Genomic DNA, 121,896 nt, shown 5'->3' on the forward strand with positions numbered 1-121,896 from the left:
CTCCTCCTCCGAACGGCTCCTGAAATTAGGCCCGAAGAAAGAGAGAGAACAAATCAGTAGGGAAAAAGCACCTTCTCCTACTCTTCACCAAATTACCTCACTGCACCAAATTACCAAATTCTCACTCGGCCTGTATCTCTCTCACTCAGGCTGTGTCTCCTTGACCTGCGCAATGCTTCTTTTGTTCTCCCTTCCAAAATGAACAACTTCACATTTTCCGACATTATACTCCATTTTTGTCCACTTAACCTATCAATACCTCTTTGCAAACTGTTTGTCTACCTCTCGCAACTTGCCTTTCCACCTATTGGGCAAGGTGAAGGATGGGCTGTGGTAGGGATTCACTCTTCCCCCAAAACCTGTTTGACCGGTCTAATACATGTTTTCCTTGGCAGATTTACAAAGGATCAACCATATCCATCAACAGCTGGTTCAGTACAATGTCAATTGCACAAAGATGTAACCCATATACCACTAACTATAATTGATTAAACCTTGAGCGAAATGTATTTCTTCTGATTGATGGAGTTGAATGATGAGATTCTTTCAAATTTACATTGCTCTGTTAGTCATCCAGTTGGCACACTGGAAACAAAGTAACCTTAGCTCCCATAAGTAAACACAATGGAAACAAACATAAGTAAAAACAGAAAGTGCTGGATAATCTCAGAAGATTATGAGACTATGGTAGCATTTGTGGAGTGAGAAACAGATTTAACGGGTAGAATTTTCCAGTCCCAAGAGTGGTGGGTTTAATGGCAAGCAGGGGGTGGGGTAGATGGGGGGTTGCGGGGATCAATGCGATGGGAGCTGAAAAATTGGTTTCCTTCCAGTGTCAAATAATGGCGAGATCTTATGCTCCCACCCAACATTTTAAGTCCAATATGGCTCTCCTGCGGAAATTCCAAAGAAGGTGATGGATTCTCCCATTGCTTCGACAGATGGGTTTTCAGCAAGTAAAAAAGCAAGTGGCAGTCTAGGTTGGTGCGACTGATGTGCACCATTGGGCCAAGTGTCAATTTACATAATCAATTTCAAATACTGAATATGAAGACAGCGTGGAGACGTGTATGGTGGGTGGCATTGGCTTTGTGCCGCGCTTGTTTATCCTGAAGGCACCTGACTCTGTTCTTCTCAAATGTCAAAATCGCTTGCTGTCAGAGATCTCCCCATTTGGGCCTGTCCAAGGTTGTTTTTCCCATGTACTGGAATCTGGCCTGCAAGCTCCGAGATTGGCTTCCAGATTGTCTTTATATCGGAGTTTGGGACGTCCTGTCATGTGGGTTCCCATGTTCAGCTGCCTGCAGAATACTGCCCTTGGTATGTGGGGATCCTCCAAGGAACGAAATGACCGGCCCAGCAAAACTGAGCTCTGATGAGACTGCTCTCAGTGCCAGGTATGCAGTGCTTGGCAAGAGCCTCCGTGTTGAGGATTTTGTCCTGCTACATTATGTTGACATACAGAAAAAAGCAATATAATCCATGTAATCCATCCGTGGAAAGTAATACTTCCTAAAATTGCCCTTCGTGTCCAAAATTGCTCTTAGTGTTGGGTGGGGTTGCTGGGTTGTGGGGATGGGGTGGAGGTGTTGACCTTGGGTAGGGTGCTCTTTCCAAGAGCCGGTGCAGACTCGATGGGCCGAATGGCCTCCTTCTGCACTGTAAATTCTATGATATTGTACTATGAAAATACTTCTGAAATCTAGCCTATCTCTTTGCCAATACTTTTTCTAAGAACATAGAAGCATAAGAAATTGGGACAAGATAGGCCATTGGCCCCCTCGAGCCTAAGGCCATGACTAATCAGATTGTGGTCTCAACTCCTGTAGCGCATGGGTCCTGCGCTACCCCCGCCTCCATTGCTTTCTGGGGGTCCAGAATTCCAACTCTCTGAGAGTAAAATAATCCCTGTCAGCTCAGTCTTAAATGAGAGAACCCTTAATCTGAAATTGTGCCCCTTTTTACCCTGAATCCCCCATTAGGGGAAACATCCTCTCGGCATCTAACCTGCCAAGCACCACCCCCCCCCCCCCCCCCACCCCACCCCCTGTCCCGCCCCCCCGTTCCCCGTCCACCTTCTTAATCTTTGCATGTTTCATGAAAATCAGCTCTCATTCTTCTAAACTCCAATGAGTACAGTAAGTGCCCATCTCAAGTTGCCCAAATTTCAGTTGATCATTGTTAATAGCAAGGTTAAAATGGTGTGTTCAGGGTGGATATAAAGCATCTTTTCCTCTCACATTAGAATTTTAACTTTAGTGTCACTTCCCACCAGACTGACACAGCAGCATTTTCCCAATGAGAGATATTAGATTAACTTGCCTATAGTTTCTGCTTTCTCTCTCCATCATTTCTTGAACAGAAGTGTTACCATTGCAGTTTTCCAATCCAGTAGGGTCTTTCTAGAATGTAGGCCAGGATCCCGCACAGTGGGATATTATGGTCCCGCCTAAGTAAACAATAATTTAAATGGTCCACCGCACCCACTGTTGAAAGACACACTGTGGAGGGGCCAACCCTGGCCTGAGGGAATTTTAAAAGATTAAAGGTAAGGTAAAGTCACCACAATCCAGATGAACAAAGGGTTTTCCCCTTTAGAGGGGGGAGAGCTGACTGGTGGTGATTTAACCTGAGGATCACCACATCTCAGGCGAGGGGCAAGTTTGAGAAGGCGGGGCCTTCATGAATAACTTCAGCCTGTACATTGACCTGTCCTGCCGCCTTCAGGGATCTGTGGATCAGCCTCCAAGATCCCTCTATACCTCTGAGCTCCCTAGTCTCCTGCCATTCATTGAGTAATTCCTTGTCTTGTTACTCATTCCAAAGTGCATCAACTTGCACTTTTTAGGGTTGAATTCCATCTGCCACTGATCTGTCCACCTGACCAACTCATCTACATCTTCCTGCAACCTAGGATCTTCTTCCTCACTATTAACCACTCTGCCAATTTTGTGTCATCCGTAAACTTATTTATCATCTCCACCACATTCTCATCTATATCATTTATATATATCATGAACAGTAAGAGAACTAGCACTGATCTCGATGGTACACCGCTGGACACCAGCCTCCAGTCACATAAACAGCCTTCTACCATCACCCTCTGTCTCTTACCACTAGGCCAGTTTTAAATCCAACTTGCCACGTTACCCTGGATCCCACGCTTTTACCTTCTTTATCAACCTCACATGTGGGATCTTGCTGAAATCCATAAACTACATTAACAACACTACTCTCATCTACACACCTGGTCACCTCCTCAAAAAGTTCAATCAAATTTGTTAAGCCTGACCTCCCTCTGATAAAGCCATGCTGACTATCTCCGATCAAATTTTCTCTCTCCAAGTGGAGATTAATTGAGACGGTTCTCCAAGTTTCCCTACCATTGATGTAACACTCACTGATCTGTAATTCCCGGGTTTAACTCTACCACCCTGATTGAAAAGTGGAACCACATTAGCTGTCCTCCAATCCTCTGACACCTCCCATAACACCAAAGAGGGATTAAAAATTTGGGTCAGAGCCCCTGTAATTTCCTCCCTCGCTTCCCACAGCAGCTTGGGATACAACTCATCCAAACCTGGGGGGTTTTCCACTTTTAAGCCCGCCAAAACCTCCAGTACCTCACTCCCTCAGTCAAACTGTTCAAGAACCTCACAGTTCCTCTCCCCGAATTTTGTATCTATATCCTCCTTGTCCCGAGTGAAGACAGATGTGAAGTATTCATTTAACACCCTACCAATGTCATCCTGTGTCATGCACAGGTTGCCCCCTTGATCCCCAATGGGCCCTACTCTTTCACTGGTTATCCTCTTCCCCTTAAAGTACTTATAGAATATCTTGGATTGCTCCCTAATCCTACCCGCCAGTGCTTTTTCATGCCCCCTCTTTGCTCTCCTAATTGCTTTCTTACGCTCCCCCTGCACTTTCTATACTCCACTAAGGCCGCCGCTGATTTAATAATAATAATCGCTCATTGTCACAAGTAGGCTTCAATGAAGTTACTGTGAAAAGCCCCTAGTCGCCACATTCCGGCGCCTGTTCGGGAGGCTGGTGCGGGATTGAACCCGCGCTGCTGCCTTGTTCTGCATTACAGTGTGCTAAACCAGCCCCTAGGATTTGCTCCCTTTGTCCCAGCTGAAAGCCTCTCTTTTCTTTCTTATCCAGTTCTGAACATTCCTAGACATCCAGGATTGTCTGTGCTTGTTGCTCCAATATTTCACCCGAAATGGAACACGTTGGGCCTGTACTCTCCCCATTTATTTTTTGAATGCCCCGCCACTGGGGCAGCACGGTAGCACAGTGGTTAGCACTGCTGCCTCACAGCTCCAGGGTCCCGGCTTCAATTCCGGCCTCGGGTGGCACTCTGTGTGGAGTTTGCACGTTCTCCCCGTGTCTGTGTGGGTTTCATCCGGGTGCTCCGGTTTCCTCCCACTGTACAAAGATATACAGGTTAAGTGGATTGGTCATGCTAAATTGCCCCAAGTATCCAAAAGGGTAGGTGCACTTACTGGGTAATGGAGATAGGGTGGAGCATGGGCTTAAGTGGAGTGATCTTTCTAAGGGCAGGTGCAGACTCGATGGGCCAAATGGCCTCCTTCTGTACTGTAAATTCTATGATATACTATGATGAAGAAGCTGTTCTCAGTCAACTTTGACCAGATTTTGCCTCCATTCCATCTTTGTAGACCATTGTTTTCCTTTCCAGCAACAAACTTAAATCGCACTGTGTTGCAGTCGCTAGCACTGCCACGAACACCAGAATTAGATCCAGCATGGCGGCATTCCTTGTTGGACCTTCTACGTATTGACATTAAAAAGCTCCTCAATACGTTCCAGGAAATCCGCTCCCTCTAAACCCTTTGCACGATGACTATCCCAATTAATGTTGGGGAAGTTGAAATCCCCTAATATAATTACCCTTTAATTATTTTTACACATCTCAGTAAATGGTCTACATATCTGCTCCTCGATTGCCTGCCGACTCTTTGGGGGTCTATAATACACTCCCAGCCTGTGACTGACCCCTTTTTATTCCTAAACTCTACCCACAAAGCCTCATTTGAAGACCCATCCAAGATATCCTCCCTCCTTACTGCAGTAACTGACTCCTTAATTAATAATGCATTACCGCCTCCTCTTTTACACCTTCTCCTGTCCTGCCTGAAGATCCTATACCCCGATATGGTCTGGAGAATTGCCGGGTCCATGGCCGCGCATGCGCTCGGCGGCAGCCTGCAGGGGCCGCGCCGTGCTTCATGGAGGATGCCGCTCCTGGACCCGGCCCGCGAAATAGTCCTCCACTTCAGCCAGCTCACACGCCCTGGGCCGCCTGGATCTTCCCGCGGATCGCCCTCCCACGACTGTGGTGCCGCTGGACTGAGTCCGCAGCCGCCATACTGAGTTCCCGACGGGTGAGACCACACTCAGGAACTCAGTCGGTCGGGGATGGAGCATCGCGGGGGGGCGCCACAGCCAACATATGGATGCCATGGACACGACGTTTTCAGGGGGCGGAGCATCGCGAAAGCAGCGCCGCCCCAGATTTCGGCGCCATCGGGGATTCTCCGCCCCGTCGCCGAAAGTGATTTCATCGTCGGGGATCGGAGAATCCAGCCCTGTATTTTTGAGATACTAACAGACTGCTTAAACGGTTGAAAGGCTGCAGATGGAAAGGGAAGCCAAACGACCCCCATACCAGGAAAGACCCCCTATCGGAGCCCCTCCAGCCCAGCACATGCCGTCCCCCCCGACCCCCACCACCCATGAAGGACCCCTCTCACCACCCTGGAAGCATTTTTACTTCCTTGATGCCCCTTGGACTACAAACCCGCCAGGTTCCCGTTTCTCAGGATTTGCACCAATTCACGCCAGCGGGGCTTTCGGCTGGGGGGGGCTGGAGCAACTCAGGAGGCCGATGAATCAGGCCTTCTGCCCGTCAGTTACATTCAAAACAGCTCTAATGAGTTATTTGCATATTCCCGCCAGGTCTGGGCGGGAACCTCATCGGGGACGTCGGGAAGTTCCTCGGGGCCAGCGAGGCAGGATTAACAACTGGCAACAGATTTAACAACTGCCGTGAAATCCATTTTTGCCCCGATGTCTGATTGACTGGACAATTGGGACTCCCTCTACTGGTGGGCAGTCCTGGACAATCCTGGCCAAACGAATTATCACGTTACTGCAACATGTATTTACTTTGCTTTGTAAATGTTTTGAAATTCTCTTATTGCTTAATCTCTCTTAATCTCAATCTGTACTTTTAGAGTCTTAATTTTAGCGATTGCATTATAAAGTTCAGCTTGCTTCTAATCTATTTATCTGAAATGTTAGTTTACATATATTTTGACTTCCTTTTTATCAATGTTATGTTAGTGATCTACATTCTTGTGTGAGAGGATCACTTTCCATCTCACACACACCTTTCTAAAATCTGCCCCATTCCAATCTGATGCTCTTGTTTTGCTCCTTTACTCTTTCATGGGCTGTGAGCGACACTGGCGAGCCCTTCATTCATTGCCTATCCCTAATTACTGAGCGACTATTTGAACGGTTGGGCTATTTCAGGGGGCAGCTAAGAGTCAACCACATTGTTGTGGGTCTGGAATCATGGGCGAAATTCTCCGGTATTGGCGTGATGTCCGCCGACTGGCGCCCAAAATGGCGCAAATCAGTCGGGCATCGCGCCGCCCCAAAGGTGCGGAATGCTCCGCATCTTTGGGGGCCGAACCCCAACCTTAAGGGGCTAGGCCCGCGCCGGATGAATATCCGCCCGCGCCGCCTTGTCCCGCCGGTAAGGTTTAATCTACGCCGGCGGGACAGGCATTTTAGCTGCGGGACTTCGGCCCATCCGGGCCGGAGAATCGCGGGGGGGGGGGCCCGCCAACCGGCGCGGCGCGATTCCCACCCCCGCCGAATCTCCGGTGCCGAAGAATTCGGCCACCGGCGGGGGCGGAATTCACGCCAGCCCCCGGCGATTCTCCGACCCGGCGGAGAATCGCCCCAGATGTCGGTCTTATATTATTCTCTAAGTCTGAATAAAGATTGTAGACGTCCAGTTAACACAAATACTTTATTCAGTGGGTTTGTTCTGTTTCCAGAGCTTGAGTAGATATAATACAGTCAAGAGGTATGACCAGTGAAGCTAAGGTAAACTGCCTACGCTGAGCTGTCTCTGTGTGCTGCTGCTCACTAGCCCTGTGCTTCTGAAAGAGGCGGATCCTCCCTTGGGCTGGACCCTTTATACCCGTCTCTGATGCTGCCCTCTAGTGATGCTGTGGCTGTTACATCTGTACTGTCGTGCCTGGTGTATGTGCAGATGTATGTACAGATGTACAGATCACTACCCCCCCCCCCCCCCGTTTTATTGGGCATGTTTTCTAGACTGGCCTCAAGAAAACTGTACGTAACAAGTGGTGAGAATATGCAAATCTGCACACTGTGAAAATGATAAAAGTAATACAGAAACAATTAACTGTGTTGTGAGTCCATCGTGAGAAATGTCCATATTCGTCCTGTGCGTGTGTTGAAGTGTCGTTACAAATCTAGCCGGTCGGGTGCCTTACGGCTTCTGTTGGAGCGTCTTTAACGGTGGTAGTACGGATGATGGTTTGATGTCATCAACAGTACTGTCTGGCGACTTCCGGTGACGGCGGGCGGGAGGCAGCCGCGCGTTGGAGGGCTCCCGTTCGGGAACGGCATTGACGGGGAGTAACGCCCGGTCCTAGGGCTAGCAACGGCGGTAAAAGTCGGGAGACAGCGCACAGAGAAGAAGGATGTCAAAAAACACCAAAAAAACGGCCGGGAAAAAAGCAGCTGAAAGTCCGCTGGGGAGTGGAAAGGTCATCGCGAGGTCAACAAAGAAAATGGAGGCTGAAGCGCCAGGGGAGGCCGCAGTGCTTACGGCTGAAGAAATAACTAAGGTGATGGCTGCGGAATTCGAAAAGCAGTTGGCGCAGATTGCGAAATGCATGGAGACGGTGAGGAAGGAGATGAGGGAGGTTTTGAGTGTGCTGGTGGAGGAGGCGGTTTCCCCGGTGAGGACGGAGGTGGCGAGCGCAGTGGCGGAGGTGCGAGAGCAAGGGGAAGCGCTGAAGGAAGTGGAGGAGACGTTATTGCAGCACGGTGATCAACTTGCCTCGATGGGGAAGGAGATGCGGAAGGTGATGGATACTAACAAGGGTCTGCGAGGAAAAATGGAAGACCTGGAAAACAGATCCAGGCGACAGAATTTGAGGATTGTGGGGCTGCCCGAAGGAGTTGAAGGACCGAAGCCGACTGAGTATTTTGCCGCGATGCTGGCAAAACTATTGGGGGAGGGGGAGGATCCCTCCTGATATGAACTGGATCGGGCTCATCGGACGTTGAGGCCTGTACCAAAGGCGAGTGAGCCGCCAAGGGCAGTGACTCTGTGCTTCCGTAGGTACAGGGTGAAGGAGAAGGTCCTGAGCTGGGCCAAGCAGAAGCGGGTGGTGCAGTGGATTGGAGCTGGTATACGTGTATACCAGGACTTTACGGTGGAGCTGGCGAGGAGGCGGGCTGCCTTCAACCGGGTGAAGAGGGCACTGTACATTAGCAAGGTGCAGTGCGGCATTGTATATCCAGCGAAGCTGAGGATGATTTATAAGCTCAGGGACTTTTATTTTGGAAGGCGGAAGCAGCGGAGGAGTTTGCGAAGGCAGAAGGACTGTGGCAGAACTAACAAATTGAGGAACGGCCATGTGCCGATGTAACCTCATGACTGTATTTTCTTTTTTGTATCACTGCGCGCGGGGGTAGAGGCTAAAGGAGCCAATGTTGTATATATTTGGACAAGGGAAGGGACGGGACTTTCACTCGAAATGAGGGCTCTTTGGGGTGTAGGTGGATATGCGGGGTTTGTGTGCTAAAAGGGGATCTTTGGGCTTTCCTAGGGCCGGGCAAAGGGGAAAGGGACCCGGGCGGGGGCCTCCACGCTGGCCGGTTTAAGCCGGCCAGTGAACGGGAGTGAGGTGGGGGAGGGGCTGCGGCCATCGGAGCCTGGCACAACAGGGTCCGAGTGGTCTAGCCGGGGTGGAAAGTTGGGGGGAGGAAACTGAGGTTGGGAGGAGGAGTTTTACAAGAGGCAGTGGACGGGAGGAGCTGGAGACTTTGGGGGGGGGGTGGGGTACAACTCTGGGATATCATGTACGGTACTCTCTCAGAGGCTGGATGGTGTTGGTTGGGGAGGTGGGTGGGGGGAGTGGGGGGGGGCTGTGTAGATTAAGGGTGACTACGGGTAATCCCTGATTCCTTTTTGTCATTTGTTTATGTAAACATGCGGGTTGAGGTTGGGGGGTTGGTGGGCGGATGGGATCGTTATTATTATGGGGATTGACATATCTTGCTGATTATTGTTTATTGTTGATGGGTGTAAATGTGAAAAAGGAGAATTTTTTAAAAAAAAATTTTTTAAAGAGTACTGTCTGGCGTTGTGTGGCGAGTCAAGTCCAGTGTGGGAAATACTGGCGTTGTAGGTCGAATCTCTAATAGATCCCGGTGGTTACGGCGAAAAAGTACTCCCGCAGACGATTTGACAATGTAGGACCGCAGTGCCTCCTGCCTGATCACCGTGGCTGACTCAGACCATCCGCCTTCTGGGTCCCTGATTCTGATGGTGTCACCTATTGTCAGTGATTTGAGTGGGATCACATGTTGATCATAGTATAGTTTTTGTTTGGAGCGGAGTGTCCGCATGTCGTCGAGAACCGTTGCCGGGGTCTCGGAATTGCTTTGCCGGTAGGGTGTCCGGATGTCTCTGCCGAAGAGCATTTGCGCTGGCGACAGTCCTGAGCTCAATGGGGTTGCTCGGTACGATAACAGAGCTAGGTTGATGTCAGAACGTGACTCGGCTGCTTTGCTGATGAGTCGTTTAATGATGTGGACACCTTTTTCCCCTGTTCCATTTGATTGCGGGTAGCGATTCTGTGTCGCACCGTTGTCTTGACCTCGACTTTTTCCTGTGTTTGTGGTATTGACTCTGTATGTCATCGTTCGTGAAAGCTGTTTTGCTTGTTTGTTCTGGAGTAGATGTGAATTTGTGAGATTCTTTATCATGCCATGGCATGTTTGTAGTCTTGTCATTGTTTCGCAGTGTGCTGTGGCTTTGTCCTTCATGTGCAGAGTTGTACCATGTTGTACAGGTCGTCGTTTTTGTTGTTTTTGTCTTGATTGTTTTCGTTGGCGTTCTTGTTGTTGTCGTTCGTGTTGTTCTTTTTGTCGCGCTTTTTGATTCTGTTTTCGTTGTTTTCGATTTTCTTGTTCTTTTTCTTGTCGTGCTTGTTGTTTCTGGGATGCTTCTTGTGGTTTTTGTTGTTCTTGTTGCACTCAATGAGTGTGCCATGTGGGTTATTTGAGTCATTGTCACAGTTATTGGTGTCAGTGTCCTTTGTGGTATCTGCTACATTGAGTGTTTCTTCTTGAGAATTGTGAGAATGATCTGATGTTGCATTGATGTTGGTGACATCAGTCATTTGTGGTGGATTCGATTCCTCTTCTTTGCTTACTTGATACTCCTCTTCTAGAGTCATTTCTGGTTCACTTGAATCATCATTGATTTCTTGGTGCTCCTCTTTTGGAGTCATTTCTGGTTCACTTGAATCATCACTGATTTCTTGGTGCTCCTCTTTTGGAGTAATTTCAGGTTCATTTGAATCATCTGTGATCGCTTTGTGCTCCTTTTCTGGAGTCAAAATCTTCAAGATTTCAATTGACATGGTCTCTCTGGACTCATGGGTGGCCGTCCTCTGATTATTGAGTGCTTCTGTGCAGACAAGCTGAGATATGTCAGTCTCGCTGTGATCCTGCACATCCTGTATGGGAATTGTGATTTCTTCGTCACTTGTCTCACATACAGTGGGTAGACATTCAGTGTCTTCTTCTGGTAGCTCAAATAATCTTGATAGATCTTCATGGTCTTGTACATGCATGGCGTTCGCTGAGGAGTATTTGCTTGCTTCCATTTTTGAGACTGTCACCGAGCTGTCTGTGGAGGCTTGTGTCACTCTCTTTGTGGAGGCTTGCGTCGCTCTCTTTGTGGAGTCCTTCATCGCTCTCTCTGTGGAGTCCTTCATCGCTCTCTATGTGGAATTTGTCATCGCTCTCTCTGTGGAGTCTGCCATCGCTCTCTCTGTGGAGTCTGTCATCACTCTCTCTGTGGAGTCCTTCATCGCTCTCTGTGTGGAGTCCTTCATCGCTCTCTCTGTGGAGTTTGTCATCGCTCGCTCTGTGGAGTCTGTCATCGCTCTCTCTGTGGAGTCTGTCATCGCTCTCTCTGTGGAGTTGTGCAGTGTTCTCACTGTAAAGTTGATCTGTTCTCTCTCAACTGAGTCATTCTGTGCTCTCTGTGTGGCGTCATCTTCGTCTTGGGTATTGCTGTCATCCAATGTACCGACGATCTGCCATGGCACCATGGTATTGGATTCATCTACCATGAGAAGAGTCGTATTGAGCTTTTCAACCGTGTTGCTGATGCTGTGATCGGAATCTCCGAATAACTCATCCATGTCTGAGCAGTATTGTGTGTATTGTTCATTCGACAAATCATCGCATTTTGTTTCGGAGTTGTGATCGTTCTCTTCATGTTCAATGAACAAATCATCTTCTTGTGTGGAGGCTGGGGCCCTTCGTGGTGCGTGGACCACTCTCTGTTTCTTGGTGTCAGGCCGCAGCATAATCCTGCACTCACGAGCCGGGATGTCATATATGCTGGGCTGAAGATTCCCCATTCCGAAGAACTCATCGTCGGGGTCTTCACGGTACAACACCTCTAGTTGCGGTTCGGATTTGGTACTGGGGTAGCCATCTCCCAAGATGAAATCTTCATCTGAGTCATAGTCTACAAGGACCATATCATCTTCCAGGGCGGTGCTAACTGCTTGTTCCAGGGTGTTGTGAAAGTTATTTTCAACTGCTGGTGTAAGTTAGGGCATTGTTCTGTCTTTTGAGGCTAGAAAATTGGGTTTTGCAGCTTTAAATTTCTTTTTGTTCATTTTCGTGCATTTCCCTTTTAAGTGGGCGTGGTCCTGGTCCTCTGATGTCATGACGCGCGTGATGTCATGCGTAGGACTCGATTGCCCATGCACACTCCGAGTTTCCTGTACTGTGCCCTATTTTCGCAACTGAGCATGTGCGGCTCCTTTCTCAAGATGACCTCCGTCTTTCTCCGATTCAACCCTGCCTCCGCCTCGTGGTAAGTGTTCATGCCATTTTTACCGATTTTGTTTTCTAAATGATGATTCGGTGTTTGTAGAGACTCAAAGTATTGATTTTGTTTTTGTTCATAAGCAAGGCATTTTTGTATAGCGATTTCTAGAGTTAGATACTTATTTCGTGAAAGTTCGTCCCTCAAATTTTTATCAGATCGTCCAGAAATTAATTGATGCATTATCACAGTGTCTCTGAAATCAGCATAATCACAGCCTTGTGGTATTAACTTGAGATTTGTAATAAAATCAGTGATTGGCCCTCCGTTGCTCTGACAAGAGTTAAATCTTTCCAGCATTTCACCGGACTGACTGTTACAGCATTCAGCAAATTTTTTGAGTATAACGTCTACTTTGGTGTTGTCCTCACCTTCTAAGTAATTAAAGCAATTATAGATTTCTCTAGCTTCATGCCCTCCTGATGAGAGTAGTAGGGATATTTTTGTTGCGTCAGAGGCAGTGCTTAAATCATTAGCTGTGATAAATATTTGGAACAGCTGTTCAAACATTTTCCAATTATAACTTAAATTACCGGTTGTTTCCAGCTGCCATGGAGTTCCAACAAGTTCCATCGAATCAGTTAGTTGTCGAGGATCCATTTGCTACAAATTCTTCCACAGTCGAATATCCGGTTTATGTTTTTCTTCTCTTGCTGGTGTCTAGCTAGCTTTCTGAAATCACTCCTGGTATCATATGTTATTTTCTAAGTCTGAATAAAGATTGTAGACTTCCAGTTAGCACAAATACTTCATTCAATGGGCTTGTTCTGTTTCCATTGCTTAACTAGATATAATACAGCCAAGAGGTATGACCAGTGAAGCTAAGGTAAACTACCTATGTTGAGCTGTCTCTGCCTGCTGCTGCTCACTAACTCTGTGCTTCTGAAAGAGGCGGATCTTCCCTTGGGCTGGACCCTTTATACCCGTCTATGATGCTGCCCTCTAGTGATGCTGTGGCTGTTACATCTGTCTGTAGTCCCTGGTGTATGTGCAGATGTATGTACAGATGTACAGATCACTACAGGTTTGACCGGGTAAGGACAGCAGATTTCCTTCTCTGTGACATTAGTGAACCAGATGGGTTTTTACAATAAACTTTGATAGTTTGTTCACCATTACTGTGACCAGTTTTCAATTCAAGATTTATTAATTAAATTTAAATTCCACAGTTACTGATGTGTTGGGTGCTCTGGATCCGTGGAACACATACAGGCCACCAACACTTAAAATAGTACAACACTATTTTATTAAGCTAGAAACTGTTGAACATACTTTCACTGTGGGTGAACACGATGTTAGATTAAACTAAAGACCTATGCCTGTCCTAACCAGTCTATGCACTCAGCACATGGTGACGATCTGTGCTGTAAGCTGTAAGCTCTGTCCTTCTGAGAGGCTGCATCCCGAATGAGCGGGAAAAGTGATGCCCTCTGTCTTGAGAGTGAGTGTGCTCTAACTGTTGATTGGCTGCGGTGTTGTGTGTGTTGATTGGTCCCGCTGTGTGTCCATCAATGTGTGTGTCTGCACCATGATATACTGGTGTATATTATGACTCCCGCCTTTTATAAAGAAATGTATGTGTGTGGTAATAAATAATGTATGGTGAGAATGTTCCTAACTACGTGTGGGATGCGAAGACATATTTACAGGACTACGTACATGAGAACTAAGCTATTTACATGGGAAGGTGCCTGGTGCAGAGAAGCAGTATGCAACAAGAGTAACGAGACCCACACTATATACAAACCAGGGAAACGATCAAACAAAGCAACAAAACAATTCAGAGAGTCCATAAGTTCGAAAAGTTCATAAATTTAGTCTCTGAGGTGGGCAACAAATTCTTTTTGACCGCCTCAATGGTGAGCCACCGGTTCAGGAGCGGGCTGGATTGCATCAAAGTCAGGGGGAGGCAGAGTGACAGGGAGCTCTGCATAGTCCATGGCAGGGTCAGCAGGAGGGCGAGGCGACACTGGAGGATCACGTGGCGAGCGTGGAACGAGACGAAGGGCGCGGCAATTGCAGCGCAGAAGAGAGCCATCCGGTAGACGAACCAGGAACGAGCAGGGGGCCAGGTGCCGAAGGACAACAGCGGTTGCAGACCAGCCACCATCCGGAAGATGGACGCGGACGTTGTTATCTGGAGCCAGAGCAGGGAGATCAGCTGCACGGGAGTCATGAGCCGCCTTGTGCTGTGCACGAGACAGCTGCATCCGGCGAAGGACCGGAACGTGGTCGAGGTCTGGGACATGGATGGACGGTACTGTCTTCCTCAGGGTGCGACTCATGAGTAACTGGGCTGGCGACAGGCCAGTGGACAGCGGGGCGGAGCGATAGGCCAGCAAGGCAAGGTAGAAATCAGACCCAGCATCGGCAGCCTTGCAGAGGAGCCGTTTGACGAAATGTACTCCCTTCTCTGCTTTGCTGTTGGATTGGGGGTACAGGGGACTGGATGTCACATGGGCAAAATTGTACCGCCTGGCAAAGTTGGACCATTCTTGGCTGGCGAAGCTGGGGCCATTGTCCGACATAACCGTGAGCGGGATGCCTTGTCGAGCAAACGTTTCTTTACATGCACGGATGACTGCAGACAAGGTGAGGTCGTGCAACCGTATTACCTCCGGGTAATTCGAAAAGTAGTCCACGATCAGGACATAGTCTCTACCCAGCGCGTGGAACAGATCGATGCCCACCTTGGTCCATGGTGACGTGACCAACTCATGGGGCTGCAGGGTCTCACGTGGTTGGGCCGGCTGGAAGCGCTGACAAGTGGGGCAGTTGAGCACTGTGTTGGCTGTGTCCTCATTAATGCCGGGCCAGTACACTGCCTCTCGGGCCCGTCGGCGGCACTTTTCCACGCCAAGGTGGCCCTCGTGTAATTGTTCCAGGACAAGTTGGCGCATGCTATGCGGGATGACAATGCGGTCCAGTTTTAGAAGAACCCCGTCTACTACCGCCAGATCATCTCTGACATTAGAGAATTGAGGGCATTGACCCTTGAGCCACCTGTCCATTAGCTGGCGCATGACACGCTGTAGCAAGGGGTCAGCCGCCGTCTCGCGGCGAATTTGGACGAGGCGTTCATCCGAGGCAGGTAGATTGGAGGCCGCGAATGCCACATGGGCGTCAATCTGGCAGACAAATCCCGCTGGGTCACATGGAGTGTTGACTGCCCTGGAGAGAGCGTCAGCAATGATGAGGACCTTGCCTGGGGTGCATACCAGCTGGAAGTCGTTTCGCCGGACCTTGAGAAGAATACGCTGGAGGCGAGGCGTCATGTCGTTCAAGTCTTTCTGTATTATATTGACCAGCGGGCGATGGTCGGTCTCGACGGTGAATTGAGGAAGTCCGTAGACATAATCGTGAAACTTAACCACACCGGTCAGAAGGCCCAGGTACTCCTTTTCTATCTTGAGTAGCGCTGCTCCGTGGGAGTCAACGTACGTGACGCATACTGGTGTATATTATGACAGTTACCAGGGGGAGATTTGAACATGCGTCCCCAGAGCATTGGCCTAAACCTTTAGATTATTAGTCGAGTGACTGTGTCACCGCTCCCCTAACTTATTCGGTTTCTATTTGAACCTTGCAGTTCTTCATATCATGGCCACTATTCCTGAGCTGCTCACCTATTTAACACACCTTCCTGAAAGATATTTGGCAGGATTTCTGCTTCATGATGGCGGAAGCGTGAATCGCGATTGGGCGGAGAATCACAGGTCATTGTCACGAAATTGAAGTTTGCACCCTCCACCAGCGGGCCCATGCGAAAGAATCATTTGCATGCACTTAAATCTCATTAGCAGGTTGGCACAGTATGCTCCGCCCTTCCGCGATCCTCCAGCCCTCTCAAGCAGAGGTCACGTGGGCGCGAGTTGGTGAAAATATTTACAAACGGGGCCTGGACGCCATGGCTGCTGAGGGGGGAGCGAGAAGGTAAAGAAACTTTTAAAAACTCACCAAAATAAGGGCGGCACGGTGGCACAGTGGTTAGCACTGCTGCCTCACACCGCCGAGGACTCGGGTTCAATCCCAGCCTGGGTCACTGTCCGTGTGGAGTTTGCACATTCTCCCCGTGTCTGCGTGGGTCTCACCCCCACAACCCAAAGATGTGCAAGGTAGGTGAATTGGCCACGCTAAATTGCCCCTTAATTGGGAAAAATATAATTGGGTACTCTAAATTCTTTTTTAAAAACGCTCCAAAATTGACAGGTTTGGTGGGGTGTGGCTGCGTGGGTGGGGAGTAGTAGCGGGAAGCAACTTGTTGACAGGTCCATGGACTCAGGGTGCCCCCCTTGGGATCGGACTGGCCTTGCTCAGGCCCCCAATGCTACAGTATGTGTTTTAAATGCACCTCTTTCGTGCTATTTACAGGCCCCTGGCTGTTCATACTGCTGACTGCTCACTGAGTCCCTGAATGTTCAGGGAGCCACTGGTCATCTGGTAGTCCATCCAAGTAACCCCTCTGGAAACCCTCACACCCCAACTGTATCATCAACAGGATGGGCTGGCCAAGCTCAATTAGTGATCCACCAGGTGCTGCCAGTCCTCAGTGCACTCATCAGAAGCACGGCTCCACTGCAGGAGAAGCAGGGGATTAGCAGAGATCACCCCAAACTAAGGACACATGCACTGCGGCATTTGGCACCCTCCCTGGCACACAACCCCTCTCAGGGCAGAGGCCTCATCAGTGACACTATCAGATAGCCCACTGCGTAGGATCACCAGGTGTCTCCAAGCCTGCCTGCCCACCACACCCCTGCTCCCGTCCATCCTGCCCCCAGACAGGTTGTCACAGCTTTGTGCATCACACCCAGGACCCATATCACACTGCAGCTAAGCTCCCATCAGACGCACACTTCCTTGCTCACTCCCATCTGAAGGGCCTGCCCACGCACAAGCCTCTAAGCATGGAGGCAATTGGTGGCACACAGTGACCCTCTCCACCATACAACCAGGTGCCACTCTGCTGGCAGGATAACACATGACTTACCCCTCAGGGCACCCACAGTAGACCCCACTGGAGAAGCAGGACAGGGGCTGCAGAGCCTATCGCTGACACGGATTGCAGCAGCCACCGTGTGGTGAGGAAGGAGGTTTCCCTCATCACAGGCCCAGTGCCACTCTCTGATGGGGGCAGGGGTGCAGTGCATACGGCATCACATCGAGGGGACCGGCTGAGGGGTGGAGGTGGATTGTGGGGGACGTGTTGCGGGTGGAGCTGAAGTGCAACTCAAGGTCACCATGTAACCTTGGTGGTGTTAGATGGGTAAGGGAATACTCTTCTAGCTAACATGTCTTCACTTTTACCCCGTGCAGAGAGTGAATTTCGGAGTACAGCCAGGAATGCTCGCTACCTATGTGGCCGCAGCTGATGTTGCAGATGCACGGAGGCTGAAGACACAGGGCTTACTCAGGGGGTCAGGGGGATCCTGCACAAGAGAAGCCTGCCCCACTCCAAAAGAGCAGGGGCCAGTGGAGAGGTTCAAGTGCCGGCCGTTCAACAGGCCGAGGAGATGTAAAGGAGGTGCTGCATCAGGGCACACATATACCGTCGGTGCTGTTCTTCAAGAAGTTGCCGGACCGTCTGTGCCACCAAAGACTTCAGCCAACCAGTGAGACCATGTGGCTCCTGTGCCAGATGGTGGCGCATCTGGTGGTTTCGAGGAGAATATCTGCTCTCGGTGGTCGCCAAGGTGACGGTCGCCCTGAACATTTATGCCTCTGGGCCTTTCCAGGACTCATGCAGGGACCTGTGTGGGAGCGAGCAAAAGTCCGTGCACAGGTGCAACCGCGCTGTGATGGATATCCCGGGCTGCGGACTATATAACCTTCAGTCTGGGCTAGGCACATCAGGATGCCCGGGCAGCAGGATTTGCCGCCATCGCTGATATGCCCCAGGTCCTGGGGGTGATGGATAGCTCACAGGTTCCCCAAGAGCACGGCTCATCGAGGGGTGCCCTTCAAAAATAGGAAGCGTTTCCTGAATGTGTAGTTAGTGTGTGACCACAAGCTGCACATCATGCACGTCTGTACCTTGTATCCTGGCAGCGTGCTCAACGCATACATCCAGGCGCACTTCGAGGTTCCCAGCATCTTCGAGGCTCTCCCTCGGGTGAGGGGTTGGATTTTGGGTGACAAAGGTTACCCGCTCAGGTCATGGCTAATGAGCACTGTCTGGAGGCCCCAGACCGATGCCGAGACCCGTTATCATGACGCCCATGCAGCAACCAGAAGTGTCATTGAGCGGTGCATCGGCTTACTGAAGATGCGCTTCTGAAGCCTGTGCTTCCGGTGAGGTGCTCCAATACAGCCCAGGAAGGTCTCAAGCATCGTGTTGGCCTGCTGTCTGCTGCACAAGATTGCGCAGGAGGAGAATATCAAGTTCGCCCTGAGAGGGTCAATGTTCGGGTTCGTCCGGAGGTGGCAGCCATTTATGGCTTCTTCGGGGAAAACTGTTAGCAGATACAATTGGGGGGGGGGGAGGTGGTAGGGAATGTGGGGGGGATAGTTTAGTTTAGTTTAGGCGAGATGAGCGAGAGGAGGAGGAGGTACTGGGGAATTGTGTGTATAAGCCATGTTGGCTGGGTATGGTTGTTGATTGGGGGGGGGGGGGGGGGGTTAGTTACTGAGTTATGTTTACATTTGTATGTGTTGTTATAAAATCATAAATGCCTTAATAAAATTTTTTTTTAAAAATAACATTGCACAGAAAGGGGGGGGGGGGGGGGTGGCGGGACATGCTGGAGGTGGCGGAAACATGTCAGGCCTCATTCAATGAGGAGAATGAGGAGGATGTCCAGGAAGAAGCGGGCATAGATCCCGGGCTAGCAGGGCAGTCCGCCCAACATGTGCTGCAGGGCCGCCCCACATCGAGCAACCTCATCACCTCCCGATATGTCAATTAGAAGGCCTGGCTACCGGCAGTTCCACCGCCCTGTCCCTCCTCCCTTCACTTCACCTTCCCTGTCCCACAGCCCTTCACTTGTTCCCACTACCTCAGCTCCCCCTTCCCCCTCCGAGCGTCCTTCCAGCAGCACCACAGGGTGCTGGCCCTAGGTTGGCAGTATCAACTGGTCTTGTCTACGGGACGATGACGGCTCACTGTGAGATGAGTTCCAGTGTTCCTCATCGTTTGACAAAGTCTGACTTCTGCCTTTGAGATCACCTTCCACAGTCCACATGGGTGATCCCTGAATGAGTGCTGACCAATCCATCTCACAGGCCCATATATCCTTTGGGGGGGTTGGGGGTGGTTCTGGAGATGGTGAGTAGTTATGGCTCACTCACTGGGTAAGCTGTCACACAAGGTGCCCTCGTACTTCTGGCTACGTACTCTGCCACCTCTCGCTAAGGGTGACCCCAGGTGAGACGTTCAAGTTTTATGGGAGGGCCTTGCTCTGCCCCATCCTCAGCGCCCACACACCCCCACCCACAAACCAAGCCCCCCATCCCTCCAACACTTACCCCCCCCAACCTCCCACACGGCCCCCCACCTGGCACACCCTCTACACCCAGCCTCAGCCCATCCCTAACACCCATCAGACAGAGAATAGAGGCAAGTTGGAATATTGGTACAACAGTGTTTACGGGTGACTATATACATTGTTCTGCACTGACCCCCCTAACTCACACATATGTGCTACACCTGTGCCAACTTAGCTAATGTCTAAGTTTCTAGTTTTACATGCCCTACCGCTCCTTCTAGGTGTGACCCCTTAAAGTACATTGGACAGGGAGGGGGCCTGCTGCATGTGTCACCCTCTGACTTGAGATGTCTTTGGTGACTGTCCTCTGGAGGGCCTGGACCTGGATGGGCCTGATGGACTTTCAGGTGTCACAGGCGACAACTTGCCACCCTGTTCTGCTGCTGCCCATCAGGTATGCCAGTGTCAGGTTGGGGGGGGGGGGGATTCGGAAGTGCCAAGGTGTTCAAGCACAGTTGCGTCCTGACTTGCTTCCCGAAAAGCGGGCCCCAAAGGGAATGTGAACCGAATGCAATTAAATCCCGGCAGCAACACTTGGCACTGGATTCTCCGATTCTGAGGCTATGTCCAGAGCATGTGTCTAGTATTATGACCAAAAGGTCGGCGCCCCCCCCCTGCACCGATGCTCCTCCCGATGGGGGTCTCGCAGCCGCGCCACGTGAAACCCCCGGCTTTTCCTGCAGATACGGCCGGAGAATGCCGGGACTGTGGCTGCGCATGCGCATGGCGGCGACTTGCAGCGGTCGCGCCGTACAACGTGGCACGGCCCGCACGCGGACCCAGCCTGCCAGATAGTGCCCCCCTGGACAACCCCTCGCCACTTCCAGACCACCCCCCACCAGTCCCCCCAGCATCCGCCAAATCCCCCCCGGCCAGCGGTATGGCACCCCCCCCCCCCCCCCCCCCCCCCCCCCGACTGTGGCGGCGCTGGACACAGTCCGCAGCCACCACGTGAGGTTGACGAAAACCCAGAGCACCAGTGATCCGCAGCGTCTGGAAGTCAGCCCGTCGGCGGAGGGCCTTCAGGTGTCGTCCTGAGGCCATCCCAACGCCATGCGGTGTACTCACTGATGATGCCGTTTTGGAGGGGGCGGAACATCCGAAAAACAGTGCTGCCTCCGATTTCAGAGACAAGAGGGACTCTACGGCCAATCGTAGAATGCGATTTCGCCGTCGGCAATCGGAGAATCCAGCCCTTAATCTCCCAAACGGAGAATCCTGCCTATTGTTTCTTGTAACTGGTTGAGGCAACACCTCTTCCCTTGTGGGTATACTACTCAAGGGTCCTGCACACCATTTGGGAATTTTACTGCCCTTATTCCATTGAGCAGGCAGTGAAAATCCAATAGAATAATGATCTTGTTCCCCTCGCTCCTCTCCCTGATCCGATTAAATGTTATTTTCTTCTATTTCTCTCTGTTTCCGATTAAGGATCCTGTCATGAATCCCATTAACGTAATAACCCCTGTTATCTTTGCTCTTTAATCATTTGGACTGTCGGAGACTCTTTGCGTACATCAGTCCTCTGCAGTACATACTCCCTCCTTCACTAATAATGCTACTCCTCCTCCTCTCTTATCTAACCCTGAAACTATTATAATCCTGATACTAATTTTCCATTCCTGCCTAGTTGCAGCCAAGTTTCTTAAAGAGCTATTAAATCTATATCTTCCTGTGATGTAACTGCTTCCAATTCCCCAGTACATTTCCCACACTGATGCAGTCCATCCACTTTTTAATAATAGATATATAAAGCTTCACTTTTATAATTGATTTTTTTCAAATTCCTGCTAATGTTTCATTCCATTATTCAGCCTTCTTCTTCATTATAACTCATCAATGTGATTGTCCTCCTGATTCATTCTGCTTACAGTTTAAATTTGTATTTTAATCTACCGCTAGCTAATTTACCTGCACTTTCTATTTGATCTGATTTTCTGTGCTACTTTCCATTCATTTAAATGGCTCTTCAATGACCTGGTCATTATTTTGCAGTTTCATTGGGCGGGATTCTCCATTGCCTAATGCCAAAATCATGTTCGGCGATCGGGCGGAGAATGGGCTCCGACATCGAAATCAGGACCGGCGCCAATTTGACGCCAGTCAGCCATGCTCTGCCCGCTCCGAAATGGCGTCATTGTTATGCGCGCCACGTGCAATCGCAATGCCGTTGGCGCCTCGTCAGCCGGCCCACCCACGATGCTCCGCCACCGATGGTCTGAGTTCCCGTCGGCGCGGACCACATGTGGTCACACAAATGGTGAGCCCAGCGTGGCAGCTGCGGACTGTGTCCAGCGCCGCCACACTCGGCCGGGATCCGTGCCGCTGGCCGGGGGGCTTCTGTGAGTGCTGCGGAGAATGGTGGTGGGTGGTCAGGGGGTGGCCAGGGGGCGGGCTGTGGGGTCACAGATGGTGGGTTGGGTCCGCGCATGGCCGGCGCCATGTTTCACAGCGCGACCGCTACACGATCCAGGACCGTTTCCCAGGACGATACTTGATATCGTAATTGTAGGTGGAGAGTTCGATCCTCCACCTCAGGATTTTGTCATTTTAAATTTTGCCCCATTGTGCGTTGTCAAACCTGAAGGCGACCGACCGCTGGTCGGTGACGAGGGTGAACCTCCTATCGGCTAGGTAGTGCCTCCAGTGCCGCACAGCTTCCACTATGGCTTGTGCTTCCTTCTCAACCGAGGAGTGTCGGATTTCGGAAGCGAGGAGGGTTCTAGAGAAGAATGCTACTGGCCTGCCCGCCTGGTTGAGTGTGGCGGCCAGTGCGACGTCTGACGCATCGCTCTCTACCTGAAAGGAAACGGACTCGACCACCGCGTGCATAGCGGCCTTGGTGATGTCAGCCTTGATGCGGCTGAAGGCCGAGCGGGCCTCAACCGTCAGGGGAAAAGTGGTGGTTTGAATAAGTGGGCGGGCTTTGTCCGCATAGTTGGGGACCCACTGGGCGTAGTAGGAGAACAGCCCCAGGCATCGCTTGAGGGCCTTGAGGCTGTGGGGAGGGGGAGTTCCGTGAGGGGGCACATACGGTCGGGGTCAGGCCCTAGGACTCCGTTCTCCACGACGTCACCGAGGATGGTCAGTCGGGTAGTGCGGAAAACGCACTTCTCTTTGTTGTATGTAAGATTGAGGGATTGGGCGGCCTGGAGGAACCTCTGAAGGTTGGCGTCGTGGTCCAGCTGATCACGACCGCAGATGGTGACATTGTCCAAGTACGGGTATGTGGCCCGCAAACCGTACTAGTCCACCATTTGGTCCATCATTCTCTGAAAGACCGAGACTCCGTTAATGACACCGAAAGGGATCGTGAGGAAGTGGAAGAGTCGGCCGGCTGCTTCAAAAGCAGTGTAGTGGCGTTCTTCCGGGCGGATTGGGAGCTGGTGGTAGGCCGACTTCAGATCGACCATTGAGAACAAACGGTACTGCGCGATTTGATTGACCATCTCCGCTATGCGGGGGAGGGGGTACGCATCCAGTTGCTTGAACCGGTTAATAGTCTGGCTGTAGTCTACAACCATCCGGTTCTTTTCCCCGGTCCGGGCGACCACCACTTGCGCTCTCCAGGAACTGTTTCTGGCCTCGATGATCCCTTCACTCAACAGTCGCTGGACCACCGACTTGATAAAAGCCATATCTTGGGAACTGTACCGCCTGCTCCTGGTGGCGATGGGCTTACAGTCGGGAGTGAGGTTCGCAAAGAGCGAAGGGGGGGAGACCTTGATGGGTGGCGAGGCTGCACACCGTGAGGCGGGGTAAGGGTCCGTCAAACTGTAGGGTCAGGCTTCGGTGACTGCATTGGAAGTCTAATCCAAGCAGTAGGGGGGCGCAGAGGTGAGGGAGGACGTACAACTCAAAACGGGCGTACTCGGTGCCCTGCATCGCGAGGTTAGCGATACAGTACCCCCGGATCTGGACCGAATGGGATCCGGAAGCAAGGGAGATGGTTTGGGAGGCGGGGTATATGGGAAGGGAGCAGCACCTTACCGTGTCAGGGTGAACAAAGCTCTCCGTGCTCCCGGAGTCGAAAAGGCAGGGGGTCTCGTGCCTGTTGACCCGGATGACAATCATTGAGTTTTTCAAGTGCTTCGGCTGCGACTGGTCGAGGGTGACTGCGCCCCGCTGCGGGTAGCCAGCGTGGTCGGCGGTGTCGTGGTCACAAAATGGCAGCCCCCATGAGTCGCACGTGTCGGGCTGGGTCGAAGATGGCGACCAAGATGGCAGCCCCCAGCGGTCGCACGTGTCGGTCGGTGTTGGAGCCGGCGGGCAAGATGGCGGCCCCCACGAGTCATACGAGGTGTTCCGGGCAGGCAGCCACGTTGCGGGGTCTGCGGGCCTGCGAGTCCACGGGTCGGGCCTGGTGAGTGTTCGATTTCTGGGCTTTAGGTCGTCCCAGGTAGACTCTGGCGAAGTATCCCTTTTTCCCACACTCGCTACATGTCGCTGTGCAGGCTGAGCAACGCTGCCGGGGGTGTTGACCCTGACCGCAGAAGTAGTACTGCGGTTCCCCAGGCTGGACTGGTAGCTGCTCGGCACAGGCCCGCGCATAGTCGGGCCTGACGGGGGTCGCGACGATTGCGTCCACGAGGGGTTTGCCGTGTCCGCGCGGAACGCAATGAGGTTCTGGTAGGCCACCTCTAACGAGGTAGCTAGCTTTACCGTGTCCCGCAGGTCAGTGGTCCCATTTTCCAGCAAGCGCTGCCTGATGTGGTTCGATCGGACCCCAGCCACGTAGGTGTCCCGGATCTGTAGGTTCATGTGTTCCTCTGCCGTCACATCCCGGTAGCTGCAGTTCCTCGCGAGTAGGGTCAGTTTTTCCAGGTACTCATCTAGCGATTCGCCAGCGCGTTGACGACGAGTCATGAGGAGATGTCGGGCGTACACCTCGTTTACAGGCTTCACAAAATGCGCCTTGAGGGTTGTGACCGCCGCCTCGTACTTGGTCGCTTTCGCGATCATCACGGAGATTCGATGGCTCACCCGAGCGTGGAGGAGTCGCAGCTTGAGGGTTTCAGTGGGAGGCGTTGTCGAGGAGTCGAGGTAGGCCTCGAAGCAGCGAAGCCAATGTTCGAAGATCTCCTTGGCTTCTGATGCGTGCGCGTCGAGTTCGAGCTTATCTGGCTTTAGAGCGGCTTCCATGATGCTGTCGATGGATATTAAATTGTTATACCGTCAATTCACTGTGAGACCGTGAGAACGAGCGAACCTTAGGCTTTAATATCCATGAACTCACCTGCCAGAGTCGGCTGTACAAATGAGTGCCACCCACAGGTGGCCGGACTATATATGGCCCCGGTGAGGGCGGAGCCCACCGGGGTTCCAGTATAGTACCTGGAAATAGCCCGTATCATCACTTCCAGGTCATGGGTCACATCATTATACAGACAGTACAGACAGCTCATGCATTAGGTGAAATACATTCACCACAAATCTAGAGATTAGTACCGTGGAAGTCCTCGTGTTAAGACAGCATTCCTTCTCCTGCACTCCCTTTGAAAGAGTTCAGGCTTTTCCTTGCCAGTGTCATTGGTTCCTGTATTGACCACACTGACCAGCTTCCGAGCTACACTTCTCGTGGCATAGTAGCATTGTCAGTGAACTCATAACCCGAAGGTGCAGACTAAAGCTCTGGAAACATGGGCTCAAATCCCACCAGGGCAGCTATTAGAATTTAACTTCAATTAATAAATCTAGAATTATGAAGCTTTATTTCATTGATGGTGACGATTAAATTATTGTCGATTGCTATAAAAAAAAACATTCAGTTGGGACTTCTGGTGGTGTAATGCTGGGGGAAGACGTCCCCTCCCGAGCTAGATCGAGACCACCGGGGAATTTTAATCAATAAAAGAATTCAATTTTCTGCCGCTAAGATCTTGGCCAACCCCAATGGTAGACATGCTGTATTGTTTGTGGGTCTCAGGCAGAGGCGCCTCGGTGGTCCTGGTTAATGTCTATGATCCAAACTGGGCCGATATGGGTTTTATTAACAAGCTGCTGGCCTCCATCCCTGATTTGGATTTGCATCAGTTAATCTTGGGGGGCGACTTAAACTCTGTTCTGGATCCAAGCTTGGATCGATCCACGCCCAAATCCCTGACTCCATCAGGGGTGGCAAAGGCATGACTCACGTATTTTATAAGGTGGACAGGTCTCTCCTCCTTTTGATGGAGGAGCGTGTTACTCAGCGATTGTGATTTCAGACCATTCCCAACATTTTGTTGATTTGGCACTAGAGTCAGGTCCCTCCCAATGCTCGCCATGGAGATTGAACACAGCATTGTTAGCGGACAAGAGATTTTGCGCACGCATGTCCACTGCCATTGGGGAATATATTAAATTTAATAAAAGTGAGTTTATCTCACCTTCTACGCTGTGGGAAGTCCTTAAGGTGGCTATCAGGGGGGAGATAATTTCCTACAAAGTGCACATGGAAGGATTGTGAGGCTGGAGTGGCAGAGGGTGGTGAACTCCATCCTTGAGGTGGACCATCAGTACTCACTTGCCCCAACCCCGGTGTTGCTGGCAAGTAGGAAAAAGCTGCAGACACAATTTAAATTATCAGTGGATAAGGCAGTGGGCCAGCTGCAACGTTTGAGGGTGTATTTTATGAACACGGGGAGAAGGCTAGTCACCTTTTAGCTAATCAGCTGAGACAACAGGCAGCTTCCCAGGAGATTGTGCCGATAAAGGGCTCGAATGGCAGACTGGTTCCGCCCAGTTTAACGACAGTGCGGATTTTGAAACATTTTATCGGGATCTCTATAAATCAGAGCCCCCGGCGAACGGTTTGGCCATGACTGATTTTATTGGATGGGTTATCCATCCCGGTGGTGGAGAGGGAGTCGCCACATTCCGGTGCCTGTTCTTGTACACTGAGGGAGAATTCAGAACGTCCAATTCACCTAACAGCACGTCTTTTGGGACTTGTGGGAGGAAACCAGAGCAGCCGGAGGAAACCCACGCAGACACAGGGAGAATGTGCAGACTCCGCACAGACAGTGATGCAAGCCAGGAGTCGAACCTGGGACCCAGGCGCTGTGAAGCAACAGTGCTAACCCTGATCGAATGGGTCCAACTTACCAATCATGGGCATGTTTCACTCACTATTTTATGGTATCGTCAAATCTTTCCCAACTTCTCTGTGCGTTTTGGAGGCTGCGTCCTTCCCCCTCAAATTCAACAAATGTGGGCTAATACTCGTTGCCAATGTGGTGGCTCGAGGCAATACCAGCTCGATGTCAGTAAGGAAGAAGAAAGTGTTTCTTGGCAGCTAACAACGGTAACAACAGGGACAGAGTCTCTATACAGGTCTTCACACTCAGGCTCCCGGATTCACTCTGACCAGAACTCCGCTTCCCGGGTCCCAGCATTTTCTCCCCATTGGTCAGAGGTCATACGCTCCCGCGCGACAGGTCATGAGCCAGTCACATGGACCGTGAGGGCACACCTCTTAAAGGGGCTGCACCACCACAGTTCTTTTTTCTTAATTTAGAGTACCCAATTCATTTTTTTTCCAATTAAGGGGTAATTTAGCGTGGCCAATCTACCTATGCCACACATCTTTGGATTTGTGGGGGTGAGACCCACATAGTGATGGGAAAATGTGCAAACTCCACATGGACAGTGACCCAGGACCGGGACCGAACCCGGGTCCTTGGTGCCATGAGGCAGCAGTGCTAACCACCGCACCACCATGCCGCCCCACACCACCACAATTCTGTTGAAATGGCATAGCTCCCTAGTGAGCCAACCGCTAGGATGCAGCATCCAGTTTTGTTCAGGGAATTATTCAAGATGTAGAACCTATGCTCAGAGGAGCTATAATGGTGATTCCCCAGGGAATGAATTACCGGGGATAATTTTAAAAAACTCATTCTTCAGCCTCGAAAGATGAATAAGAAAGAGCCCCACTGAGTAAGATGCCAAGGGAGTTACAAAAGGTTAACCCAGGGGACCACTTCAAATTCAGAACTGCAGGAAGAAGTGCTTGATGCGCACATCAGTAAAAGGCAAATTAAGGAAGTGTTCCTTTACAAGAATGATTAATATCCAGTCTCAACTATGATTGGAAGCAGCTGCTATTCTAAACTTATTGCACACTCTGCCTATCACAGCAACATTTGGATTCCGATTTTAAACGGTGCAGGTGACCACAGCAGTGTACCAACAACAGAGAACTCACCTGAAACCTTAGGTGGGCTGAGAGCAGAAGACAACACCAGCCACTTGAGATAAAATATTACTGAGGGGAATAACTTACAAGCAAAGTGTGATCCATAATTTTAGTCATTTTCTGCAAAATTAGAGTCCAGGTTTTATCTGATCCAGGATATATGTCCTGGCCATAGCCCAAACCTCAGAACACTGCTCCCAATTTCGTACTTCCATTCTCAAACAAGTCACCACAGTATCCTCTGACCGCAACCATCAATTGATTTAGGACAAATAAAGCACTCATGTCCTGTGAATTAGCTTGCACTAAGAACTTAGTCAATCCTGCCCAAACTGAAGATTGTTAGTGGCACAGGAGACAGCCTCAAATATGTCCTGGGGTAGTTTAAGAGACCCTACCAGCAACAATAAATCCTGAGGATTGTGAATGATTCTATTATTACGATCCCAGTTAATGTTATAGCTGGACGGGAAGATTCCAGAATGGAACCCGGTTCAAAAGACCAAAACTTTGACTTTTTTTCATCAACAAGAAAAACATTTATTCAACATGAAAAAATTGGAATATAATACAATAGTCCTTTACTCCGCCCTCAGAGTAACAACTACACACAGATTCTAAGAGTAACACGAATCACAAAGTGCATTTTAAACTACAGTAGTCTCATTAACACAATGGGCGGGATTCTCCGACCTCCCGCCGGGTCGGAGAATTGCCAGGGGGCTGGCGTGAATCCCGCCCCCGCCGTGTCCCGAAGTCTCCGCCACCAGAGATTCGGCAGGGGCGGGAATCGCACCGCGCCGGTCGGCAGGGGTGGGAATTGCACCGTGCCGGTCGGCGGGCCCACCCCCGCCGATTCTCCGGCCCGCGATGGGTCGAAGTCCAGCTGCTGGAATGCCTGTCCCGCCAGCGTGGATTAAACCACTTTTTGAGCGGCGGGACAAGGCGGCGTCGGCAGGCTCCGGGGTCCTGAGGGGGGGGCGCGGGGCGATCTGGCCCCGGGGGGCACCCCCACGGTGGCCTGGCCCGTGACCGGGGCCCACCGATCCGCGGGCGGGCCTGTGCCGTGGGGGCACTCTTTTTCTTCCGCCTTTGCCATGGTCTTCACTATGGCAGAGGCGGAAGAGACCCCCTCCCCTGAGCATGCGCGGGGATGACGTCAGCAGCCTCTGACGCTCCCGCGCATGCGCCGACCCGCGTCGCCCGGCGAAGACCTTTCGGCCCCGGCTGGCGTGGCGCCAAAGGCCTTTCCCGCCAGCCGGTGGAGCGGAAACTGCTCCGGCGTGGGCCTAGCCCCTCAAGGTGAGGGCTTGGCCCCTAAAGGTGCGCAGACTTCCGCACCTTTAGGGGGGCCCGACGCTGGAGTAGTTCCCGCCACTCCATTACGCCGGAACCCCCCGCCCCGCCGGGTAGGGGAGAATCCCGCCCCATGTCTCTTTAAGCAAACAGATTTGCTGTGGTCGAATACACACACTTCGCTCTGAACCCAAGTTGGTGCCGATGGATTTCATCTCAGAATCCCCCCAGATGATTGTGATATGAAATTTTTTAAACTCCACTCCTTTCAACACGCTTTGAAATATTCTCTCACAATATTGCTTTCCTTTAGCGGTTTGCATTCTGAAATTCAGTCTGGATTTTCCAAATGATTCTTTTTTTAATATAAATTCAGAGTACCCAATTCATTTTTTCCAACTAAAGGGCAATTTAGCGTGGCCAATCCACCTAGCCTGCACATCTTTGGGTTGTGGGGCGAAACCCATGCAAACACGGAGAGAATGTGCAAACTCCACATGGACAGTGATCCAGAGCCAGGATTGAACCTGGGACCTCGGCGCCGTGAGGCAGCAGCACTAACCACTGCGCCACCGTGCTGTCCCAAATGATTCTTTTCAACAAAGCTTCCACTCCTCTTTTAACAGTGGATCCAGTTCAAGATTTACACCATTTTTTAAAGGATTTCTTTGTACAAACTACTGTACAAACTGTTCAGAATTGCTTTAACTCACAATTCACAGACTGTATGAAGATGGCATCAAATATTTGATTTACCTTTGAAGTCTGCTGTCCCACTTTAAATCTTGTTATTGCAATTGTCTCTTTAACTCAAAACCATTTATTTAATCTTCCTTGATTTCTTCTTGGTCTCTGTTTTCGTAACTCCAGTCGTCTTAGACATTCTTTCTGTCCCAGTTCAATGGTTATCTGGGGCGAAATTCTCCCGAAACGGTGCGATGTCCGCCGACTTGCGCCCAAAACGGCGCCAATCAGACGGGCATTGCGCCGCCCCAAAGTTGCGGAATGCTCCGCATCTTTGGGGGCTGAGCCCCAACATTGAGGGGCTAGGCCGACGCCGGAGGAATTTCCGCCCCGCCAGCTGGCGGAAACGGCCTTTGTTGCCCCGCCAGCTGGTGCGGAAATGACATCTCGGTGCGGCGCATGCGCGGGAGCGTCAACGGCCGCTGACAGTTTCCCACGCATGCGCAGTGGAGGGAGTCTCTTCCGCCTCCGCCATGGTGGAGACCGTGGCGGAGGCGGAAGGGAAAGAGTGCCCCAACGGCACAGGCCCGCCCGCGGATCAGTGGGCCCCGATCGCGGGCCAGGCCACCGTGGGGGCACCCCCCGGACCAGATCGCCCCGCAACCCCCCCAGGACCCCGGAGCCCGCCCGCGCCGCCTTGTCTCGCCGTTCAAAAGGTGGTTGAATCCACGCCGGCGGGACAGGCAATTTATCGGCGGGACTTCGGCCCATCCGGGCCGGAGAATCGAGCGGGGGGGCCCACCAACCGGCGCTGCCCGATTCCCACCCCCGCCGAATATCCGGTACCGGAGACTTCAGCAACCGGCGGGGTCGGGATTCATGGCAGCCCCCGGCAATTCTCCAACCCGGCGGGGGGTCGGAGAATGACGCCCCTGGAATGTAACTTGTTCCTTAGGAAGCTTCCATCTTTACAATTCTCATGTCCTGACTTCTCCTGGTGGAATTGGGAGAAGTCCCCTCCAGAGTGTCCTATCTCCAACTTCAATATATCCAGCTAAAAACTAAAACTTAAAATATTTTTTTCCTTTACAAGGGCTTCCAATTGCTAAGCAACTACTATTACTACTATATTTTCTTCACGACGTAGCCTTCTCTAATCACAATAGAAACACAGTTGGAACTTAACCAACTCCCACACATACGAACATCTTTGTCCTGCATGAATCTAACAGTTTTTACCCTTTCTGGCACAGAAACATTAAAATAACCCACTTAAAATTATACCTTATTTCTTTTTTTTTTAATAAACAATTTTATTGAGGTATTTTTGGCATATAAAACAGCAACATTATACCGTGGTGTACAAAAGGCAAATAAAACATAATGCAAGCATCGGCTCCCCTCTCGCAAGAACCTGCCTAAGCAACCCCTACTCTACGCTACCCTAACCCCCCTTCACCCCCCCTCCCCTGCTGATGATTAATTCTCCGCGAAGAAGTCAACGAATGGCTGCCACCTCCGGTCGAATCCTGACAGCGATCCTCTCAAGGCGAACTTAATTTTCTCCAGCCCGAGAAAGCTCGCCATGTCCGAAGGCCATACTTCAGACTTCGGGGGCTTTGAGTCCCTCCATGCCAACAGTATTCGTCGCCGGGCTACCAGGGAAGCAAAGGCCAAGACGTCGGCCTCTTTCTCCTCCTGGACTCCCGGGTCCTCCGACACCCCAAACATTGCCACCTCAGGACTCATTGCTACCCTAGTTTTCAATACCCGGGACATGACGTCCGCGAATCCCTGCCAGTACCCCCTTAGTTTAGGACACGCCCAGAACATGTCTACATGGTTCGCTGGTCCTCCGGCACATCTAGCACATTTGACCTCCAGCCCAAAGAATTTGCTCATCCGGGCCACCGTCATGTGGGCACGATGTACGACCTTGAACTGGATCAGACTGAGCCTGGCACATGTTGCGGTCGTGTTTACTCCACTCAAAGCGTCTGCCCATATGCCGTCCTCTATCTCCCCCCCAAGCTCCTCCTCCCACTTAAGCTTCAGTTCTTCTGTCTGTGCCTCCTCTGCTCCCATTAGTTCTTTATAAATGTCGGAGACTCTCCCCTCTCCCACCTCTCCTCTGGAAACTACCCTGTCCTGGATCCCCCTTGGCGGGAGTTGTGGGAAGGATGGTACCAATCTGCGTACGAAATCCCGCACCTGCAAGTACCTGAAATCATTCCCTCTCGCCATCCCGAACTTCCCCTCCAACACCCTCATGTTCGGGAAGCTCTCTTCCAGGAACAGATCGCCCATCCTCTGTTGCTAACTTGCTTTGTCTCTTAATTTGGCTCTGTTTAATTACGTTTGCTCTAGAGTCGCCAGGTATCTTTCGACACCGCCACAAGGTTCAAAACCGAATACTGATCAAAGACTCGATACACCAGTTAGTAAGTTCAAAAGCAATGCTCATTTCTTTACACACAGTCAACTCTACTCATGCATAAACTCTACTAAACTATCACTATTACTAAAAGCCTATACTTAGCTTTGGGTGCCCAGTCAGAGGAACAATGGCCGTTGCTCGGTTCTGAGGCTGCTGGGTTGAGCTGTTTACAGGATAGCAACGAGGAGTGTCTATCTCATAGCGTGCGTTGACTTGGAACTTACTTGGTCTAGCGTAGCTGCTAGGCAGGTCTCTCCTCGCTGAGAGCCAAGACCAAGAGAGCGATTCTCTCTTGGGGAATCCTTTTTATACCCCAAAAGGGCTTTGCGTGCTTTTGGGCAGGCCTTGAACTTGGCCCCAATTAATTGGGCCGTTTCCCATTGTCCTTATCGATTTTCCTCCAATAGAGGGGTGGGTTCCCTGGTTGCTGGGCGTGTCCTAGGTGGCCGTTGGTTTGCTTTGTTTTAGTCTCCTCTGGCGCCGGGGTGTCTGTCTTAGCATTGTTTACCTAAATGTTGCCTTTTGTTCCCAGGGATGGCTCATTAGTATGTAGATGGCTTAGCAGTACCGGTCCTGTCTGAGAGCTACAGCTCTAATCAACAGACAGACCTTGCACCTGCTTGCTTTCTCGGTATTGTCCAATTTTCCCTGCATTCTTTGCAAGTGTCCATTTTGTAATCGGGACGTGGCCATCCCAGATGGCTACACCTCGCATCCCCGCTCTCCGCCATAATTGGAACCCACCGTCCATATTCCCCGGGGCAAATCAGTAGTTACCACAGATTGGGGACTAAATCGATGCTCTCATTTCCCCTATATGCCTCCTCCACTGGCCCCAGATCCGTAGAGCCGCCACCACTATAGGGCCAGTTGAGTATCGTACCGGCAGGAGCGGTAGAGGCGCCGTAACCAAGGCTGCCAAACTGGTGCCCCTGCACGAAGCAGCCTCCATCCGCTCCCAAACCGACCCCGTACCCACCATCCATTTCCTTACCATGGCTATGTTAGCTGCCCAGTACTAGTTGCTAAAGTTCAGCAACGCCAGCCCCCCCATCCCCTCGGTTCCTCTCGAGCATCGCCTTCCTCACCCGTGGGGACATTCCCGCCCAAACAAATCCCAGGATGATTTTATCGAGCCTCTTAAAGAAGGACCGCGGACAGAAGATGGGGAGACAATGAAATATGAACAAGACTCTCTGGAGAATCGACATCTTCACCATCTGCACTCTCCCCACCAATGGCAGCGGGAGCGCATCCCATCTCTGGAACTCGTCCCTCACTTGCTCCACCAACCGGGACGAGTTTAGCTTATGCAACTTACCCCAGTCTCGCGCTACTTGTATCCCTAAATATCTGAAGCTTTCTCCGACCAGCCTGAACGGCAGCCCCCTCAGCCTACTCTCCTGACCTCTCGCCTGCACTACCCACATCTCGCTCTTTGCCATGTTCAATTTATATCCTGAGAACCGACCAAATTCCCTCAGGGTTTCCATGATTCCGTCCATCCCCGTCATTGGGTCTGACACGTATAACAGCAGGTCATCCGCGTATAACGAGACTTTATGTTCCACTCCCCCCCGGACCAGCCCTTTCCAGTCCCTTGAAGCTCTCAGAGCAATTGCCAGCGGCTCTATAGCCAGTGCAAACAGCAGTGGGGATAGGGGGCATACCTGTCTAGTCCCGCGGTGCAGTCTGAAGTAGTCAGATGTCATCCTGTTCATCCTCACACTAGCCTCTGGGCCTGATATAGCAGCCTAACCCAGTCAATGAATCCCACCACGAACCCAAAATGTCCCAGCACCTCCCATAAATAGTCCCACTCAACCCGGTCGAAAGCCTTTTCGGCATCCATTGCTACCACTACTTCTGCCTCTCTGCTCTCCGGGGGCATCATAATCACATTGAGCAGCCTCCTTAGATTGGCCACCAGTTGCCTGCCCTTTACGAACCCGGTTTGGTCCTCCGCAATCACGTCCGGTACACATTCTAGACGCCAATAACTTGGTCAGTAACTTAGCATCTGCGTTAATCAAAGACATCGGCCTAAAGGACCCACATGCCTCCGGGTCTTTATCACGTTTCAGTATAAGCAAGATAGTGGCCTGCAACATCGTCGGGGGTAAGACCCCTCTGTCTCTTGCCTCGTTGAACACCCTGACCAGCACCGGCCCCACTATCTCGGAGAACTTTTTATAAAACTCCACCGGGTATCTGTCCAGCCCCAGGGCTTTACCCGACTGCATGACCTTCAGGCCCCCCAGTACTTCTTCGGTCCTGATCGGGGCTCCCAGCCCGTCTACCAACCCCCTACCTACTGTTGGGAAGGTCAGTCCATCCAAAAAGTGCCTCACCCCCTCCGGTCCCGTGGGGGGTTCCGAGGTGTACAGCTTACTATAGAAGTCCCTAAACACCTTGTTCAGTCCTACCGGGTCCCCACCAGGTTTCCCTCCCTATCGACTACCTTTCCTATTTCCCTAGCCGCTTCTCTCTTTCTTAGTTGTTGTGCAAGCATTCTGCTGGCCTTCTCCACAGGCTCGTATATTGCACCCTTTCCCCTTCTAAGCTACTCTACAGCCTTCCCTGTAGACAACACCCCAAACTCGGTCTGCAGCCTCTGTCGTTTCCTAAGTAACTCTGGCCTTAGGGACTCCGCATAGCTCCTGTCCGTCCGTAAAATGTCCTTAACCAGTCGGTCCGTTTCTGCCCTGTCTGTCCTGTCCCTTTGGGCTCGGTTGAAATCAGCTCCCCTCTCACCACTGCCTTCAGGGCCTCCCAGAATACCGCTGCTGATACTTCTCCGGTATCACTTACCTGCAGGTAATTCTGCATTTCCTCAGCCTCGCACACCGCCTCGTCCACCAGCAGCCCAACTTCCAGCCTCCATTGTGGGCGCTGAAAGCTATTTTTGCAAATCTGCAGATCGACGCAGTGCGGAGCGTGGTCCGAGATGGTAATTGCCGAATATTCTGCACCCGTCATCCCTGTCAGCAAGTCCCTGCTCATGATAAAGAAACCGATTCGGGAATACACCTTGTGGACGTGAGAATAGAACGAAAACTCCTTCGCCGACGGCCGACTAAATCTCCATGGGTCAGCTCCCCCATTTGCTTCATGAACCCTCTCAGTTCCTTTGCCATCGCTGGCACCCAACCTGTTTTTGAACACGACCGGTCCAGGCCAGGATCAAGAACTGTGTTAAAGTCCCCACCCATGATCAGTTTGCGCGAGTCCAAGTCAGGGATCTTCCCCAGCAACCTCTTTACAAAATCTACGTCATCCCAATTAGGGGCATATACGTTGACCAGGACTACTCTCACCCCCTCGAGCTTACCCCTAACCATAACAAATCTGCCAACCCCGTCCGCAACTGTGCCCTCCACCTCAAATTGGACCCGCTTGTTGATCAAAATCGCAACCCCGCTGGTCTTAGTGTCGAGCCCCGAATGGAAGACCTGACTAATACAGCCCTTCCTTAATCTGACCTGGTCAGCCACTTTCAGATGAGTCTCCTGTAACATGACTACGTCCGCCTTCAAAACACGTAAATGCGCGAACACACGCGCCCTCTTGGCTGGCCCGTTTAGCCCTCTGACATTCCAGGTGATCAGCCTGGTCGGGGGGCACCTCGCCCCCCTCCCTTTGCTGATCAGCCATCTCCTTTCTTTGGCCAGCCCCCAAGCCATGTGTCGCGGTTGCTCTGGCCCGCCTCCTGGCGTCTCCACCCCTGACCTCCTCACTGTTACCATGCCCAATTTCCAACATCATCAGCAGACCTACTCCCGCCCCCCCCCCCCCCCCTCCCCAGCAACACCACCCTATAACCTAACCCCTGACCTAAACTAGCTAAATGAACACCCCCCACCTGGCTTCCGTTGACTAGCCCACCCAGCTAGCCTGGTGGCTCCCAATTCCGGCGCCAGCGAGTCTCTCATCTATTGTTCCCTAGCTCCCATCTCCCCCAGCCCATCTACACCACTTCCCCAAATCAGCCCTGCTTGAACAAATACTCTAAACAGGACAGAGACAGCCCCAACAATAGTGCAATTTAAGTCATACAAAACGAAATAGCAGGCACCGTCAACCATTCCTATCTGAACGCAGAAAGAGATCGCAGAAATTTCCTGGAAAACACCCTCCATATCCAAACCAATCTAACTATTCTCTTTTTCTAACAAAACTCAAATACAAAAGCGAAAAAGAGACATGAAGAGAAAAAAGACAAAAAACACATAAAAAACAAGATACAAAAGCCTGAAAAAAAACATGCAGGCATCTCTCAGAAACAAGAGAGAAAGAATTAAAAGTTCCAACACGAGTCCAAGAGTCCTCAGCTCGGGACCAGCCCTTGCCTCTTTGCAAAGTCCATCGCCTCCTCGGGTTCCTCGCAATAATGGTGCTGGCCCTCGTGCGTAACCCACAGTCGCGCCGGATTGAGCAGCCCAAATTTCACCTGCTTCATATATAAAATCTCTTTAACTTGCCAATAGCCTGCCCTCCTTCTGGCCACCTCTGCGCTCAGGTCTTGGTGAACACGCAGGGTGCTATTGTCCCAGTTGCAGCTCCGTGTGCTCTTGGCCCATTAAGAACCCGCTCCTTATCCAAGAACCTGTGGAACCGGACCACCATCACTCGTGAGAGACCCCTTCGCTGCCTCACCTGTGCTCTATGCGTCCTGTCCACCTCCGGCGGGCGAGGGAACACCTCGTTCCCCAGCAGCCCCTGGAACATATCTGCCACATACGCGGCAGCGTCCAGCCCCTCGGCTCCCTCCGGGAGGCCAACGATTCTTAAATTCTGCCGGCGAGACCTGTTCTCCAGGTCCTCCAGCTTTTCCAGGAGCATTGTTTGTTGGTCTCTCAGCCTTCGAATCTCCATGTCCGCCACCGTTTGAAAGTCCGCCTGCTCCTCCACCGTCTTCTCCAGCTCCTGGATCTTCTCAGCCTGGACATCCAGCCTTTTCTCCATTCGGTCAAACGATTTCTGGAGCAATTCCACACGATCACTTTTCAGTGCTCGGAAGCTCTCCTGCATAACCTGCAACAGGTGCTCCATTGTCGGCTGAGCTGGCGGTACCCGGGTCTGGACATCGGCCATATTGGTTTCACTCACAGCCTCCCCTTTGCCCTTGCTTGCCCACTTCTTCAGCTGTTTGTGATCCTTCCTACTTCTTAGTTCCGTACACCCCTGTATGGATTCAGTGCCTGAGTGCTATTACTTTCCAATCCAGCGCTTAAAAGCGCAAAAAAGTCGGGGGGAAAGGTCCAAAAGTCCGACCGGAGCGGGAGCCACCAAGTGTGCGACTTACTCCTTCATCGCCGCCACCGGAAGTGTCATTATACCTTATTTCTATACCTTATTTCTAATGTTTACCAATACAAAAGTAAATCCCTTAAAACTACTTTTGTTTTCCTAACACTATCTTCTGTGTCATTAACAAGTTATTAAGACAAACACCTGAGATTCAACTTATGGAGATGGGACATTAAATCTAATTACTTGGGCCATGAGACAATGACTGAGGTAATCTTTCTAACATGAGCTAATCAAGCTAACTTTTGGAATACATGTACAACAACCATATTTGCATTCACACCTTCAACAGTGGCAAGAGCAAGTCACATGACCAGTAAACCCTTTGGTAGTAAAAAAGACACCTTTTTGCAGAGTGTTTATGCTGAGATAATGATGAACTGAGGTCAAGCAGCTGAAGCTGTTGAACCTTTCTCTCCATCCATCCATCCTTCCTGGTGAGCTTTGAATCCTGTTTGCTGATCAAGATCAACCAGAGACATGCCGACTGTGGACTGGTTCCTTTTAAAACAGACGTTCTGCTCAAAAACACCGTCTCCAGAGGAACAACCAGACACAACTTTAAATTGAAACATCAGGACCACCGAAGGGGCCTCTTACCAGCAGAGTCATAAGGGCGGCATGGTGGCACAGTGGTTAGCACTGCTGCCTCACAGCACCAGAGACCCGGGTTCAATTCCGGCCTCAGGTCACTGTCTGTGCGGAGTTTGCACATTCTCCCCGTGTCTGCGCGGGTTTCCTCCGGATGCTCTGGTTTCCTCCCACAGTCCAAAGATGTGCAGGTTAGATGGATTGGCCATGATAAATTGCCCCTTAGTGTCCAAAAAGGTTAGGTGGGGTTACTTGGTTACAGGGGTGGGACAGGTGGAGGCGTGGCTTAAGTAAGGTGCTCTTTCCAAGGGCTGGTGCAGACAAGATGGGCCGAATGGCCTCCTTCTGCACTGTGGGGGTTCTGTGATGAACCACTTATGGATTCTAATTTGATCAATCTATCCTTCCTCAATCTGTAATCTGTATTTGTGTGTATGTGTGTGTGGGATGGGGGGAGTCTCCAAGTTTGAGTTCCTGTGTCTGAAACTGGTGCGTATTTTAATATTTTATTATTTAACCCAGAACAACAAACCTCTTTATTTGTTAAAATCAAGAAAGCCGGTCCAACTAATTATTTTATGATCACAACATGGAAATAGTTAAACATTTACAGAATTGGCTAGTACATCCTTTTAAACTGAAAAAGCCTGTTACAATCAAACGAGGAATGGGAAAAGTGGGGACTTATTTGACCCCTCCACCCAATCACAACAGAAATGTAGGAGCTCCGTCCCGAATCAAACTCACAAACTAACGAGAGAGTTGGAAGTGGGGAAGCAAATTGATCCCAAGAAGCAATTTAAAAGCTTCAATATAGGTTTTCTGAGGGTTGCACAGTTAAAGTACTTAAAAGTCCACATTCAAGGTCGACATTCATGGAACAGAGTGCATTAACTTGGGACATTTTAGATTCTCTAACCCTTGAAGAATTAAAAAGTATAGCGAGGCATTTTGAGTTAAAGAATTGTTCAAAAGTTAGAAAAATGGACATCCTATAATGTGTGGCCGACCATTTGGACATTGCATGTGAAGAAACTGAGACAGATTTAGCCTTAGCAAAGATATAGCAGGAGCAGATGAGAATGAGAACTCAAATAAACAGAAATTCAGGACAAGGAGTGAGAAAGACTATTCCAGAGAGAGTGGCACACACAAGTTTGGGAATTGAGACTACTCGAGCTGAGGAGGGAGACTCTTGCGATGTGGAGGAGGCGGAAACGTTCTTCATCTTGTTTGAAAGACTTCCACAACAACAATGGAAGTGACCATTAGAAGGCTGGATCCTGCTGCAAAGCAAATCTACAGGAAAATCCCATAAGGCCAATCCACAGTTGTCTGACAACGGTTCAGCGAACTATGATAATAACAATCATTGTTAGTGTCACAAGTAGGCTTACATTAACACTGCAATGAAATTACTGTGAACAATTCCTTGCCACGTGGCACAGTGCTTAGCACTGCTGCCTACGGCGGTGAGGACCCGGCTTCGAATCCCGGCACTGGGTCACTGTCCGTGTGGAGTTTGCACATTCTCCCCCTCTCTGCGTGGGTTTCACTCCCCACAAACCAAAGATGTGCAGGCTAGGTGGATTGGCCACGCTAAATTGCCCCTTAATTGGAAAATAAAACTTGGGTACTCTAAATTTTTTTTTTTTTAAAGAATCTCCTAGTCGCCACATTCCACCGCCTGTTCGGGTACACCGAGGGAGAATTCAGAATGTCCAAATTACCTAATAGCACATCTTTCGGAACCTGTGGGTGGACACCGGAGCACCCGGAGGAAACCCACACAGACATGGGGAGGATGTGCAGACTCCGCACACAGTGACCCAAGCGGGAATCGAACCTGGGACCCTGGCGCTGAGAAACAACAATGCTAACCACTGTGCTACCGTGAGAAGGTCAAAAACGCTGTTCTGAGTGCGTGAGCTGTACCCTCTGAAAGCAGCCTGACCAGACTTAAGTTTGAACAGGTTAAGCAACTCGCTTTTAATCTCTGGATACAACCGCTTAAGAAATCGCCACCTGTCTGTGTGAGACTCACGCCCACAACCCAAAGGTGTTCAGGGTAGATAAATTGGCCACGCTAAATTGCCACTTAATTGGAAAAAAGGAATTGGGTACTCTAAATTTAAAAAAATGATATTGCCACCTATAAAAGCTTCTGTGAGGTGATCCTCCTCGAGAAGTTCACAAATTCATCCACTCGACAAAAAAAAACAGGTATAGAGGAACTAAACGTTTCAAGAGCCAGGCAGGCAGTGACTCCAGCTGATGATTTTGGGTTCGTCCACAAGATGTCACCCCAAATGACGTCCATCCCGAGTCCCCCCCCAAAAAACCTGAAAAGAATGTACGGTAGGAGGATAAACAGCCATCCGTGAGAAAGGAAAGCTGCAGGTGCTGAGAATAAGAGTGAAGCTTGTGTGCTTCCCTTGTAATAAGGCAGGTCGCCTTTGAGCTGACAGCTGGATGTTACAGGGAAATCCCATATGATTTATTGGTGTACATCAGCCTAGTGCAGGAAAAGGGCCCTGACTGTGAATGCAGCAGACTAGGCTGCGCCTTAAACTGTGACAGCAAGCTCCTGGAGATGCACTGCTGTGGGTGCCAGAGTGTTTAAAGATTCCCTGAGAGATACCAGGGTTTTGTATTCAAAGAATACGTGATCCCATTCCCCTCAAGTGGGAAGAGTAAGCCCATAGTCACACTTAGGGATACAGGAGCCATCCAATCCCTTCTGCAGAGAAAAGGCATGATCATTCCACCAGAGAGGACACTGAATGCTAAAGTTTCAGTAAATGGTATTGAAGAATGTATATACACCTTTATATTGTATGCACCTGGTGTGCCACCTTATTTCTGGACTGGTAAATGTGGGAGTCGTCCCTAGTTTATCTGTGGAAGGGGTCGACCTGCTCCTTGGTAGTGACCTGGTGGGGGCGAAGGTGGTAGCTTCCCAAGTGGACTTAGAGACGTGGTGAGATCAGGGAGGCAGCAGTTACAGGAAAAGCTCCCAGGTATTTTCCCAGAGTAGTAACCCAGTCCATAGCCAAACCACCAGAGGAGGCTGAACTGGGTCTATAAACAGAGAGCCCTGCCACCTGGTTACTTGAAACCTCCTTCAGAAATCTAGAGGAACCAAAGGAAGTGAAAAGGAGGTCTCCCTTGGTTGAGGCTCAGCAAGCTGACTCAGTGTTAAAATGGTTAGTACAGGCCGTCCAAACTGAAGTGGAAGCAGAGGGTGTCCCTGAGTGTTACGGTTTTAAAAATGAGGTGCTGATGAGGCAGTGGAGACTTTGTCACAGACCTTAGGATAAAGAATGGATAATAATCCACCAGGCAGTGGTGCTGTTCAGGTACTGTAGGGAAATATTGTAGATAATCCATGACATTTTAATGGTGAGGAATGTTGGTATCTAAAAAGCCCAAGTTTGCATAAGCCAATATTTTTACTGATCACACCTCCACTAGGATGTGGCGGAGTTAGGTTGTGGGGAAGAGCCAACCTGCAATCAAACATGAACCTCTAATCCCCATACCAACTTTTGGGGAACCATTGGATTGTGTAGGACCACTTCCAAAAACAAAAGGGGGCTACCAGTATATTCTCACGATTACAGATGTGGCTACCCAATTCCTAGAGGCCATTCTCTGAAGGGTTATCTCTGCCAAGGTAATGGTGGAGGGGTTAACCCAATTCTTCAGTCGATATGGGCTGCTGACCGAGCTCTCGTCAGGTCAGGGCACAAATGTAACATGTAAAATCTTTCATTAAGTCACGGGTTAATCGATGCAGCCCAGCTAAAGTCCTCAGCGGTAACCGAACTTGCGGATTGTGGGGTTGCTTGAGGGTATGGAGGACCTGAGGCTGACGGAGTATTTTTTAGCAATGTTTTGGAAGCTGTTGGGGGAGGAGGAAGAACCCTCCCACTTCAAGCTGGATAGGGCCCATCAGTTGCCATGGCTGAAGCCATGGGCTAATGAGCCACCTCGAGCTGTTATAGTTTGCTTCCACAGCTCACAGATGAAGGAGAAGGTGCTGCGATGGGCTAAGTAGAACTGTGAGGTGAGGTAGATATTCGGATATACCAAGATGTCATCGTGGAGTTGCTAAGAAGGCAGGTAACCTTCAACAAGGCGAAGGCAGCACTTTACAAATGTGGAGTGCGTTTTGGAGTGGTCTACCCTGCAAAGTTGAGGGTCACGCACAACTCGTGGGATCACTTCTTCGAGATGGATAAAGGAGTTGGAGGCATTTGTAAAGGTAGAGGGTCTTGGACTGAACTGAGAATGGTGGAAGGGGAATTTACCATGAAAAGGGGGGAGTTGGAGGGCTATGTGTTTTGTTGTATTTGGGACCTTGCATTTTCTTTGTATTTTGGTATTGTTAATTGAAAACTGTTCAAGGGGACTGTTCGATGGATTTGGTTGCTTCTCTCCCCTTTTTTCTTTTGTGGTTTTCAGGGATGGGTATAGGCATATGGAAAGTGGGAGGGGACAATGGTGTTTGGAAAGATGGTGTGGGTGTGGAGAGTCCATTGTTTCATTGTTGATCTTTGGGTGAGGGGGCACTGGCTGGGGGACCCTGCTAGGAGACTGTAGTTCGCTAGTAAATTGGTTTGAGGTGGGGGAGGGGCTGCGTCCTGCTGATCCAGTATGTGCAGGTTTCAGTGTGCCCAGGAGATGTGAATGGCAGTGGTTTGGGGGAGATAACAGCGGCTTTGAGAGGGAGTGGTTGAGGGATTTATGGGATGGGGAGGGGGAGGGGTAGTTTGCTGATGGTGACTGGGGGTTGTTTTTTGGCTCCATCCGATTGGTAGGGCCAGGTGCCATCTTGGGCGGGGACTGCTGGTTGGGGAATGTTGGGGGGGTGGGTGCATCTCCCGTAGAGGTGATGGCTGGTCCAAGGAGAAGGGTGGGTGAGAGACCCCCGATTCGGTTGGTGACGTGGAACGTGCAGGTGTTGGGGGGACCCGGCAAAACGGGCAAGAGTGTTTGCTCATCTGAAGAACTTGAGGGCCGATGTGGTGCTGTTGCACTTGTGGGTGAAGGATCAGGTAAGGCTTCGTAAGGGCTGGGTAAGCCAGGTGTTTCATTTGGGCTTTGATGGTAGAGCCCCTGGGGCGGGGCGGGGGGGGTGGGGGGGGGGGGGGGGGTGGGGGGTGGGGTGACAGTCCTGATCAATATAAGAAGTTCCAGATGTAGAAGATGGTGGTAGATCGGGGTGGGGGGGGGTAGATATGTTATGGTCTCAGGGAGTGCTGGAGGACAGGTCAGTAGTGTTGGTGAATGTGTACGCTCCAAATTGGGACAACGTAGATTTCATGAAGAGAGTGGTGGCGACTACCCCAGACATGGACACGCATCAGTTGATCCCGGGGGAGGATTGGAATATGGTCTTGGATCCAAAGGTGCACTGTTCCGAGCCAAAGTCTTTGTCCCTTTTGGGGGGTGGGGGGGGGGTGAAAGTGGTGGCGGCATTTATCAGGGAGATGGGTGGGGTGGACCAATGTACACCCAGGGGGACAAGGAGTTCTTTCTTCTCGTCAGTGCATAAGGTCTATCCGCGTCGATATTTTTTATTGTGGGGAGGTCCCTATTGTCGGGGTTGCGGAGAGTGGAATATTCGGCAATCGTAATTTCAGATCATGCCCTGCCCCTGGTAAATTTGGTGCTGGAGAGGTGGCCGGTCCACTGTGTGGTGTTTGCACATTCTCCCTGTGTTTGCATGGGTTTTGCCCCCATTACCCAAAGATGTGCAGAGTAGGTGGATTGGTCACACTAAATTACCCCTTAATTGGAAAAGGTGAATTGGGTACTCTATATTTATTTATTTTTTAAATGTAGGGCTGTTAGCAGATCTGGGGTTTTGTGTGAGGGTGGCAAGGACGATTGATGAGGATGCTGGGTTTACTAAAAATGGGGAGGTCTCGCTGTTGGTGTTATGGGAGGCATTGAAGGCGGTTGTACGAAGAGAGATAATTGCACATGAGGCGTACGTTGGCAGGAAGGCTTGTTAGGAAAACCAGCGGCTGGTGGATGGAATTCTGGGAGTTGACAGTAAATATGCGGAGGGCCCCACCCCGGAACTTTTGGCTGGTAGGAAGGTATTGCAGATGCAGTTTAACTTGCCGACGGGTAACGCGTGCAAAGGGGGCGTGCAAAGGGGGTAAATTACGAATATGAGGAGAAGGCTAGCCGCTTGGTGGCTGGGCAGTTGAGATGGCAGGCAGCTTCCCGAGAGATTGTTCAGGTGCGGGATATGGAAGATGGGCTGGTGACTGCGCCTGTGAAGGTGAATGGGGTGTCTGAGGTGTTCTGTGAGGGGTCGGAAACACTGGTGGGTGAGTTGGACATGGGGGAGTTTTTGGAGTGTCCCACATTTGAGGAGGATTGGAAGGGTTAGAGGAGTCACTGGGGGAAGAGGAAGTTGGGAAGGCAATCGGAAATATGCAGACTGGTAAAGTGCCAGGGCTGATGGGTTCCCGGTGGAATTTTAGAAAATGTTTGCCAACGGCTGGTATCATTGTTATTGCAGGCATTTGAGGACTCAGTGGCTCCCGGAGACAATGATGTAAGCATCTATCCCGTTCCTTCTGAAGAAGGAGGAATCAGTGGAATGCGGGTCATATCAGTTAATTCTGTTATTGAATTTGGATGCAAACAAAGATCCTGGCAACGGTGCTGGTGCTCAGATTGGAGGAGTGCCTCACGAGCATTGCCAGCAGGGTGCCCCCCCTCCCTCACCAGAGTCCCCCTCGCCCAAAAGCAGGGAGGAGGATCAAACAGTGTTTGTGAAGGGTTGGCAGTTGTCCTGTGCGGTGCCTGTTGACTGTGATCCTATCCCTGCCGAGGGGGAGGTGGGGGTTGCAAGGTGTTATTGTGGAGCTGGATGCAGAATAGTCCTCTGATAAGGTAACATGGAAGTATCTGTTTGTGGTTTTGGAGCGGTTCAGGATTGGGCCCAAGTTTGTGTCGACGGTGAGAACCTCAGGCTCGTGTTCACACGAATATGAGCTCAACGTATTTCAGCTGTATAGGGGAATTAGGGAGGTGTTCCTGGTGTCTCAGCTCTTATTTGCATTGACGACAGCGCCTTTGGCCAACACGTTGAGGAAGTCGGGTGAGTGGAGGGAGATAGTGAGTGAGGCGGGGAATGGAACATAGCTGCTGTATGCTGATGATCTGTTACTGTACATTTCAGACTCGGTCTCTGCAATGGGGGTATAATGGCACTGTTGAAGTGGTTTGGTGAGTTCTCTGGATGCAAGTTAAACCTGGAGAAGAGTGAGTGTTTTTTGGTTACCCCACTGGAGAAAGGAGCTAATTTCGTTTGATGGGCGCATATTTTAGGGTATTTATGGGCGTAGGTAGCGCAGGATTGGGCTCAACTACATTAGTTAAACTTTACGAGCCTGGTTGGCAGGGTTAAGCTGGACCTACAGAGGTGGGATAGCCTTCCTCTGTCCTTGGCTGGCCAAGTGCAGTCCGTAAAGATGAACACTTTGCCACGTTTTCTGTTCCTATTCCAATGCTTGCTGTTTTTTTTCTAGCAAAGGCGTTTTTTGCAGGGATGAAGAGGCTGATTTTGTCCTTTATTATGTTGGGTAAGGTTGCTAGAATTTGTCGAAAGATCCTGCAAAGGAGCTGGCTGTCGGGCGTTTGGTGTTGATCTACTACTATTGGGCGGTGAACGCAGAGAAGGTGTTGAGTTGGTGTGGGGATCAGGAGGCAGTGTGGGTGAGGATGGAGTCGGGCTCATGTAAGGGGACGGGGCTGCGGGCAGTGCCGATGGCTTTGCTGCCGTTCTCTCCAGGCAAGTATTCAGGTAATCCGGTGGTGGTTGTGACGTTGAAAATGTGGTGTCAATTTTGGCAGCAATTTAAATTGGGTCAAAGTGGGCGCTGACTTGTGATAATCATGGGCAGGCTGCTCCGTCCTGCCGCACCCATGTTCTGGTGTGGCATGCCCCCTCCAGCAGTGGGATCCTCCGTCCCGGTAGCCGGCCAATGGGGCTTCCCATTGAGGGCACCCCCACAGCATCTCAAAATCCACAGGCGTGAGTGTGCTGCCGGCGAAACGGAGGATCACACCGACGGAGAATCCAGCTGCATGTTTGAGCCAGCAAGACTGGATGCCAGGTTTCAGGGCTGGGTAGATATGGGGGTGAATGGCATGAGGGACCTGTTTTTGGAGGGACGGTTCGCGAGCCTGGAGGAGCTATCAGAGAAGTCTGGGTTTTCAGAGATGGAAAGCTTTAGATATCTGTAGGTGAGGGACTTTGCGAGAATGGTTTTCCTGTCATTTCCAGTAGAGCCACCAACCTCATTGTTAGAAGGGATTCTGACACGGGGCTGGAAGAGGGGGGAGGGGGGGGGGGGTGGGAAGGGGAAGTTCCTTGAAGTCCTCAGCACTATGGCTAACAATTGCCTGGGCAAATAGTAGCGGGGATAGGGGGCACCCCTGCCTCGTCCCAACCTAAAATACTCTGACCTCAAGCCGGTTCATGGACACACTTGCTATGGAGGCCTGATACAGTAGCTTGACCCACCCTATGAATCCCTCACCAAATCCAAACCTAACGCTTCCCACAGGTACTCCCCATTCCACCCTGTCAAAGGCTTTCTCTGCATCCATGGCAGCCAATACTTCTGCGGCCCCTCCTTCTGAGGGCATCATGACAATGTTTAGAAGCCTCCTCACATTTGTGTTCAATTGCCTGCCCTTGACGAAACCCGCCTGATCCTCATCAATCACCTCCCGGGACACAGTCCTCTATTCTGGTAGCCAAAATTTTAGCCGCAGTTTGGCATCCACGTTCAGGAGCGATATCGGCCTGTAGGACCCACAGTGAAGCGGATCCTTCTCCCTCTTCAAAATGACCGAGATCAAAGACTGCAACATCGTCGGGGGGGGGGGGGGGTTCCTCTCTCCTTTGCCTCGTTAAAGGTTCTTAGCAGGAGTGGGCTCAGCAGCTCCGAGAATTCCTTGTAGAATTCTACAGGGTACCGTCCGTACCCGGGGCCTTGCCCGACTGCATACTTTCTCGGCCCCTTAACTATCTCCTCCAACTCAATCGGGGCCCCCGGTCCCTCCACCCTTGGGTGATTTGTTATGTTCTTGGTGTAACATAAGCGGCTTCCTTGTGGTGCACTTGACAAAGGAAGGTTCAGACGTGGAGATAACTTCAACACGTTTATTAAACTATTTACCACTTCTTTTTTTTTTTTAAATATATTTTATTCAAAATTTTTGGCCAACCATAACAGTACATTGTGATCTTTCACACAGTAATATAACAATATAAATAACAATGGCCAGTTTTTTAAACAAGAAATAAATAATATATAAACAACATCAAAATTTAAAAAAAAACTAAATGGCAACTGCCTTGTCCCAAATACCCTCCAAAAAATACAATTCAGCCGTCCAGTATACAAATACCGGGACTTCCGGGTGCGGCGATGACCAGCTGAGTCGCACGTTTCGGCAGCTCCCTGTGAAACGGACTTTTGGGCTCTTGATAGGAGCCCCAACGGCAATTTTAACGGCTAAAAACACCGTGCGGTAAACCAGGAGGGTGTTCCCCCTGGACACAGATGGAAAAAGGAGAGGAAAGTGGCCGGATTGCAGTGGATCCTTTGGAACAAAGGCAAGGAAGGCAAGCAAAAACCAAGATGGCGTCGGAAGGTGGCAGTTTCATATGGGGCCCTGAACAACAAGAGTTCTTGAAATGCTGCGTGGAGGAGATAAAAAAGGAAATGAAGAAAGAGTTGTTGGCCCCGATACTACAGGCGATCGAAGGGCTAAAGGAGGAACAAAAGACCCAGGAGCAGGAGCTTCGGGTCGTGAAGGCGAAAGCAGCCGAGAATGAGAACGATATACAGGGCCTGGTGGTGAAGTCGGAGATACAGGAGGCACACCAGAAACGATGTGTGGAGAGGTTGGAGGCACTGGAAAACAACGCAAGGAGGAACAACCTGAGGATTCTTGGCCTTCCTGAAGGTGTGGAGGGGGCGGACGTCGGGGCATATGTGAGCACGATGCTGCATTCGTTAATGGGAGCGGAGGCCCCGACGGGTCCGTTGGAGGTGGAGGGAGCGTACCGAGTTATGGTGCGAGGATCGAGAGCAGGAGAAACTCCCAGAGCCATAGTGGTGAGATTCCTCCGTTTTAAGGATAGAGAAATGGTCCTTAGATGGGCGAAGAAAACTCGGTGCAGTAAATGGGAGAACGCGGTGATCCGCGTTTATCAAGACTGGAGTGCGGAGGTGGCGAGAAGGAGGGCGAGCTTTAATCGGGCCAAGGCGGTACTTCACAAAAGGAAGATAAAATTAGGAATGCTGCAACCGGCAAGACTGTGGGTCACATATCAAGGGAGGCACCACTACTTTGAGACGGCGGATGAAGCGTGGACTTTTATTGTAGAAGAAAAACTGGAATGAGTGGATTATGAAAAAGAACGTTTGGACAAAGTGGTGGGGCGAATGGGGGGGGCGAAGAGGGGTTTTATGTTCTAATCCTGCGGTATGGTAACTTTTCTTTCTCCCACAGGTGGTGATGGGGGGAGGTGGGGAGGGAGAGGAGATGGGGCGTTGGCCATGGGAGGCGGGGCCAAGGGAGAGGCGCGGGCTTGGTTCCCGCGCTATGATAATTATGGCGGGAATAGAGAAGCAGGAAGGAGGGGGCGTCGCACGGTGCGAGCTGTGGTCACGGGGGGAAGCCGAGGTCAGCCAGAGTTTGCTGACTTCTGGGAGCAACATGGGGGGAGTAATTACGCTAGCGGGGGGTCTAGCGGGGGGGGGTGGGAGGGGGGAATTACTGGGTTGCTGCTGCTGGGGAAAGGGGGGAGTGGGTACGGGAGAGGATGGGCGGGGGGGCACCGCCTGGGGGTGATACAGCTGCGTGGGAACTGGGTGAGAAGCTGGAAAAAGATGATGGCTAACCGGCAAGGGGGGGGGGGTGGGAAGCCCCCCAACTCGGCTGATCACGTGGAACGTGAGAGGGCTCAACGGGCCGATAAAGAGGGCACGAGTACTCGCACACCTTAAGAAACTTAAAGCAGATGTGGTTATGTTACAGGAAACGCACCTGAAACTGATAGACCAGGTTAGGCTGCGTAAAGGATGGGTGGGGCAGGTGTTCCATTCGGGGCTGATTGCGAAAAACAGGGGGGTGGCTATATTAGTGGGGAAGCGGGTAATGTTCGAGGCAAAGACTATAGTGGTGGATAACGGGGGCAGATACGTGATGGTGAGTGGCAAATTACAGGGAGAGATGGTGGTTTTGGTAAACGTGTATGCCCCGAACTGGGATGATGCCAACTTTATGAGGCGAATGCTAGGACGCATCCCGGACCTAGAGACGGGAAAGCTGATAATGGGGGGAGACTTTAACACGGTGTTGGAACCAAGGCTGGATAGGTCGAAGTCCAGGACTGGTAGGAGGCCGGCAGCAGCCAAGGTGCTTAAGGATTTTATGGAGCAGATGGGAGGTGTGGACCCGTGGAGATTCAGTAGACCTAGGAGTAAGGAGTTCTCGTTTTTCTCCTATGTCCATAAAGTCTATTCGCGCATAGACTTTTTTGTGTTGGGTAGGGCATTGATCCCGAAGGTGAGGGGAACGGAATATACGGCTATAGCCATTTCGGATCATGCCCCACACTGGGTAGACTTGGAGATAGGGGAGGAAACAGGAGGGCGCCCACCCTGGAGAATGGACATGGGACTAATGGCGGATGAGGGGGTGTGCCTAAGGGTGAGGGGATGTATTGAAAAGTACTTGGAACTCAATGACAATGGGGAGGTTCAGGTGGGAGTGGTCTGGGAGGCGTTGAAGGCGGTGGTTAGGGGGGAGCTGATATCAATAAGGGCACATAAAGGGAAGCAGGAGAGTAAGGAACGGGAGCGGTTGCTGCAAGAACTTTTGAGGGTGGACAGACAATATGCGGAAGCACCGGAGGAGGGACTGTACAGGGAAAGGCAAAGGCTGCATGTGGAATTTGACTTGCTGACTACAGGCACTGCAGAGGCACAATGGAGGAAGGCGCAGGGTGTACAGTATGAATATGGGGAGAAGGCGAGCAGATTGCTGGCACACCAATTGAGGAAAAGGGGAGCAGCGAGGGAAATAGGGGGAGTGAGGGATGAGGAAGGAGAGATGGAGCGGGGGGCGGAGAGAGTGAATGAAGTGTTCAAGACATTTTATAAAAAATTGTATGAAGCTCAACCCCCGGATGGGAGGGAGAGAATGATGGATTTTTTGGATCGGCTGGAAATTCCCAAGGTGGAAGAGCAGGAAAGGGTGGGACTGGGAGCACAGATTACGGTAGAAGAAGTGGTGAAAGGAATTAGGAACATGCAGACGGGAAAGGCCCCGGGACCGGACGGATTCCCAGTTGAATTTTACAGAAAGTATTTGGACTTGCTCGCCCCGGTACTGACGAGGACCTTTAACGAGGCAAAGGAAAGGGGACAACTGCCCCCGACTATGTCTGAAGCAACGATATCGCTTCTCTTAAAGAAGGAAAAGGATCCGCTACAATGCGGGTCCTACAGACCAATTTCCCTCCTAAATGTGGATGCCAAGGTCCTGGCCAAGGTAATGGCAATGAGAATAGAGGAATGTGTCCCGGGGGTGGTTCACGAGGACCAAACTGGGTTTGTGAAGGGGAGACAGCTGAACACGAATATACGGAGGCTGTTAGGGGTAATGATGATGGCCCCACCAGAGGGTGAAACGGAGATAGTAGTGGCGATGGATGCCGAGAAAGCATTTGATAGAGTGGAATGGGATTATCTGTGGGAGGTGTCGAGGAGATTTGGTTTTGGAGAGGGGTATGTTAGATGGGTGCAGCTGTTGTATAGGGCCCCAGTGGCGAGTGTGGTCACGAATGGACGGGGATCGGCATACTTTCGGCTCCATAGAGGGACAAGGCAGGGATGTCCTCTGTCCCCATTACTGTTTGCACTGGCGATTGAGCCCCTGGCGATAGCGCTGAGAGGTTCCAAGAGATGGAGGGGAATACTTAGGGGAGGAGAAGAACACCGGGTATCTTTATATGCGGATGATCTGCTACTATATGTGGCGGATCCGGCGGAGGGGATGCCAGAAATAATGCGGATACTTGGGGAGTTTGGGGATTTTTCAGGGTACAAATTGAACATGGGGAAGAGTGAGCTGTTTGTGGTGCATCCAGGGGAGCAGAGTAGAGAAATAGAAGACCTACCGTTGAGGAAGGTAACAAGAGACTTTCGTTACCTGGGGATCCAGATAGCTAAGAATTGGGGCACGCACATTGCACAGGCTAAATTTAACGCGGTTGGTGGAACAGATGGAGGAAGATTTCAAGAGATGGGATATGGTAGCACTGTCAATGGCAGGGAGGGTGCAGGCGGTTAAGATGGTGGTCCTCCCGAGATTCCTCTTTGTGTTTCAGTGCCTCCCGGTGGTGATCACGAAGGCTTTTTTTAAAAGGATAGAAAAGAGTATCATGGGTTTTGTTTGGGCCGGGAAGACTCCGAGAGTGAGGAAGGGATTCTTACAGCGTAGTAGGGATAGGGGGGGGCTGGCATTACCGAGCCTAAGTGAGTATTATTGGGCCGCTAATATTTCAATGGTGAGTAAGTGGATGGGAGAGGAGGAGGGAGCGGCGTGGAAGAGATTAGAGAGGGCGTCCTGTAGGGGGACCAGCCTGCAGGCTATGGTGACAGCCCCATTGCCGTTCTCACCGAGGAACTACACCACGAGCCCGGTGGTGGTAGCTACACTGAAGATTTGTGGACAGTGGAGACGACATAGGGGAAAGACCGGAGCATTGGGGGGTCCCCGATAAGAAACAACCATAGGTTTGCCCCGGGGGGAATGGATGGGGGATATGGAATGTGGCAAAGAGCAGGAATAACGCAACTGAAAGATCTATTTGTGGACGGGAAGTTCGCAAGTCTGGGAGCGCTGACCGAGAAATATGGGTTGCCCCAAGGGAATGCATTCAGGTACATGCAATTGAGGGCTTTTGCGAGGCAACAGGTGAGGGAATTCCCGCAGCTCCCGACACAAGAGGTGCAGGACAGAGTCATCTCAAAGAAATGGGTGGGGGATGGTAAGGTGTCGGATATATATAGGGAAATGAGGGACGAAGGGGAGACTATGGTGGACGAACTAAAAGGGAAATGGGAAGAAGAGCTAGGGGAGGAGATCGAGGAGGGGCTGTGGGCAGATGCCCTAAACAGGGTAAACTCGTCGTCCTCGTGCGCCAGGCTAAGCCTGATTCAGTTTAAGGTATTACACAGGGCACATATGACTGGAACACGGCTCAGTAAATTTTTTGGGGTGGAGGATAGGTGTGCGAGGTGCTCGAGAAGCCCAGCGAATCATACCCATATGTTTTGGTCATGCCCGGCACTACAGGGGTTTTGGGTGGGGGTGACAAAGGCGCTTTCAAAAGTAGTAGGAGTCCGGGTCGAACCAAGCTGGGGGTTGGCTATATTTGGGGTTGCACAAGAGCCGGGAGTGCAGGAGGCGAGAGAGGCCGATGTTTTGGCCTTTGCGTCCCTAGTAGCCCGGCGCAGGATATTGCTAATGTGGAAAGAAGCCAAGCCCCCGGGGGTGGAGACCTGGATAAATGATATGGCGGGGTTCATAAAGCTAGAGTGGATTAAGTTCGTCCTAAGGGGGTCGGCTCAAGGGTTCACCAGGCGGTGGCAACCGTTCGTCGGATATCTTGCGGAAAGATAGATGGGGGAAAAAAGAAGGCAGCAGCAGCAGCCCAGGACTTGGGGGGGGGGGGGGGGGGGGGGGGGGGGGGATGGGGGTGGGTGGGTGGGGGGGGGTATAGCCTGTGACAAGGCAGTTGCCAATTAGGGCTAGTTTTCATTTTTGTTATTTAATATTTATTTATTTGTTGTTTTTTGTTTATATAAAAAAGGTCATTATTATCTGTATTGTTATAATGTTGTGTAAAGGATGCACAACGTACTGTGTTGGTTGACCAAAAATTTTCAATAAAATATTTATTAAAAAAAAAAGTATACAATTACCTATAACAACAACTTATACATATTATGCTTATACACTAACATCCCTGAGAGTCCTTCTGGTTCCTCCCACCCCCCACCACCCCTGGGTTGCTGCTGCTGTCTTCTTCTTTTCCATTCCCTCTATCTTTCTGTGAGGTATTCGACGAACGGTTGCCACCGCCTGGTGAACCCTTGAGCCGATCCCCTTAGGACGAACTTAATCCGTTCCAGCTTTATAAACCCTGCCATGTCATTTATCCAGGTCTCCACACCTGGGGGCTTAGCTTCCTTCCACATCAACAGTATCCTGCGCCGGGCTACTAGGGACGCAAAGGCCAAAACATCAGCCTCTTTCGCCTCCTGCACTCCCGGCTCTTCTGCAACCCCGAATATAGCCAACCCCCAGCTTGGTTCGACCTGGACCCCCACCACCTTCGAAAGCACCTTTGTCACCCCCACCCAAAACCCCTGTAGTGCCGGATATGACCAGAACATGTGGGTGTGATTCGCTGGGCTTCTCGAGCATCTCGCACACCTATCCTCTACTCCAAAAAATTTACTGAGCCGTGCTCCAGTCATATGCGCCCTGTGTAACACCTTAAATTGTATCAGGCTTAGCCTGGCACACGAGGACGATGAGTTTACCCTACTTAGGGCATCAGCCCACAGCCCCTCCTCAATCTCCTCCCCCAGCTCTTCTTCCCATTTCCCTTTCAGCTCATCTACCATAATCTCCCCCTCGTCCTTCATTTCCCTATATATGTCTGATACCTTACCGTCCCTCACCCATGTCTTTGAGATCACTCTGTCCTGCACCTCCTGCGTCGGGAGCTGCGGGAATTCCCTCACCTGTTGCCTCGCAAAAGCCCTCAGTTGCATATACCGGAATGCATTCCCCTGGGGCAACCCATATTTTTCGGTCAGCGCTCCCAGACTTCCAAACGTCCCATCTACAAACAGATCTCTCAATTGTGTTACTCCCGCTCTTTGCCATGTTCCAAATCCCCCATCCATTCTCCCCGGAGCAAACCTATGGTTATTTCTTATCGGGGACCACACCGAGGCTCCCGTCTTTCCCCTATACCGTCTCCACTGCCCCCAAATTTTCAGAGTAGCCACCACCACCAGGCTTGTGGTGTATTTCTTTGGTGAGAACGGCAACGGCGCCGTCACCATAGCTTGTAGGCTAGTCCCCCTGCAGGACGCCCTCTCCAATCTCTTCCACGCCGCTCCCTCCTCTTCTCCCATCCACTTACTCACCATTGAGATATTGGCTGCCCAGTAGTACTCACTTAGGCTCGGTAGTGCCAGCCCCCCCTATCTCTACTACGCTGCAAAAATCCCTTCCTCACTCTCGGGGTCTTCCCGGCCCACACAAAACTCATGATACTCTTCTCAATCCTTTTTAAAAAAGCCTTCGTGATCACCACCGGGAGGCACTGAAACACAAAGAGGAATCTCGGGAGGACCACCATTTTAACCACCTGCACCCTCCCTGCCAGTGACAGGGATACCATATCCCATCTCTTGAAGTCCTCCTCCATCTGTTCCACCAACCGCGTTAAATTTAACCTATGCAATGTACCCCAATTCTTGGCTAACTGGATCCCCAAGTAGCAAAAGTCCCTTGTTACCTTCCTCAGCGGTAAGTCCTCTATTTCTCTGCTCTGCTCCCCTGGATGCACCACAAACAACTCACTGTACTTGTTGGAATTTAGAAGGATGAGGGGGGGATCTGATAGAAACATATAAGATTATGAAGGGAATAGATAGGATAGATGCGGGCAGGTTGTTTCTACTGGCGGGTGAAAGCAGAACTAGGGGGCATAGCCTCAAAATAAGGGGAAGTAGATTTAGGACTGAGTTTAGGAGGAACTTCTTCACCCAAAGGGTTGTGAATCTATGGAATTCCTTGCCCAGTGAAGCAGTAGAGGCTCCTTCATTAAATGTTTTTAAGATAAAGATAGTTTTTTGAAGAATAAAGGGATTAAAGGGTTATGGTGTTCGGGCCGGAAAGTGGAGCTGAGTCCACAAAAGATCAGCCATGATCTCATCGAATGGCGGAGCAGGCTCGAGGGGCCAGATGGCCTACTCCTGCTCCTAGTTCTTATGTTCTTATGTTCTTATGTTGCCTCTGACATAGTCAGGGGCAGCTGTCCCCTTTCCTTCCCCTCATTAAAAGTTCTCATCTGTCACGGGGCGAGCAAGTCCACATATTTCCTGTAAAATTCAACTGGGAATCCATCCGGTCCCGGGGCCTTCCCCGCCTGCATGCTCCTAATTCCTTTCACTACTTCCTCCATTTCGATCTGTGCTCCCAGTCCCACCCTCTCCTGCTCCTCCACCTTAGGAAATTCCAGCTGGTCCAGAAAACACATCATTCTATCCTTCCCATCCAGGGGCTGAGCTTCATATAATCTTTCATAGAATGCCTTGAACACTCCATTCACTCTCTCCGCTCCCCGCTCCATCTCTCCCTCCTCATCCCTCACTCCCCCTATTTCCCTCACTGCTCCCCTTTTCCTCAATTGGTGGGCCAGCAACCTGCTTGCCTTCTCCCCATATTCGTACTGTACACCCTGCGCCTTCCTCCACTGTGCCTCTGCAGTACCCGTTGTCAGCAAATCAAATTCTACCTGTAGCCTTTGCCTTTCCCTGTACAGTCCCTCCTCCGGTGCCTCCGCATATTGCCTGTCCACCCTCAAAAGTTCTTGCAGCAACCGTTCCCGTTCCCTACTCTCCTGCTTTCCTTTATGTGCCCTGATTGATATCAGCTCCCCTCTAACCACTGCCTTCAGCGCCTCCCAGACCACTCCCACCTGGACCTCCCCATTATCATTGAGTTCCAAGTACTTTTCAATACACCCCCTCACCCTTAGACACACCCCCTCATCCGCCATTAGTCCCATGTCCATTCTCCAGGGTGGACGCCGTTCTTTTTCCTCCCCTATCTCCAAGTCCACCCAGTGTGGAGCGTGATCCGAAATAGCTATCGCCGTATACTCTGTCCCCCTCACCTTCGGGATCAACGCCCTTCTCTAAACAAAAAAGTCTATTCGCGAATAAACTTTGTGGACATAGGAGAAAAACGAAAACTCCTTGCTCCTGGGTCTGCTAAATCTCCACGGGTCTACTCCTCCCATCTGCTCCATAAAGTCTTTAAGCACCTTGGCTGCTGCCGGCCTCCTTCCAGTCCTGGACCTCGATCTGTCCAGCCCTGGTTCCAGCACCGTGTTAAAATTTCCACCCATTACCAACTTCCCCACCTCTAGGTCCGGGATACGTCCTAACATGCGCCTCATAAAGTTGGCATCATCCCAGTTCGGGGCATATACGTTCACCAAGACCACCGCCTCCCCCTGTAATTTGCCACTCACCATCACGTATCTGCCCCCACTATCCGCCATTATGGTCTTTGCCTCAAACATTACCCGCTTCCCCACTAGTATAGCCACCCCCCTGTTTTTCGCATCTTGCCCCGAATGAAACACCTGCCCCACCCATCCTTTGCGTAGTCTAACCTGGTCTATCAGTTTCAAATGCGTCTCCTGTAACATAACCACATCTGCCTTAAGTTTCTTAAGGTGTGCGAGTACCCGTGCCCTCTTTATCGGCCCGTTCAGCCCTCTCACATTCCACGTGATCAGCCGGGTTGGGGGGGCTCTTTACCCCCCCCCCTTGTCGATTAGCCATCCCCTTTTATCCAGCTCCTCACCCGGTTCCCACGCAGCTGTGTCCCCCCCAGGCGGTGCCCTCCCGCCCCGCCCACCCCACCCCATACCAGCTCCCCCTTCTCCCCAGCAGCAGCAACCCAGTAAATCCCCCCTCCCACCCCCCCCCACTAGATCCCCCACTAGCGTAGTTACACCCCCCATGTTGCTCCCAGAAGTCAGCAAACTCTGGCCGACCTCGCCTTCCCCCCGTGACCTCGGTTCGCACCGTGCGACGCCCCCTCCTTCCTGCTTCCCTATTCCCGCCATAATTATCATAGCGCGGGAACAAAGCCCGCGCTTCCCTTTTGGCCCCGCCCCCAATGGCCTACGCCCCCAGCTCCTCCACCTCCCTTCCTCCCTCCCCCACAACCTGTGGAAGAGAGAAAAGTTACCGGGTCGCAGGATTAACAACATAAAAATCATCTCTCCCCCCTTTTTCCCCCACTCTTCGCCCCCCATATTCGCCCCACCACTTTGTCTCAAACGTTCTTTTTTAATAACCCGCTTATTCCAATTTCTCTTCAACAATAAATGTCCACGCCTCATCTGCCATTTCAAAGTAGTGGTGCTTCCCTTGATATGTGACCCACAGTCTTGCCGGCTGCAGCATTCCAAATTTAATCTTTTTATGAAGCACCGCCTTGGCCCGATTAAAGCTCGCCCTCCTTCTCGCCACCTCCGCACTCCAGTCTTGATATACGCGGATCACCGCGTTCTCCCACCTACTGCTCTGAGTTTTCTTTGCCCATCTCTCTGTCCTTAAAACGGAGGAATCTCACCACTATGGCTCTGGGAATTTCTCCTGCTCTCGGTCCTCGCACCATCACTCGGTATGCTCCCTCCACCTCCAACGGACCCGTCGGGGCCTCTGCTCCCATTAACGAGTGCAGCATCGTGCTCACATATGCCCCGACGTCCGCCCCTTCTGCACCTTCAGGAAGACCAAGAATCCTTAAATTCTTCCTCCTCGCATTATTCTCCAGCACCTCCAGCCTTTCCACACACCGTTTATGGTGTGCCTCGTGCATCTCCGTCTTCACCACCAGGCCCTGTATATCGTCCTCGTTCTCGGCAGCCTTTGCCTTCACGACCCGAAGCTCCCGCTCCTGGGTCTTTTGCTCACCTTTTAGCCCTTCGATCGCCTGTAGTATCGGGGCCAACATCTCCTTCATCTCCTTTTTAAGCTCTTCCACACAGCGTTTCAAAAACTCGTGTTGTTCAGGGCCCCATATTAAACTGCCACCTTCCGACGCCATCTTGGTTTTTGCTTGCCTTCCTTGCCGCTGCTCTAGAGGATCCACCGCAAACCGGCCACTTTCCTCTCCTTTTTCCATCCGTGTCCAGGGGGGATTCCCTTCTGGTTTACCGCACAGTACTTTTAGCCGTTAAAATTGCCGTCGGGGCTCTTATTAAGAGCCCAAAAGTCCGTTCCACCGGGAGCTGCCGAAACGTGCGACTTAGCTGGTCATCGCCGCACCCGGAAGTCCCTATTTACACTTCTATTACTCGGGTTCGACACTACTGCTAATCCTACTATAGCTACCCAGACTGACTAACTAGATTGCTACAATCCACCTGGTGGGAGTGATATCGAATCAACCCTGTGTCTGTACTCACTGACTGTCGCCACTGGAAAGAAGCAGATCATGTGTGTGGTGTCCTTTATATATGGGTTGGTGTAATGCCCCCCTGTGGTCATGTCACCTCCTTGTGTATCGTGAATGTCTATTGGTCCTGTCCTATCTAACTGATCTATTGGTTGAGTGTGTGTGTGTGATGTCTCTGGTGCTCCCTCTAGTGTCTAGCTATCCTACATGTATTTACATTTAACCCCCCCCACATGTACCCACAGTGCCGCACATCACCACATTAGTAACCTCAATTGGTCCATAAATTGCTTATCCCTGCCCCTCCCACTGGGGGCTGTGACTCGTAACAGCCTCCCCGAACAGGCGACGGAATGTGGCGACTAGGGGCTTTCCACAGTAACTTCATTTGAAGCCTACTTGTGACAATAAGCGATTTTCATTTCGTAGTTTACAATAAAACTCCTTGAAAACTTTGTTGACCCTCTCTGGACCCAAGACCGTGTTACCTGCCATATCCCTAACTCCCCCAATTTCCCTAGCCGCCTCTCTCCTGCGAAATTGGTGCGCCAGCATCCTACTTGCTTTCTCCCCATAATTGTAGACTGCCCCTTTTACCTTCCTCAGCTGTGTCTCCACCTTCCCAGTGGCCAGCAGATCAAACTCCGCCTGCAGTCTCCGGCGCTCCTTATAAGCCCCTCCTCGGGGGTCTCCGCGTATTTCCTGTCAACTGAGTATCTCTCCCACTCCGCCCTCTCCCTCGTCTCTCTATGGGACCTAATAGAAATCAACTCCCCTCTGATAACTGCCCTCATAGCCTCCCAGACCGTTGTTGCTGTTACCTCCGCTTGTGTCATTTGTTGTCACATAGTTTTGGATGCTCCTCCTTATCCACCCACACACCTCTTCATCCGCTAGCAGTCCCACATCCAGTCTCCAGAGAGGGTGCTGCCTTCCCTCCGCCCCCAGTCGCAGGTCCACCCAGGGCGGGGCATGGACTGAGACTGCAATGGCTGAATACTCAACCTCCTCCACCCTCGGGATTAATGCCCTGCTCAACACAAAACAGTCAATCCGAGAGTAAACATGAGAAAAAGAGAACTCCTTCGCCCTTGGCCGTACGAATCTCCATGGGTCCACGCCCCCCATCTGGTCCATGAACTCCCTCAGGGCCTTGGCTGCCGCCGGTCTCTTTCCCGACCTGGACTTAGACCGGTCCAATGCCAGATCCAGGACTGTGTTGAAGTCCCCCCCCCCCATCATCAAATTACTTGACTCCAAGCCTGGAATTTTACCCAGCTATGAATTCCACACCATCCCAGTTCGGGGCATAGACATTCACTAACACCACCCGGGCCCCCTGCAGCTTGCCACACACCATAATGTACCTGCCCCCTTGTCCGCCACAATACTCCCTGCCTCGAATGCCACCCGTTTGCTAATCAGAATTGCCACCCCTCTGGTCTTCGAGTCTAGCCCCGAATGGAACACCTGGCCCACCCAACCCCTCCTTAACCTCGTTTGGTCAGCGAGTTTTTAGTGAGTCTCCTGTAGCATGGCCACGTCCGCCTTTAATCCCTTTAAGTGCGAGAACACACGGGCCCTCGAGCGGCCGTTCAGGCCCCTCACATTCCACGTGATCAGCCTGGACAGGGGGGGGGGGGGGGGGGTCAGCCGACTACCCACCTCCCTTTTTCGGCCAGCCACGTGCCCACACCCCCCGCTTGCTCCAGCCCTCCTGCCGGAGGCCCCCCAACCAGACTCTCCATCCATACCCAAAAGTTGGCTCCCCTTCAGTCAGCAAAGCAGCGCCCCATCCCAATCCCCCCTGCCAAGCACCCGCTTAGCATTGATTCCCCCCCCCCCCCCCATTATACTTCCGTAAGTCAGCTGACCTATGCTGACCCCGACCGCTCCCGCCTCTATCCCAAATCTTACTGTCATCTCCTCCTTTGGGCCCTCAACCTCCCCTCCCCCACACGGTAAAGATCAAGCGCCATCCACATTCTTCCCATGAAACGAGAAACACAACTCGGGCGTTACCCTGCCCCCTGAAAAAAAATTCTTAATCTTAAATTCTACTACCAATCTTACATCAGGCCAACACCCGGTTATACATACCCCCCCCCCCCCAGGATGTTTCACCCACGTGCAGCTGTCCTTTAGTTAGAGTCCAGCTTTTCATGCTTAATAAATGTCCACGCCTCGCCCAGCGTATCGAAGCAGTCGTGCCGGTCCTAGTACGTTACCCAAAGCCTCGCCGGAAGCAGCAGCCCGAACTTCACCCCTTTGTTGTGGAGGACCGCCTTAGCCCGGTTGAATCCCGCACGCCTTAGCCAATTCAGCTCCCAAGTCCTGATATCTCCAAATCTCGCAGTTCCCTCTCGGAAGGCCCCCGCGCCCATCAGCATTGTAGTCACATACGTGCTCGCGTCCGCCCCTCCACACCTTCAGGGAGTCCCAGAATCCACAGGTTTTAACTCCTAGACCTATATTCGAGGTCATCCAGTCTCTCCTGCCATCTCTTGTGCAGGGCCTCATGCGCCTCCACCCTGACCGCCAGGCCCAGGATCTCATGCTCGTGGTCGGGTACCTTTCCCTCCACCTCTTTGATCGCCTGCTCATGTACCTTCTGAGCCTCCACCATCCTTTCCATGGAGGCCTTCATTGGGACCAGCATGTGTCTTCAGCTCTGCGAAGCAGCTTCTCAGGAACTCTTGCTGCTCTCGACCACTGGGCCCACACTGCTTGGTCTTCCCGGACCCGTTCCGCTCGCTTCCCCGCAATTGCTCTCTTGATGGCCCCACTCCTGGTTCCCTCCATGCAGCAGTAAGCAGAACCACTCCAGCACCTCTTGCCACGCCGGCATTCACCGCCAAAGTGCCGCTACCGCTCCGTTGAAGGGCCCAAATATCCGATCCCAGCGGGAGCTGCCGTGTGCCTGACCTATTCGGACATGACCGCTACCGGAAGTCGCTCACCAACCTTTATGTACATGCAGTGTGATCCTATCTTTGCATTTCTTAGTCCTTTTGTCTGCTCATATCTGATGTGGAACTACTTCCTTCCCTAGTGCTGCCTAATATTCTCATTTATACATCTTATTCCTCTTCTATATTATTCTGGTCTACTGGCCTGCCAATCTACTTTCAACCCTCTCCAAGCACACAAGGGAATCCCCGCGTGATGTTCCAAGTCAAGGTGCAACCTGCCCCATTTTGAATAGGTACCTTCCGTCTCAGAAGTGATCCTAATGCCCCAATAATCTGAAGCCTTCCCTCTTGCAACACACTCTAATCCACACATTGATCCTCCTTTTCCTTTTTTTACTCTGGCTAGTGTGTTGTACTGGGAATAATCCAAAGAATACTAACCACAAGATCCTAATTGTAATTTCCTTCTTAGCTCCTGAAAATCTGACCATTGGGCCCTAATGCCAATGCCAACATGTGCAACTCCTGGTTCCCTCCCGTACCCAGCAAAATAATCTGTACCCTCTCCATGATGTCGTTTACCCTGGCACCACAAAGACAATACACCAGGAGGGATTTTCATAAAATTTAGTGCAGGAGGCCATTCGGTCCATCGAGTCTGCACCGGCTCTTGGAAAGAGCACTCTACCCAAGGTCCACACCTCCACCCTATCCCCATAACCCAGTACCCCACCCAACACGAAGGGCAATTTTGGACACTAAGGGCAATTTATCATGGCCAATCCACCTAACCTGCACATCTTTGGACTGTGGGAGAAAACCGGAGCACACAGAGGAAACCCACGCACACACGGGGAGGATGAGCAGACTCCGCACAGACAGTGACCCAAGCCGGAATCGAACCTGGGACCCTGGAGCTGTGAAGCAATTGTGCTATCCACAATGCTACCGTGCTGCCCCTTTTCAATGATGGTTACAAAATTGTCTGTGTCCCCTAACCATGGAATTGCCTCGAACATTTCTATGCTTTGCTGTTTCCTCCTGTAGGCCCTTACCTAATGGTATCACAATGTGGGCTACACTCCTTTAGGGTATCATCACTCCCAGCAGTCTCATACCGAGTTCCTGTTTGAGTGGTACACATCACAAAGACTCCTGCACTATTTGCCTCGTCCAAATGGCCACGATCTCCAATCCTGTGAGGTGACCACGGTCCAAGAAACTCATCTTTCCTGTTGCTCTGCAGAGACCCCCATCTGCCTCCGAAGGTCAAAAATCCTGAACTAAACTGAAGACACTTCTTACAATGGTCATCCAAGACATCTCTGCACATGCCAAGAGTACAAAATCATGCACTCTTTCCCAGGTAAAATCAAGGCATCATAGGAGATATGTGTGTGTATAATATATATATATATATAAAATTTTAGAGTACCCAATTATATTTTTCCAATTAAGGGGCAATTTAGCGTGGCCAATCAAACTAGCCTGCACATCTTTGGGTTGCGAGACCCACACAAACACGGGGAGAATGTGCAAACTCCACATGGACAGTGACCCAGGGCTGGGATCGAACCAGGGTCCTCAGTGTTGAGAGGCTGCAGCGCTAATCACTGTGCCACCCCAACTCTTGAATTAGTGAACCAAAGTTGACAACAGACTAAATATGAATACCCTGAACACAATATACAGGAAGAAATATACACTCAACAGAACAAAGAAGCTCTTATTTATAATCTAATGTTCTTCCTCATTCATTCAATATTTGAATATAAATAAAACTGATTCAACATTTCCGATAACTGGAAAATACAAGCTGCAATACTCATCATCTGGAAGCATTAGATCCAGATTAATAAGGTTTATATAGGTTTCCGGTCACACAAGCTGGAAAATCCCAAGTCTGGTTTCCAATTAATAGTTGAGGCAGTAGAGACGGAGTGAGGGGACAACAAAGTAATCATTCCTGCTGGAAATGTTCAGTGTGCACACACAGCTTAATGGTGGTTCTCCTAATGATTGATTAGGCAACGCTCAGCCCAGATTTACTAAAGAATCTGTGGCAGATTGAGTATGTTTACAAAAAGAGCTCTAACCCCAAGTGAAAACGGGAACAAAAGATTTAGTCAGGGGGGGATATAATTCCACTGGCTCACATAGCTAGATGTAGCCTGTTAATGGATTTAGCAAATAAACTAACCACCACCCAAGATCAGGTCTTTTCAAAGAGAATAATTTAAAAATTAAACAAAAGCATGTCATGAAATGGGTGACATGTCCCAGACCTAAAGTATGCTATGTTCCTGGTGCCCCATGTGAACCAGAGTGTTGTCTTTACCCAAGAGCTGTGATAGTTTATCCTCACAGTTTGTACCTGTTATCTGACTCCAGCTTAGAGAATACACTTTGTGCTATACAGTCAGCCTCAAACATTGGTGGGCTAGAAAAGGGGAGGTGAAACCACCAGGGTTTCCCCTTCTTATTCCTATTCAAATAGGTTGTGGGGGCACTGAAACTGTCCATTCGGTTTTGATGATTTAACATGATTAAACACGTTTCTTCAAATGCAGAAGGCTAAAAAAAAACATTCAGCATCCTGAAGCCGTCTCCTCTCACTATACCCTCCCAGAAGTACCGTGAGGCATCTCCAACTGTGCCAACATTTGGCTGACGCGTCACTTGCCTTTTCAATAATTTTGCTGACCAAGGATTGTTTTAGTAAGAAACTGATTCGCAGCTTGGAAGCAGGACAAAGCAACTCTAGATTTATTAAAACAAGGACTTTTATTCTGCTGTACTTACAACTGGAAAAGCAACAGGGTCTGTTTTTTTAAAAAACTGGGTGCTAATCACACAGCAGTATCTCTCAAAATCATTTGCAAAAACATTCTATGCATACCCCAACCCTCCTTCCCAACAAAACCTTTAAACATTTTAATGTACAAAACTATATTTACAAGATAAAGTTCCAGTCCTGTCAAACAGTGAAAGGAGCTTTGACTGAGAGAACACAGTGGGGGTGTCAGTGTAATCCACTCTGCTACAGCACTTTCTGGCACTGTACAATGCCATTAGTGCAAGTAAAAGTGAATGTGGCATAGATTCCCGACCGAGGGATGGGGAGGGTGGGGCCATGTACGTGCTCCTAAAATGCGTAACGGGTTCGGATATCTTCCAGTTTTTTGGACACCTCAGCTGGTGTTCTGTCAAGTTCCTCTGCCACACTTTTCTGTTTGATGGGATCCATGGAATTAAACTGTTCACACAAGTCACCATCGATTACATTCTGGAAGAGAAGCAAACACACGTTAGCTGTATTGGCTAGTTCCATCTTTATTTATTTCTGTAAGCTAAGGCCATGGACTTGGGAATAAAATACAGAACATAAACTTAGGGGGCAGCATGGTGGCGCAGTGAGTAGCACTGCTGCATCACAGTGCTGAGGTCCCAGGTTCGATCACGGCTCTGGGTCACTGTATGTGCGGAGTTTGCACATTCTCCCAGTGTTTGCGTGGGTTTCGCCCCCCCCCCCCCCCCCCTCCCCCTCCCCCCCCCAAAGATGTGCAGGCCTGGGGGGATTGGCCACGCTAAATTGCCCCTTAATTGAAAAACATGAATTGAGTACTCTAAAATTAAAAAAAAAAAGAACATAAACTTAGGTTTTGTTGCAAATCTCAAAGAACTAATCAATCGATTTGGGAATTTTGGAACAGAGACAAGGTCATTCCGAGGCTAGGCACCACTTTTCCCACCAATTCCACACCCCTCCTTTCACACACATTGGTTCCTGTTGGCGAATGTTAAGGGTCCACGAACAGTTGCCCAGTTCCACGTCCTTAGTACCTACATCGGTTTCATATTGTTCCAACTTAAAACTGTTCCACAAAAAAAACCTATAAACAATTGGAAGACTTAGCCAGACATAAAACGGATCATTTTTCCCCTGGACAAAAACTTAATTATAAAAAGTGCTTATTCTCTCAGGGTCAATTAGTTTTACCCATATGGTTGGGATGGGACATGTGGGGAAGGGGAGAATCAGCGATGGACATCTTTACCAGTAATAATCACAAACTATTTATATTGCAACTATGCCAACATACCTGCCACAATGCTGGTTTCAATCATTTCTATCTATTATTATTTCTAGCCAGAAACTGTTTGCATTTGAAAGGGATATGTTTTCTTTCACTCCCTGCAGTTGGAGATCTCAGCACTTGCAGCAATTACATAATGCCCTATGGACAAAGCTTGCACAAGGGGGAGTGGTTCCTCTGGGTGGTAATGTTTTCTTAAAAGGGAAAATACTGAATTTTAAACTTTTGAAAATATATTTTGCACCCCATGCGAGTGAATTTTCCAGCTTTATAGCTGTGAATTAATTTCATGCTGTCTGATCATTCATCATCTACACAGGGAATAGGACTAGCAGGAATATACGGAAAATGAGGGTTTTGCTGGTTTCATAGGATCACTACTGTGCAGGAGGCCATTCAGTCCATTGAGTCTGCACTGACCCTATCAAAAAACACACCACCAAGGCCCATGACCCACCCCATCCCCGTAATCCAATCTAACCTTTGGACGCGAAGGGCAATTTAGCATGGCCAATCCAACTTACCTATACATCTTTGGACTGTGGGAGTAAACCGAAGCAGCCGGAGGAAACCCACAGACACAGGGACAACATACAAACTCCACACAGACAATGAGCCACGGTGGAATTGAAACCGGGTCCCTGATGCTATGAGGCATCAGTGCTAACCACTGTGCCACCATGTTGTCATTTTATTGTTAAGCACTCCCTAGCTGCATGTACTCAAAAGTCACAGATTAGATGGTCTCAGATATGATCACCCAGTTCACAGTGAGCTGGACTGCAGGTAAGGAAGTAGAAATGCTGCATTTGGCCACTGTACCCCAATGCACACTAGGGCTGGGAGGGGAGAAGTCAGCTAGGACTCCCAGTGATCGCAACTGGAAAGTCAACACCAGGTGAGGACAGGATCAAGCTCAGTGATGATGGATGCAAATAGCCTACCAATACACAATGGTATAATTTCCACAGGGGTTCTCTGCAAAGAGAACAAAAATAGTGATTTCTGTTCTTTCTCAGGGTTCCTGTCCATGAAAATATCCACACGCGCCATGCGGATGTTTAAGTAAAGCCAATAAACATTAATGCAGGAGTCAGCTTACATTTGTGGTAAGGGAGGGCAGGAGGGAATCAAGAAACAGTAACGTTGATACAAATGAGAGCAGCCTTTAAAGGGTACATAACCTGAATGAAATGTATAACGGATCAACAGAATGGTTACAACAGTGCTGAGATTTTGTGGAAGTTTTAATGGGAGTAAACTGATGTGCTTTTAGGCTTACAGTAGCATATTCAAGTTACAGCCCATGAGCCACATGTGGCCTCACAATTCAGCTTACAAACCGCTGGCAACTAAGTTTAATTTGTGCTTCTATTTTCTACTCATTGATCTGTCCTGTTTCAGTTGTGAATGGGCTTGCAAAGATCTGTTGTTGGCATTCATTGATGGACAGTTATTTAAATCAGAATATCAGATTATCAGTGAGTCGAAATCTATGTAAATGATTGGGAACATGCAGGTAAAACTTTAGTCCATTAGCTCCAGTGTACATCCACGCAACTTGGCAGAAAGCCTAATTACAGATCTGAATCTTGATGCTTTACAGCTATGCAGCAGACACCTATTTAGTTACCTTAATTTAGAATTTCTAGAACCTTGATTTGTGAACATGGGTAGTGCAGAATGAAGCAGTTCCATTTCTTTTTAATATAAATTTAGAGAACCGAATTATCCCCCCCCCCCCGCCATTATGGGTAATTTAGCGTGGCCAATCCACCTACCTTGCACATCTTTAGTTGTGGGGGTGCGACCCACACAAACACAGGGAGAATGTGCAAACTCCACAGACAGTGACCCGGGACCGGGATCGAACCGGAGTCCTCAGTGCCGCAATGCAGCAGTGCTAACCACTGTGCCACCCGAGCAGTTCTATTTTAAAAAATAATAAATTAAGAGTACCCAATTCAATTTTTCCAATTAAGGTGCAATTTAGCGTGGCCAATCCACCTAGCCTGCACGTCTTTGGGTTGTGGGTGGGGGGGAAACCCACGCAAACATGGGGAGAATGTGCAAACTCCGCACTTAGTGACCCAGAGCCGGGATCGAACCTGGGACCTCAGCGCCACGAGGTAGCAGTGCTAACCACTGCGCCGCCCTAGCAGTTCTATTTTTAACATGCAGTAACTCAGCCCTTAAAACTGGCGGCAAAGCAGCTGAAAGGGCACCTACCTTTACAGGGAAATAGTAACAGCGAAAACTAAGGTGGTCACGCCCACAGAGTGGAGGATGTTCTGATCTCATGTGCATCTCCAGGTGCTGGAAGAAATCATGATCCTGTGGAAAAAGAAACAGATTTGTCTGTCAGAAACAAAAATAATTAAACATGTCTTAAGGGGCACAAGATCTACAAACGTCACAGTGGGGTTTTACCATCACTCTAAGATTTGTGGAAGGAAAGGTACAGCAACAGGAAACAAGAATTGACTTGCCCAGTTCACCAGTGAGGGAAGGAGTTTGTGCCCAAGTCCAGTCCTTGGGAAGCTTTTCTCAAGGATTTACTAACATATCGAGTTGGGCATCAATTTCATAGAATTTACGGTGCAGGAGGCCATTCGGCCCATTGAGTCTGCACCGGCCCTTGGAAAGAGCACCCTACTTAAGCCCACGCCTCCACCCTATCCCCGAAACCACACCTAACCTTCTGGACACTAAGGGGCAATTTAGCATGGCCAAACCACCTAACCTGCACATCTTTCGACTGTGGGAGGAAACTGGAGCACCCGAAGAAAATCCAAGCAGACATTTGAAACTCCACAGTCACCTGAGGCCGGAATTGAACCCGGGTCCCTGGAGCTGTGAGGCAGCAGTGCTAACCACTGTGCCACCGTGCACAGTGGTTTTAAAATAAAATTTATTTTAACCTGTTGTATTTTTACTTGGGCTGCCAACATGGAGCTGCAGGCTTCAGAGCAAAAGCTCACTGAGTAAACTTAAACCACACGATACACTGAAATCAAACCACATGGACATCCAAAGTAACTAAACAATCAAAAACTAGCTGACAGTGCAATTTACAAGTGGCTACATATGGAAACATACATTTATTCAGTGGTTTATTTAATAACAGCAATTGCACAGGAGTCTCACACAGCAGGTTTGAACAGAGCACGCCAATCTCACACAGCACAGCAGCTGGCTGCTAAATCCACTGACCACGAGTCATTTAGGTGGGATTGCCAACGTCCTTGTTTCTGATCTGATCATTAAACAAAATGTGCTACTAAGCGATGCAATGCATGGCCAGAAAGGCTGATGGAAATTATTTAGAATCAAAGCCCATTCTATGTGGAACTATACTCCAGCAACAGTCATCTTCACGGAAGGAAAAAATTGAGATCGCAACACCGAACAGGCATCTCAGCAACCTAGCTCCAAAGGAACACTAATAGTAACACGAATATCTGACTCACCTCGTGTGACGTGAATGGGACCAGGATCCCGATACCTCCAGACAGTGTTGTGTACACAAGCGATTCTGAGCCACCAGGAATTAACGTGGTTTTCTGCAGTGAAAGGACTGATTCTCCCACATGATAATTAACAATGATCTCAGCCTGAACAAAGAACACACAATCACAGTAAGCTTGTCTCCTTACTTTGGCCTGGATTTAACATTGAAGCCTCATAAGTAACCAACCCTACACTGAGAATAGCCTATTATTCCCCAAACTGGCGGCTTCCAGTTTCTTGCAGCTTTCAGAGGCACGGAGTAAAATAATAGTAAGAAGTCTTACAACACCAGGTTAAAGTCAAACAGGTTTGTTCTGAATCACTAGCTTTCGGAGCACTGCTCCTTCCTCGGGTGAATGAAGTCATGAAGTGGAGATGTCGGCGTTGGACTGGAGCGAGCACACTAAGAAGTCTTACAACACCAGGTTCACCCGAGGAAGGAGCAGTGCTCCGAAAGCTAGTGATTCGAAACATACCTGTTGGACTTTAACCAGGTGAATGAAGAGGTGGGTTCCAGAAACACATTATATATATATATATATATAGACAGACAATGTATATAGACAAAGTCAAAGATGCTACTTTGAATGCAAGTCTTCGCAAGTAATTAAGTCTACAGGTCCAGACGGAGCAACTGGAGGGAGGGATAATCACAGGTCAAAGAGGTGCGAATTGTCTAAAGCCAGGGCAGTTGGTAGGATTTCACAAGTCCAGGCCAGATGGTGGGGGGGTGAATGTAATGCAACATGAATCCAAGGTCCCGTTGAGGCCGTACTCATGTGTGCGGAACTTGGCTAAAAGTTTCTGCTCAGCGATTCTGCGTTGTCACGCGCCCTGAAGGCTGCCTTGGAGAACGCTTACCCGAAGATCAGAGGCTGAATGCCCTTGACTGAAGTGTTCCCCGACTGGAAGGGAACATTCCTGCCTGACGATTGTCATGCGATGTCCATTCATCCGTGTGCCACCAGGTACGTGGTACATACTGGTGTGACTTGGCCAACGTCGTCTAACTCATAAGCTGCAGGAAAGGATGCCCCGAAGCCTGCTACATTGGCGAAACCATGCAGACACTGCCACAACGGATGAATGGACATCGCGCAACAATCGCCAGGCAGGAATGTTCTCTTCCAGTTGGGGAACACTTCAGCAGCATTCAGCCTCTGATCTTCGAGTATGGCCTCAACCGGGACCTTGGATTCATGTCGCATTACATTCACCCCCCCCCCACCATCTGGTCTGGGCTTGCACAAAATCCTACCAACTGCCCTGGCTTGAGACAATTCATACCTCTTTGACCTGTGATTATCCCTCTCTCCAGTTGCTCCGCCTGCCTGTAGACTTAATTACCTGCAAAGACTCACATTCAAAGTATCGTCTTGCATCTTTGACTTTGTCTATATATATTATATATGTTTCTGGAACCCATCTCTTCATTCACCTGAGGAAGGTGCAGTGCTCCAAAAACTAGTGATTCGAAACAAACCTGTTGGGCTTTAACCTGGTGTTGTAAGACTCCTTACTGTGCTCTTACGCCGGCATCACAACATCATGAGTAAAACATTGAGAGTTGCCCAGCTACTTTCAGGCTACGTGTTAGAGAAACATAACCGAAAGCCCAGACAGGAGGCTATCAACAAGTGCCGGGAAGAATATTAGTAGATCACACTGTGTCCACTGAAAAGAATGAAAAATGTTTAGCAGCTCAAATGTAGATGCTGTCCTTCCGAATTTGGACTAAAAATGCATGGACCCGAGGGTGAAGCCAATGGTTATAATGCCCATCACAGGTGGTGGCAGGATTAACTTGAGGCATTGTGCGGCATCCTCACGGCGCTTAGGACCCGGGTTCAATCCCGGCCCAGGGTCCGTGTGGCGTTTGCACATTCTCCACAAAAACGGGAGGCAATGAATGAACACTATGAAAAAAGCAGTGCAACTTTGAAATATGTTGGCTAAAGTGGTTTGTCTTACTGAATCCAAAATAACAAGCTAATTCCAACATTCTCAACCTATTGCCCTAGATGGGAAGTGGCGACAGGAGTGAGGAAAAGTTGTGCTGCACGTCAAAGCCCAGAAATCATTTGTCTATGTTGAAAGTCATTGCCTTACCTTCTGGGAAGCTCCATTAAGTAGGCCTCTGTCCCATAATGCTTTGTTCCCAGTGGGATCCTCGTCAACATCGTCACTTGTGTTTGGAGGCAATCTCACCTGCAAGTCAATGCTTAATCTTAATAATTGGTTCCTACATATACGATGGCTCCTCCCAAAAAGACACATGACCAGGAATGTTGACTGGAGCATTTCATTGTTTGACAGATGTATTTAATCTAAGCAACCACAGCAAAATATTCATCAAATGCAAAAAAAAACCCTAGTGAATTTTAAGTGATATTAACAGCCCTGATTATATATAGGGAATCTGATCATTTATAACAGTCACTGCCACTTAAAAACGGCCAGTTTAAAATGAACAATTATCTACTATCCATTTTCATGAATGTAAATTAAGTTGCAGGTTGCAGCACCTTAAGCAGTCCAGTTACTTCAGACAGAAATAGTGCTTATTCACTATAAATCTGTGTACCTTTTCCAGACCTGGCAAGAGGTTTATGGTTGTGAATCTCTCAATTACTTCTGCAGCGGTTAAAGGTTCAAAAAGTTAGGGTGGAATTTAAAGAGGGGCAGAAAAGATTCCACACGTGCCGAGATTGTTACTCACAAAGCAAGACAGTAATAACATTCAGCAATAGGGGCTAACTAATTGACATTATCTAAACACAGCTATTTCTTTCAGGTACTAAATATAGAGAAAACCACAAAGCAATTGGCCCAGATGTTGCAATTCCCCAAACCAATCCTTTCTCCTTTAAGGCTCTCATAAAACCTCTGCCAATATGTCTCACGTGGCCCAGCATCCAATTTTATTTGTAAATGCTTTGAAGCACCGTGGAACTTGTCAAAACATTAATACTGCTACATAAATACAGACTACTGTCATTGTTATTGAATCCACCTTGCTTAACCAGATTATTTTTTAAAGTATTATGTGCACTTTTTAAAGCATTATGGGCAATGACAAACATAATCAAAACAGGAAACTAAAAATGTTCTCCTTAACCCACTGTTAAAGTCCAGATACAAATTTCCCCAAATTGTTTTGTGTTAGTCTTCCTTCACCTGTTTAAGTGATTTAAATTGGGATAAATATTTTGTGTACTAATGTCCACCTGCCGTAATGTCTGTTTGAAGTTAAAGACAATTATCTACTTTTTGAAGAGTCTAAAACCAGAAACCATTTGCAATAGTTGTTCCACCAGCCATTTCGCATAGCGGCAAATCGTATAGCAAGCCACAGTCGGGAAACATTCACGTTTTAGTTAAGCACATCACGCCGACCGACGTGCTTTCTGCATCTTTTTCCGACACAGATGAACAATTTCTTACGGTCGAATTAACCTAGGCAAGGCTCTTTATCTACGCTCATTCCCTTCAATAACCACCAGCTGTCATTTTCCGGTAAAGTCTTATGAAAGCTCAGATTCTGGTATCAGTAACCATGGTAGCAGATTGGTAATGTTACTGGACTAGTCACCGTATCATACCTTTTTACAGTCAATATCCCAGAATCCGACTTTAGGTATGAACAATAGATGCTGGTCTTGCCAGCAACACTCACATCCCAATAACAATTTTTTTTTTAAATTCCTCAACCAGCTCATTCCATTGCTGCAGTTCTATCCTCAGTTAGGGAAATCAAATGGCACCACCTTCAGGGTGCACCCAGACTACACTATGCCCCAAAACACCAAGTACACGGCTGAGTCACACCTCAGCTAGCGGCAAATGTTTGCAGGGATAGGCAAAGTCCAGTTTATCACCTACCACACTAATGTTGCCAAATTTATCAGCACCAGCCATGGTTTCATAGTCCAACAGACAAGCCGTGGTGATCCAGCGGGGCAACGTGTCATCAGCAAAGATGATCAGCTGGTTCTCATTTCGTTTATATCGAATCCAGAAGAAGCTTTCCTGGACATCGGAGACGATGACTCTATGTCCAATGGTATGGATCGCCACTATGAAGTTTGGAATGTGCTGAAGGGAGAAAAACCACAGCATGTTACAACAGATATTCATTTCATAAGATCCTTTATGCAACCCTAATTTAATATTTCAGAGCTTGCCACCCACCATCCTGCAGAGCAGCCCTTCAGATATCCAAGTCACATGCATTCACGGCTCAGTTTGTAATTCTGTATATCCAGATTAAAAAACATTTACTTTGAAATCATTTCAACCTGGGAAGCAGACATTTCTGGTTTCTTCACTAGATGTGCTTTTTAAATATTTCATAATAATAATCTTTGTCACAATAGGCTTACATTCAACATGGCAATGAAGTCACTGTGATATCATGGGATATCGGCATTGCAGGTGAAGCCAGGGCCTGGTTTAGCACAGTGGGCTAAACAGCTGGTTTGTATGCAGAACAATGCCAGCAGCGTGGGTTCAATTCCCGTACTGGCCTCCCCGAACAGGTGCCGGAATGTGGCGACTAGGGGCTTTTCCCAGTAACTTCATTGAAGCCTACTTGTGACAATAAGCGATTATTATTAGTACTACGCATCCCTAATTGCCCTCGAGAAGGTGGCAGTGTGCTGCCTTCTGGAACCACTGCACTCCATGTATTGAAGGAACACCCAGAGCGCCGTCAGGTCGACAATGGCTTGGTCAAATACATGCCGCAATTTCCCAGGTTGTGTAACTGTCTTTTAAAATACAGGCCGCTGTCTTTTCATGTTGCACGCAGACATCTTATTAAATCCCAAGAGAACTCTTGAATCTCCATTTATAGTTCAGCTTGGTGAAAAAATAATTGTTGCACTTGGCTTGGGATGCTCAGTTTAAGGCAATCATGCAGGCATATCTCAGTTGAAACCAGCAACGTATCCCATTCTGTAGACACAGTTAATCCTATGGAGCAAGTGGAAAGGGCTTTCACTCTGACGATTACAGTTCACCATTGTGAAATTTCCCCATTCCAACCCCCCCCCCCACTCAATGCTGCTGTGTCACAAGGTCAATCCAATATTATGCCAGTAAAAGGCAACCGGTATTGATAAGTGTCCACAGCCTCAATCCTTGAGACAGAGCCAATCATTCAATCTGAGACAGTATGCATTCCGAAATAAAAACAGAAAATGCTGGGTAAACTCAGCAGGTCTGGCAGCATCTGTGGAGAGAAATAGTTACGGTTTTGAGTCCATATGACCATTCTACAGAGCAGTGCTTTCTGCATAGCTGTAGCTGCTATGTGAAGAGCACAAAAGCCTTTCACAAAACCCACTGCCACCTCACACCGACCTATAAATGTAGCCTTACAGCAAGTGGGCAGAAAGGGAGATGGTTGTGGGCGGAAACGCCAGTAATTCCGACTCTAAGTTGTGAATACTTTGCAACATGTTCCATATTGTAAGTTGTAAAAAAGATAAGGTGCACCGGAGGTTGCGTGTGGTTCCTAATTCACAAGTGTCTGTGGTATCTGTAAGCATCTTGTATCTTTTAGCATGCAAGCTTTTCAATCCATCAAAAAGTGCATTTTTTGAGAATATCCATTCATCCGGGTCTCACTGTACTTTTTAAAATCACACCTCTACTTTGTTGCTTTCTTTTCCTTCCACTCTTGCACTGTCCCCTATGCAGTCATGATAGACTGCCCAAGGTCTCACTCCTCCAATACTGCCCAAGTGTTGTATGGAGTCTACGATCTTTCTCACAGTGCAGTGCTTTATCTGTGTTCTGTCCCTCCCATAACCATTGCAAGAATGATACTTGGCACGTTTGCACCAATTGGATCACCGACTATCAATTCCAAGCATAACCATAAACACCCAGTACCTTCGGAAAGTATCAACAGCTCTACCTTATTTTCACATTTTCTCAGTAGCTTCTTCTTCCCCAGGTCATAGATGCGCAGGAGTTTTCCCAATCCGACCAGAACACGGCCCTGGAAAGGGGCAATGGCCGTTGGAACATCTTCAATGGATGTCTGTTGGAAGTGGGATGTAGGAAATAAATTAAAGATAAAGACACAAACAGGACAATCTAATTCATGGAAACTTAATGAATTATGAAGTTGTTTAAATGCCAATATACATTGCAATTCAGATTCACCCAGTCAAGCATATTCAATGTTTGATGTCACTGCCAAACTATAATAATGAATTATGAACTTTAGTGCAGCGTATTGGAGGCATAGGTCTAATCATCAGTATAGGTCTGTACAAGTTTCGGATCTATCTTAAGATATTCTCTCGATACAGCATAGCTTGGCACTCCTGTGACCTTTTGAGGGTTTTTTAAAAAAAAACTGTTCGGACAGTGCCCAAACTACCCAATATCTTTAACCCAATTGATTTGTACCAGCTATTTAGAACTTTCAGCTCTAGTCCCTGGTCCACCTCTCCATTTTTTCCGAAGGCAGGTTGAGAAAATATTTGGTAAAAGACAGGACACACATTGCTAATCTGCTATATTTCACAGAATGAAGATATAGAGTATGAGTTATGGTCAGACTCACTGATTTCAATCAGTACAATTTATCTAGGTCGCAACCCAAAATAACAAACACACTATGTTTGTCATCTTGCCTGACTTGAATTATGTGACTCCTGCATTCCAACCTTCTCAGCTAGGTAAAACTTAAGACAAGACAGTTTTGTAATTAAAATCTGGCCCTCTTTCTATGTTTTTCTGCCTCTGATTTCCTGTGTGCACAATGTGAAAGGCCCTTGACAAAATCTTCCAGCACAATACAGACATGATCTTCATCAATTATTAAAATCAGATAACTAATTGGGGAATTCACTTCAATGCCTAGCAAATTGGCATGTGAATGACCTTTTTGTCTCAGTCCATTTTAATGTGTGTGCACCTAATTTCTTTAAAAAACCAGCATTTAACTGCAGCCCTTTCCCAACCTTGAGATTTGACTCTACAGGCTTATCAAGATCCCCCATCAATAAGCAATCTGGTTGCTGCAGATTGGTCAATTTATTTAACAGACGGGTCAGCAGTTTTGGGTTTAAAAATAAACTGGGCAATTATCATTAAAAGTAGTTTTTATCAAGTGGTTAAGCTCACAGAAACCAGGAGAGAGCTAATCAAAGTGGTGTAGTTCACCATTTGATATGGTTTAAATGGAACCCCCAGGCTACTGCTGATCCATGTAATTAATTGATCTCAGGCAATATGTAGCAGTGGACGGTGCTAACAATGACTTCAGCACTCCTAACAAGGGACAAATCAGCCTGCATTCCTGGTCTTCATCATTAGTCAGGAGCTGAAGATGCACACACAAAGAGTGAGTCATGTTTAAGCTGTGAAACTGTTACACATATTAGGCGCATGCATTAAGAATGATAGCTGAAGTGACTACTGGATGGAGAGGCAGAGGGAAAAGAAATTGGAGAGCCTCCACAAAACTTACATACACTGGCTTAACAGTGTTAGGATTACTGTATAAGCACGGAGAAAACCCAGGTCATAAAAAGCTACAAATAAAGTAAAACAGTCAACAATCCAAAACCTCCAGTCACCTTGTGCACAAATTCCAGCTTCTCGCCGCTGTTGATTAGCTTGTAGGTGTAAATGTATCCACCTCCAACTGAACGAGGATTAAGGATCAGATCTTTGCCAACTCCAACCAGCACGTACCAATCATCACCACCATTGCCAAACCTACAAACAGCAATACTGGGAACACAATACATCCAGGTTAGTACAACCTAACCACTTCAACAAATACCCAATGCATGTACGGTTCAACTTGTGTAGAGGTATAGTAAATAATTAGAAAAGCACATGAGCCAAAATTGATGACAGCCAGAGGCGTTGAATATTGCATGCGAAAATATGGTTCTTGTTATTGATGCTACTCTCTTCTCCAGCAGCTAATTTTGTGTGAAAGAGGCTTAAGAAGTGGTTAAAGTGACCCATATTTAAAAGATACCCTGTCAATAATAATACAATTTTGAGCACCTGACATCCCAGGAGGCCAAGATTTATTTAATGACCAGCTGGATTTTTACATAGACCACATCTGTAAGTACAGATACACAGAGAAGTGCTATTGCACTTGCAAGTAAGGACAGCAGGTTTCTTTCCCTAAAGGACATTAGAGAATCTGGTGAGTTTTACGGCAATCCATGAGACAAGCTTCCAATTCCAGTTTTTTTTTTTTATAATTGAATTTAAACTCCACCAGCTGCCACAGTGGGATATGTACCTATATCCCCACAGCATTAGCCTGGGCCACTGGATTATTAGCCCAGTGATACTATGAGCAAGTCACTATCTCCCTTATTATACCTGAAAGCAGCTTCATTCTGTTCCAACTGGATCTGATCATACACGTTGCCCTGGATGGGGTTCATTACTCGAACAACAGATGCCCATTGCCCACTCCCTGCCTTAGGAGATCCAAAAATGGATTCAGGTAAATTCTCATTCAAAAAGGCAGCTGCCATCTCTGCTGCCAATTCTCGCTCGTCCTCTCCAGCTGCTTCTACCATTTCCTTAACAGATAAAACGGGAGCATTAAAATCTTGATGACATGTTAATGTTGTTAATCTATCTTACTCTAAAATCACATATCCAGCATATTTTTCAACACAGAAATGTCAATGTACAAGAACAGAGTTCACCATGTTCCAATTCCTTCATTTAAAACTTCTGCATTGTTGCGCAAGGTCACCAAGTCAGATATATACCAAGATGCAGCTTTGCTGTTGGCATTCAGTAATCTATTTTAGAATCAGGTTGTTCCTTTCACCACGTTATGCAAAAGAACTGGCATATTCAGCCACTGTTCATGTTACACAGCTACGGAATTGTAATCAGCGACTGACAAGTTACCTCAGCCATTTGCTGTTTGCGCTGGGCTTTGGTGGCCTCCGTGTAGGCATTATGATCAGTCTCAATGACAATGACGTTGTTGCTCTCTGGGTGAATGACAAATTTCCTCGGAGTATATTGCAAAGAGAAGGAAACCTGGTTGAACACTGCTCCAAGTTTTTCAAGAGCCAAGATTCTGGAAAGAAATCAAAAGAAAAAAATGAATGGAAACCTACAGCCCATAAATCCACTCCTCTGCCACTACACTCAGGCAAGCAAACATAAACTTCAAAGCATTCCGAGCCAGGATAACCCGATTTATGAAGACACAATAAACACATGAAAATGAAAACTATTTGGGGGAATCTCATTTATATTATTCTCTGGATGAATGAATTGATAAGTAAACCCCTTCCCATTCTTTCCTTCTATAGGAACCATGCAAGACATAAATGGGACGACTTTGAAATTTATATTGTTGACCTAGATTTTCAGAAAACCGTTGCTAGGGCTCTTCACATGAGCACACTGCTAGATTCAGTTTACAGCCACTTAGGAATAGTCAGATTCAAATGGGGATTGATTAAATTTCATCAGCCATGGCCTACTGGACCGCAAAAGGACATGCACAACACAAACAGAATTTGGAAAAACATTGAAATCAGCTTGAGAACAGTAATGAGCCAACTTTTAATCAGAAACAGTGTAGTAATCATTATATCAGGTGAAACACGGACTGAATGTATCATCATTTTAAAAGTTGCTCGTGTTTTATTGGCTGACACAATTATCAAAGTTAAATGGCACTTGCCATCTCACATCTATATCTTTTTACATATGATTTCATTCCTCTACCGCCCTACCCCCACACAGATTTTGGTATCATCTGGAGACTTTGAGCATACTGTCAATGTTATTATCTATGTCACTAATAAACATTGAACAACAGGAAGTAAGGAATGATCCATGGGGTCACAACTAGTAGCATGCTTCCAGGTCAATCCACACTTGTAACTACAACTATATGGCCACGGGATTGAAGCCAATTCCTAATGCATCTTAGAAATTGCTGATACAAAGATTCCTTCTTATTAAGTAACCGTGTCTGTCAATGCAATATAAAAGAGCTCCTCAGGGATTCATTCGTAACACATTTCCAGACCACTGGAACCATGCCTGCTGATCAGTGCGTCCATGCTTAGCATGGAAAGCTTTTCTTTAAATTATATAAAAATATCCCAGGGATCTTATTCTTCCATCTGGTCTTCAACAGTCACCTTGGGCATCTTTGTTGAAAGTTGTTCAGATTGTTAATGTGTTTTAATATACTATCCCAAGTGCAACAGCCATCAAGCAGAATTATCTGTTAGGGGGCTTGTTCACTTGGTCTGAAGTCTGATGCCTCTCCTGTTCAACAGGCACTGGAGCCTGCTAATAGCTGATCCAACTTTGTCAATTCTCCAAGATATTTCAGCAATCATCAATAGAAACGTTTCTAGACAGGGTGTTGCCCAGCTGCATGAATCTATTCACAGTTTGAAAAGTGCACACCAGCAGTGATTATTAATGTATTAAATATAATCTTTGCCCGGGGCTGAACAAAGAACAAAGAAATGTACAGCACAGGAACAGGCCCTTCGGCCCTCCAAGCCCGTGCCGACCATGCTGCCCGACTAAACTACAATCTTCTACACTTCCTGGGTCCATATCCCTCTATTCCCATCCTATTCATGTATTTGTCAAGATGCCCCTTAAATGTCACTATCGTCCCTGCTTCCACCACCTCCTCCGGTAGCGAGTTCCAGGCACCCACTACCCTCTGCGTAAAAAACTTGCCTCGTACATCGACTCTAAACCTTGCCCCTCTCACCTTAAACCTATGCCCCCTAGTAATTGACCCCTCTACCCCGGGGAAAAGCCTCTGATTATCCACTCGGTCTATGCCCCTCAATTTTGTAGACCTCTATCAGGTCGCCCTTCAACCTCCTTCGTTCCAGTGAGAACAAACCGAGTTTATTCAACCGCTCCTCATACTAATGCCCTCCATACCAGGCAACATTCTGGTAAATCTCTTCTGCACCCTCTCTAAAGCCTCCACATCCTTCTGGTAGTGTGGTGACCAGAATTGAACACTATACTCCAAGTGTGGCCTAACTAAGGTTCTATACAGCTGCAACATGACTTGCCAATTCTTATACTCAATGCCCCGGCCAATGAAGGCAAGCATGCCGTATGCCTTCTTGACTACCTTCTCCACCTGTGTTGCCCCTTTCAGTGACCTGTGGACCTGTACTCCTAGATCTCTTTGACTTTCAATACTCTTGAGGGTTCTACCATTCACTGTATATTCCCTACCGGCATTAGAGCTTCCAAAATGCATTCCCTCACATTTGTCCGGATTAAACTCCATCTGCCATCTCTCCGCTCAAGTCTCCAAACAATCTAAATCCTGCTGTATCCTCTGACAGTCCTCATCGCTATCTGCAATTCCACCAACCTTTGTGTCGTCTGCAAACTTACTAATCAGACCAGTTACATTTTCCTCCAAATCATTTATATATACTACAAACAGCAACGGTCCCAGCACTGATCCCTGTGGAACACCACTGGTCACAGCCCTCCAATTAGAAAAGCATCCTTCCATTGCTACTCTCTGCCTTCTATGACCTAGCCAGTTCTGTATCCACCTTGCCAGCTCACCCCTGATCCCCTGTGACTTCACCTTTTGTACTAGTCTACCATGAGGGACCTTGTCAAAGGCCTTACTGAAGTCCATATAGACAACATTCACTGCCCTACCTGCATCAATCATCTTAGTGACATCCTTGAAAAACAAGTTAGTGAGACACGACCACCCCTTCACAAAACCATGCTGCCTCTCACTAATACGTCCATTTGCTTCCAAATGGGAGTAGATCCTGTCTCAAAGAATTCTCTCCAGTAATTTCCCTACCACTGAAGTAAGGCTCACCGGCCTGTAGTTTCCTGGATTATCCTTGCTACCCTTCTTAAACAGAGGAACAACATTGGCTATTCTCCAGTCCTCCGGGACATCACCTGAAAACAGTGAAGATCCAAAGATTTCTGTCAAGGCCTCAGCAATTTCCTCTCTAGCCTCCTTCAGTATTCTGGGGTAGATCCCATCAGGCCCTGGGGGCTTATCTACCTTAATATTTTTTAAGACACCCAACACCTCGTCTTTTTGGATCTCAATGTGACCCAGGCTATCTACACACCCTTCTCCAGACTCAACATCTACCAATTTCTTCTCTTTGGTGAATACTGATGCAAAGTATTCATTTAGTACCTCGCCCATTTCCTCTGGCTCCACACAAGATTCCCTTGCCTATCCTTCAGTGGGCCAGCCCTTTCCCTGGCTACCCTCTTGCTTTTTATGTACGTGTAAAAAGCCTTGGGATTTTCCTTAACCCTATTTGCCAATGACTTTTCGTGACCCCTTCCAGCCCTCCTTGCTTAAGTTCCTTCCTACTTTCCTTATATTCCACACAGGCTTCGTCTGTTCCCAGCCTTTTAGCCCTGACAAATGCCTCCTTTTTCTTTTTGACGAGGCCTACAATATCTCTCGTTCTCCAAGGTTCCCGAAAATTGCCGCATTTATCCTTCTTCCTGACAGGAACATGCCGGTCCTGAATTCCTTTCAACTGACACTTGAAAGCTTCCCACATGTCAGATGTTGATTTGCCCTCAAACATCCGCCCCCAATCTATGTTCTTCAGTTCCCGCCTAATGTTGTTATAATTAGCCTTCCCCCAATTTAGCACATTCACCCTAGGACCACTCTTATCCTTGTCCACCAGCACTTTAAAACTTACTGAATTGTGGTCACTGTTCCCGAAATGCTCCCCTACTGAAACATCTACCACCTGGCTGGGCTCATTCCCCAATACCAGGTCCAGTACCGCCCCTTCCCTAGTTGGACTGTCCACATATTGTTTTAAGAAGCCCTCCTGAATGCTCCTTACAAACTCCGCCCCGTCTAAGCCCCTGGCACTGAGTGAGTCCCAGTCAATATTGGGGAAGTTGAAGTCTCCCATCACCACAACCCTGTTGTTTTTACTCTTTTCCAAAATCTGTCTACCTATCTGCTCCTCTATCTCCCGCTGGCTGTTGGGAGGCCTGTAGTAAACCCCCAACATTGTGATTGCACCCTTCTTATTCCTGATCTCTACCCATATAGCCTCACTGCCCTGAGGTGTCCTCCCGCAGTACAGCTGTGATATTCTCCCTAACCAGTAGCGCAACTCCGCCACCCCTTTTACACCCCCCTCTATTCCGCCTGAAACATCTAAATCCTGGAACGTTTAGCTGCCAATCCTGCCCTTCCCTCAACCAGGTCTCTGTAATGGCAACAACATCATAAGTTCCAAGTACTAATCCAAGCTCTAAGTTCATCTGCCCTACCCGTAATACTTCTTGCATTAAAACATATGCACTTCAGGCCACCAGACCCGCTGTGTTCAGCAACTTCTCCCTGTCTGCTCTGCCTCAGAGCCCCACTGTCCCTATTCCCTAGTTCTCCCTCAATGCTCTCACCTTCTGACCTATTGCTCCCGTGCCCACCCCCCTGCCATACTAGTTTAAACCCTCCCGTGTGACACTAGCAAACCTCGAGGCTGGTTGGAAGATTTACTACCATCTCCGTTAGGGTTATTAATCAGGTTGCAGCAAAGTTGTCACAAGGTGGTTTGCAATTGATTGCATAATATACTGAGCCATGAGGTTATAATCAGCAGCAAAGCGGAGTTTACAAAGCTCTCTTCTAGCACCTGTGCTTTAGCTTGTACGCTAAGGCTGAAGTCGCCAAGTCCTGAATCTGCGTTCGTATCCTATTTTGAGATTATTGAAAGCCTTGAGAAACACACTGTCAAACACTTGAGTGATGATTCAACAACAGATCCTTGCTGGACACTAATGGGGAAAGAGATGGAATTTCCCCTTGTCTTCTTTCATTCAAACTATCATGAAATTGTGCCACCATTTCATTGTTCAGGTTGGATTTTTTTGGTGAACCCTACCTCAGTGTATTGGTGGAGATTGCCACAATACCCTCAGGACACTGCTCAGAGGCAAAGCCAGATGCATATTCCAGAGTTTCATAGGACAGAGGTGTCAGATGGAAGCGGGATTGGTAAGAGTAGCTTAGCCACGACCTGCTGGACATGGCCAAAACCTACATGGGTAAAGGAAACAAATAAAGAATAAAAAAAAACAACTAACACCAAGAGAATAAACTGCATGGGATCAGTGACACGTAAACTTTAAATCAGAAACATTGCAGTAATCATAAGTTATCAGGTGAAACACAGACTGAATGCATCATCATTTTAAAGTTCACTTTCGAGGATTGGACGATAATGACTTCATTGAATATCATCTGAACCATTATACTACTCTTTCCACACTTCCCCCTTTCACAAGATTCCAAGATCACACAAAAAAGGCCACTGGGACCTCCAGTTTGGTAAAATTGCTTCTATATATCCAGACAGAGTACAATAGCAAATTCAGATAGCCAAATACTTTGCACAGATGCATGGGCAGCTAACAAATGGTTTTGGTTCCCAGCATTATTAGAACAGTGGAATACACTAGGGATAGGAAGAAATCCTTCATAGTACATAAAAGGACGAAAGTAACTTGGAAGCAAATCGTGAACAATTAATCAAACTCTGTGGGAAGTTTAATGCAAAGAAAAATCAGGAAGAAGAAATACTAAGTGTCAGAACTAACTGACATTTTCCACTCGCGGTATAGTTTCCTTCAGGTAGCTAGACCTGCATTTTGATAATCCTTTGCTTAAGATTACAGCCCATGATCAGCATGTGCTACCGAAAGTGATACTCGCAATTTTCGTGTCATTATCGTCCAGCCCATCAGTTTCTGGAAGTCAGGGATATAATTGTGCGCACTCACCGCTTCTTGCCCTTGCATCCTGACTCTGAAAAGCTTGACAGGCCGTGATCCGAGATACCTGGTCCGTGTGTCAGACAAGTCTCCAGTGACTGGGTCCAACACTGTCCTTAATAATACTCCGTTCTGAGATAACCACAGAAGAATCTTAGAATATATTATGCCAGCAAAGCAGATACTTGGCTAGGACAAAGCACATAGAAATGCAGAATACACGAGCCTTGCTGTCAGTGGTCTTATATAAATAAAGCAGCCCCTCGCCCTGGGCAAAAATGCTGAGTTGGAGTGAACCCTGCAACAATGTGATAAAATCAAGGCAACAACTAAACACTCGCACAGCAAACCTTGATTTTAACTGTGTTCCCAGGACATGGCATTGGCATAAAGTTATGGAGTAGATGCTAAGGACTAGATCCCCAGTGAAAAGAGGGGAATGAAAGAGTCAAAAAGTCATTTGTGAGCATCTCCAAGCAGCAGGTTACAGATAAGTTTAAGAGGAGTGAGAAGCAATTAATCAATACACCCTCTTCCACATGTTCACTGCTTGCCTCGTGCTGCTCCATAATTTAATTTCAGGAGTTCTTAAAACCCTTAAAGCCGTGAGGATCGCGTGGTTAATTATATAATTTGAACCCTTAGATTACAGCCTTCCATTGGACGGTACAGTATTTTGGCATGATTGGTTGATACTTTATGTTTATCCACTGCACTATGTCCCCCCCCACTCCGTATTTATTTAAATGCTCTCCCACAACACATCCTTTATCCCCCATTAATTGAGCCAAGATCCTCTTAAATAAATAACTATTAACCTCAATTACCCGGTGTAGTACAAGTTCTACATTCTTGCCACTCTGATTCAAGAGGTTTCTCTTCAATTCCTTACTGGATATTTCAGCACCGTTTACATTCACGGTCTCGACATCTTCTTTACACCTAACCTACCAAACTCCTTCGTATTTTTAAAAACCTCAACAGGTCACCCTTCAGTCTTCTCTTTTCTAGAACGAGTGTAAAATTGTTTTCACAGCTTGGCATCATCTTTTGCTGGTAGCGGCGATCACTGACATGCTGCAAGATTTCACCACTATTGAATCCGTCAGTGAATGATTAACTATGGTAAATATCATCACACATTTAGGGTCTAACAGAACACAGAATTATGCAGCAAAACCCATTCCTCAGGGGTTATCAAACAGAAAACACAACACAATTCATACCCAGTAACACTCCCCTGACCCAGATACCTGTTGTGTTTACTCACCTGTAAACCAATATTTAAGTACAAGAAGCCAATGGAACCCTTCTCTCCCAGCTCATCCTGTTTCTCTGCACCTCCCATCTCAACTATACAGAGAGATTCAGGCTGTGCAGGAAGGGCTTGCATACTGAGAGGCTGCAGACAATCCTGAGAATGACATGAAGACGAGGTTAATATAGCTCCCTAAATACGATAATTGGTGTGATATGAGTAATGTGGGCCAGGGCCCAGGCTCAATCACTGATCTGTGTAGTTAACATTGTTAAAAGATTTTGAACATTACAGACCAGTTCCTCATGTAAACGTAGTCTAGGAGTCACTGGCAATGTTCCCTCTAATTTTTCTTTATTGTGCACAGCCTGTTTGCTGCACTGCGTGGTCCCTGTAAGATTACTATGCACTTGTGCTCATGAGCACCTTAATGGGAAAGTTGGTTATGTGCAGCCCATCTGTTGTACTGCACAACTAGAGGGAACGCCAATTAGTGGGCTGAGTGAGAGAAGGGAGCATAAAGCCAACAGATTTTGATTACATCATTGTGCATTTGAGGTGCAGAACGATGACAAAGAAATATACAGTGATAAGAGGGCAAAAGATTAATTCAAAATGTTACCTGACAAATGTATTTTCTTTCCTAATTTGAGAAATCATAGCGGAAGACCAAGGCCGGCAGCAGTTGGCAATGCTGATCAGAAAGCAGCAAGTTTGGGTTATAAAAGCCATTGGACTAGAAAATGTGAAAAAGGGAGAATAAAAATATATATATTTTTTTAAATGAAAGCCATTGGACTGTAGAAAGGGATGGCTGAGGTGATGCTTTTTAGTACTGCAGCCCAGGAAAACAAAGTTAGAATGGGAGCCTGCAATGATGAGCATTGATTTCAAAGCAGCATGGATGCAAAGAGAAAAGTAAGCTTTGGAGTAACATGGGCAATTTCTTCACTCAGAGGGTAGAGTGTGTCTGGAATGGGCTGCCAGAGGTAGTAGTAGAGGCGGGTACAATTGTGTCTTTTAAAAAGCATTTAGATAGTTACATGGGTAAGATGGGTATAGAGGGTTATGGGCCAAGTGCAGGCAACTGGGACTAGCTTTATGGTTAAAAACTGGGCGGCATGGACTGGTTGGGCCGAAGGGCCTGTTTCCATGCTGTAAACTTCTATGATTCTATGGGAGTCCTGACCACAGGAGGAAATAAAATAGAGGTCGACTCAACAAAATTTCAAACAGAAGGACTGGAAGTGATTGATCGAAGGGGAAAATCAGGTAAGCTTTTTCTTGTACAAGAGGTATTCAAAAAGCTTTACCAAATATGAGCGCATTGTTTCTGCTCCAAGTGTGCGCAGGTTTTAACAGTTAGAAAGCTTTTGGCCGCATGGTGGCACAGTATTAGCACTGCTGCCTCGCAGCACTGAAGACCTGGTTTCGACCCCGGACTTGAGTCACTGTCCGCGTGGAGTTTGCACATTCTCCCAGTGTCTGCGTGGGCCTCAACCCCACACTCCAAAGATGGGCAGTGTAGGTGGATTGGCCATGCTAAATTGCCCTTTAATTGGAACTGTTTATTAAGTTAGACAACGTTGAGTGGAAATGGCATTTAGTAAGAGGAAACGTTACGATCAAGGCAGTTTTATGGGGTGTCGCACTTGAAGTTAGAGGAGATAGTGGGATCAAATAATGTTGACAAATAAGGGACACAGTATTAAGTAAACACAAAGGTGGGAGACACACATAACATTTTGTTCAATTTTATGCTGTGACTGTTTATACTGTGACTGTTCCCCCTCTACCTTGATCCTTTTTTAAAACATCCAAAATACTTTGTCCCACTGCAACACTCCACCCCCTCCCCTATCAAATTGGGCCGTTGGTCACTTGTTTAGTTTTGCTTTCACTGAGCATCGACCTTTGTTCTATTAACACCTTCTGATATCTTACTACTGTGCCACTAGTAACACCTTCAATAGCCCTTCACACTGCCATTAACACTTCCTGTCTCATGACCTACATATCTTTGTTGCAATCCCTCCAAGCACTGATCTGCTCCGCTCCTGGTACTCTACCCCTTCATAGAACATACAGTGCAGGAGGCCAATCGGCCCATCTGGTCTGCGCCGACCCACTTAAGTCCTCACTTCCACCCTATCCCTGTAACCCAATAACCCCTCCTAACCTTTTTGGTCACTAAGGGCAATTTATCATGGTCAATTCACCTAACCTGCACGTCTTTGGACTGTGGGAGGAAACCGGAGCACCCGGAGGAAACCCACGCAGACATGGGGAGAACGTGCAGACAATCGAACCTGGGATCCTCGCGCTGTGAAGTCACTTGTGCTACTGTTGGATTATATATAGTATATAATCCAACTCGTATCCCTCTCTGTAGCTCTGAAGAGTCATACAGACTCAAAATGTTAACTGTTTCTCTCTCCGCAGATACTGCCAGACTTGCCAAGATTGTCCATCATTTTCTGTTTTTGTTATAAATGTTGGGGGGTTATTCAACGAAAAGATTAATCTGAAAAAATGAGTTAGGATTACAAGGTCCAAGTCGAAAAGCTGACCAGTATTTTGTGTATAATTTCACTACAAGTAATCTAATTAACAGCTCTTTAAAGGAAGAATGACGCTAGTGGTGCAGTTCGTCTCGTACTTCTATCATTTTGGTATTTAGTGGCAGGAATGCAACATTAGGTTTCAAGTTTCTCATCTCCCAACAGTGCTGACTGCAAGAAATCACCACATAATATTCTGAGTGAAGTGTTCCACCCCTAAATTGTAAGAACAAACTCCCAATCAGCTTCCTGGAAGAGTTCCCAACACCAAACTTGTGAGTGGAAGACAGTCTGATGTTGCTACCAACTTTGCCATATGGTCTAGGTTTCAACAGTTACCAAATACCAGACTAGTCTCATTAGCAGCTGAATGTGCTTCTGTGGAAATACCAGGACCAGGCTTGCAAGAAGCACCCACCAAACCTGCAATCTCTACCACTTAAACAGCCATGGCAGTGGATGCATAGCAACACCACCCTGCAAGTAACCCCTCTCCATGTCACACCACATCCCGAGTTGGAAACATGTCACCATCCCTCCATTGCCACTGGGCCAAAATCCTGGAACTCCCCGTTGAACTGCGCTGTGGATGCGCCTGCACCACACTGACTGCAGCGATGCAAGTAGGAGGCTCACCACCACTTTCTCAAATTAGGGATGGGAAATAAATGCTGCAGCAAAGTCCACATCCCATGGGCAAAAAACATTTTATAACATATATTTTTTAAAGGAATGGGGATCAGTAAAAGTGCATTGAGGTTTTATAAAAAATCATTCAAGACATGTGGGCCCCTAATTGCCCTAGAACGGAGTGTATTTCAGGGCATTTAAGAGTCAGCAACATTGCTCTAGGTTTGGAGTCAGATGTAGGCCAGACCAGGTAAGGATGGCAGATTTCCTTCCCTAAAGGACATTAGTGATCCAGATGGGCCTTTATAACAATCAACAATGGTTTCATGGTCATCATTAGACTTTTAAAATTCAAATTTCACCATCTGCCATGGTAGGATTTGCAGCTGGGTCTCCTATGCCTCTGGATTACTAATCCAGCGATACCACCACACCACCGACCTCCCCAACTACGACCCAGTACATCTAATCAACTTTACCGAAAGGCAATTGGGTAAAACTTACCGAAGGGTCCAGAGAAATAATTCGGACAGTGTTGTCTATGAGACCAACAGCCAGAAATCGAGAACGCTGTTCCCCTGGAGGGACATTTGCTAAACTCATGCAGACCACATCAGTTGACATCTCTTTCCGTTCCGTGTACTCATTGAGTTGTCCAGACTGCAAACAAAATTTTGCAAAAGTAACACTTGAAAAATCTGGTGCACAATCCTGTTTCACAGCACATCGCAGAGACAGTTTAACATAACAGGATCAGGCTTATGATTATAACATTAACCATCAACTACTAAAATAATCAGTTCAGATACAATTTAATCCCAAAAAAATGCAAATGTTTAAATTCCACGCACCCACTCCTTCTGCTCTTTTCTCACGCCCCCATTCTCAAACATATCTTCCTGCCTGATGGAACTTAAATCAATGCCGACTAAACATGCAATCTTTTAAAATCTGGTTTCTTCTTCCTCCTGACTCCTACCTCCTAGATGTGAGAATATGTTTCATAAATTAATCTTGAACCTACTGAAAACCAAATCTGAAAATTGTCTTTTCATTTTTGCTAAGTAGTAGCAGCACAGGGCTAAATCATTGGCTTTGAAAGCAGACCAAGGCAGGCCAGCAGCACGGTTCGATTCCCGTAACAGCCTCCCCGAACAGGCTCCGGAATGTGGCGACTAGGGGCTTTTCACAGTAACTTCATTTAGAACATAGAACAATACAGCGCAGTACAGGCCCTTCGGCCCACGATGTTGCACCGAAACAAAAGCCATCTAACCTACACTATACCATTATCATCCATATGTTTATCCAATAAACTTTTAAATGCCCTTAATGTTGGCGAGTTCACTACTGTAGCAGGTAGGGCATTCCACGGCCTCACTACTCTTTGCGTAAAGAACCTACCCCTGACCTCTGTCCTATATCTATTACTCCTCAGTTTAAGGCTATGTCCCCTCGTGCTAGCCATTTCCATCCGCGGGAGAAGGCTCTCACTGTCCACCCTATCTAACCCTCTGATCATTTTGTATGCTGAAGCCTACTTTGAAGCCTACTTGTGACAATAAGCGATTTCATTCATTCATGTAGAACTGAGTCATTATTGCTGAGGAGTCTCTGGCACCTCCTGGTGGCTTGTTTTAAGAAGGACGGATATCAACCCAGGAGCAAGCCACAAACTCAAAGGGAATACTTTTCAGGTAAAATGAGATGTTGGCAACTATATGTTGAGAGCAGGGATTTCTAACTCTTAAATCTGATATAATGACGCGTGCTCACCGGATCCATCTCAAAGTAGACCAGTTCCCCGCCGGTCAAAGCAATCACCACCTGCCGCTGGTTCACAGCACATTTCACAATCGTCTTTTTACCAGGGGTCTTCCACTCATTGACTCTCTTATCAGCACGGATGTGACGGATTCCATCGGGGTACACCTAAAAACCACAAAGGGAGCTGGACATTCCTTGGGCTACAGTGCGACGCATACATTCCTATAATGGCCTTGAATGCAACCCAACACCTCAATTTGTAAAAGGCAACAATAACAGGCCTTTGTGCACCAACACACAATATATTTTAAAGAATGCACTGAAAAATTCCTCCTCATTATTTTGGATGAGCTATCGCAGCAAGGTACCTCTGGTGAATGCAATTTGGTTCATCATAAAATTATAACACTCAGTGGAACCTAATTACTCTTAATTCAGTTGAACTTTATTTTGAATTGTTCTCTTCAAATATTTCTGATTTATTAAATATTACAGTTCCTGCTTGAATGGCGATGCTCCTAGATAATACAACATCTACTATCCCTCTTGCTCCACCGCTGATAATCCCCAGTCTAATCATGGGAAGAATTTGTTCATGGATGAGAAGCATCTTTCACTATTTTTACACTAAAAATCTCTGGTCAAGTTCACCCCTCATTGCTTAGGTCGAGACTAAAGATTTACCTTATGGATAACGAAGGCAAAAACAACAATGCTTGGAAGAGGGAGAGAGATTGGGAAAGAAAGATTATTCTCCAAAGGAAAATCTATAACGCTATTTTAACTATTAAAACAGATGCCTGTGGGCGACACGGTGCCTACGGGTTAGATCCCAGCTGCATCAATGTGGAGTTCGCACATTCTCCCCGTTTCACCCCCACAAACCAAATATGTGCTGGTTAGGTGGATTGGCTACGCTAAATTGCCCCTTAATTCGGAAAACAACATTTGGGGATTCTAAATTTAATAGCAAATAACAGATGCCTAATTGAATGCCTTTTGAAAGAGGTGGGGGCAAAATCAACAATTTAAAATGCACCTTTTCTTTCTAAAGGAACGCCACCTCAATAAAGTAAGTCATGTTCTGGCACGCATTGGAACAGTAGGCTATTCGGCTGCTCGAACAGGTACCATCAGACAATATCGCTGGTCGGGACTCTGGACTCCTCCCACAAACTTTTCTTAACTAAAACACATCACTCTTTATATTTTATACTCAAAGGAATACAATTCTACCCGCAGATCCTGTCCATGCAATTTAGCCCTTTCAGCCAAAGCATCATTCTGAGAAATTGCTACTACACCCTCCCCCCAAGGCCAAAATATCCATTGACGTAGTGGTCAGAACTCTAACAAACTCCAACCATAGCTCCAGCTAACTATATAACTAACCACATTGCATTCCAGACTGCTTGAGGTAGCGGCAAACATTCTATTAACCTTTTTAATTATTTAATCGATACTGTAGAGCGTTCTAATTAACACCATATGTTTTAGCAAAATACCATAACAAGACTGTGAAACTATCATTACAACAAAATGTAAATGTTCAATTTTCACTCAGATTTTAGCGCAGTGCTGCGGATGTAAATTTTTAAATTAAGGACTATAGTGTTAAAGAAAAACAGCTGTACAAGTACGGATTCTGCTCTGCCACCCGGAGGAATTTTGACTGGGGAAGTAGCTGTTCGGTGGATCAGTGCTGGTGGAAGGCAGAGGAACAATTTGAGATGACCAATTAAGTACACCTCACCTGAAGCTCTGTAGTTGGAGACTTGTGCACAAAAACAGAACAAATATGCTACTTTCAAAAAATAATGGCACAAATTAGATAAAATTATATACTACATGTTCTTCAGGTGAGAAGCCACAAACGGGACTGAAATAAAGGCAGAGAGATATGTAAAACTTTGAATATTGCTACTGAGTCCAGCTATTTTATGGACACCCAAGTAAATAACAGAAGCCATGCCAATATACAGGTCACAACTAGTTAGCAGATGGTGCATTTTGTATACAAGTTGTACTGTAAACTAGAGGAACAATTACATTTAGTTTATCACCCCACTAAAGGAATTGCCTCAATAAAGAACGAAGGAGCAGAAAATTAAAGAAGGAATGAGAGCTCAAACACAGCTGAATGTGGTACTTCCACCGAACCAAATCAAATTCTATACCCCTACCTGGACCAGTGCATCCTCACCAAGTAAGGAACAGGAGAGGGTGGGGGTGGTACCCAGAAATCCAGAGTCTGTCACTTCCTCTACGGTTTCACCAATAGACAGTACCAGCGTGGCATTCACGAAAGACACAATGATGTATGCATCATACTCATCTAAACACACACAAAAGAAAGGTGCAAAATACACTTGCAGGTTAACATTCAACACTATTAAAATGTATTACTGGCAAATTCAATTATGCATTTAAGAAGATTTTAAAGTCATTTACGGCACAGGCCATTCAGTCCATCAAGTCCATGTGAGCTCTCTGGACAGCAATTCAATCAGTCTCATTTTCCCACACTATCTCCGTAGCCCTGCAAGTTTAATTTCCTAACACGCTCACCCAATTTTCCTTTGAAATCATTCATCATCTGCACTTTCACCACTCTCGTAAGTGCTTTCCAGGTCCCTTGCTGTGTAAAAAAGCTCTCTCTCATATTTCCCTGCACCCATTGCCTAATACTTTAAATCTGTGCCCTAGTCCATGTACCATCAGCTAATGGGAACAACTTTTCTTTGACTGCTGTATCTAATCCTGTCATAACCATGCACACTTCTATCAAATTTCTCCTCAATCTGCTTTTCTTCAAGAACACGCCGAGTTTTTCTAACTGAACCTTATAGCTAAAATCCCTCATTTTTGGAACATTCTGGTAAATCTTCTCTACATCCTCAGGACCCTCACATTCTTCTTGAAGTATGGTGACCAGAACTGGACACAATAGTCTATTTGTGGCACAACCAGAACTTCACAAAGGCTCAGCATAACCTCACTGCTTTTGTACTTAATAGAGGAGATTTTCTGGACGTTTTTGCCTGCTGGACCTTCCGGGACCGATGACGACGATGAACCCCTGCCATGGATTTCCCGGTGACGGGGGGGGGGGGGGGGGGCACGCAATGGGAAATCCCACCGACAGCAGCAGGACCAGAAGATCCCACCACTAGCTAATGGCGGCTGTCTCCCACCGCCGAGAAATACACAGTAGGGGCATGTATTTCCACCCCCCACCCAAATCTCGCCCAGGATCCCATAGGCTTTGCTGACGACTGAACTTTAAACATCTATGCACATGAAATCTCACGTCTCTGTATATTCCTTAGAATTATGCCATTAACCTTTTACCTCTCCCTTCTGCTAAAATGCTTTACCTCATACTTTGTTGAATAAAATTCCATCAGTCACTTGTCTGCGAGCCTGTTTTAGTTAATTGGTATAATCTTCGCTATTTACCAAACTTGAGTAAAATTCAAAATTTCACACTATCCCAAAATCCAAGTCGTTCGTATCCACCATATCCGACTGACCCTTGGGGACCATTGTCTACCATCCGCCAGTGTTAAAAACAACTATTAACTGCAACTTCCTGTTTTTGTATTCAAGGTAATTTTTTTAAATCCAAGTTGACACTGGCCCTCTTTTATCAATCCATATTGACAACATCCACATATTCTCTTCATCAACCACCTCTTAATTCCCTCAAAACTCTCAATTGGCTGTTGACTTATTTCCCGGTTTACTGTTGAATATTGTGCAGGGGTACGGGGAAAAGGCAGGGGAATGGCACTCAGTCATGATGCTCATTTTGGAGAGCCAGTGCAGACATGATGGGCCAAATGGCCTCCTTCTGTGCTGATTGTTTCTAAACCCTTACCCACCACGAATGTTAAACTGACTGCCTTGTAGTTATCAGGAACAATCTTATCCTTTCTTGTTTCTAAACCCTTACCTACTACGAACGTTAAACTGACTGGCTTGTAGTTACCAGGAACAATCTCATCCTTTCTTGGACAGTTGCCACTCTCCAAATCTCTAGCTCCTGTGAGTAGCAAACATTGGAAGATTACGGCAAGCTCTTCTGCTATTGTCACCTCCAATTTCCTTTGCACCCTGGGATGCAAGCCCCCTGGGACAAGCGAGTTATCTAGTCTAAGCATAGCCAGTCTTTCTGTACATCCTGCCCATTCATTTTCACCCCATTTAATCTTCAATTGCACCTACCTTTCATCTAATTACGTTCGTTTTAAACTGTAATAATTTTTTGTATTATGTAGATTTTATTTCTATTGTGAAAATACATATTCCCACCTCACTTCAAAGTATTAGCTCCAGACTAGAACTACTGAGGACAATCAGTTTCACGGAATATAATTAATGGCTATGGGGTAGGGGAATGCGACTGAAATACATATTTGTGGTCAAGCTTGATCAATACTTGTAAAGTTGATCAGCTTTTAGTGCAATCCGTTGTCAGGTAGGGAGCCATTTTCACCAGAATACAACCAGTACTTAAACGTGGGGCCATTAGCTGAAGGCCAAAGAAAAGGGACACAAGTGTCCAGGAAAGAAACCACAGTGACTTGCGACTAGCAGGCAAAACAACAAATACTAAAAAGGTTTCTGTTGTAAGAACCGGGAAACATTTTTGTGGAGAACACTCAATTGTTGCTTACTGTGGGGGTAGCCAGGTTACACCCAAGAACGAGTAACAAGTATATTGCTAAACTGTTGGTTTACAACAAACCCCAAATTAATTCATCCGCACCTCACTAATCTGGGGCTTCCTAAACTAAACCTGTACTAAATTTTGGGATTCCTTGTACTTCCCTGGCCAGTTCGTCAAATCCTGCATTTTACACTGCCACTATTCCAAGTCATAAAACCAACCAACCAGTCTCATAACCGGTATTCTGCTGTATGAACCAAAACGCTGACATAACAAATATCGTAATAACTAATTGCATCACTGCTTAATTAAATTTCCCAAATAAGCCCCAATATCTGAAAGAGCCAAATTCCCCATACCAAATTAGAACAAATATTGCTCAGTACATACAAATATTAAAAACAATACAATCACTCCCTTAATTCCCCCCATCATCGAATTTAGTGTTGTCACTAGGATTCCAGGTGCAATTAATGCCAAAAGGAATGTCCATGTCAATTTGAACTGCGCAGAACAATCATAAATCATGCTCTTCCAAACTTGAATCACATTTAGCAAGGGTACTGTGAGCAGTAAATTACGGTCTGGAGGTTCGAATAAGTGGTTGCAATTTGAGATGATAAGAATTCTCAGAAGTAAACATTGCAACATAACAGGACTTTTTTTCTCTGTGCTGTTGGAAATGAACTACATTGGCCCAATGACAACACTGATACTGTTCATTGCTGATCCTTTTAATATTCTATTGTTGGGGTGGAAGGGGGATGTCACAATTATCCAGCCAACATCGTTTAATGTAGAATATCTGCATCGGCAGTACTTTGCTTCACGAAATCACTGGTTAGGACCGTTCTTTACAATGTCTGTCCTAAACCAGTATCCAAGAGGCCCTATCAGCAGGTACGCACCTAGAATGAGTAGCACCTTCCCCGGCCACCTGTGGGAGAGAAACAGAGGCTTGGTATTGGTAGAGATTGAGCCACCACATACCAGCCTTGGTTAGTACTGCTCTTCAGACTCAAAAGAGGACAACCAGGGTACAAACTGCAACAGCAAAAAGATCACTTGGGCTAGGCAAACTCCGCACTGTCACTCTCGCTTATCGAGCCAATGCATGCAAAATCAATGAGTAAAACAACCATGATTCTACAATTATGGGAAAGCCCGTGCCAAAATTAGAACATGTAAACATTGCTGTGATGCAATGGAGACTGTAACATCACACTTTCTCAAGGCTATTAGGGATGGGTTACAAATGATGAGCATTTTCAAATTTAATTTGAAAAAGGAACGTATTCTCATTAACAAGTCACCACTTCAGCATCCACCAGATTTCTGCAAGTATTCTAAATTATTGCACTTCAAATCAAATCTCAGAAAATGCATGCATATGGCAAACATATTCTTCTATCAAATGTTTTCCTGATATATACCTGGGTTGTGATGTTGAACCAGTCGTTATCATGCATTCCAATTTGTAAATGCAATCAAGTCTATTTTGAACTTCCACTGGGATTTATCATTAACAGGATGTGCCTAGCCAGAGAGATCATTATTGCAGTTTTCACATCTGTACATCTTTCACAAATTTCAAGAAATACAATGACAGAAATCATAGCATGCCTTCCCACATTAACCCCAATTTATGCTCCATTACTTAACCTCAACCTTGGTAACTGCGCAGAGAACAACCGAGAAATACACTGGGCTAGAATGGGAAATGCACCCGATGGCTCACTCATGTTCGCCATCCAATGGCAGTAGCTGGAAAATGCAAGTGCATGGATTTTGGATGATAGAATCATGTTCAATCACAATACCTCCCAGCCACATGGACTGCTGATATCTATCTGAGCCGGCGCACGAATAATGGCATGTAGGCAAGATGGCTGAGGGTTGACACCGTCTGTGGAATGGAATCATATGCTAGTATGAGCCAACACCACTAGGAAAGGGAAATGAAAAATTGGATAAAAACACTGAAATTAGAATCAATGTGAGGCTTTGAAAGTGATCAGAAATGCATATAATTGAAATAAACTGTATTCATTATCTCCTTTGTAAGTGTGAGGCTTCTATACAAAAATTAACCACAACTTTAGTAACCATGTTTCATATGTCAGATCAATTGAGGCTTGGTTTAATCCATTCATTACTTTCAACAATGCTTTTGATGTCTATGGATTTGATTACTTTCCAGCTGTTTCTCTGTGCTCGCTTTGTATAACTTTTATTTCAGGGTTATTGCACATGATTTTGTTTTGAGGGGGACAAACTGTAGAAAAATTGTTTAAAATTAATTCTGTAGCACCAAAGCTTGTAAACCTCCAATGTGTTAACAAAGTGTTTGTTCAACTCTGCAACGTGGACATTTGAAATAAGAATTATTGCTTTCTTCAAAAAATATTACTTTTGGAGAATTGGCTGCCAGCACTACATATTTGCTGGACACGGTTAAGTGAACATTGGCCAAACAGGTTTCTGGTCCACATATTATTCAGGTCATACCTTCCACATGTCTTCTTACAGTCCATACGGCATTAGGGTTACCGGGCAGCTCTGAGACAGCCATTTCCGATACCTGTGAAAGAACGAGAGAAACTGGGCAAATGTCCTCTACATTATTTTACAAAAGTATCTGTTCATTTTAAAGCGGGGTTCAAACAGCTCGAATTGGATCTCATAGATCCAATCCAACAGTGAGGGGGAAAAAAAGCATGTCACTAGGAAACGGAGCAAGGACACAAGATAATAGCTTCAAGTCTTCCTAATATTTAATTGGAGGAAATTTCTGCTTTCCCAACGTAAGCAGTATGATAAATCATCGGTAGCAGAGCACTCATGGACTGCTGAATCAGAGAATTAAAAACTTTCTCCAAATATTTTTCAGAGAAGAGACATGATTCACATCATTTAACCAGCAGTACAAACAGTGCTCAACCAAGCTTGATTCGTTCCTGACCAGACATTTCTACACAGGGCACGCCATCAGGAATTGAAACTTTGACCAATTATTCTGCATTATCCCTTAGTCAAGCCCACACACTTTAAAGCAAATTATAGTTTCCCAATTGGGGTGCGCTAACTAACCAGAGCAGATGAAACCTGGGACCTTCTCGTCACCAGTTGAATTACACAATGCTTCTTCTTCAAAAATATTTTTCTTGAACATTTTTTTAATGAATACAGAATAAAAAACACATCCTCAAACAAAACCACAACCTCCCACCCCCGCTAACAGCTGACAGTAACTAGCTCTTTAAAATACAGAATGAAAGGACACCATCTTTTATAAAACCCCTCAATTGCATCCCTTAACGTATACTTAATTTTCTCACGGTGCAAAAACTCTATCATAAGATCTCCCAGCCATAGCGAGGCATTGGGTGGAGAAGCCGACCTCCACTCCAACAGAACCCGCCTGCAAGCGATCAGCGAGGCAAAGGCTAAGACATCTGCAGCTCCAGCAGGGCTGACATTCCAAATAAGGCCACCAGGAGAAAGGGCTTCAATTACACCTAATGAATCGCCGAAATGGTGCTGAAGGAAAACCCAAAATCTCATCAGCTCAGGACATGCCCAGAACATATGCACATGGTTTGCCAGGCTCCTCCCACAACGCTCATACCCATCTTCCATCCCCTCAAAGAATCGACTCATCCTAGCCCTAGTTAAGTGCGCCCAGTGTACCACCTTCAACTGTATAGCCCCAGTTCAATTACAGGATGCTTCTATCGAGTTAGGACTCAGGGAACCTCTGTGGCCTTTTAAAGATACAATCACTTGCATCTTGGTGACACAGCCTGGTACAAACCAAAATAATTCCACGTATGTCATACCTCAAGACCATGCCTCAGGACTCTCAATGATGACCGCGGACCCCTCCCACAGGCAACATACAGCTGAGGTGTGTCTTCATTGGCCAGATCAGCAATCTGCAGATAAAAATAGAAGCAATAGCTAAACATCGGTGACAGACATAAAACTGTCATGACAACACACGGATGGCTGAATCAGAAAAAGATCACTTTCCTCAAATACTTTTCGGAGAAGAGACATGATTCACATCATTTAATCAGCACTACACAGTGGTCATTAATTGTGTCAAAATAAAGTACACAATTAAAACCTGCAAACCTACACAATCCAGGCAATCTAATAGTTGCTGAAACAAAGAGTCCCAACTCCATTTAAGAATGCCTACAAAGTGAAGGATTTCGAATTAATTTATTTATACCTGGCATGTCAAAATTGGTGAAAGGCTGTCTAGTTCGTCCACCAGTACCAGGTTCTTGAGAGGTCGTGGCTGAAAGAAAAAGGTATCTCCTTCTTCCAAAGGCATGGCCGAGGAGAACTCTGGCTCATCATCATCATCTCCTAGATGTGCAATCTGATAAAGGTAACTGGAACAGGAAAGGGGCAGCATTTACTGATCTGCATAACAAAAGCTTTCTGAAGAATAATTTATTCATTAACAAACAAAAATTTCTTGTTTGCGCTTGCTTGGAAACTTAAAAATCGCTTCATGGAAAGTGCAAAAAAAACCTGTGGATGTTGGGTCAATTGAAATTTAAGACTGACATAAAACCTGGGCATGAGTAATCAAGGTGAGATGGCAGGTTAAAATATATTGCCGCTATTCCTGTTTATTTTCCAATGCCTGCCGATTTTCCTGTCAAAAGCATTTTTTTTTTTAAAAAAGAGAGATTGAAGGGATGATTACCCCGTTCATTTGAAGAGGGAAGGTGGTCAGAATTAGAAAGGTGCTACTACAGAGAGGAAGGCAGGCAGGAGGTTTGAGTCTTCCAAACCTGATGTATTATTACTGGGCGGCGAATGTGGAGAAGGTATGGAGCTGGGTTAGAGGGGTTGACTCCCAATGGGTCAGAATGGAGGAACGTTTGTGTAGGGGGTCGAGATTGAAGGCGCTAGCAACAGCGCCACTCCCGACGGCCCAGAGGAGATACTCAATGAGTCCGGTAGTAATAACTTTGTTGAGAATTTGGAGGCAGTTTCCCAGTACTTCGGGTTGGGGGCAGGGTCATGGGAAATGCCGATTTGGGGGAACCATCGATTTGAGCCAGGGAATTGGGAGGGAAATTTTCAGAGATGGGAGGAGAAAGGAATTAGGACACTAAAAGGTTTGTTTCTTGGGGGTCGGTTTGCAGGATTGAAGGAGCTGGGAGCAAAGTATGGGCTGGAGCAGGGGGAAATATTGAGATACATGCAGGTTCGAGACATTGCCGGAAAGGAGATACAGCTTCCCAGTAGAGCCGGCTTCCACATTGCTGGAGGAGGTACTGACGACAGGGGGATTGGAGAAGGGGGCAGTGTCGGCGTTTACGGGGCTATTTTGGAAGAGAAGGCACCGCTGGAAGGGATCAAGGCAAAGTGGGAGGAAATTGGGAGAGGATATGGAGGAGGGGGTTCTGGTGTGAGGTGCTTCCACCTCGTGTGCGAGGTTGGGGCTGATACAGCTGAAGATGGTATATAGAGCACACCTCACAAGGGCGAGGATGAGCTGGCTCTTTGAGAGGGTAGAAGAGGTGTGTGAACGTTGCCGGGGCCCCCCCCGCAAACCACATTCATATGTTTTGGTCCTGTCCAAAGCTGGAGGATTACTGGAAGGAGGTTTTTAAGAGTAATTTCTAAAGTGGCGCACGTGAAACTGGGCCCAGGCCATCGGGAGGCCATATTCAGGGTGTCAGACCAGCCGGGGTTGGAAACAGGTGCGGAGGCAGATGTCGTAGCCTTCACCTCATTGATCGGTCAAAGGTGGATCCTGTTAGGGTAGAGATCAATCGCTTCACCCTGTGCCCTGGCGGCAGGACCTGCTGGAATTCTTGACTCTTGAGAAGGTCAAATTTGAACTAAGGGGAAGGATAGAGGGGTTCTACAACTCATGGGCATTATTCATTATGCATTCTCGAGAATTGGATTACATTGAACATGGGGGGGGGGGAAAGAGAGAGAGAGAGAGACTGTGTGTGATAATGGTGACTATGGGTGATTCCTTTTTGTCATTTGTTTACACTAACATACAGGATAATGTTTGGGGGGAGGATGGGATCGTTGTTATTGATATGGGGATTGACATTTCATTCAATACTGATTATTGTTGATTGCTGGGTGTAAATTTGGGAGGAAATGTGAAAAAGGAGGAAAATAAAAATATTTTTGAAAAAAGGATATTGTGTAATGTCAGGCATGTGGAATTAAGGTATAGGTGAACCATACGATAAGATTGAATGTTAGGACCAAATGGCTGAATAAAGTACTCCTAATCTTGTGATATGCAAAGGACGACACTCGTGAACCATAATCATACTGGTGCTCCACTCAAGTAATTGGCAGAGGGTGCATGGGGAGAACATTTACCCAGCATGTTATGGTGACTGCCAATGCACAGCCTGAAAAGACGGTGAAAGCAGACTCAATAACTTTCATAAGGAATTTGCATAAATACTTGAAAGGGAAAAATCTGCAACACTATGAGGAAACAGTAGAGTTGGATAGTTCGTTCAAAGGCAAGAAAATACTGATTAGCCACAATGCTAGTTCCATTACCACGAGCACGAAAGCTGATTCCCATGGGCCAAGTGCTGCCTAAAGCCCAGAAATCCCAATCAAAGCTCAGACAAACCATTTTATTTTAAACATTATGTAAATTGATGGGAAGCCGAGTTAAACGTTTGAGTGAGGGCACGGTGGTGCAGTGGTTAGCACTGCTGCCTCACGGCGCCAAGGTCCCAGGTTCGACCCCGGCTCAGGGTCACGGTCTGTGTGGAGTTTGCACATTCTCCCCGTGTTTGCGTGGGTTTAGTTAGCCCCACAACCCAAAGATGTGCAGGGGAGGTGGATTAGCCATGCCCCTTAATTGGAAAAAATGAATTGGGTAATCATTCTAAATTTTAGGGGAAAAAACTTTTGAGTGGGTCCCCAAGGCTTCATTATATGTATCTGAGATCCAACTGATTTATGGCACTGTTGGATGTTCTCCAAGGAAGTCAAACATTTAGACAGTTTTCATTAACAGATCCAGACCACCAGATGCTTTCAAGCAACTAATTATTCATCACCTTGTTCATGAATAGAGATATAGACGGTAAAAATAAGACAGCTATTTAATTGCTGCAACATCCACTGTGACTGTCCACTGTAAAACACTCCACACTCACTGATTGCCAAATTCTGATGCAACAAAGAGAAATCCGGTCTTCAGGACACACATGGCAGTCGACACAGGAACAGTGTCAAAATACTTCAGCCTGATTTCAGTCACCTGTAAATATGCAAAGAGCATGGCTTTAAAAAACAGTGCAGAAACTTGACTGCAGGAAAGGGGGCTAAGGAGTGAGGTGTGTGAGAGAGAGAGAGAGAGAGAGAGAGAGAGAGAGAGAGAGAGAGAGAGAGAGAGAGAGAGAGAGAGAGAGAGAGAGAGAGAGAGAGAGAGAGAGAGAGAGAGAGAGAGAAACAGTGATACATACATCAGATACAAAAGGACCATGGAGTCGCTGGTTGGGCTGCGCCCGCCTGAGTCCTGATCTTTAGGCCCTTTTCACTTATTTTTTGTGGGGAAAATTGCATGAAACGTTGTCCCTCTTGAGAGTAGAAGATGGAGAATGGCTAAGAACCTGTGGATAAATTAGGAGGAAGGATTCGAGCGCTAGTTCAAGCACAATGAAGGGTGTGGGCAGGGAAGTTAGGCGCGGGGGGGCGGGGAGAGGGATATTACGGTAGATACATTGACGGAGGCGAGGTATTGAAAGGGGTGGAGGTCGCACTGTCGAGGCCACCACGCCTGAAGCCAAAATGGAAGATCAGAATTGATCTGTGGAGGACCTTGAGAACTGGTCTTGATATAATATCTTTGTCACAAGTAGGCTTACATTAACACTGCAAGGAAGTTACGTGAAAAGCCCCTAGTCACCATATTCCAGCACCTATTCGGGTATACAGAATGTCCAAATTACCTAACAAGCATGTTTTCCGGGACTTGTGGGAGGAAACCGGAACTCCCGGAGAAAATCCACGCACATTTAGGGAGAATGTGCAGTCTCCGCACAGACAGTGGCCCAAGGCATGAATTTATTTTTTTAAAAGTTCACGGACAGGTTGTAAGTTGGTTCCGCTGTTGACGACAGCCCTGCTTCCGTTCTCCCCAAAGAACTTTTTCGGGTAACCCAGTAGTGCTGGCCATGCTAAAAATACAGAGGCAACTACGCAGCACTTTAAAGTAGGCAGAGATTCGAGGACGATACCGATCAGGGACAACCATTTGTTTGAACCAGCTAGGGTGGATGCCAGATTTAGGTGATGGCAGTAATGGGGATTTGTTCCTGGAGGGGGCAGCTGGCGGGTTTGCAGGAATTAGTGGAGAAGTCTGGGCTTGCGCAGTTGTAGGCATTCGGGTACTTGTAAGACCGGAATTTTGCGAGGAAGGATTATTTGAGATTCCGATTGCACCGCCTGCATCATTGGTGGAGAGGGTGCTGCATTGGCTGTGTTGGAGCAGGATTATACATCAGGCCTCTATGGGAGGCAGCTGGCAGAGGACGGGGCCTCGATGGAGGAGATTAAAGGCGAAATGGGAGGAGGAGCAAAGGTGAAGTGGAGGAGGGTGTGTGATATGAGGCTTTGTGGAGAGTGAATGTCACACCATCGTGTGAGAGGCCAGTGCTCATCCGACTGAAGGTGGCATGGATGAGTCGGGTGTAGAAGATAACTGCGAGCATCGTGGGAGGGTCCAGCGAGCCACGCACATATGTTCTGAGCATGTCCTAGCTAGCAAACTTTTGGGGCTCATTCTTCAGCACCATGTCGCCGATTTTAGGCAGGGAGTTGGAGCCAGGCCCCCTGGAGGCCACATTCAGGGTGTCAGAACTGCCCGAGTTGGGAGCGGCAGATATTTTAGCCGCCACCTCGTCGATTGCTCGCAGGCAAGTTCTTCTGGAGTGGAGGTCAGCTTTTCCACCCAGTGCCTCAGTGTGACTGGAGGACCTTCTGGAATTTTTGTATTTGAAGAAAGTTAAACACACGTGGAGGGGGTCGATTGGGAAATTATATACAAGATGGGAACTGTTTGTTATGTATTTTAAAGTGCTGGTCACGGTCAGCTGTTTGGGGGGGGGGGGGGGTAGTTTTTGTGTTTTGCAATTATATATAAATTTTTACATGTTCAATAAAAAGACTTACCAAAAAAAAGAACCATCAGTTTTTCACTATCTAGTTCAGCGCAAGGTAAAGTGCCTCTCTAGACATCGGCAGCATTTAAAGTCTTTACGCATGGGCTTCAGAGAATTAATTGACAAAAGAAAAAACTTTTGGCAACAAAGCAGTAAACTTAAAAATATGCATCAGAGAAAGGAAAAATGCATTGTTAAATGTTTACTCATTCTTGTATTTTACAAAGAATGAGAAAGCATGAATTATTATTTAAGAGTTAAGTGACAAATATACTTGAACAATCTTTTTGATTAACTTGCATCAGTGAACTATTCCAGACCGGGAATCTGATCTTAGCACACTATAATAGCCAATGTACACCCAAGCCCTTAATTAAATATTAAAAATGAAAGAAAAAGGCAGTCTAGTTGCAAACATTAATGTGTCGCTGGTTGATGCAATGCATGAAGTGTGCTAAAGTACTGAGTGTTGGGTAATGGTCAGCCTGCTTGGCACTTTTTGCTTTCAGCTCTCACTGCTGGCTGGCAGTATATTGCCTCTTCATTAGCAAGCCCTCACTGTACTGCCTCCCTGTGGCGACATATGTAAACTGAATATGTTGCAGACCCAGACTAAGCGACAGGGAAGTCGGAGGAAGCCTAGCTCCCAGATCCACGGCATACAGAACCACCCACAAACCAGAATAAACCGACAGAAAATCCAGAGCAGAGTCCCGTAAGTAGTAATCTTTCAACTGTCGGGAAGCTTTCCAGCAACACCTGCAGCAGAACATGTAACAAAACAGTAACGGTTTCATCCTTTCCTCTGGACAATATTAGCAATGTAGAGAGGAGTCGCTGATGCTTTGGCAACTTGGGACCTGCTTACCATGTCCTCGTCTGTTTCCAGTGTAATTTTGAAGATGTCCCCTTGTTCAGTCTGTGCCAGAAAGAAGAACATGGACTTTGTTTTATGCGTAGCAGAGCAGACGAAGATCATTCCTCTCTCGGGATCATCCAGGTCATTCTGGAAGGGAAAGTAGCCATCATATTCAGTGTCACATGTAATATGGTTCGACAGAAATCATTCCACTGGGATTTCATTACAGGTTAACCTTCATAAAATATAACAGTTTTATTTAGTCTCTCAGTTGCCCCCCTCCCCATTTGCCTCTCAAAACTGACTCATACTGGGTTGCAGTTTTTCAGTAAGAACTACGCTCTAGTATCACACCAAAATGACCATGTTTCATTTTTCAGCTGTGCAGTGTTAGGTTAGACCCCAGGGGGACAACAGCACCAGAAATATGTCCACATCCAACATTTACATCAGGAATCATTGCATACTGATCAGATGCAGAATCCAGATAATTGTACTCCTCCTTAGCTCAAAGAATTGGAAACTAAATGAAACACAACCTTAGCACAGCTGGGGATTGAATCTGCTAACTTTCACTATGTGAATTAGGACATTAAGGAAGGAGTTAAAAATACTGAGAAACAGGCAGCATGGTGGCGCAGTGGTTAGCACTGCTGCCTCACGGCACCGAGGTCCCAGATTCGATCCCAGCTCTGGGTCACTGTGTGGAGTTTGCACATTCTCCCCGTGTTTGCGTGGGTTTTGCCCCACAACCCAAAAATGCGCAGGCTAGGTGGATTGGTCATGTTAAATTGCCCCTTAATTGGAAAAAATGATTGGACACTCTAAATTTATAAATAAATAAAAAATACTGAGAAGCTAAAATATATACACTTGATATTTAGTCACTCCCTTCCTCAATATAGGAACATGACAGGCCAAACACAATACAATCAGGATAAAACAGTCCTTGCCCAAAGGACTGCAAGACCTGGACAACACTTGGGCTTGGGCTGACAAGTAACCTCTGCACCACATAAGTGCCAGGCAATTACCATCTCCAACAAGAGAGACTTTCAACCATCACCCCATGACATTACCATCGCTGAATCCCCCATTATGAACATCCTGGGGGTTTACCATGGACTAGAAACTGAACTGGCCATATAAATACTATGGCTACAAGAGCAGGTCGGAGGCGGTGGCATAGTCATTGGACTAGTATTCCAGAGACCCAGGGAAATTCTCTGGGGATCTGGGTTCAAATCCCACCATGGTAGAGGTGAAATTGAATCAATATATACAAGTCTAATGATGATAATAAACCCATCTGGTTCACCAATGTCCGTTAGAGTTTGTGGAACTTTGCTGTGTTTCATGAGGTAACAACAGTTTAAAAATAACTCGCTGGCAGTGAACGTTTTGAGGACGTATAGTGGACATGAAAAGTGTGATTACAAAATGCAAATTATTTCTCCAGTATCCTCAGCCAGTATTCAAATTAGATACAAGTCGAAATATTTTTCGTGCTTAAACCATGAATGTTATATTTCTGCCAATCTGCATAGGCAATGGTGCACAAAGTTAACAAACTTCTTACCCTCCTCCTGGGGATGGGGCACCGGATGTCAGGCTGGTCCCCAAAATTTTTATAAGTGATGTAATTTTCAGAGCAGATTAGTACACCGCTCGGTCCATCAGAGCCTCCTGGAACTGGAGTAAAGAAATATTTCAATTTAGATATTCCAAAGAGAGGACTGGACCCCATTCCTGAAGTTTCAAAATAGGCACCAAGTAAGGAAGTTAAGCTGCATTACTAATTGAAATAAAGGAAGAAGTTGAAGAGGAATAGATGAGAAATGAATGCAGAAACTCCTAGGAAACGACCAGCATGCCGGTCAGTATCCAAAATGACTGGTCAATGTTTCCAGAGTTTGGATATTTTCCTGCCTGAACATTGCCCTTTTTAAATCCCTTTACGCTGATGGGCCTGTTTTGCCAACATATTCGATTCTCAAATCATAAAGCTCAATGCAACTTTTATCTGGACCATATTGCCTGCGAGGAACAGCTAAGAGCAGAAGCAAGAGACAGCTGAACTCACAAACACTTACGGGAGTTTGGGAGTAGCAACTCATAACTCAATTTTGGAATTCAATTTTTAAATATTTATACATTCCATGACTTTGCAGTGAGGGAGAAAGCCTGCTCTTTTATTCGACCCAACAGCCGTGGCCCACCCCACAGGCAGCAAAGCTAGATATGTTCAGCGTTCCTCTTGCTGCATTGGATTTCTCTATCTGTCACACTGTCAACATGCTCCAAGCATAATTCTCTCCCTCCCCACATCCTCTCCAAAGCCTCACCCTCAACTAAGTCCTGCTAAACGTCATCACCTACTTTTGCTCAAGCCAGTGTTGGTGAAATAAAGTAATTCTGAAATCAGCCCGAAGATGAGACCTAGTTATTTATGAATATCAGATTCACCATTGCATAAATGAAAAGCTCTTCGACAAAACCATTATAACCACAGAAGCCAGGGAGTTACAAAGTTCAGGACAGCAGGCACAATTATTAAGCCCGTTTTTCAATATTTTGTCATTGATCTTGTTGGAGACCTGTTAGGGAAGTACCCAAGCACAGCAAGGCATAAAACGGGGGATAGAGTACAATTGGCCATCCCAACCCCCATCCATTCAAATATCAACCTCTCAAATTAGGTAGAGGTTACTACAGCTGGTAATGGAATTCCTTTGTATTTCTTGGACAGTGTCAACATATAGTCAACTCCACTTTGGTGTAGGTTTAGACACAGAGGACAGTTTCCCAGACTTTGCTGAAGAATATTTGTCAACTATGACCTCACACTGAGACTCCGTACCATACCACGGTGACATTTCCTGCCGAAGTAGCCTTTCTAAAATTAATAATTTAATGTCAAGTTAGGTTTTTTCATTGCCCAGGTTAAAACAGAAATAGTTAAAATTGCCAAGACCGTTGCAGCCAAAGAAGTCTTTTATCCCATCGGCCTGGTATAAATGAAAGGTCAGTGGCTAACTAACTGTCCCAGTCAGTCGTCCTACATTAACACCAATTTCATCATGCATGTAAAAATGCAGGATAATGTTGGGATAATGTTCACTCATAAGAGAGTGGAGGGCCAAAGGGCAGAAGTCGCAGAATAAGGGGATGCTCCTTTAAGCCAGAGTTGAGGAAGAATTTCTTCTCAAAGAGCGGTAAATCTTTAGAAGCTGTGGAGGCCGCGTCCCTGAACATTGTCAAGGCTGACAGCGATAGGTTTTTAAATCAGCAGAGGAATTAAGGATTCCAGAGAGAAGGCAGGAAAGTGGACTTAGAGAGAGTTAGATCCACCATGATCTTACTAAATGGTGGAGCAGGCTCGAAGGATTGAATGGTCTACTCGCGTTCCTATTTCTTATGGTTAACACAAATGGCAACATATAATTTGTTTTGGCTAAACAAATGCGAGTTATTCACGCATTCCAGTCTGAATCCACCGGGAGCACTCTCAGCATACCTGTAATGAGGAAGTTGCCATGTTCCTCCAGAGGTTCACTGTACTTTCTTACAACGTGATTCAGGCCCAAGTCCAACTCATAGAACGTCAACGTCTGTTGAGTGTTAGCAGCTGCTTCACCAGTAGGATCGCTGTCTGCCTCCTACAAATAAGAGATAAAATTTCAAGCAAAGAATACAGGCTGTTAACAATTTAACTAAACAGTCCTTTTAATTCCCAGAATTTAATCACTGATGATGCAAAGAATGATTTCTCATTATGCATTTGAACATTATACAGAATTGAGACAAGATGTGCTTTCCTCATCTGTTGGGAGACACGCGTAGTGGCCATTGTTTATTTCTGGACCTATAAACTTGACAGGCTGAGGACACTGCACATGTACTTGATCACATTTTGCACCCCATGCAGGTTAACAGATAGCCATCTAGACTGGGCAACTTAAATTTGGGACCTTCTTCGTCTGTACAGTGAGACAATTTTTTAACGACTAGATCAACAGTGGAGTTCCTAAAGCTCCTGGTTCCAACGTACCATAAAATCACGGACGTTTACAGCACAGAAAGAAATCTATTTGGCCCATCAAGCCTCAGCAGGCATTCTTCAGTGCAGGGCAATCCCCGTCACTCTGTGCTCAGTGTTCATAGAATCCCTACAACGCAGGAGGCCATTCGGTCCATCAGTCTGCACCAACTCTCTGAAAGAACACCTTACCTAGGCCCACATCCACGGCCCATCACCGTAACCCCACCTACCCTTTTGAACACTAAGGAACAATTTAGCATGTCCAATCCACCTAACCTACACGTTTGGACAGTGGGAGAAAAATGTAGCCCATGGAGGAAATCCACACAGACACTGGGAAAGGTGCAGACTCCGCACAGACAGTGACCCAAGGTGGGAATCGAACCCAGGTCCGACACTGTGATGCAATAGTGCTAACCACTGTGCCACCGTGCTGATAGCATAGTGACATACAAGCAGAAAGCTCAATTTGTTTTCCTGCTTCCGACTGATCCATTAAGATGATGGAATAATGATGCAAGGGCCAGAGGGTCAATCTACTATTAATTATAGTAGTTAATTTCAAGGATTTATTCTTGGCCCTTTTGAATTTCTCAGCTACCCATGGCCCAACGGTGACACCTTTTAGAAACAATAATCCAGGACAAAACGTTTTTTCTAAAAAAAATTAGAGTACCAAATTAATATTTTCCCAATTAAGGGGCAATTTAGTGGCCAATCCATCTAACCTGCACATCTTTTGGGTTGTGGGGGCGAACCCCACGCAAACACGGGGAGAATGTGCACCCAGGACAAAACTAAGAGTTGTTTGGCTAAATATGGATTTGAGTCCAAACGGCACAAAGGAGGTCATTTGGCCCATAAGGTCCACGTCAGCTCTCTGTGCAGCAAGTCAATTAGACTCACTTCCCCCGCCATAATCTTCCATCAAATACCCATCCAATTTCTTCTTGAAATTCTCAGCTAGTGTGTTGTTTAACCCAGATCTAGCGTAGGTCAGCAAGCACAAGGTTGAGGATGAATGGTGTTGATGCCTTATTTGTTATGGTTTAGTGGTAATTACATTGTTAAACAGGTGATGGGTATTCGTACTCCAATAGAACATAAATGGGAATAGCTGGGACACTAGGGTATGGTGTAGTGTTGACTGTAAACTAAGTCAATAAACTCTCTCTAGCAAATAAAGCTCCTTTTGTACCAATTTTAACAAAGAACTGGCAAGAATCTGTTTATCAGAATTAGCACTGCTGCCTCACGGCGTCGAGGTCCCAGGTTCGATCCCGGCTCTGGGTCACTGTCCGTGTGGAGTTTGCACATTCTCCCCGTGTTTGCATGGATTTCTCCCCCATAACCCAAAGATATGCAGCAGGGTAGGTGGATTGGCCATGCTAAATTGCCCCTTAATTGAAAAAAAAAAGAATTGGGTACTCTAAATTTATCATAGAATTTAGAGTGCAGGCCATTTGGCCCATCGAGTCTGCACTGGCTCTTGGAAACAGCACCCCACTCAAGCCCATGCCTCCACCCTATCTCTGTAACCCAATAACCCCACCCAACCTTTTTGGACACTAAGGGCAATTTATCATAGCCAATCCACTTAATCTGCACACCTTTGCACTGTGGGAGGAAACCGGAGCAAACCCACGCAGACACGGGGAGAACTTGCAGACTCCGCACTGACAGTGACCAAGCCGGGAATCGAACCTGGGATCCTGGAGCTGTGAAGCAACTGCGCTAACTACTGTGGTACCCATTATAAAAGAAAGAAATAGCTTATGTGACAGATGTGGTCGAAAGCTCAATCTGGAGAGAAACATGACACTGAGGCAGAAAACAGTCTGTTTCAGCCTCTGACAACTGCCGATAAGAGAGATGGAGTTGGTAGCTAGAGAGCAGAGTTTGCAAAATGTTCCCTAATAACCGGTCCTTGAGCCGCGCGTTGGAGGGCTCCCGTTCGGGAACGGCATTGTCGGGGAGTAACACCCAGTCCTAGGGCCAGCGACGGCAGTAAAAGTCAGGAGACAGCGCACTGAGAAGAAGGAAGTAAAAAAACACCAAAAAAACGGCCGGGAAAAAGGCGGCTGAAAGTCCGTTGGGGAGTGGAAATGTCACCGCGGGGTCAACAAAGAAAATGGAGGCTGGAGCGCCAGGGGAGGCCGCAGTGCTTACGGCTGAAGAAATAAATAAGGTGATGGCTGCGGAATTCGAAAAGCAGTTGGCGCAGATTGCAAAATGTATGGAGACCGTGAGGAAGGAGATGAGGGAGGTTTTGAGTGTGCTGGTGAAGGAGACGGTTTCCCCGGTGATGATGGCGGTGGCGAGCGCAGTGGCGGAAGTGCGAGAGCAAGGGGAGGCGCTGAAGGAAGTGGAGGAGACGTTATTGCAGCACGGTGATCAACTTATCTCGATGGGGAAGGAGATGCGGAAGGTGATGGATACTAACAAGGATCTGCGAGGAAAAATGGAAGATCTGGAACACAGATCCAGGCGACAGAATTTGAGCATCGTGGGGCTGCCCGAAGGAGGTTGAAGGACCGAAGCCGACGGAGTATTTTGCCGCGATGCTGGCAAAACTATTGGGGGAGGGGGAGGATCCCTCCCGACATGAACTGGATCGAGCTCATCGGTCGTGGAGGCCTGTACCAAAGGCGAGTGAGCCGCCAAGGGCAGTGACTCTGTGCTTCCGTAGGTACAGTGTGAAGGAGAAGGTCCTGAGCTGGGCCAAGCAGAAGTGGGTGGTGCAGTGGGCTGGAGCTGGTATACGTGTATACCAGGACTTTACGGTGGAGCTGGCCAGGAGGCGGGCTGCCTTCAACCGGGTGAAGAGGGCACTGAACATTAGCAAGATGCAGCGCGCGGCATTGTATATCCAGCGAAGCTGAGGGTGATTTATAAGCTCAGGGACTTTTATTTTGGAACGGCGGAAGTAGCGGAGGAGTTTGTGAAGGCAGAAGGACTGTGGCAGAACTGACAAATTGAGGAATGGGCATGTGCCGATGTAACCACATGACTGTATTTTCTTCTTTTTTGTATCACTGCGTGCGGGTGTTGAGGCTAAAGGAGCCAATGTTGTATATATTTGGACAAGGGAAGGGACGGGACTTTCACTCAAAATGAGGGCTCTTTGGGGTGTAGGTGGATATGCGGTGTTTGTGTGCTAAAAGGGGATCTTTGGGCTTTCCTAGATCCGGGCAAGGGGGAAAGCCAGCTAGTGAACGGGAGTGAGGTTGGGGGAGGGGCTGCGGCCATCGGAGCCTGGCAGAACAGGGTCCGAGTGGTCTAGCCGGGGTGGAAAGTTGGGGGGAGGGAACAGAGGTTGGAAGGAGTTTTACAAGAGGCAGTGGACAGGAGGAGCTGGAGACTTGGGGGGGGGGGGGGGGGGGGGGGAGACGGACAAGGTGGGGGTTGGGGAGCTGTGTAGATTAAGGGTGACTACGGGTAATCCGATTCCTTTTTGCCATTTGTTTATGTAAACATGCGGGTTGAGGTTTGGTGGGCGGATGGGATTGTTGTTATTATGGGGATTGACATATCTTGCTGATTATTGATGGGTGTAAATGTGGGAGAAAATGTGAAAAAGGAGAATTTAAAAAAAATTTTTTTTTTTTTTTTAATAAGAGAGCAGAGTTTGCAGCAAGGACTGAAGATGGTAGCTTCCAATGTTTATTTGGAGAAGATTTCTGCCCATCCAGTATTGAATGCCAGACAAGCAGCATGTCCTGTGGGCGGCACAGTAGTAGTGGTTAGCACTGTTGCTTCACAGCGCCAGGGTCCCAGGTTCAATTCCCCCTTGGGTCACTGTCTGTGAGGAGTCTGCATGTTCTCCCTGTGACTGCGTGGGTTTCCTCCGGTTTCCTCTCAAGTCCCAAAAGACATGCTGGATTTTGTTTATTGTCATGTGTACCGAGGTACAGTGAAAGGTATTTTTCTGCGAGCAGCTCAACAAATCATTAAGTACATGAAAAGAAAAGATATAATAGGCCAACACAAGGTACACAATGTAACTACACAACACTGGCATCAGGTGAAGCATACAGGAGTGTCGCGTTAATCAGGTCAGTCCATAAGAGGGTCGTTTAGAAGTCTGGTAACAGCGGGGAAGAAGATAAAAAACAAAGGTTAGTAATGTTAGTCTTACGAATTAAATTTTAAAAGATTAGAACGACTATAAGATAAGTAAAAAGAGGATCTGTTAGGGAGAGCTCGCAGAGAGTTGCCACACTCCGGCACCATCTTGCAGTTAGGTAATTTGGACATTCGGAATTCTCCCTCTGTGTACCCGAACAGGCGCCGGAATGTGACGACTAGGGTTTTTTCACATTAACTTCATTGCAGTGTTAAGCCTACTTGTGACAATAAAGATGACTATTGTTATGAATCTGCCAGATTTACCAAGTTACTCTGAAAGTGTTAGAAGAAATGAAACCACATCAAACTTCAGCGTAACTATTTTGAACACCCAGACCAGGCCTGGCACAGGATAGCCCCCACACCCCGACTAACACCTCAGTGTAATTCCAACACCCACTTCGGAAGCCTCTTTGATGTAACAAAAAATGTCACGAGAATTACAGAAGCATAATCAGACAAAAATTGATACACAGCCAAATAACAAGGCATTAATTGGGTAATTAAATGTTTGGGGAAAAGTGGGATTTTAATGAGTGCCTTAAAGGACAAGAAGAAAGTCGAGACATTTGAAGAGAAAATTCCAAAGCTTAGAGAATAAACAACTGAAAGCATAACTAAAAAAGGGCGGGCAAAGGACTGCTCAAAGCTAGAAAATGCAGAATTCTCGGGACAGGATGGTACAGAGATGGGGAAGAGCAAGATTTTAACGGCATTAACACAGATGAAAATGTCAAATTTGACATGTTCAGAGGACTAGAACCAATGCAACTCTACCAGCACAGGAGTGATGGGCGAACAGGACTGTCAAGGGATAGGATACAGGCTCTGTACGAGTTGAAGTTTATAGAGGCTGGAAGATAGGAAGCTGGCCAGGAGAGTATTGGAAGACTCAAGCTTGATGGCAACAAAAGAATGAATGAGTTTTAGTTACAGATGGGCTACGGCAGGGATGAAGACAGGCGATGGTATGAAGAAGTGGAAGCAGGCGGTCTTGGTGATGGAGGACGACAATGAGCTTTCTAACTCAGTTTGCAGATCAAATAGGACACTGATTGACAAAGATCTGATTCAGATTCACGGCAGTGGTCAGGGAGGGAAATGGTGTCATACGTCGGAGATAGGACCAAATACGCTGGCTTCATTCTTCCAAATGATTAATTGGATGAAATTTATGATCAAAACATAAAAGCAGTGTGAAAAATTTTAGGCAATGACAAGCTTATGACTGCTGGATCAGAGATACAATAATATCCCCAAATATATTTTTCAGAGAAGAGACATGTTTCACATCATTTAATCAGCAGTACACAATGCTCACTCAAGCCTGATCCTTTTCGCACTTGGCAGCAATACTCAAGACACATCAGGGGTCACTGAACTGCTATCAAGAATGGAGGCCTTGACTAACTGAATCGAAGTTCAACTCAGTCGGATTGAGATAGCTAATCTCAACCAGCTCCTGTAATCTACCGCAATGCTTTAGACTCCTGTTCTATAGAACTCCAGTTTCATTAGCAGACATTAGATGCCTTTAGTATATTTAAAATTTGTTTTAGAATGTTACAATAGTTGTATTTAACTACATCAATGCAAATACCTCATAGTCCATCTCAAGACAAGCAAACATAGGATTCTCAAAGCCCACATCCACACCAACCACATGATACACCAGTGTGTTTGCTTTGTGTGCTTCTAGTGGTGAGGAGATGGTGAGACGAGCAGCAGCATCTCTGTTCAAAATATAGACCAGCTTTTGCTTCTCAATGGCACCTGGTAACACACAGATCATTTAAGTTACAAAACCACAGGGCAGTCATTAAATAATTTATTCTGTAAACATATATAGGTCCCAAACACACGGTGGACAAATGTACACCTGGAATAGTGCTCAACCACACATATTAGATTATAGGATAAAAGCAAATTACTGCGGATGCTGGAATCTGAAACCAAGAGAAAATGCTGGGAAATCGCAGCCTGTCTGGCAGCATCGGTATAATCTACGAGATTAAAAGTATCTGTTCACACCATGAGTCGGTCTCACTGATTATTACTAGTTAGTCGGTTATTACTGGTGCCCTCACTGTTCCAATTAATGGGAGTGAGATGGCATGAAGAAATTATCCTGGATTCCTGAGCCCGATTACGGTGTTAGTCAAACAGATTGTTGCTCACACTTTTAACATGTCTATCCAAGGGACATGAGACAACATCAGGGTAAATAGAAGTTGAAATACAGATCAACCACAATCTAATGGAATGGCAGCGTAGCCTCAAGTCAGTTCCTGTCCTCAGGTACATTACCACTCACCTATCATAACGGCACGGCCTTTCGGGTCAACTGCTAGGTACTGTCCAGGTACAATACGGCGGCATCCACTCTTCCCAAAGGTTTCCTGATGGACCTTATCAAAAATATTCTTGGATGGCTGATATTCCAGGATAACGATCCTACCAGAGTCACTACCAACTACAATGTAATCTGTGGACAAAAGAAAATAAAGTTTGGTAAATGCTTGTAAAGCTTTTAACCAAATAAACTGAAATTATCAATCCAAAGACAACTGCAGTTACACAAACAGTCGCAAAATGCCTTCACAGCAGTTTCAGAATTTGAATTTAATAACCTAGAAATAAAAAACTGCTATCAGTAAATGTGACCCCAAAACTTTCAGATTATTATAAAAATCTAACTGATTCACTGTATTCAGGAAAGGGAACCAGTCAGTATCAACTGGCCTGCTTTATACGCAACTCATCTCACACCAACATGGTAGACGATTAACTGCCCCCTGAAGAACATTTGGACACCGCCACCTTCCAAAGGCATGAAGAGATGCCAGCCCTGCTAGCTACATTCTGCTGCAGTAATTTGAAACTGAATGCAGGAGCCAGAGGCTATGAAGAGCAGGATGTTGGGATTAAAATGAATGACTAGTTTCTTCTTTCTGGCCAGTGCAGACACAATGGTCTAAATGGCCCCTTTCTGCACCATAACTTTTCTATGGTTCTATATTCAGAATGGCTGTTGGAATACAAAAGACATCCTAAATAAGGGCAAGTTTAAAAATTAAAATCACCATCTAGACTCAGACTAACAATATCATGCACTATTCTTTGCATGTTTCTAAAAGATTTTGGACTATAACAAATAAAAGTACAAAATGTTAAATTAAGGATTTTTCTAGTTAATACATTAGACAATTTTTTTAAATTTCCTGAAATTAACAACCCTAAATAATTCTGACTGGTATCCAGCCTACAGTTAAAAAGCGCACACAATTTGTTTACTTCAACTTTTATCACCCTACCCTCCCATGTTAAACTATTTGATAGCACCAGTCAAGTTTCCAAACATTTTCATTGATGCTCACAAAGCGGACCCATCTCAACATCGGTCAAAAAGCAATTGGAGCCCCGCAGCGCCGAGGACCCGGATTCGATCCCGGCCCCGGAGCTTACACATTCTCCATGCCTGCGTACGTCTCACCCTCACAAACCCAAAGATGTGCAGGGAGGTAGATTGGCCACTCTAAATCTCTAATTAAGTAACTGATTGTGATTCATCAAACCCACCATTGATGGACATACTCCCAGTGGAAAAACGCGAAACCATTAGTCACTGACCCAAGTTACACAAGACCAGTAGGGCTACTTCGACAATAGGGAAGAAGATGGAATCAGATGAGGGAATTTTGATTAGCTGAAATAACTAAATCCACATTTCTAAAGTTCTTACCTTTGGTACCTCCAGTTAACCTGAAGGCCATTAGAGAACGAATTATCCCAAAGGCCTCCACCGTAAGAAGTGTATGTACCTTCCCAGTATTTGCATCTGGGCGGAGTAACTCCAAGATCTTCCCCCTGGAAACAACAATCTCCTGCATTTTGGTGCCTACAATACATGCACAAGTGTCAATCAGGAGGGCATTTCAAACCACATTTCCCACTCCATAAAGTTGCTATACAAATACTGATTTTGCAAATAATCCATGGGGTCAACGGATACACTAAATGACAAACAATTGATGCTGTTGGAAGGCAAGTTTATTTTGTATAAATAACAAGTGGTTTAAAAAGTACAGAAAAGTAATTATGCTAATTCTTTATAAATCACTGATTAGGCCTCAGTTGGAATAATGTGTTCAATTCTGGGCACCATGCTATAGGAAGCTTTGAGGAGGTTTACTACAATGGTCCCACAAAACAGAGACTAGATAAGCTGGGAGTGTTCTCTTTATTAAAACTTGGAACCTCCTCCAGAGATGCTCAAAATCGAGGGATCTCAGTAGTTTCCACCCAATCTTCACCCGTTTCCATTGGAAAAAGTGAAAGAACTAATTGGATGAAGTTTTTTTTATATGCAGCAAACTTTGATCTAGAATGTACTGTTGAAAAGGAAGTAGATTCCATAACTTTCAAATGAGAACTGGCTAAGAATTTGAAGAGGAAACACTTGCACAGATGTGGGCAGAGGGCACGGTGGTGTTTGACGAATTAGAGCTCTTTCAAAGATGAGAGAGACCAAATGCTTTCTGCTCATGATTCTGGTGAGATACATTTTTCATACAGTGACCGTTTAAAATTTAAAAATAACTTGGTTTCAGCTATTCTTTCCTTGAGTTGCTCCGACCTGTGTATTTCCAACACCACAGCTGTCCCAGAGAAAGGAGTGCAAATGGTCCCACCAAACAGACTAGAATTTTTTTTTTCAGCAAGTGCAGGTATGAATAAATATTTCCCCTAACCGCTTTTTAAATTTCTAATAAAATGTATACCTGCTAAATAGACTGACACACCGGTTTGAAGAAATTATCCCCAATTATTCAGGAAGCGTAAATGATCAATATCTGCCATGCACAAATCTGCTCAATGCACAGCAAAAAAAAGTTCACAGGAATCTTAGAGAGTAGGTGGGACACGGTGATGGGTAATAGAAGTCAGTCTTAGTTCAGTGGAAGCATTCTTGCTCGACACAGAAGCTTGCGGATTCAAGACCCACCACAGGCTTTAATGTGGGTATTCTAGGTTAGCACCGAAGGGGGCGCTGTGTTTTGGAAGTTATACCAAGGCCCCATCTTCATCTCACCCAATGGCACTATGCTCAAAGATCAGAGGAGTTCTTCTTAGTGTCCCTGTCAAAATTTATCCCTCAACCAACTCATTAGAGCAATTACCCGGTCATTTTCACCTTGCTGTTTGTGCAAATCGGCTGCTGCTGCACTTCCTAAATGTGGAAAGTGCAAGACCAGAAATTATCATTGTGATGTAATCCTTAGTGCAGGTCCTAGTGGCCAGATTTCCTAGGCGAAGAGTAAGCTTGTGAGGTCTGCCACTGCCCACTGTGCCATTTCCCTGCATGGGCCAATGCAGTGCCTTAGGAGAGGACAAGGCACTGAGAGGGAAAAAGCATTATGGAAATGTGAATGGACTTTAAGTCCATAAAATAAGTTGAACAAAGTTAACAGAAGTTGAAGAAAAACAGCTCAATTATAGATGCTCACCTGAAAAGTTTCCATGAATGGCATGCGAGATGCCAGTTGCTCTCTGAAGAGTCAGGTTATACAAAAACATGATTTCAGTGCTTCTGTTATCGCCAAGTATGAAAGGTCACATCCAACTTCCAGCCAAGACTGGCTTCAGAGAGAAAGAGAAAAAATTGAACTGAGCAACAATAGAAATGCTTGAGATCATGAGATCAAAAGATTTAACAGTCAGAGTCAAAAGGCAACACAGATGTCTGACTGGTGAGATTTTTTTCAAATTTTGGGCAGTCCCGCCCTTATTGATCAGCGATAGCATATTTCTGTAACCAATGGACAAACAGCAAAATGATTCTCCAGCTTTGCTTTCAAATTGTAGCAGACCCTCAAAAATGAAAGTATTAGCTTCTAAAAATGTAATTCCTTGTCTGGGAACAATTTTCACCAGTAGAAACATAAAACACCCCACAAAAGCCGTCATCACAAACATGATTGAATTTCTATATTGCACCTTGAGGCATCAAATATCCCTCTTTGAAGTGCTGCGCCTGTACTGAATTAACTAATCCCAGCTGGAGCAATAATCAAGCTACGACCATCAGCCTCATGTGTTTCTGGGTATGGGAAGGGAAACAGTCTGCACGTTCCTACTTTCGATTCAAATCACTCCCGCTGGAAAGGACCATCAGGTTAGAGATGTAACAGGTTCACTAGTCATGCTGGCTCCCTCAAAAACGACCACTTGGGCGAGAGAACAGAAGTTGGGCATGACACTACAAACAAGAAACAACTTCAGGCAAAAAAAGTAAATGTCAGTTGGAAGGGAGTCCTTAACTGCTGACTTTAACAGTTTAGACTTCACATAATCAAGCAGAAAGTTTGAAATTCTGAACATTAAAATCGCTAACCTATCAAGCCCCTCAGTTCATAAAGAATCATCAGGCACTGTCTCCAAAAGTAAGACTCAAACGATCAAGAGCTGGGACAAGTAAGTAAAATTCTAGTTACCAAACTAAATTCAGGAAGAAACAATTTCAGCTGCACAAGCAGATCAACTAGCTGCAGGCCCCCCAAAAATCAAATGCAGCAGCCATTAAAGATTGCCTCAAAAAGCATCCAGAGGGAAATGTACTGTGGCTCTCGATAGGGATTCAAAAATTCAGAAACATAAATAAAAATAAATCACCAAAAGTAAAATGCACTCTCTGCACACGTGCCAAGAGGCAACCTGGCAGTTACAGCATATCCTGCTTGGCAAATCATTTACCCGTTATGGTCACCATTTTAATGAAGTATTCAATTTAAAAGGTGAGTTTTATTGTTCCTAAGTCCTTGCAGTGCAAGTACAGACTTCATTATCAAATATACCGTTGCAGAAAGTCTTAAACGTTCTCCTACCACATTGTGCTGCCCACGGTGCACAGTGGTTAGCACCACTGCCTTACAGCACCAGAGACCCAGGTTAAATTTCAACCTTGGGTGACTGTGGAGTTTGTACATTCTCCCCGTGTCTGCGCCAGTTTCCTCCCACAGTTCAAAGATATGCAGGTAAAGTGGATTGACCATGCTAAATTGCCCCTGAGTGTGGATTTGCAGGAATAAGGCTGGGGATTGGGCCTAGTGGTCCTTTGGTGGTCTTTCAACAGGTTGGTGCAGATTCAATGGGCCAAATGGCCCCCTTCTGCCTGTAGTGATTCTATGTTCACCATTGCAGGAAAGGGAATCTATTACGTATTGCTTTTACACCATGTTGTCTGCAAATCCATTTCAGACCACAACTAATCTGCAGCTTAAAGATCACAATTTATGTTGATTATACAATGTGTAAGACATCTCAAACAGCTCCAGTGTTCCATTCTGACCTTCAACTGGTATTATGAGATAAGAGATCCTATGTCATATAAGACAGTTTTGAGTAGTCTAGGGCTATATTCCTGCAAGTTTAGAAGAATGAAACAATCTAATTGAAACATAAAATTCAAAAGTAGCAAGATGCGGGGAACATGTTTCCTCTGGCCGGGAATCTAGAACACGAGGTCAGTTTCAAATGAGGGCTCAGCCACTTAAGAGCCACGGTGGTGAGATTTCTTCACTCGAAGGAGGGTCTTGAATGTTTGGAATTCTGAACCACCAGGGTAGATATTCAGTCATCGAGTATATTGATGGTCCACGGTCAATAAATACTTGGGAGCTAAACAAATTAAGGAATATGGAAGGTAAGAGTTGAGGGAGATCGGTCATAATTTTGTTGAATGGCAGAGCACAGTAGTTAGCACTAATGCTCATAGCTCCAGGGAGCTGGGTTCGATTCCGACCTTGGGTGACTGTGGAGTTTGTACTTTCGCCGTGTCTGTGTGGTTTCCTCCGGATTCTCCGGTTTCCTTCCGGTCTAATGATGTGCAGGTTAGGTGGGGTTACAGGGATGGGGCAGGGGAGTTGGCCTTGGCAGGGTGTTCTTTCGGAGGGTCGGTACAGAATGGGTGGGCCAAATGACCTCCTTCTGCACCGTAAGGATTCTATGGGTTAAGACTCAGCTGATTAGCGCATGCGCCGGGTTGCCAGCAATTGGCCGCCCTTTTCAAAGTATTTTTTAAATGTAGCCGCCAGCTGCGGCCCAGCAGCTGCTTCTTTAAGTCTAATTTCCCTCTCCTTTTGGTCGACCTCATCGGCCTCCCGCCTGAACTTGACGAGCAGGACGCTCTTTTTCTCCCCCACCACCCAACCGTCACTGCACTGTAGGCCCCAAAGCCTGTGCCAGCCACCCGCGACTCACCAAACAAACCGTGGCAGCGCCCCAGCTTACAGCCGCATCGATCGGCAATACTGGGATAATTAACACCGCCAGACCTCCCGGAATCAGCAAAAGCCACGGTACCCGCCGTGGGATGCAGGATGCCGCCGATAAGCCCTCAGATGTTCCGCGCCATGTTCCTCTGTCTTGTTGGCCCCGCAGCTGCTGGGCTGCCGTCAGCCCGGGGTCCTTGACACATGGTTAGGTGGCCAGCTCGGGCCTGCGTTAGGGCGCGCATGCGCGGAGCGGGCAGCCGTTCGGAAAAAAAAACACTGGACATAAAATATTTTTAAAATGTTTAACCAGTTTTGCAAATATAAGCACAGTTACAAGACAGATTGCGGTCTAATATATTTTCAGGCACCCATTTAGACAATGTCCCATACAGTTCTCTATATTGCTTGCTGTTGAGCAGACATAAATAAAAACACTATCAAAATATTTGCAGTCAGTACTGCTCTAAATGCAGAATTTCCAGTTATTCTTTCACCAAATACTTCAACACAGTTTAAACAGGCTGGAATTATAAATGCAGGTTTTATGGTCATAGAATATAAAAGTCTAATTGGGAATTTGTTTTCTCCTGAGTTGAAAATTAAGGCTGGTTTACATCTGATGGGCTTTGATGAATAGGGGA

At 47.3% G+C, this 121,896-nt stretch overlaps 1 protein-coding gene across 3 annotated transcripts; it reads right to left on the reverse strand.

Annotated features, from left to right (window-relative positions):
• Positions 1-64,218: 64,218 nt before the first annotated feature.
• On the reverse strand, positions 64,219-121,440 carry sf3b3 (splicing factor 3b, subunit 3). Of its 3 annotated transcripts, none has more exons than XM_072518603.1 (27): positions 121,242-121,440; positions 118,490-118,618; positions 116,725-116,880; positions 115,297-115,467; positions 114,583-114,755; positions 108,330-108,471; positions 106,392-106,504; positions 104,822-104,959; positions 101,947-102,050; positions 99,006-99,171; positions 98,608-98,703; positions 97,277-97,349; positions 92,280-92,431; positions 90,106-90,261; positions 88,834-88,989; positions 85,151-85,294; positions 83,890-84,012; positions 82,992-83,146; positions 77,977-78,151; positions 77,431-77,636; positions 76,659-76,815; positions 74,984-75,109; positions 72,943-73,155; positions 71,170-71,268; positions 69,021-69,164; positions 67,780-67,884; positions 64,219-64,739 (listed from the first exon to the last, which is right to left on the reverse strand). In XM_072518603.1, the coding sequence occupies exons 2-27, from the start codon at positions 118,557-118,559 to the stop codon at positions 64,599-64,601; spliced, it is 3,654 nt and encodes a 1,217-aa protein (XP_072374704.1). In that variant the 5' UTR covers positions 118,560-118,618; positions 121,242-121,440; the 3' UTR covers positions 64,219-64,598. The 3 variants fall into 3 exon arrangements, with proteins under 3 accessions (XP_072374704.1, XP_072374703.1, XP_072374705.1); XM_072518602.1 differs by having other exon boundaries at positions 118,490-118,622; XM_072518604.1 differs by having other exon boundaries at positions 118,490-118,622; positions 121,344-121,359.
• Between the last annotated feature and the right edge of the window lie 456 nt (positions 121,441-121,896).

This window comes from Scyliorhinus torazame, chromosome 10, assembly GCF_047496885.1.
Source record: "Scyliorhinus torazame isolate Kashiwa2021f chromosome 10, sScyTor2.1, whole genome shotgun sequence".
In the NCBI taxonomy this organism is placed as follows: Eukaryota; Metazoa; Chordata; class Chondrichthyes; order Carcharhiniformes; family Scyliorhinidae; genus Scyliorhinus; species Scyliorhinus torazame.

Excerpts from the sequence above, each read along its gene's own strand:
- sf3b3 (XM_072518603.1), bottom strand. The coding sequence starts at position 118,559 with ATGTTTTTGTATAACCTGACTCTTCAGAGAGCAACTGGCATCTCGCAT. Across the intron at positions 99,172-101,946 it reads GCATCAGAATTTGGCAATCA|TTACCTTTATCAGATTGCAC; the intron begins GTGAGTGTGGAG and ends TTCCTGTTCCAG. Across the intron at positions 90,262-92,279 it reads GTGAGGATGCACTGGTCCAG|GTGTACCCCGATGGAATCCG; the intron begins GTAGGGGTATAG and ends TGTGGTTTTTAG.